Source organism: Punica granatum, chromosome 5, assembly GCF_007655135.1.
Source record: "Punica granatum isolate Tunisia-2019 chromosome 5, ASM765513v2, whole genome shotgun sequence".
Classification (NCBI taxonomy): Eukaryota; Viridiplantae; Streptophyta; class Magnoliopsida; order Myrtales; family Lythraceae; genus Punica; species Punica granatum.
In genome coordinates, this window is record NC_045131.1 from 16,017,726 (window position 1) to 16,140,556 (window position 122,831).

Consider the following 122,831-nt stretch of genomic DNA (forward strand, 5'->3'; position numbering starts at 1 on the left):
CCAAAAATAAGATGTAAATTTGGTTTTCCTTTTTTTTCTTATTTATTGTTTAACAAAAAGTACGCTTGCTAATTTATTTTCCACTAAATCAATACTTCAAATTTTATTATAGCAAATGATGACGAAATGAAGTCCATAAATTCTTGCGATGCCATAAAATGTATAAACATTTACAACAATTCGTCTCAAGAAACTTCCTATGGCGCCCTTTTCTATTTAATAACAACATGAGAAGAATGTCGAAGATCATAATAATAAATCCCAAATTAATAAAATCTTTCAGAAAGAGGGTGTGGTATAGTGACATACGCTTTTACCCAAGAATAAAGAACTTTCAGGTTCAATTCTAATTAGTAAGATTTTAAGTGCCAATTTTTCCTTTTGTAACCAAAAAAGTTAATTAAATCATTAGCTTTTGCTTTCTGGCATCCATAGTTATTATTAAGGATATAAGAAATTAAAATACTATATACATGACTAACAAAATCATAATTCACAAACGGATTCATTATAGAACATCAAATAAAAAAAATCTCGAGAGAGAAATTTTCTTCCCATGTGCCATATATTAAGATATATCTAAAGATATAATGATTGTTTGACATCTCATATCATGGTAGACGTGTTGATCCAAATATTAATAAGCATATTATTATCAAAAAAATGATAAAACGTGACTTCCAAATATGATATTTGAGCTCGTATCTAAAATTACAATAAAGACTTAGACAAAAGATATATCTCAAGAATATTTATTACCTTTGAAATGGGGAATTATGTAATGAGAATATACCACTCAAGGAGATAATAGGTGGAATAATTATTACCGTTGAGAAGTTGAATATATCATCAGGGATAAGAAATGAAAGAAATGAAGAAGAAATGAAGTGAGATCATTTAGAAAAGTTTTCAATACAGATATGCTCCTCTTGGAGTCACTTTTACAAAGGATGAGAGTTAGGGTAATTGATAGCGTATATATACAAACACACAAAATCAGAAATCAAACAGATAAAAAGTGAAATGAAGTCAAATTACTTAGAACAGTTTTTAAAAGAAACCTGTTTAATTCTGGATAGAGAAGGCGAGGCAAGGGGCCCTCCATCTCTAAGAAGATTGTGTTTTTACTTACTCTACAGGTTTACTACACATTGGAGGAATACAGGCCAAACAGAACCAGCCTTGTAAATAGTGCGACTTTTTATAGATGGACTAAAAGCATATATAGAGCTACACCCTCATATTATGCTAATTTCATTTATTTTTTAAATTACTTCCCTATTTATGTAAAAGTAGTTATTGCTACTAATAATTACTATGTATTTAATTTGGCATGTTATATATAGAAAATTGTTAGTGGCTATCAATATTCCATTAGCATTATCCCCATTCATTCACATTGATTCTGAAATTCCAATTTGAGAGAGAGCATCTTTAATTTTCAAAATATTTTACTGAATTCATTTATTTATTTGTTGAAATGACCTCTACAATGATCAAAGAGAGCGTCTAAATTTTTATAGATATTCTCATCATTTTATTATTTATTTCCTTCATAATTCTATCAAATATTTGCATTTAACATAGGCGAATGTAAATATGAACTACTTATTATTACTTACTTTCTATACAAATAATATTTTGTAGATTTACATTTAAAAAAACAACATAGGTAAGTCGCATTTGGCTAAGGGAATGTCTCTTGGTGGTGGAGAAACAATAGTCTTGTAATGCTGAAATCATTCCAGAAGTAAGATCAAAGTTGTCCTTCATGGAATAATAAAAATCGAGCACTTTTGGTTAGGACTTTAGGAGACGAATTCCATAGTCTTCCTAAGTCATTAGATTCTCATAGGTGCAGCCAGTAAAATACATACAAGAATCGAAGATGGCTTAAAATCTAATAACACTATATATTGGATAGCTCTTGACCAAGTATTGTATTTATTATTTTATATTACCCCAGGAGATCCCATACTTAATGCCATTATAATAAGTTGCCCATATATATATATATATATATATATATATATATATATATATATATTATGAAGAACTACTTATTTAGATTCGTGCATTGCATAAATATTTGTTGAGAATGATGTCGAATTAGAGGAATTAAACCAAGAAGAAAGAATAATGAACACTGGGATATACGTAGTAAAAGTCTCAAGGTAAGAGAAATATCCACGAACAAAGTAAGATTTTCCACTAGATCAATAAAACCGGAGATTACAATCTTGAGATCACACTCGTGTTTTCCATTCTCCGTTATAATACCAACCCGAGTAGAGTCTCACAATGCTCTCAATTCTCACCACTCTCTCACTCTATAAATCCTAGAGACTCCAAGAGAATAACTTGAGAACTTCCTAAGAAGATTACATGTGATTTTTCAATCTCATACACGTTAAGGGTGTGTTTGTTTTCGAAAAAATATTCAACTCAACTCAACTCAACTCCACTTATCTTCAATTCAACATCATAATCATTACTTTTTTTATTTTTAAAATTTTTTTAACCATTCAATTCAATTTTTAATATTAAATTCTCTCAACTATTCATTACTTTTTCACAATTCAACAACACAATCATTACTTAATCATTATTTTCTCTCAATTATTTATTATTTTTTCACACTTTTTCTCATAATTCAACCATACAATCATTACAAACCAATTAAAATCAAAACTCAACTCAACTCAACTCTCAATCCAAACGCACTCTAAATATCTTATAAGCCTCGTCCGTATTTATAGATTCAAGATCCTAAATATCCTAGAAATATATCATAAAAATCCCTAGAATATATCCCTTTATTGTAGGAAACAAGATACAAAATATCACGCCCGAAGATATTGAAATCTTGTTGATCCTATGTGAGCAGACCTTGTGACTGCGGTCTGCCCATACCTGATCGCGATCACCTCGTCACCAGACCTCTATCTCATCAAACCTGACTGCGGTCTCAATATTATTCCGCAACCTCCTGACCAAGTTGGGTTCCCTTGACAGCGGTCACTACACGTTCTTATCTCTTTGGTTGATTCTACCTCATTTCCTTCGAGTCTTCAGGTTCTCCGCTGAATACAAGACATACCCCAACAATCTCCACATTAGCTCGTATTCCACCAAGTCCACATCGATCTAGACTCAACTTGTACTTCATAGCCTTTCATGGGCTCCACCTCATCCTGTGTTATCGCTCAAGTCCAAGCCACTCTTGGACTCGTGCGAGGCGCTGAGCTTCCTCAGCTTCACTATAATGCACCCATTGAAGCTAAACTGTCGACAAGTTGTATTCTTGACTTCAGCATCACATGAGACCACCAACTCCACAAACCCACAGCGTTCCTGAGGTCTCAGCCGCTCACTCTACCTTCCTCCTGCTCGCTAGATATTCTACTGTAAAGATCTCAGCCTCCACTTAGATCTACCCTGAATAATCTTTGCGCCAGGCTGAGTTACTGGAGCGTTTGACAAAAGCTCCACCTTCCTCTTAGGCTTCTCTGCCTGACCTCAGCATGTGCTATCAATATGCTTGACCAAAGCATGAACATCAAAAGCCACATTATTGATAAATTTCGAGTCCTTACCGCACGCTTGCAACCTGTGTTTTTTCACCTTATCAGTCCAAAGCAAGTCACCATCATCCCCAAGTAACTCCAAGTACTTTTCTTCGAGAGTCGGACACTCGATGGCCGTTGTTGAAGTTTTTTCTTGTAGGACATACTGATGCGAACCTCGACTAACCTCCCGCGAGACCAATAAAATAATAGATTGAGATTGAACCCGAGATCGTCCAATAAAGGTTTCAAGGACAAGGAATATTGACACGATGACTATAAAGAGCCACAAACCAATATTATAAAACGGAATATTGACCTGCTAGCTATAAAAAGCTAGAAACCAATATTATAAATGTCAGGAATTACAAGTTATTACAATTGCAATATCCGTAAAGTTGCTGAAGAATAGCTCGGAGAAAATCTCTCTAAAAAAGATTGAAAACTGATATGTTTCTCTACGAAGGCCGCATGCCTATTTATAAAGAGATACTAGTTGATAACCTAAATGGACTAATGGATAAATCATAAGTGGAACGAGCCCAAAATGAAATAGGCCAACTTATTGAAAGCAACCAAATGTTTGAGAGCAGTTAGTCCAAATTCAGCCCTTTGAACTTGGATCATCTTCTAGATAGACTTCTAAGATATTAATGGTCATGGCTTCATGTTCCACGTGCTTCTCGCCCAAGAGCTCGACTTCTCCTCCAAGGACTTCCAATAACATCCTTTGCATGGCTTGTTCAATTCGCTCGGCTCATGCTCTTGTACTTGGTCCAGCTAGCACATGCATGTCCCAATGCCTCACTTCATCCTAGGATCCTTCCTCATGGCCGTGCAAAGGATCCTCCAGCTAGATCATATCGTTCCCTCTCTCCTCAAAAGAATTCGTCCTCGAATCTAGAAGATCTAACTTGTATGAATTATCGTCAATTTGATACTCAATCCTTTTGATTGGTGGCTGTTTCGGGGGCATTTGCTCGAGAAAACCATCTTTGAATTCCTGCAAAAGAGATGTAGTAATATAGGGTAACGAAGAATCGAGGTCAGTAGTAAAAAGATAGGCCTCTTTGTTAAAGAAAAAGATCATTGGCTTATTTTCGTTAAGCGCACTCTTGATCTCTTTCTCTTTTGCAATGAAACTCATTTTGTCTTCATTTTTCCTTACCATGGCTAAACTCTCAATCTTTTCCTTTTCACATTTCTCTTTTTCCTTCTGCACTTTACTTTCTTTTCTTTCATGTTCACACTCTTTTTCTCTTTTTCTCTTTTTCTTTCAGCCATACTCCCATTTTCCTTTGAATTGGAAGCAACGGACTTGAACTGAAGCTGCTCCTTATGCACTTGGTGAGGTGGAAGCGGCACAAGTGTTACGTTCCGGCCATCGTTTTTCGGGCATTGAGAAGCAATATAACCATTATCTTTGTTGTCGGGTTGAAACTTGGCCATGGGTTTCTCTCCTTTTGACTTCAAGACTACGTACTCTTCTTGCTTCGAAGAAGAACCACTCTTCAATTTACAAGAAGATGAACTAGAAGCTTCATCATAGCCATCTAGCAACTGTTCAATCCGCTCATCTCGTCTTTCCAACCAATCAGAAATCTCATCAAGCATCACATTCATGCGCTCAAATTGTTGTTGCATGGCTCAGATTAACATGCTTTGATCAGCCCCTCCACTATTTGGATTAGCTCCTCCACTATTCTCTTGTGACATGGTAAAAATCAACTAGTGCAATTGTAGAAATACAAGTGGACCTCACATGCTCCCTCACGTGTTTAAACTCAGTTCAATGTCAAACAAGCACTCGTGTTTCACTCAATTTTAGGCTTTTACCCTATGATATACTCACCCACTCTTGCCTTTTTCCTCTCTAGATTTTATCCTCAATGTTCTTGACAAACTAAACAATTCAATCACAAGAGTAAAATCACTTGATCAGCCTAAAGCACTTATAATCATTGATTTCAAAAGTTGATTTAAATTTAGGAACCAAACATAGATAATGTGGTAAATGAAGTTAACGAAACAACTGAGATGTACAAGGAAGATTTCTGGGAATAAGGAAACAAGAGACTTATGGAGAGTATCGAAATGAAAAGAATGAATGATTTTAAGAGATATGAAAAAAATGTGATAGGAAAATATTCAATTAAAAGGAAACAATATTATATTTTTCAATTGCATCTTATATGCTAGTGGTCCACCAAATTAAATAAGAATATAAAAAAGGAAGGAACCTTAATGATAATGACAAATATGGAAGGAAATGAAAGGAAACTTTTGGAATCTCCAACTTTGCTTAAATAGTAATGATATCTAAGGAAGCTTCTTCTTTCCCAAAAGTCAAGATTTTGCCAACAATTGCTCTTTCCTTTCTTTCTTTTTTTTCTTTCCTTTATTTTGGTCCAACTTTTTTTCTTCTCTTTTCCTTTTTTCTCTGTATTTTTTTGGACGAATTTTTTTTTCCAGACCTTTTCGAAGCAACAAGAAGTCGTTCAACGATTTGCCGAATCCTAGGACAAGAACAATAACAAGAACGAAATAGGATAGGTGAAACTTGGATTGGAGTCAAAGCTCTGATACCAAATGATGTGAACCTTGACGAACTTGCCACGAGACCCAGCAACAATGGAATGAGATCGAACCCGGGATCGTCCAATGAAGGTTTCAAGGACAGGGTATATTGATCCGATGATAATAAAGAGCCACAAACCAATATTATAAAACAGAATATTGATCTGCTAGCTATATAAAGCTAGAAACCAATATTATAAATGTCGAAAATCACAAGTTATCACACTTGCAATATCCGTAAAGTTCCTGAAGAACAGCTCAAAGAAAACCTCTCTAAAAATGATTGAAAACTGATCTGCTTCTCTACAAAGGCCGCATGCCTATTTATAGAAAGATACTAGCTGATAACCTAAATAGACTAATGGATTTGGCTAAAATAAATCCTAAGTGGAACGAGCCCAAAATGAAATAGGCTTAACTTATTGAAAACAACTAAATGTCTTAGAGCAATTAGCCAAATTCAGCCCTTTGAACTTGGATCATCTTCTAGATAGATTTCTAGGATATTAACGGTCGTGGCTTCATGTTCCACGTGCATCTCGCCCAAGAGCTCGACTTCTCCTCCAAGAACTTGCAATAACATCCTTTGCATGGCTTATTCGATTCGCTCGGCTCGTGCTCTTATACTTGGTTCAGCTAGCACATGCATATCCCAATGCCCGACTTCATGCCACACTCCATCATCCTGGGATCCTTCCTCATGCCCGTGCAAAGGATCCTCCAACTAGATCATATCGCATACATGCCTTTCTGCAACAATCCCTTCATCACCACGAGAGCTCCCTTCAAGATTCTTACGACTCTATCTTGGCACATGTACTTATAGCCAAGCTTGTCAAGTGTACCCAACGAGATCAAATTTTTCTTTAATCTCGGGACATGCCTAACACTAGCCAATAACTAATCACTACCATCATACAACTTGATCCGCACTTCACCCATCCCAACAACATCACATGTGTCACCATTAGCCATATGGTTTTTTCCACCTTCTATGGGCCGATAAGTAGAAAACAATCCTTTATCATGACAAATATGGAAAAGTGCATCCCAAATTAAGAATCCACGTAATACCTAACGTGCCAAATCTATTGAAAAAATTGGCACTTGCATTCCCATCACCTGCTGCTGTAAGAACATCCCCTCCCGCGTGACTTTTCTCAGCTACCACTGCATCCCCTAAGAACTCGCCTTGCTTGCCTCTTTGCCTTGATCAGTCCCTCTTGAGATGATCTTCCTCGCTGCAATTCCAGTAAATCGGTTACCTATCCCTTGACTTGCTCTTGCCATGAGATCCTTTCTAAGTTGATCTACCCATTGCAACTAAGCCTTCACCATTGCCTCCATGATACTCCATCACCTTCTTCTGAAACTCTTTCGAGTTTAATGCCGCCTTGATTGCTTCCAAGGTGATGCTTGTTCTACCATAGAGTTTGGTATCCACGAAATCTCGTATGCCTCTAGAAGAGAAGCAACAACAATGGAGCCTGATCCTCATCTTCAATCTTGACATTCGTAATTGCAAGATCCATCAAGATCTAATTAAGAGGTCCACGTGATCATCTACGAAGTTCCCAAGACTCATTTTCAATAGGTACAGCCGCTGCTTCAAGTACAGACTGCTCGTCAAGGACTTCTACTAATATAGTGATTCCAGTTTCGCCCATACTTTTGATGTCGAGTCCTGATTACATACCTCCCGTAGAACGTTATTCGACGGGCTCAACTAGATGGTGCTCATAGCCTTCGACATCATAATGTTCCTTTCCTCTAATGACAGGGTCATAGGAAGCTTCTTCTCCCCTTCTAGTGCTCCTTCAAGGCAGTGTTATATCAGCAAAGTCTTCATCTTGATCTTTCATAGCCCAAAGTCATTCATCCCGTCAAACTTCTCCACCTCAAACTTAGCTCCCGATATCTTCACCCACTCCCAGACTTGGCTATTATACCAATTTATTGAGAATGATGCCAAATCAGAGGAATTTAACCTAGAAGAAGGAATAATGAACATCGGAATATACCTTGTAAAATCCTTAAGACAAGGAAATATCCACTAACGAAGCATGAGATTTCACTAGATCAATAAAACCGGAGATTGCAACCTCGAAATCACACGTGTTTTCCCACCCACATTACAAGACCAACCCGAGAAGAGCCCCACAATGCTCTTAATTCTTGCCTCTCTCACTCTACGAACCCTACAGACTCAAAGAGAATAACCCGAGAACTTCCCAAGAGGATTACACGTTAAATATTTTACAATACTCATCCCGTATTATAGATTCAAGACCCTAAATATCCTCAAAATATATCCTAAAAATACCCCCCCCCCCCAAGGTATTTGAAATCTTGCTAACTTTGTGCTAGCCTACCCTTGACTGTGTTCTACTCATACCTGACCGTGGTCACCATCCGTTCATCGTCACTAGACTATTGTCTCATCAAAACGATTGCGGTCTCGATATTATTCCGCGACCTACTAACCAAGCTGGGTTCCCCTAACCACGATTTGAGCTCCTTGACTGCAGTCAAAACACGTCCTTGCCTCTTCAGTCAATTCTACCTCGTTTCCTCCAGGTTTCGAGTTCTTCACTGAAACAAGATATACTTCAGCAATGTTTATGCCTAGAATTTTTTTTTTACCTTTTTCTACATATATTTTCATCATTATTTCACTTAATGTCTGAACTTTAAAATTAAGTTATTTTCTTGTTGAACTTTCAAAGTTTTGTAAATAGTATCTCATTTTTCTATGGTGTATGACATCTAACATAAACAGAATTTTGTCAAGTGATCATGATGACTTCATATGAAAATAACAGTTAAAGCACTTAATTATATACTTTATTTTAATTATGTATTTGGTAAAATATGATATAATAATACAGTATTGGTTAATTATTAAAGGCATTAGCAGAAATACACCTATAACTTTGTAATTGCTATAATGTCCTAATGATAAAATCTTATGAATATGATGATAATAATATGTTATAATTCCATTGATATTCAGAATGACTGGATACACCCATTTTAGCCAAAGAAATCAATTTCTTTTAGTTGTTCTAACTTTTTCCAACGTTTTGATATCATTTCTCAATCAATTAATATTATCACTTCTCGTGGCAATATATAGCAATCGTTTTTCCACTAAGATTTACGCTTGCTTTCCCGTTGTTTTTTTTTTGTTTAACAAAAAGTCGCTTGTTTTTTATTTTGATAAAATTAATGATACTTCTAATTTTATTTTCGAAGTTAGTGAATGAATGAAGTCCATATATAAATTCTTACAAGCCATAAAATATATAAATATTTGCAACAATTCTTCTTAAGAAACTTGCATTTATAGCTCTCTTTTTGTTTAATAACATGAGAAGAATGTGAAAGATCATATCAATAAGTTAGAATACCAAATATATTTTCTCTTTGGTGCACCATCACAATTTAAGTAAGTTGAACTAGGTCTTGAAGTATCATACAATAATAATCCGACTATTCATGGCAGCATAAGAATTGGATCCACGATCTCAACATTTCAAGATACACAATCTAATAAGAAAGTTTCTCATTTCCGATCATTGTTTCTTATCCCTTTGCAAGTTTTCAACCTTTATCGTCAAAACTCGTTTTCCTCTTTTCGATTACAGGGGGCTAATGCCCCAATAAAGATGATTGCTTGATTGGATTAGTTGGCCTAATTCCGGATACCAGTGTTCACACCGAAAAAAAGATGATTGGCATTTTAGAATGAATGTGGTCCTCATAATTTTCCACGTAATTGATCGTCAAGGACTAAAAGCTTAAAGAGGGAATTTGAACTCAAGAGAATAGCACGGACATTTAAATTCCACCATGGGCTTTCCCTGGTTTTTAGAGTTAAAATAGTTGTTAGTGAATTTCATTTGTAAAACTAAAATGTCCATAAGGGTTTAATCAATATGCAATTTAATTTTGAATAAGAAAGGTCTACATGGAAAGTTCATTTTCAAGTTTAAATCTAGGTCTGAAATGTATTAGTGTGTCTCAAGTAGCACTAAATATTTAGTCTGTTACACAATTTTGATCCAAAACTGTAACTGGAAGTTAATGGCGTTAAACCATTCCATGTGACGTCTCTTAATTGGTCGAATAATATTTTTAATTTTTAAATTTTTTAGAAAATCTATTAAAAAAAGTGGGGGGAGGGGAGTCTCGCTGGTGGTGCTCTACCGCCCTTTTTTTTTTTAAGAATTGATAATTACCACTTAAAATATGTACAAAGTAGCCATCTCAGTTACAAAATTTTTGTAGCCCCAACACTGTTGTCAACGGAAAAACATCCAATTTATACCTAAACTTTGGTACTGGAGCGTACCTTAATCTTACTTGCTATACAATTGTATCCCTCAACCTATTTGGATCAACAATTCTTTTTTGAAAGACTCAATTATTTCTTTCAAGCCAGATCTGATATATGTATTCAGTCCAACAGAACATGCGTATAATAAAACCCCAAGCTCTTTCCCTTCCAACTTTTGATAGCAAAATTCAAAGCCCCTCTAACAACAACTAATAATTGACGATTATTGATTATGAAGTTGGCCGTTGTTCGATAATAATAATTTAGTGTTTGTACTTGTGCTTGTAGTTAAAGGATTTCTTGAAACTAACAATTGATTAAATACATTGCATTAACAATCGAGTTTTATTTTTTTAAAGAAATTTTTAAGGAAAAAAAAATCTGATTTCTTAGTTTTAAACTGTTTTCAAAAACCATACATATTTTTAGTAGGACCATTTAGGAACCCCTGGCAAGTTTTGATTTGAGGATTGAAGCATGTCACTATCATAGATCTTATGACCATTGGTGAGATTTTTAAGCCTTCATGTCGGATTGATACATTATTTATCAATCATTATTTTTTCTTACATGAGGGACCATTCCATGTCTGTCCTCTAGAACTTGCTTGCAAATACCTTTTGGGACTTGTTTTTCATATACATTCATGGGGACGAAGAAGGCACTTAGGTTAACCTAGAGCTAGAAGCCTATCCTGTTCATTTTATTCCATGAAGGGACCACTTTGAGCCTTAAATTTATCTATTTTTTTCTAATCCCATTCAATTATTGGGTTGACTGTGAAGTTACAATTCGAGATGAATGGGATGAGTGGGGTCTCATTTAAAGGGGTGAGAATGAAGAGGAATTGAGTAAAAGTGCAGTGTACTTAATGTTGTTTCAATGTAGTATCTTCTATGCTCCAAAAAAAAAAGAGAAAAAACGAAAAATGAAAAAATATAGAAAGATTGTAAAAGAAGAGAAAAATTAAAGAAAAGGAGGAGAAGAAAAGGTAGAAAAAGAAAGAAAGAATAAGCGCTCAAAACTTGTGGTTAGTTATTGAGCTAGTTAGTTATTGAGCTATCAGTAATGGAGTTTGGGGAGGGAAGAATATTGACATCCGATGTTTGAAGAGAGATGATAAGCGCATGAACCAAAACTTGATAAAAAAGAAGGGTGGAGGGTAGAATCAACAAAACTCACTCGATAAGATAACTCGCCACGAGTAAGAAAAGTCGGGTTGATTCGCCACGCTCAAGGATGAACGATAAGAATTGGGGTTTTCGCCACTAAACAAAGGACTTGTTTAGATAAGAAAACTAGAGGAAACGCTTTAGGCAATTTCATTCAAATATTCATCAAATTCATCTTTGTTTCCTCTTACAATAGGTGCATATTTATATAGAGGGAAGACACTTCTCTTGACTATAGAATAGGAAACTGACATCTAATAATCTCCAGATTACTTTCCTAAAATATAATAAGGAAACAATCTGAAATAGGAAACTTAAGATTACTGATTCAAGCTAATATAGGAAATAATATCTAATTACGGGAAACTATATCATAGCAATATAGGAAACTTAATATCTAATTAAGCTAAATTCTTGTTTCGAAATCTCCTAGAATACGCGTTTGGACCCGAAAATTCAAATATGTGTTGAGCTGCAATCTGAAGCACATCATCCCCTCTTGGTTGGAAAAAGACGCGTCCTCGAATCTTCGTCAATCTTCTACTGGTCTTCATGTGTGCGTTTTAGTGCTTTTTAGCTTGCCACTTAATGACTAACTTTTATGTACGAACTCTCTCTTGTAATTCCTCATAGATCAGATTTTTTATTCTTCCTCCCCGATCAACTCTGCTGGATTGCCCCTTCCTCAGCGGAATCATGTGCACTTCAAGTAGCTCAGGTTTCACTTGATGAAACACCATCGATAGATCTTCAATAGCAAATTTTTCCTGAAGTTCCTCTTGGGCTGAGTCTAAAAACAGTTCAGCCTGGACTTTCTCTTCAAAGTTTGAAATTAGTTCCTCTCGAAAAATATGGTCAATCGCTAAATCCTTCTCGACCAGAACATCATTATCTTGTGACGCTTGAGCTGCTTCATTCTTGGACTCCACTTTTTCTTCTTTAAATTTGTCACCCTTCATAGAAGCTTCTTCAAGTTGTATTTTTTTCTCGACATCAACAATCGTCATAGGAAAAACATTTGTTTTTCCATGCTTAAGAGGATAGGTAGACTTCATGCAACCGTCTTCAGATTCATAGAGGCGTTCTTCGTATCCCAAAGGAAAGAATCTGACCTTTAAGAGTTGTTTCATGCGCCTCCACGTAAATACCAGATTCTTTCCATCTTGAAGACGATTATTTTCCAATTTCTCCCACCAAGTAGACGCTTTGCCCCTTAACCGATAAACAACTCTAACAACTCGACTTCCATCATTGGGGATGCTGTAGTAGTCGAAGAATCGGTCCACATCTGAAATCCACGCCAAGTATTCCTCAGCGCTCATGCTTCCATTGAAAGTCGGAATTCTCTTTGGGGGATAATCCTTCTGCACCCATTGGTGTCTTCTTATTCCACCGGAACTCTCGAGGGCTTGGGTCACTCGCTCGAGCCGTGCAATGAACTCCTCTCGCGTTCGCTGGAAAGTGAGAGGCAAGTCTTGGTCGAAAGTAAACCCTCTTAGAACTCGTTCAGGGTTGCTTTTAGCCATAATCTTTGCATATTTATAAAAAATCCACTCAAACACACGTGTTTCACTCGGCCAACAAGGATAGAACCTTCGCTTTGATACCAAATGATAAGCTCCCGAACCAGAACTTGATAAGAAAGAAGGGTGGAGGGTAGAACCAACAAAACTCACTCGATAAGATGACTCGCCACGAGTAAGAAAAGTCGGGTTGATTCACCACGCTCAAGGATGAACGATAAGAATAAGGGTTTTCGCCACTAAACAAAGGACTTGTTTAGATAAGACAAATAGAGGAAACGCTCTAGGTAATTTCATTCAAATATTCATCAAATTCATCTTTTTTTCCTCTTACAATAGGTGCATATTTATATAGAGGGAAAACACATCTCTTGACTATAGAATAGGAAACTGACATCTAATATTCTCCAGATTACTTTCCTAGAATATAATAAGGAAACAATCTGAAATATGAAACTTAAGATTACTGATTCAAGCTAATATAGGAAATAATATTTAATTAAGGGAAACTATATCATAGCAATATAGGAAACTTAATATCTAATTAAGCTAAATTCTTGTTTCGAAATCTTCTAGAATATGCGTTTGAACCCGAAAATTCGAATATGTGTTGAGTTGCAATCTGAAGCACATCAAGAGATGAAGAAACAAAGCATGTGAGTATTGGTTTCAACCATTTTCTTTTCTACTTACATCTCAATTGAATCAATCGGTTAAGATACCAAGTCACATTTCAACTGAATCAAAGAACTTCTAATAGTGGAGATGGGATGAACAGGCAAGCATATGGTAGTATATATTCATGGAATGTGGATTGAGTGCAATTACAGAGCCCGAATATACACAAGAATTGAGTGTAAACACGACCGTGTGAGGTTCTGCAATGATGGCATGTTAGATTTTTTGATGAAAAATTATGTTAAGATTTTTGAGTGGTACAATACATTTGGAAGTCATATTCATTGATGTTATGGGTTATTTCTTGCTTTTGGCATGAGTGGTTCTCGAATATTTTATGATATTGGATTTTTTAAATGGAGGATGGTAATGTAATGTTATTTATTCGTGTTTATGTGATGAAGGAATGAGATTGCTGGTATAAATGCATTCATCTTTGAGAACATTAAAGGACTACTTCTGATTGATGTCTTGAATCTTGTCAAGGATGATTTGATTGTTTTGCCGTGTTTTGTTTGATTTGCTTGAGGGACTAGCAAAAGACTAGGTCTAAGGGTATAATGACTAGGTGAAAATCGAGTTAAATGACCACATTTTGGGCTATATTTGTATGCAAGGAATTTGAGTTAGTCGTGTCTTAGGCTAGTTTTTAGTAGTTTTATTATTAGTTTGGATTTAGTATGATTAGGTACTTTTTGATTGTCTGTCGTTAGTTCTCGAGAATTTTATGCCAATATTTGCTATTGATGTCAAGTTTTGTATTTTAGAGACGATTATGGAGTTTTGAGGAATTCGAGGACTAAGTTCGAGGTTCGGAATGCAAGGAGAGTGGATGAAGTCATCTCAATATTTATTGTTATGGCAAAGCTCCAAAATTGCCTTAGCAATTTTGTTCAACCGAATCATATGAAAGTGTCTTGGCAATATTGTTGTTTTGCCGCGGCAATGGGAGCTAAGTGCATATCTCGTTTCTTTTGAGTATTCTAAGCAATTTTGGATCATGTAACATCTTGGGAAGTACTATGCAATAGAGTACCTTGAGGGCTAAGTTTAGAGCACAATATATTTTTAGGACATATTTTGCATTATTTTAGGAAATTATTTTTAGAATCTTTTGGGAATTTCTTAGCAAGATTTTTAGAAAAATTTAAAAGCCTTTTGGCTAAACTTGAAAGGTGAGTCAACACCAAGGAAGAGCTAGGGATAAATGAGAGAGCAACAAGAGACGAAGGAGAAGACGAAGACAACTTGAGCCCGAGACCGGCCGATTTTCTAATGATTCTTCTTTTACTCTTCTTTAGTTTAATTATATTTTCTTTGAATTCTTGGTTGTTGAACTCCATTACTATGAGCTAATTTCAATTCCTAGGGTTTCAATGGAACCTAGGGTTTAATCTTAATTCGTGATCTTGCTTCTTTGCTTATTGATTGAATGATCGTGTTTATTTTATTCCGTTCTTAGTATTATTTGATTGATTGGCCATTAATTAGATTGTTCTAACAACTTAGATGAACTTGGGAAATGAATTCTAGGTTTAGGTGCGGGATAGGATATAGCCTAAGATTCATTCAAGTTAGGAAACTGGATTAATTTGCAAGAGGCTTAAAAATAATCAATCGCCTTAGGTAGCAAATTAGGGTCTGATCATAATAGATGCCCAATAGTCGGTTACCTAGGAATACTGTAGCGATTTGATACATGGGGATACGTTCTCGTATCTATAGGAAGACGTGCGAGAAGATACAAAATCATAGGTTAACAATTGAATCATTCAATTATTAGTAAGTGAAGTAAGTAGTAGATTAAGAATAACCCTAGGGAAGTTGTATGCTCTAGGTACTTATCACCATTATATTTATCATTTTTATTAATTATTTCTGTATTTTAGTTTCAATAAAAAAAACCCTCGAAAATCGATCGTTTGAATAAAAGCCGATTATTCTAATTCTGGTACTTAGCAAAGGTCTAGATCAATCCTCGTGGCAACGATATTCTATTCACTCTTTATTACTTGTTTGATCGTGCACTTGCGTGAATCGATCATATTTATCGTAACATCTATCTTATAAACTCAAGTATTCATGGCTTATAAATTCTATATATATTATGTAAAATTTTTATTGGCCTTATAGAAAATGCCCCCTTTTTTTACTTAAAAACTCGGACTTATAGGTAGTGAAAACCTAATAACTTTATATACCCAAGGGTTTGTTCTTTCTTAGCCAATGTAGGATAGATTATCTTTTAACTTTCAACACCTGCTCTCAAGTGACAATATATTCACATATCCTTAAAGACTCACCTTAAAACTGACTTCGAGACAAGATTCCTCTTTTGTGCTCAGGCGAGGGAGGATTAACATAAGCACACTGTGGCTGCAAAAGACGTTGGACTTGATGTGTGCCAGTCTATGGAGTATGGAGGCCGTAAAACCTTATTCTAATGCTATGTGAAATTTTCATTGAATTTATATTAATTTAGGTTTATCCCAACTTAAAAACTCAAACTGATAGGTGATAAAATATTTACGATTTGTATACCCATATATTTATTCTTTCTTGGTTGATGAAGGAAATTATATCTTTTAACCCTCCAAACATTTCTCACTCTATCAGATAAACCTTATACATGCACACAAAACCAAACCAATCTAGGGTATATATATATTCTCTAAATCTGAAAGAGAGAAGAAATGTATCGGTTAATTGAAATATCCAAGACATGTAGTCATTGGGTATGGAAAAGACAAAATTGGGTCAGACCACATTTATAAATTAGCAATGCTGTGCGTTTGTTTTTAGAAATTTTTTTAATTCAACTCAACTCCACTTATCTTAAATTCAACATCACAATCATTACTTTTTTTCATTTTTTAAATTTTTTTAACCATTCAATTCAATTTTTAATATTAAATTCTCTTAACTATTCATTACTTTTTCACAATTAAACAACACAATCATTAATTAATCATTACTTTCTCTTAATTATTTATTACTTTTTCACACTTTTTCTCATAATTCAACAATACAATCATTACAAATAAATTAAAACCAAAACTCAAATCAACTCAACTCAATTCTAAATCCAAACGCACTCTAAATCATCCGAATTCGAAAGTGTCGAACACTCTAGAAGGGGTTGTATAAAGCGTGCATATTTAATGCATGAGAGAGAGTCGGAGGCTCTTCCTCCAAAAATAGTCGGGGGAAATGAATTTCCCTTTATAAATTGGTCGAACCAGTGACAAAATTGGATATGCAATAACTACTATGAACTCTCTTTCAGCACTAAAGAGTTTCACCCAATCCATATGCCTAAAATTCTAATAATTAACCTTTAAGCCTCGAAGATTTTCTCTACTACAAAGGCTTGGCGAGATCGTCGATCAAGATTTGTTTGCTAAATCTAAGCAGACTGTTCAACCATTACCTCTCCTTACCGCATGAAATCATCGATATCGATCACAGGATACTTCCGATTAAAATCCATTCCTTTCTTATGATTCCTAGATTTCTTGCACGGAGCCACAACAACATTATTATCACAATGCATGATAATTGGGATTCCGCTTCGTGGTCGTCATCCTCCACTGACATAGGCCGTTGCAATGTCCTCGCGAGGTTAGCCCTAATCAAGCGAAATTACATATGATCGATGAATCTCTACCTTTACAAGAGGGCCATATTGGTCCACCATGCTCAACCAAATTGTATGGTCCTCAAGGGAACATTAAGGGGGGTTGTCCATGTCATTCATTTATTGCCTTTTATCACTAGATATTGGTGTAAGACCCCACAAATTTGTGGGGTTGGCCAGCTCTCAGCTAAATGTATGTTTGGTTTTGCCCCTTTTAACTTGATAACTTTAATTATCTGTTCCCATTTTCTAACCTACATGATATAAGGCAGCTGTTCATACACTACAACGAGGATTTCACCTTGCAACTTTTGCATCCATCCTATAGTCGTCTTATTCCGAAACCCTGAATGCACGACATTGAACTATGAGGTCAGGCCGCAGAATTATTCCAGTGAAATTCTCAAGCCGGACGTGGACGGCCTATCTCTAACTTGCCGATGAGATGGACCAGTTGAAGCACCTGCAAATTGACACTGAGACCACCTGATCACAAAAAAAAATATCCATATATATATATATATATATATACTACGACAGTGTCCGAGTCAGCTTATGCGCGCCTTCACTAATACAACTCCTCCGATTAAAGACCCGACTAGTACCGCTCCGGATCCCCGGACCTGACGATATACAAGGTTGACTAGGGAATTCACAAGAATAGAATTTTTAAGGGGGTTTGATTTCAAGTGAATTTGATCATAATTTTCAAAGTCTAGAGAAGGAATAAGAAAATAAATTAGGAAAAAGAAAAGGCCGTGGCTCACAACTATGGCGGACCACTATTTGGAGCATAGAATATACATTCTTCCACGTAAGGGTCAGATGGGACATCCATTTTTATATTTTTCGTGAATGCTACTTTGTAATTATTTAGCACTCAATTGTATCCTTTTCTTGGATCTTTGCTTTTGCCATGCTTTCTGCTACTTTGTTGGTTTTGACCATTCAAATATTATTTATATAATAATACATCAAATTCGTTTTCTTAGTGGTAGGGACAACCACCTATATGGTAGGACAACTAGAGCTTCCCACGTATTTAATACTATCCCTTGGACACGCCCTTCGCAATTGTAAGATCACTTTCAATAAGTTATTATGTAAAATTAATATATATCACGTTAATATTTTGGCGGAGCGAAGATCATGAGTATAGATATTTATAAGAAAATGGGAGGTTACTTTTTATTGGTCATATTTTCTGTGAAATAAATAACCTTTTGGTTTTATAATGAACTTTGAGTATTAGGAAATCTATATATGACGATTATTATATGAGAAATTTCCCTAGGTAATAGCATATAAAATACATATGGTAAAGATTACTTTCCCGATCCTATTATGTTACATGGTATGAGAAAATGCTAGCAACATTGCGGCAAGTGACAAATGAATATATTAAAGGATAAATTGTATTGATAATTTAAAAAGTTTTATAAATATTTCAATATGGTATAAAATATTTTTTTTACTATTTGATAATACAAAATATTTTAAAATTATTTCAGTATAATACAAACCGTCATCTCGTCATTAACGCCGTCAAGCTGTCTTATATTAAAACATTTATTAAACACCGTTAAACTTTTTGAATTATATTGAAACATTTATAAAAATTTACCATATATTAAAATATGAACTATAAGCCGTAAATGCATATACAATTAAAAACTTACTTAGAGAAGATCATTTAAGATTTTTTCATTATTTAAAAATGTTATTTAAAAAATTAATAGATGGTTTATCCCAAAAAAAAAAAGACCGAGAAATCTAGGTTAGTAGTTCTCGTCAAGAAACTCCTAACACAATCATCCTGCTCACATGTATTTTTAGAAATGTACTCGAACCACAGTTCAATAGCAAATCGAAACCCGCCCACAAGTCGATCTAGGACTCATAGAATTTTCTTGTGGTTGCGGAATTAAGACTCCCAAAATCAAAGCACGCTTAGCTTGAAGCAATCGGAAATTACCGAAAAAAGGTCGGTGACCAAATCGGTACATAATAATGTTCAAGCCAATCGAAAAATCATCTATTAACATTGATGGCCCTAATCAACAACTTACATACTTTACAATTGCATACTAATCAACCATCGTTAGATCTAAACCCGATAGTTAATAATAATTAATCCCCCCAAAAAAGAGGAAAAGTTGGATAGTATTAAGATAAAAATGGATAATATATACATATATTCTTTCTTCTACACCGGCACGAACGAGGGTTTCAGGGGAGCCGGCTCGTAGCAGAAGGGCGCCGCCGGGTGCTGCCACGTCTTGAAGACAACCGGCTTCCTCTCCTGGTCCGCCCGCGGATCCTCCCGGAGCCTGACCTCCTCCGCCACCGCAGGCCGGTCGATGAGCTCCGGGGACGTGGGCGAGGAGGCGAGGGGAGACAGGAGCGGGATCGCCACGTTCCAGTGGGAGGCCGGGGCGGCGATCTGCAGGGACGCCGGTGCCCGCCGCTGGAGGCGGCTCGGCTGACGGCGCCGGGATCCGGCGGCGGAGCTGGCCCTGGTCTTGTCGGACATCGGTGACAGAGAATTCGGTTGCTGTGTTTGCGGCTGCAAGCAAATGGAGACTGTGGGTGAAAGGAGGAGAGAGACTGAGGCGGAGAGTGATTGGGGGAGGAGAGCGTCGGACGATGCGGTTATATATATGGGGAAGGATGGAAGCGTGGGTGGCACGCGCTTGAGGGGTCGGGTCGGGAAATGGTCAAAGAGTCGGGTCGTTGACGTCGGAGCTGTTTTTGAAGCATTCTTGTCTTTGTGGGTTAATTTTAGGGAGAGAGGATCTTTTCCGGTTTGACGGTGTCCGTTTGGAGCCTTCTCTTTTTTTTTTTGGCTAATCCGGAGTGTTCGGGCTTCACTCAACTAATCCTCGAGACTCCGTGAACTCCCGGCGATACACGGAACGGATAATCACGTCAAAAGCATTCCGATAATTCCAAGAGATTTCGACCCCGGGATCGGGTGAATACTTAAACTTCTCATTACCACTAAGTCAAACTCTTTGGAGTTCCGTTTGAAGCCTTCTGTTTCTCTCTTTATTTTATTTTTTTTCTTTTGCTTCGACCTTTTTTTTAAAAAATTTCTTTCCCATGAGAGTAGTTTATTTTATTCAACCACAACCTTTCCACTAGGGCTGCTAAAAAATATCTATATAATAATCAAAAAATTGAAAAATCATACGTATATCTCAATATCCCAAAATATGATTCCGTTAAAGTGCAGTTTTCCTGAATTTTTTTATATGGTTTGGTTTTTTATTTTAAAGTTAAAAATCAGGAAAAAAAAAGGAATATCATTTTTTACGGACCGTCCAACCCCTATCATGAAACAAAATTGTTTATGTATGTATTGAGCTATGAATTTATTTATTTTTTTCTGGATTATGAACTTACGTTATTTTACTACTTTTGGAATTATGGACTCTTCAGCTAAATGAAGCATATATTTAAAGTTATTTTGTTGGTGACGTTTTTGTTCTTTGTGATGCATTTTTTTTTTCTAACCCGGGGTATCCGGGCTTCGCCCGACTAATCCCCGAGGCTCCATGAACCCCCGGCGGCGCACGGAGCGGGTAATTACGCCAAAGGCACTCCGGTGGCCCCAAGGGGATTCGAACCCGGGTCTCGGTGCAAACTTGAGTGCACATTAACCACTAGGCCAAATCCTTTGGGGTTCTTTGTGATGCATTATATATGAGGTTTACAGACACTCATGCTAAACAAAATTGACTCAAGATATTGTTCTATATGACTAATTACTCACAATGTATTATGGGCAATACATTATACAGCCGTACAGCATAATCAATTATTCAGTTAACTTAACCAAGAAATCAAATTTTATGACTTGATTTTACTTTTAAAAAAATGTGGTTTAAATATGAATATAGTTTTCAATTTTCGAGAAATCAGATTCATGATATGGTTATGATTTGAGCGAAAAACCACACCCAATCAAAACTGCACACCCCTACCTTCCAAAAGTCCATATGGATCAAAGTTGATCCATGTTCAAGCACACCCACCGATACATGGATGAGAGATTCAAGCCCGCAACCTCGTGAACTATTCACGAGCCATACGCAAGTCTTTATATACTTGCACTGACTCTTCATGTTATTTAAAATTAATTTATTTCTTGTATTATATTAAGTTATAAAAATATACTTTCTAAAATTATTAAGATTTAAAAATATATTTTTGAAATTATTGCACTGACTTTTAATGGTTTTTAATTTATTCTTTGAATTCGATGGAAATTTAATTGGAGAATAGTCTCTTTTTTTTGCGGAAAAGTTTCTGACGGAATTTTTGTAGTAATTACAATGGAATGAAATCTATCCGAAAATTTCCGTGGAAAATTTGCAGATCATTCTCATTTGGTGGGAAAATAAGATAGAATTAGTGAGATACCTAAATTGTCTATGACCTCTAACTTTATATATGGGGTTTGTTTTGTTTAATTACTTGCTATAATGATTGAAAGAGTTGTTTAACCATAATTTATCTTTTGGTTAGTGAAGTCAATGTGAAAAGGGCGGGTTACGTAACTTGATTAAAGAAAAAAAGGTCTGCTTAATCAAAAGAAAAAAAAAACTTTCAAGGGGATTAACATGCATGTTGGTTCCAAAAGTCATAAAAAGAAACTTATCTATAAGCTTGAAAAAAACGTTTCCTTAGATCAAATCTATTGGCGCAAACTCTGTACAATGTGGACATACCTCCCGTGGCCGCTGACTCTCAATTAATCGAGATCAATGAACGTTCGTTTTACGGCTTTCAGATTGTGGATGGCGTTGCCTAGATTTTAAACGAGCAATATTACTGACACGGCATCACGAGAGCACACAATGTCTTTATAGAGTATTAGACACAAGGGTACGTAACTATACTTATATGTAAAATACATTTTTTCTCGTGAATCTTGAGGATTTTTTCATAACATGTAAAAATTACATGATAAGAGTACAACGAAAAATGCTCAAGAAACGAAAATTACAAGATCATAAATAGTCGGATCCTCCCAGACATATTACACAGGAGAAATGCAATGAACAACAAAGTAGTAGCTAGCCGAAAATTCCGATCAAATCCTTATGCCGTCACACATGGACCCTGGTAGACCAAGTAAGGATCCTCAAGCCATAAATCCATGTAGAACTCAGCTATCTGATATCGAGGTCTCCGCGATCGATATCAGAGCAAAGCAGTGGGTGCCTTTAGTTGTACTTATGCACTAGGAACCAATCAGAGAGTCAAGCTGCCAAATCAAACCGATAATCCAGTAGAATACCGGGAGCCGACCAATCCGGCATGTCGGTGAAGGTACTTGCAACAAGAGAAACAAAAGAGGGAGAGGCCGAAAAGTTTCAAGAGCAGCCCCTTCAGTCATCCACCAGGCCTAAACCGGGTAGAATCCCAATCGACCCAACCCAAATCAAATTTCATATGACTCGAGCTGGATCCGACCGGATCTGATCGAATGAAGAATCATATCTGGTAGGTCACTTGGCAGCAGCATGGAAGCAGCATGTTCAGAAGAAGAGCAACAACAATTCGACCTCCTCCAGACAGTAAAAGTTTGGAGCTTCCAGATCGCATATCTCCTTTCAAGCTCCAAGCACTAACCGACTCAAAGACTTCAAGACAAGAGCTCGCCAAACAAAACATCATGCTGCAAGGAGGTAAAAGCTAAGGATCTTGGCAAGATTTAGCAGAGGTTCCGACATTGAGAGGCTGGAGGAGAAGCGTAGGGAGGGGGCGGGCTAGCCAAAGAAGTAGAAGCCGCCATCGAGGAAAGAAGGAAAGGCACCGCCAGAGAGAAGGAGAAGAAGAGGAGCGGACGTGGCGACTCATCAAAAGCTACCAAAAAGGCGGTGAAGGGAATATCAGTCACCGGTGAAGAGGATGGTGGTAGCCTATGATCAAGACCGCGGACAGGCAGCCAACGCATGTGGCTGGAGCTATGCACGTCGGCTAGAAAACAGATATGAGAGTGAAGGGTCGAGAGAGAAAGGAGAGAGGAGAGCTGACTGAACATATAAAAAGAGACTTGTCCCTTTTTTTTACTGTTAATAATCGAAAAAGTACAAACTTTTCACATTTTAACAATAGTATAAACTTTTTTCATTAACTTAAAAATACACAAACTTTCAATTTTATAACAATTTTAGCACAGCGACAAATTTTTTATTAATTTGGATGTAATCGAGACTACGGAGGAGCGCCGGCGACCCCAATCTGGGTGGAGGGTGTCGACAACCCAAATTGAGGGGTGATGGCCAAGGTCGTGGTTCCACCCTCTGGAATCGGGAGAATCCTCAATTTGAGGGTTCTTCCAATTCTGTGGGGATGGAGGCCTCGATTCCAACCACCACCCCCTAATTGGGCTTACTGGCGTCCTCCCCCTGATTGGGGTCGTCGACGTTCTTTGTGGAATTAATTCCGTCCAAATTAACGGAAAATTTGACGCCGTGTTGGAATTATTATCAAATTGAAAGTTTGTCAATTTTTAGATTAAAAAAAAATTTGTACTATAATGGTTAAAAATATGAAAATTTCATGTATTTTTTATTATGAACTCTTTTTTTATATATAAATAACTTGTTCCTATTCCCTTGAGACGACTGATTTTTTTCTTTTTTTCTTTTTTTACTTTTTACCATATCCTTGTGTTTCTTTTAAAAAAAAAATATTTGCGTGACAAGTTATTAATTCCGCCAAGAATCTCTTGATGGCCAACCTTAGCTGGAAGGTACTGGCACAATGGTCTAGAAGTATCTCAGCATTCAATTTGAATTCGTGGAGAATAATTCTTAAGGGTTCCCTACAAATAGCTCCATCGCATAATCCAAGTTATTTTCTTCCACAGGTAAGAGATATGAGACCAACAAGGACAAGAACATGTGAGAGTCCCGCATTTGGCATTTTTCAGTAAGACAAACTAAACTCATTTCTAACTTAAAATCATTTGAATCAGGCTTATTTAGACTTAAGTTAATTTTTAATATAAAAGTTTAAGCTGTTAAATGATAATATTCAAATTTCATATATACTCATTATGCCTCTCAACTTAACTTGAACAACCAAAAGGGAGTTACATTAAGATTGATTAATTATTTCGAAGAGAGGGATATAATGGAATAATACACGTACCCGTCTAGATTCATGATCAATATATTTAAATGCAAAAAGAGAAAGTCTTCCTCGGGTCAATTGTCCCACCAAATTGGAGTATGGAATAGGAAATCCACCATCTTGGTTAGCATGTCCAAGTGCAAAAGAGGAAGTCCATCCCCGGACCCGTTATTGGGGACCAATTATTTAAAGGCTTTAAGAAGTTTTAAGAAATGACTATTATTTGATGAGAAAATCTTAAATGATCTTACCTCACAATGATGTGGCAATGCAAAATCAATAAGATTATTTCAATTAAGAATATTTACCATAATTAATAGAGAAATTAACACTTATTATTCTATTTATTGCAATTCAACTGGTATTTTTTCACATCATGTGACGAGATAAGATCGCTGAAGAATCCATCATTGTTTGACACAAGGAGTTCTTTCGTGCTCCTAGTTCATCACATGACCTAGGAGGGTATCAATTAGATTTTGATGAACTTATAAATGAGAACTAATCGCATGAATCGTGTACTATAATCTATTATCACTATACTAGAAAAGGATGTAGTGCTGTAACTTTTACTTTTCTATACTGCCCATAGAATCATATTTCTGATTAATAATAACCACTATATAAGGGGTACAATTTATAAATGCCCATAATCAACTGCCCCATTTTTTCTCCACCACGCACATTTCCCGCACACCTTATTTTTATCGCAATCAAAATGTACTTTTTAATTAATGTTGAAAACATTAGTATTAATTTTTCGATATGTATCTTGATATCTAGAAACCTAATGAACTCCGACTAAACTAGTTCGAGTAGGATTGATCCATTAAGGGGTAAAGTTCTCACGACATAAATTTTCTTCATTTACAATATTCGAACCCGAGACCTTGCTTAAGGAAAATAAGTGTCGAACCACTTTAACCAACCATATTTAGTTGATAATTTACTATAATTCTATTCAATATTTATTTTTCTTAAACATGTATTGCAAATTTAATTTCATTCATTAATAATTTTTCCAATGAAACTATGGATATTCTGAGCCTATTGAGGCTAATCTCATTCAATTGGTGGCTTGCCCTTGATCATGAAATCATTTGATTAGTATATTTATATCATAGTAATCTCGTGCGTAATACGGATTTCACGTCTAGTTTTTCTTTTATGAGAATACAGGTTAATCTTGTTAAATGCTGAAACTAATACCAATCAAATATAAATTTAACTCTAACCACAAAGTACTTTCAGTACGTCCTACATTGTAAGTAAAATTCACTAAGAGCTCAATTTGTTATTGAGTCATACTTGGGTGACTATAGGTAAATTTTTACTAATTGTAATTAGGGTAAATTACACTGGTGATTCAAAAAGTTTTACTAATGTATCAAGTTGGTCCAAAAAGTTTTTTTTACTACTTGATGGTACAAAATGTTTCAAAGTTGTAACATGATAATACAAACCGTTATCTCGCCATTGACGTCGTCATCTCGCCGTTGACATGGGTGGACCTTTAAGTTAATTAAAGAAATATTTTGTACCATTATGTTAATATTTTGGACCATTAAGTGACAACTTCAAAAGATTTTGAACCATCATGTAACGTTCCATCAACTCCTAAAAACATATCAGAGCCACGTGTCGGCCACGTTTTGGCCACGTCAGTTTCGCTTGACGGTGTCAATGGTGAGATAACGATTTGTACTATCATGTTACATTTTTTAAACATTTTGTATCATCAAGTAGCAAAAAATACTTTTTGGACCAACTTGATACATTAGTGAAACTTTTTGGACCACTAGTATAATTACCCTTGTAATTATTGTATCATTCATCACTTGCCATATAATAGTGTGAATTAGAATCATTTGGTCTGCTTTACGGCTATATGGTCGAACATTAACCTTGGATCCTTGAAACAAACACGTAAGTGACATTTTTTAAACTTTGAAAATCAAATGGGATTCTTCCAACGTTTAATGGCCATCCATTTATCGAATAATTCGATACTATAGCATCAATTTTTTCTTATTTTAATTTTGCAACTTAAACCTGTCAACTATCTGGTCAAAGTCCCAGAATATTCCTCGAACAATAATCCTGTCTGGTCAAAAGAAAAATCACTAAAAAAAAGATGCAAAATTATCCTCCGGCGCGGCTCTGACTTGACATGCACAAAAGGCGATATATTCATTATTCAATTGAAGACGATCAACTTTGCACATTTTTTTTCTTTTTGACCAAAAATGTAAAATTCTAGCCAAAAAAAATAAAAAAGAAAAGGGAAAACAAGACCATAATGGAGAATTGAGATTAGACTGCTTGCTTACTTCATAATGTGAAAATGCATGTCATCCCATGTATATTTACAAAAATGGGCTAAAACCCAATCAATGTTCCCAACGGCAGCAGGACATCCTAAAATGGGAAATTCCCTTACATATTATGCTAAAAGAAGATTGAAGTTGCAGACGGATCATCTGAACAGCATCTTCAGCTCCTCGATTCGGGCCGATCTGACTTCCTCATCGGTTAGGGCACCGGCAATCATCCTCTGCTTCCTCGCCTGAACTTGCTGCAATCTCTCCTCAACGGTGTCCTGCCAAAGTCTCCCCAAAGTCAATTAAGCTCCAAGCGGAATGGAAAATTTGCAGCCATTTCGCATCTAAGGGTATTACGATCATGGGGGACCATATCGATATGATCGTGAGCAGTCCAGTTATATAATCTAGATCTCTGGTAGCATATGGCTCAATCTTAGAATTAGCTACTTCAAGAAAACGCCGTGCCACGGTTGTCATTGTCGTACCTGGTGAGAAATGTTCCGAACAAAACAAGACTAATTGCAAGACCGAACTAAGAGTGCTTGAACAGGTTTGAAGTCAACGTGCTTGAATTTGTGGTGAGTTCAAAACCTGACAAACATATGGTCTGGCGAAGAATCTGAACCATAGTACTGGTCCGAGGAATTCAGCATAGGCACAGGAAGTATTAGTCACCTTGACGATGAATTTTCTGACCGTGACAGTCCTCTTTTGCCCAATCCGATGAATCCTCATGATCGCCTGCTCCTCTACCGCAGGATTCCACCATGGATCCTGCGCAAGAAAATCAACACACCATACAAGGTCTGTTCAGTATGCTTTTGAGAGCATTTCTCAGAACAAACCGCTTAGTGTTCGGGGTAATCGAATACCATAAGGAAGACATTGGATGCGGCAGTTAAGTTCAAGCCCACACCACCGGCTCTCAGAGACATCAGAAGCACCTGAAATATATATGAAAACAACATAAATCAGCAACAAAGAAAAACACGGAAAGAATGTGTCAGATTCATAAGATCTCTAAGGTCTTACCGCTTTCTGGTTGCTGTCATTGAATTCCTTGAGCACCCGCTCCCTCTGGTTCTGAGCAAGCTTCCCGTCAAATCTCAAATACCCGATATTCCTCCTCTTAAGGGGGATCTCCAGGAGGTCCAGGAATGAAGTCCACTGGCTAAAAACAATGCTCTTTTTACCCGAACCTGACTTCCTGATCCATTCCAGGCATTTCAATAGCTTTGAGACCTTTGATGACTCCTTCCAGTTCTTCTCCACATCAACCCGGAACCGGCTCTGGGTAGGGCACGTAATGAGATCAGTTTTCTCAATCATTTGCCTGCAGAGTGGGCACATGCCAGACTGTGGGGACAGCCAGCTCGATAACAGGCATTCACGGCACATCCTGTGGGCACAAGGTGTGAGTATTGGATCATCAGCAGATTCCCAACATATTGGGCACTCGGTGTTCTCTCCTCGACGAATATCTTCCACAACTTCCTCAATATAGGCCTTCGAGGGGAAGATCTGCTTTAAGGCAATGGGATCAGGATTACTGTCTTCAAGGAACTTCCGAGCTAGCTTGTTCAGGTCAGCGTACTTCTGTGTATTGCTGTTTTATCAAAGACAACATTATCATAACCTATGAGACGAAATATAAAGTCTCTTAAACAAAGTGGAAGAAACTTATGCCTACCTCATGACAAGAAATGGGTGGTTACAGCATTGCCTAAGCCGAAGTAGGAGTTCAAGGATATTGGCATAGTTGTGCAGCACCTTACCTTGTTCTACGAATTGGTCGAATTGGGCCTGGTTTTGAATTCCGGGAAGAGGTTAAGTCACATGAACAAATGATCGACTAAAAGATAAGTAGTCTACTATAATTAAATTAAATGTGGGTTGATTGCTTACTTTTGATCTATTGAAGAGGGCATCATAGAAGTCATGTTCAGCTTCTGTCTGTTCACACTCAATGACCTGGATGTCTGTTGGTGGAAGGACGAATATCGGCCTATACACCAAGAGCACCAAAAAATCAGAATATGCTGATAGAACTGAAGCGTATGTAGTCTTTTTTTCGGTGAGAAAAGCTTACATAGTCTTTGAATAAAAGGAGCATAAAAGTACAGTGATTACCTTCCTTCTTTATCGTTTGTTTCCTTAGTTCGTCGAAGCATCAGAGGCCTCAGTATGGCCTTAACTAATTTCAGCCCTCTGTGATCGCCATTCTCGTAAGGCCTTTGGATCAACTTACTCCACCTAGTTAATTAAAAGAATTGGACTATCAGAGAACTAACTAAAGAAATGCGAACAAAATCAGAAATTAGTTTTAGCGGCAAAGAATGAACCAAAATCGAATACTTTCTTATGTGCTGAAGTTAACAGCAGAAGTAAAATGTGGGAAAGTTCTTATCTTACCATGCCCAGTTGCACCAGGGCTCGACATGTAGGAAGCACAAGAGACTGTATAGATCTTCCAAATTGTTCTGCAGAACATTTAATAAAGATGCAAATACGTGTTCAGCAGAAAAGAGAAAAAGAAAATAGTGATCTGACGATCTAGTCAAAATGTAAAGGTTTAGTACAAGTTTGAACCAAACCTGAAGAGGAGTTCCAGTGAGACACCACCGGCAATGAGAGAGCAGGGTAAAAGCTGACTGAGCAACTTGTGTCTTCGAAGACTTAATTGTATGAGCTTCATCCAGGACCACCCTGTACCACTCTACCCGGTGGAAAATGCTCTCTTGTCCGTCCTGATAATTGGAGTTTAAACCCCAGTCATGATTGAAACAGAAATTCATAATCGTTTTCTCCTCGGAAAGAGAATACTTAAAAAAACAGTGAAGAAAAAGAAGAATTCTCACATTTTTGTATGCTGCAGCTAAAACACCGTATGTTGTCAATACAACATCATATCCTGAGATCACCGTTGGATCATTTGTCCTGTCCCCTCCATAGTGGACGAAGATCGAAATACTGTCGGGCACAGAATGTGTCTCAAGCTCATCCTGAAGATGTCGAGATAAGTACAGTTACAGACATGTTCGATTTTCTAATGCTTAATATACAATATGCAACTACAGTGAAGCAGGGCCTGTTGGTGTCTCACCTTCCACTGGCTTAATAGAGCCATTGGGCATATGATTAGAGTACTGCCTTTGCCTCTTCGTGGGCCTGCCCTCTGATACTCGGAGCTCCCTCTGCCTGGCCTTGAGAGTATAAGAGCAATCGTCATGACGGTCTTCCCAAGTCCCATTGCATCTGCTAATATCTGCAGGAAATTGCAAGCAAACATTACATTACATAAGAAATTACACCAGAACTGAGGAAACTTTTGCGAGTTTCTCTCCGACATTGCTATATTGAAAAGTTAAGTAAACAGGTGTATTTGATGATCCAACATGTCATGTGATTTCCCGTCTAACAACAACATCTACTTATTTCCTTCGTTTAAAAGAAAGCATAAAAAGTGAACGGAAGCTTCCCAGTCATCTGAAACCAAGTAGGGCAATGGTGAATGACTTACTCCTCCTCTAGCCATCTGCATAGCAGTTGGAAACTGAGTAGTCGCTTCGCCCGAGAAGATGTTCACATAGATTGATGGAGCCCTCCTGCAAGAACAATCAGTAACCCGCCTTAACACTTCATTTACTCAACATATTTTGGACTAACCCACAACTGTTGTGTAAGAACTGAAACACGTACGCATCGCAAATACGATAAGCTGCCCAGCAGGGATGGAGGGTCGTCTCTGCTTTCTCAACATCAATTCCCTTCTCTGCTTCAGACATTCAGAAAAGTGCCTGTTTCTGATAAGGCCTGAGATTGCACGTGAGAGTTCTCGGGGGCTCCTTCTCCTGAAGAAGAGACGAACAGAAATCAGTCAAAGGATAATACTTATAAAGACATCTATACTTAATGTTGTAATCTTATAAAAGTGAGATGATTCTATTCTACCTCCAAATCATATACTTCAGCAGCACCAACTATTTTGTTTAGGGATGATTCCGAGATTGATTGTTCATCGTCCTGCTTCGGTGCTGATGAATACTGTTGTGTGCCCTTTATTCTTTTGGATGCAGGCAAGGCTGATACTGCAACATTTGCATCTCCCTGTTTGTTTTACCGTGAAAAATCAATAACATGAGAACAATATATTGTAGGCACCACACATAGCAGAAAATATATGATGTCGATACAATTTAAACAATACAGTAAACAGCAAATGAACATACATTGAGATTTAACAGACGTTTCCGGGAATCAAGTTCTTCTGGAGTGAACTCGGCCTGAGCAATGTGAGACACAACAAGAACAAAACAGTCAAGTGATATTAGTTTGGAACCACTCAAAAGAAAGGAACATGAATAGGAAACAAGCATAACAGAAGCTTTTACCTTCTGATACGGTTTAATGTTCAACAATTTGAACAGATTCAGGAGGGGATATATAGTGGAGTCGATGTTCGAGGGACCATCCAACCTCCAAGACGAGGTGACCCCTCTCTGAGAATTGAACAGTGGATATAAAAGCTGCAAAGACGCACAAAAGTGGAAAAATAAAAAATGTGAGAACGGATTCAAACCGATGAATCACGCTTGAGAAGGCTTGGAGCAAACAACATGCATTATATCCTCACCTTACATACACAATAACCTCTTGCATCATTTGCAGGTTCTCAGGAGCAGTAACACACCTTCCGAGAACTTTGACCTTCGTTGACCTCACCAAGGGAATAACACACTTTGCCCACTCCATTGGTAGTCTACCAATCTAATTTTAGTATAAAACGTAAGGCATTCACATTAGACATATCAATTTCTTCCTAGGCATGTTGAATATCAAAATGGTACATCAGACCATATAAGCAGCATATGCAGTACAAACAATACAGCTAAAAAAATGTGAGCAGAGTCAGAACCTCTCCATGTCTCTTAGTCGAGAACCGGACGATCCATTGGGCGTTATTTCTGTAACTTGTAGTCATTGAGAACTTGAAATGCACAATCTCATTGTCCACTAGTTTCCTCCCTTTGGTGGTCGAGAGCCCATTAACAACCTCACCCCCAACAAAGAGCCAGTCGGGCTCCACATCAAAATCCCCATCCTCGATAACGGCACAGCTTAGGCGCCGGTCTTCCACTGCCTTCTTCACGCTCGTGGGCTTCTGATCGTACCTTCCAAAACTGGGGTCATGCCCCTCGTGTGTTAACCTGGGCTTCGCCCGACTAAAGGGCACGGCCTCAATCGCATCAACCCGATTCAGCTCCTCTTTCTTCCTCTCACCACCGACATGCCCTCTACCTCTATATCCTTCGGGATCTTTTAAGCTGGGTCCCGCATACGACATTCCCCAAGGGACGATCTGCTGGTCGTTCTGAGGTTTCACTTTCACCTTTTCCTCATCTGATATGGTAGTAATCTCAGCTGATTTCTTCTCCAGAGCCTCCCTCTCGACATCACTTTCGTATCCGTAGCCTTAATAAAATCATCAAAAGACATCTTCCTAACACTATCTACACACAACCGTCCAGTCCTATCAACCTTTTCATCAGCCCCAAACTCTAAAGGCTCCTCCTTTAGCTCTGATTTCCCGGCCCTCACATCACCCACAGGCATATCCCAGTTTTCTAGAGTTACCTCTTCCTTCACGGGCCGAATCTCCGGATGGGTCTTTAGTTCCGACCCGGAAAGCGACTCTGCCTCCAGATGGGGCTTCTCCTTGACTTGGGCGGAAATCCGAGCGCCGGTGCTGGTGAGGGTCCGCTTCACGGTCACGAGGCAGTCGAGGCAGCTCGGGCTCTGCTTCTCCTCTTTCATCATCTCTTCCACAGAGGGCTCTATTTCCTTGACCCTTTGCATTTCCGTGACAGACAAGAATCCGATCTCTCAAGAGGGTTTCAGGTTCAAAAAAAGCATGTGTGAGAGAGAGGGGTGGGGTTTGTTGGAGTGTCATTTTATGGCGGGAGATAGTTTTCGACAGAGTTGGTGTTTTCGCGGTTAAAATATTCTTCTGTTTTTTTTTTTTTGGGTCTTTTGGCGCGAAGAGGAGTAATTCATGGATTGATTAATTAAACTAAAATTCATTATGGGGGTAAAAATGGGTAAAACTTGAGATTTGAAATTCCCGAGAGAGTTTTTGGGTGAAAGGGATTTTCTTTTTCTCCCGCCTTTTTCAGGTTATTTTTCTTTTTCTTTTAATTTTTTTTAAGATTGCTTTGTATAAGGTCAAATCAACTTTTCAATCTCAAAAAGGAAAAGAAAAGGTGTTCAATTTTTTTATGAGAAGAATGTTCTGACCTTAAGCATATGTTTTTTTTAATTTATTTTCTTAGGCTGCACATACGTGTGGTTATCTGATAATCATGTTTGTACGAGTTTTGTTAACAGAGTCGAAACTAGAAATGATGACGGACTAAAATAAACCGGAACTATGGTGAACATTATTGTACTTGTAAGCACATAACCGAACCAACGGATATGGATGTGAATATGGATTTAATATCGAGGCCAATGTTTTTGCTTAGGCTAAGGGGCTACTAATGAGCTCACCAAGTTGGTGGTGACCGACACCATAAGGGATGATGACCTAGTGATTCCGAAATCACTTCCATGTGGTTTGCAAACCCCCATGTCCCGAGTTTGAATCCCCCCGGAACATTTGCTAGGGTAAGCTTTTTGACTCGGGCCTGAGGTCATCTTCAGTTTCTGTGAATTATAATAGGTCTCTGGCCGTGATATGCTGACAGAGTTGAATACGAGAGCTCAAACATTATCATTTTTAAGAGATATGAATATATTCTTAATTATTCTTTTCTAATTAAAGAAGTTTCTTTTTATTATTTTATAGTTACACTAAAAAGTAATGAAGCAAATTTTGATAAATCTGTATATAACTAAAATTTACTTGCTTGAGTAGTAATAAATGCTACTCAATAAATGTTCTTATATTAATGTAATTGAAAAATAGAAAAAATTAATTTCAAATTTCTGAAATTAATATAAATAAAAAAAATCAAATTTATCATGCGAAAATAAGGACCTTGATTGGAATAATTCAAAAAAAGTACAAAATAAAATTTATATATCTAAAGTGATATCTTCAATATATATAATAGGAAAAATTAATTTTAAATTTCTGAAATTAAATGAAAATACTACTTAAATATGAATCATTCATGTAATATTAAACACATGTAAAATTAAAAAACCAAATTTAACATGTAAAAATAAGGATTTTGATTGCAATATAAAATTTAAATAACACTGGATATCTTCAATATGTGTTTGTATTTTAATAAAAAAATTTCAATATGTGTTGAATAAAATACTTAGTTACCTATAAGTCGAATTTCACAATAAATTTATGATACAAACTCTAATTTTATGAATGAGGATCACATAAAAAGTAAAAAATTAATTGATGAAAGTAATGATTTGACAATATAATATTTTTAAAAAATATTTACAAAATTAAATTGGAATACTTGCACTTCTTACTTGTGAGTGAATCTGAATAATATTATCGATAAAATAAATATATGCAATTATATAGGAAAATTGACATAAGATTTGCACTAAACTAGTTAAAATTAGTTTAATATGTTATCGTTGAAAGTTTTGATTATAATAAAAATGTAAATTTGTTTTTAAATGTTACGAATAATTCTATTAAAATAAACTTGTGCGATATATGGATCAGAACACTAGTTTTAATGAAGCTTAGACTTCCCAACAAATTAAGGTTGTCAGATTGGATCAATGTTGAGTGAGGTCGAGGAGCGCCTCAACAAAGACCGAATTTATCTTGGTCAAAACGTATCCAATAATATATTTAATTATACGTAAACAATATAAGGACATATTGGTGATGTCAAGGTCATGTCCGTACATGTATCGTGGTTTGCTCCAAATACAGATTTAGGATCTGAATTATTCGTAGATAAGGTTCCTCGACAAACTTGTGAGAATACGAGTTACTCTTTCTCTCAAGAGGTACATTTTTAGGATAAATCCTTGCGGATATAAGGTGCAGACAATATCTCTTGTGCAAAATCTGAGGGGCTGTTTGGATTCAGAGTTAAAGTTACTTTGATTTTGATTTTGATTTTGATTATGGAAAAGGACAAATGAGATGTAATTATAAATTTGACTTGGGAAATGTGTATTTTTGTTATGTAGTGTGTTGAGTTAAAGTTAAAGTTAAAGTTAAAATCAAATTTCTTGCAATCCAAACAGGGCCTCAATATCTTGAATTAGGGCCACCCTATCATCGTTGGTGTGTCTCCAGGGATGAAGCCATGAGCTTCCGACAAGACGCTGTTTAAGAACAAAACCGTCTGTCAAACCCAAATCGATCAATATTTATTGGGCATCTGCAATTTTGAGCTCACGTCTCGTCATTAACTTACAATTTGATATTTTTCTAAAGTCATCCCCCCAATCCTTTACTTATCCAAATATAAATAAATAACTTACCATAAGTATGTGTATTTATTTCAAAATGAAATAAATGCTTGCATTTAATTGGTTAATTTGAAAAATGTCCTTGCAATTTAGAAAATTTACTTTATTTCTTAGATTTTACATTGTGCACTATATTTTAGGAAAACCTTCTCAAAATGTACTATTGGAAAAACTTTTAGAGTTAATTGTGCAAAAAATCATGAATTTTTCCGATTTTCTTAAATTAAGTAAGGACTTTTTATCAAAAAAGTATGTCAACTTTTAATGTCTTTCCAAATTGAGCATTCGTCACTTTTTTTATTTTTTCGTTAGTGTGGAAACCGATTACTAACATCGCATTGGAAAATCCAAAAGTAATATAAAATGACTTCAGGATAATTCAAAAATTGAAAAATACAGAAAAATTATAGGATAATTAATAATCTTTTGAAAATTTAAATTGAAAAAATACATAAGATAAATAATAGAAATCGCGAACCAAAAAGTAGATAAAAATTACAAAGAAAAAAGAAAATTTTTATAACAGTTAACAAGTCATAATAATATAAAAATTAATGATAATAAAAGAAATTAAATAAAAACCAGAAAAATTTTTAAAGATAAAGTTAAAAGTAAAACATAAATGAAATTCAGAAAAGATCTAAAAGAAAAAATTCACAAAAAAAATTCAAGAAAAAAGAAATTGAATATAAAGTGAGCTACTTGAAAATTCATTAAGTAATTATCTTCATTAGATTTCGAAAGATAATATATATGTTCATATGAAATGCTCAAGCTAAAACTTTAAATTTTGGGACAAACTTATAAACTTTAATTTTTTGTATCTAAATTTAAGTAATTTTTTAAAATCTCACGGGAGCAATTGACCCCCAAGATCAATATGCCTCCCTCCTTCACCGTATGCCATGGTGCACATGTTCTACTTTGATTACCCTTTATGTCTCCCAAGTCGAGTCTATCATAGATCATTCTTAAGATTTGGCTGCGATTGAGACTTATTTAGTATTCGTCAAGTCCAACAAGCTCACAATGACAAGGCTAACCTCCCCTCTAAAACTCCCAACTACGTGCAAAACCCGCTAGGCTTCATTGAGGCGAATAGCGGACGCTGCTCTTCTAGCAGTTGTTTCCCCCTCAGACGACAGCAGTACAGTCGACAAGATAAGTTTTCTTTTTCCTTCTTTCATCTTTAAATATCCTCTTTTTCTGAATAATTCAATGAAATTAAAGATAAATGAGGACACAACTCTCCTTTTCACCTTATTTTCACCTGGTGTAACTTGTACCTTGTCAATGCGATTGTCCTCCACCTCTCTTCTCTCTGTCTAACAATATAGAGAAACTGAGTGGAAGTAGAGAAGAGGATGTATTCTTTGACTTTGGGGAGCTTTTTGGAGTAACTTCCCTTTGCAGCCGCCATTAAATTCCTACTTGCTCTACCCAAAGTCCAAGTAAGAGTATTAAAACTCATCAAAGAGTGTATAGAACTTGTTAAAGAGGGTATAACACAGTCGACTATTTATGTTTTTTTATTAAAATTATTATTTCATTATATTATATTCATTGATCTCTTTTATAATAAGAAAAAAAGGAATAATTATAACCCTACTATTCTTATTTGCTCCTCTCGTTCCCCATAATAATATTTCGAGACCACTAACACTTTAGTCCTCGAATTGTTCAATTGCCACCACTTGATTGCCTAAATTTTCAAAATGAGAAATTTGATCCCTCAGTTTCAATTATGTCTAATAATTTGATCCTGACGTCAAGTCCTTGAATGAAAATGTCGCGTGGAAGCTGAGTTGGCAGAATTGTCATCAAATTTGTGTCACGTCCTTACCGAGATGACATCATTTTGCTTTCCAAACACCTAAAAACAAAACGACAAGTGCAACGTCAACTCCATCTGACCGAAGAACACAAAACGACACCGTGCATTCCTTCCGACCATGCAAAAACGATGGCGTTTGGCAGCTGGCCGGGCCAACATTGAAACAACGTCGGCTTGGTAACCTACAGACTAAAGAACGAAGAACGCAAAACGACGCCGTGCTACCTCAGTCGATCTTCTTCCTCGCAAAACCCTAATTTTCACAATCGGATCCTCAATTCCCAAATTCCATTTGAAACCCTAATCCCCAAATTCGCAAATTCCTCCAATCCAACCGAAAACCCTAAGCCCCAAATTCCGTAAATCCTCCAATCGAATCCCAAAATCTTCCAATCGAACTGAAAACACCGAAACTAAAACAAAAACAACAGCAATCCGTCATTCCCAGGCACGCATAGACGGTGTCGTTTGGCAACTTGCATACGGAAAACAAAAATGACGTCGTGCCGTCCTTTGATTCCACGCAAAAACGACGTCGACTACTCCTTCTATCAGTGTAGGGGTTGAAAGGCGCGAAAATCAGCCCCAAATTTCAATCTAACCTAATTGCAGAGTTGAAAAAGTAATTTTCTTTTTCTTCCCAACCCACTTGGGAATCAAACAGAGTAGAGGTGAAATATGAGCACGAGTTTACAATAATCTAGGTTAATGAAGGTTACAATGGCATGAAGTTTGCTCTTTTTCTACCATAGAAGATCCGAAAGTCTGTTTCTCTTGTTGATAAGTGGTTGTGGACCACGGATGTTGGTTTTTGTTCGGTTTTGTTTGTCCTTTTGGCTTGATTGGACGATTTTGGAATTCGATTGGAGGATTTATGGAATTTGGGACTTAGGGCTTTCGGTTAGGTTGGAGGAATTTGGGAATTTGAGGATTGGGGTTTCAAGTGGAATTTGGGAATTGAGGATCCGATTGCGGAAATTAGGGTTTTGCAAGGAAGAAGAACGACAGTGCTCAGGCTGACATCATTTTTGCCTTCTTCGGTCTGCAAGTTGTTGCACGGCATCGTTTTCTTTTTTTGGCTGTGCGGGAAGCAAAACGACGTCATTTCGGTAAGGACGTGGCACAAACTTGACGTCGTTTGATCCAACTCAGCTTCCATACCAGCTTTCCGTTCAAGGACTTGACGTCATGACCAATCTGTTAAATGGAATTGAAATTGAGGGATCAAATTCTTCATTTTGAAAATTCAGGTAGTCAAGTGGTGACAATTGAACAATTCAAGAACTAAAGTGTTAGTGATATAATATTTCCCATTTGAGGTCACTCTCTTACGCCTATTTCCGTAATCCCCCATCAAGCCCTTGCTTCATTCACCTTTAGCAGTTCTCTTCATCTCCTTCCATCCTTTACATCCAATGATATCCTCATAGCTTTGTGTTTCTACACTATTGGCATCCAATTCTCTTCGTTTTGCTTTATGCAACGACATAGGCATCACCTTATACATGCAAAATTGCCACTCACTCTTAAAAATCTCTATCTTTATTTAGAAGACTGATCATTCGTTTTGTCTTGCAGTCCTCCAATCCCAATTTTTCCATTCGGAAGTCTTATAACTCAAGGATTATCTCTTCAATTTCTCTGTTTATTGCAGTTCAATCGAACATGTGACCTCATACAAACCAAAGCTTGCACCTTATACACTTTCGGACTATGCTTCTTTAATTTTTTTGGTACCATTCTTGTACTCTTTTTTCCTTTTTCCTTTCTTCAATCTTTGTCCCTTTTCGTGCTTTTCATTTTGTTAGTATCTTCTCAATTGTTTGAAGGATCTTAAGACACATATTAATGGTCTCCGACTATGCATTTCCAGAATAGTTAATATTTGCCTTTCTGGGTAATGAATAGTTAATGTCCATTAATTTTATTAATTTGCATATCGGACACTAATTGATTTTCATTTTTCTTTCTGGTCACATTAATTTATTTCTGATTTCAGAAATACCATATGAGAGGCAAGTTTCCTTAATGCACTCTCCATGCTTTTTCTAAATAACTAAGTGAATAACGAAAATATTATTTCGATATTTTGTCTAACCTTCAATGGTAGTGCCATTCTCTATACTTGACATTCATATGTAATTTGCCTTCCCATTTATGACATGAGGCAGTTAATCATATGTTTTAATCGATTATCCGAATCTTGACACTCTTACTCGATAGGTAGTAATGATGGAAAGAACTCAAAAGCCGTTTAAATGAGTCTCCTTCTATATATGCTTTCACCAAGAGAGAATTTGCTATGATTTCTAGAGAAACAACTTCTCATGTGAATTATATGCTAAGAAGTTGTTTTGCTTCTGATAGTATCTTATGCCTAGTTCATTCTTTTATATCTTTTCACTAATTAAAATATTGTAAGGATATGTTGGAGCTGTATCCCGCATTAATACACTTATCTTGAAGAAACTGTATGAACTATACAAGCTACAATGTAAAAGAAGAAGAGAAGAAAAGTGCTCTGTTCTCCAAAATTCTTGCATAAATATGCATCTGTAGAAGATTTTACCCCTAATCGAATCTATGAAGAAAAAGTGCTTCTGTCACAGTTTCGATTTCGAGCTTGCATAGAAGCTCCTATGATATATGTTTATTTGGTTTTCTTTGATCACTACTTTTGTGATAATGCCAAAAGCCAGTTTGGTAAGAGGGGGCAAGCCTCAAAATTTCATCTCATTAATTGACTCTGACTCTGAACGCTGATAATTAGATAAGTTGGAGCAAAGAACATGTCAATGTCTTGGATTGACTACTTGGGGAACCGTTAAAGAAAATATATCACGGTAGTACGTTTTAAGGTTTGTTTTCCTTTTGGGTTTAGTATATCGTTGTCAAAGAATGACCGCTGAAATTAGATTCAAAGTATATTGTTGTCAAAGTATGACTGTTGATTTTAATTCTAGTTCTTTTTGTGACTGCATTCAAGTGGAAATGAATAGCCTTCATGAACAAGAATTCATAATGATGTACTTCATCCGCATGAAATAATGATGGGTATGTAAAGTCGAGATCACAATTGCTGAATAAAAATTCCTTATATCACCGTCTATCTTTTATTAGATATCTTCCATAATACCTTTGTGGACCTGCCTACTAGTAGGCGATCATGTAGTCAATAATTCATCTCAAGATCTTGGCAATGTGTGTATCGAACCATAATCTTTATAGTTCATGCTTCATAGTCATAGTTACTCCAGACTGTAATACCAAGACTCATTTTGTTGTCATATAATTCATCTTTTAAGTTATATTAACCCATTACTACTTAAATAAAACTCGAATTTTTTCCTTCTAAACTATCAGGATCTGACCCATATCTTATCCCAAAAAAAAAGTAACTATAATACCTCACTGCAAATTATTTATCACTTCTTTTGATAAAACAAATTATTAAATTATTACTTTCTGTTAACTGTTTTTTTTTTCCAGATTATGAGTCCTTTCCCAAATTGATATCTACTATGCCCTTACCTTATATGAAAAGATTATAAATCTATATTCGCTATCCCAAGAGAGAGGTTTCTTAGCCTAGCATGTTGCTAATGGTCCTTCTCCTACCATTATATTCACAAATAGAATAACACCATAACAGTATTTCCAATTAAAAAACTTGTTATCTTTTAAAACTATTCACCCCTATAAAAGGATTAGTTAAAATCTTATCTCCTTAAGGATTTATTATCATTTTTTTTTAAATTAATGCTTCCGACCACTATTAAAAGGAAAATGTATAAAGTAACCACCGAATAAAAATAATAATAAGTAGAGAAAAAGAGGTATTTTAGAATACCTCAATTGTAGTTCTAAGAAATGAGCTCTACTAATCAATGGTTACCGGTGATTCGTTTCGAACCGCTATCCTCTCGATTGATTGAATGCTTTCAACTCACAATACCAAGGCTGACCCCGGTGCCTATGAAGCCATTTTAAATTGTATTAAGCCAATGAGATATCATTGCCACCACATTAAATCACGATCATTGATCATTGCTAAGACGATAGAAGGATTTATGTGTTCTTTCTCATTTGGGATGGCATATTTGTGAATGTAGTTATAAATAGGTTCACCTCTCACGGACCTCTCTTATGTGACCGAAAAAAATAATCCGATGCAGTCTCGCTGGAATTCTTCATTAAAATATCCTCACTAATCACCTCCAAATTATAATATTTAGAGTTGGAACACATTATTGCAAATAGTCCGTATCGAAACATTAGAGATAGTGACTTTATGATCTCAATGGAGACTGCTATACAAAGGTTAACCTCGGTATACTCATCAATTTCAATTCAAATTTTTTGTATATTAACCATTGAATGTAAAAAATAAATAAAAAATAAATAAAAAAGAAGAAGAAGAAAGAAAGAAAGAAAGAAAGAAATCAATGTCATAGAGAAACTCCGATCTGAAATCCTATCAGTTGAATATCCCGCCAAACAGCTCTACAAAGCTCAACCGTCTTCTCGCAGCCCTTACTCGTTCCTGCTGCCATTAGACTGCCTCAGTCTCTTTGGCTGAGCCCGCTGCCACCTCTGACCAACTACTGCACCCTCTCCAATCCATCGCTGTGCGCAAATGCAGCACCACCTTCGAGGCCCAACTGCATGTGCTCTCTGCCTGCAGCGACCTCACAACCTACCTCCATGAGGGCCAACTCCCTCCTCTCCCTCTATAACAAAGGCAGGGATATCAATTCAGTTAGATGGGTTTTCGATGAGATTGAGAACTCAGATGTATACTCTCGGAATACCTTTCTTTCAACTTGTGCCAAAGCTGGAACAAAACTTGCTGAGTGGAGCGTGAAGAAAATGGATATGATAAATACAGTTTCACTAGCATGTTGAGCATGTGCTCTGTGGGGAAGCTTGATACCTGGAACCAAGTCCATTGTTTGGTCACCGAGACTGGGTCTATAGCCGGATTTTTTTTATTTGCTTGATAAAAGGGGTTGGGGGCGACTGACGTAGTAACCCCTTGCTTACTTACTCTGTATTTTAACTGTGACAATTAGTTGAAGGCTTGTACTGGGTCTGACGAAGCAGGATTCTGCGATGAGATTACGTTGAATGCCATGTTCGATGGGCTTGTGGCTTGAACAGAAGCGAAGAGGCACTAGTGATTTTCCAAAAAACCACAAGAGACTTGTCTGAGACCCACTGAGCCCACCTTCATATCACTCATCCAAAACATCAGCAGGGCAGCTACATTCTCAAGCCACCGAGATTAAGACTGGAAAACTACACATCTGTAAGCCATGCAGCTATCTCAATGTACTTGAGCTGCGGAGATATGCGCATAGATCAAATGTTTTTCGACCAGTTGGAGAAGGATCTCATCACTTGGACAGGGGAACCCCTGTAAATTGGTAATCTCAGCCTTCTGATGTAATTGGAACTATTCTATATATCATTATTCATGCATAATAATTATGAGGCATTGATGAAGCCCGTACACTAGGGTAATGATTTTAGGGTCATGATGAGATCTTGCCAGTAAGACCTACAATCTAATTATCCCTAATTTAAAACGTTCCTAGTTGTAGGATCATTAAGTAGGGGATCAGTGATACTGGTAAGACTAGTACGCTTGTTACATGCTCTACCATAGAGGATTACTTATGGAGTCATTAATGTGAAAGTGTAGGTGCTCATTGGAGAGTGAGTTCACTAAACTGTCTCGCTCGGGGAATACCTAATGGAAATATTAAATACGTGTCAATAGGCAATTCCTCAGGTGATAGTAGGTGCGAGTAATCCTCAGACCTGAGATTACCATAACACTTTGTGATAGTTAACTTACATCTTGCTTTATTCCTTAAACGTGTCTGTGAGACGTGCGCACGGTATTATGGACGTAATGAAATTCTCATGGGCGTGGGTGAGTAATCAACAAGGAATCTGTTACCGCTGGTAAGAGGGGAGAATGTCCTACGTTTTCTATTGAGCATTGTTCCCGGAAAATCTCTAGCCAGAGTAGAATAAAAATTACAAAGGAGTTTCTAATGTTTCATCATAGAGGCAATTACTCGAGAATTTGATAACATATGAATTACTATTGGAGTTTGACGTTTCATCCATACCCTAGCTTATTTGGAACTTTGTATATAGCCAAAGGATTTAATTACAAAGAAACTAATCACCAAAGGGTGTTCGATCCTTTCGAGTGAACTCCTCACTATCTGAGTAGTCATGTTACATTGCTAGATGACAATCTTGACTTGTGGGTCAATCCAATTAAGAGTTAAGGAAAGTATGAGTTTGATTGATTGATGTGCGGGGGCTTACAACGAACTCAAGAACACGTATATATTATCTATACAATGAAATCCTAGAAAATATATCGCAATCGAATACGCCTATAGAATACGATATCGAGATAAAATTGAAATAGAAAATTGACTATCTAACATATCTAAATTGCCTAAAAATAAGATATCAAATAAAACTGGAGGAATATTTGACTCATTCGACTTTTTAAAATAAAAAATAGTGCAACATAACACGAGAATATTATGTGCTTTCAGCTGTCAAAGAAATATTGCCCACCGTCTCTGCTGACTAAATGCACGCCAACATACATGAATATATGTATATATTGCTCATGATGGGCCATTAATAAGCCTCTTATATTAGGCTCAAATTCATTGGGCTTTTTCCCGGCTTGGCTTCAAACTTGGGCTCAAATCCAGCCCTGTTTCCTACTATGCTCACGGCCCATTTTCTTTTCTTCCTTCGGTCCGACCCGATCTATGATAAGTACGGCTTTCTTCTCCAAATCCGACTCAACACATCCCAAAAGCTTGGAAACATTATCGCAATCACCAAACACACATCACAGCTCGACAATCTTTACGAATTACGAAAAATGGGTGTAAACAGGATCTAGAGATAATTTCTCTATTTAAAGATGTAAAATATACAAGGAAATCCCTACAAAATAGGAAATATAATCTCAGGATAATTTGAGATCTCACCTCTTCCTTTTTTGTCTGGTCTTTGTATTTTCGAATTCTTCGCTGAATACGGGACACATCTCAACATATATATATATATATATATATACACACACTTGGCTGTCGCACCAAGAAAATGGCTTGCATCTTCTTACACGTTAGAATTCTAAAGCCAATGATTAAATAGGTTAAAATTAAAAGGCAATTATATGGGATTCATTTAATTCTCATGATTAATAGTTGGAAAACTCATCTCAGTATTTTTATATAAAAGGCAGATAGAGTTGAAGTCATGTGTGTGATCTGCCGAGAGACTAAAAGAGAATTGTTCTCTCTTCAAAAAGGAAAAGGCTATACACACTAACTAGAGAAGAAAATTAGAAAGCCGAGATTCTCTTTGTGATCGGTTATCAAGGAAAGAGTTTTCCTGATCATTACGAGAAATTCTGGTGTGGATCACCGTTGGCGGACGTGCACGGGTGCGTCTATTCAGGATCAGATACGACTTTAATCTTAAAGTTTTTCAAAGGTTTGTCTTTGAACTCGATTAAATGAATTCTCTGTGCATGCATCGTTTCCCAACACATCGTTTTGGAAGCTCCAAGCTAGCTGGACTCGGAGGAAATTGTCGAGATGATGCGAGCTCTGTTAATGAAATATGGACTAATCCGAAAAGTACAAGTTTGCAATGCATTAGTTTCTTTACACTTCGAGCGGTGGATCTATCAACCGGGCATCCGAGATATTCCACGGGATGCCTCATAGAAGTTTGATTACACGGAGTACTCTCATTTCGGGATTAATGTTTAATCGGTTTCTTTTTGAGACCCTAGGAGAGCTTCTCCCAATTGCTGATTTCTGCACTTAGACCAAATGTGTATACCCTCACTATGGTTTTTCCATTTGTGCAAGCAGTTTGTTCATTGAGACACGGAAGGCAGATCAATTCCTACATCCTTATAAACTGTTTCTTGTTTCATTCGTTATTACGCAACGTCCTGATTGCAACGTACTCTGAGATGGAATGACCGCACAGAAGTTTTCAACACCATGGTGACTTCCTATGGCATCAGACCTCTAGAGGCCATGTATCCAGTCTGCTCAACTTTGTTGGTCGAGCGGGATATCTTGATGAGTCGGAAAGAGCAATTAGAAGGGAGCATCTCAAGGGACGTCCGGGCTCTTTGTGGACTCCGTTCACTGCTTGTGATGCTCATAGGAAGTTAAGGTTGGGAAGAATCGTTGCTCCATGGCTGCTCTTATGACCCATCGGAAATGGTGTGGCAAAGCAACAGGGGTAAAACCGATGAATAGACTGGTAAATATCAATCTGTACTGTAAAACCGATGTATATTCATTCTAAATCATAAGGTGGATTAAAATAATTTCAAATACCTAATTTAAATATATAGAACAAGCATTACCATAAATCGGCACTTAAATTACGAGTACTTTGCTATAGTTTTCTATAGTATCTTATCAAGAATCTCTAGTGGTAACTCAGTCATCGTAGAGGTGTTTGTTTTGAGGAGTTGCATCTCTATCTCTCTTTTCTTCATGTCTATCTCCTTTTTCTTGAGAATTTTCATTTCCTCCATGAGATATAGTTCCATAGCTGTATAGCAATTGATTGCTTCAATCTCTTCTCTAAGCGGGTTTCCAACTTGGGACGTTTTTATTTCCCATCGGTCTTCCTCTTGGCTGCTTTGATGCCTTTTGGGTGAAAACATGGAAAAAAAAAGGTTAAAAAAAAAAAATTTCTTCCCGTTACCACAGCCATAGCCGTTGGCAACGGCTGATTTTTATGGGGAGAACAATCACATTGTTTAAAAAAAAAAAAAAGCCGTTGGCAAGTGGCAGGGCTATTTCATATCATTAAAAAAAACAGAGGGTCTGGGGTGCGTTGTGGCTCAACCGTCTTCTCGCTGCGCTCACTCGCTCCCGCCGCCACTCGTACTGCTGAAAAAGAACTTGCAGAGAGTGGAACGCGATGATCTTCTTTATATATATATATATATATATATATATATATATTTACTGAATCCTACTTAATTTAACCAATGCGTGTGCTGAGTCAGGTCCTAAGGCCTCCATCTGGAACTGCACTGTCGAATGCTAACACGATTTTCGGGACATTTATAATGTCTCAAACACAACCATAATAACGTGGGTTTGAAACTGGTAATAAAAGATGATATTATGACTGTATGCTTGAGAAGATGATAGTCACATCAAATGGGTTGCAGTGACGTTCCGCTATGGATATTCACAGGTGCGGTAATATTCCACTGATCTGATGCGATATCAAATCAGGTGGGGTAACTAAACGTTATCATACATGCACTTTAACTTGCATTCGGGATCCCGATCTCCGTAAGTGGTCTTGTCAATGCATAATACCTACATTCAACTTGCACATTATTTTCTAATATGAGATTGAACTGGACTTCCTCTCATTTTCAGTGCAGGCAATGGTGTTACCTGATAGATACCCCGACAATCACTTCGCTCTATTGAACTAGTCCTGCCAGGGTTCTCGAGCAGATTCGTAATGCATTTCACTGAGAATTTAACTCTCCACCCCAAGCTATGTAACTGTAAAACACAGCCTTGAACCTCGACTATCACCAAGTCAACTCGTGAAATACCAGGACTTCACAAATTTGCAGCTAATCATCACATGCATTTGCCATGTACTAGGTTCTTTCAAAAACCTACATCTATATATATATATATATATATATATATCGCATGCAAAAAATCTCTTCTTAAAAGAAGATGAAGATTGTGTTTGTTTGGACTTAATTATAAGTGCTAAATTTTTAAGTACTAAATGAAATAAGTGCTTTTCCAAGTAAGTTAATTTTGTTTGATTGGGAACATGTTGAAAACTTTATATTATTTGAGATTCTAATTACATAGTGACCACAAAACTTTTCTTTTTGCCACTTTTGTCTCAATATTTTATTTTTTTACGAAAATTGAAAAAAAAGGGGTCAGATCAGATCTAACATAGAAGGGGGAGAGGGGCGGCGGTGGCCCCGATCCCGGCCACCATTGTCCTAATCGAGGTCACCGGCGACCTTGATTAGGGTAGTGGTGGCCGGGATCGATGCCACCACCGCCCCTCTCCCCCTAGTCGCGCAACTCACCTTCACAATACACCCCCACCCACCCCACCCACCCCACCCCCCCCCCCCCGCTCTCTCTCTCTCTCTCTCTCTCCCTCCCTCCCTCCCTCCCTCCAGCTTTTCGTCTGTATGAGCCAAAAAGGACCATTTTGCAAATTACGGACAATACAGGGGCACCGCTGCAAATATTAGAAACTATATGGATGGCTGGGCGATTCATTCGAAAAAAAAAGTAGGTTTCCATTTAATTAACGATTAAGCACTTTTTTGACTGAATGATTAAGTTAAGTCAATTTTTATATTGTGTTATCAAACAATATGAACTCAATTAATTGCTGAAATTTTAATTTGAGCACTTAATTTGAGTTAACAAACACAACTGAAGTGTATTCCATGGCAACAAATTATCTATACCCTTCAACAAAATTTCGTTGAATACAGAGTAAAGAATTTAAAGGCAAAGAATTCTTCTTTCGAGTACAGAGTAAGTACTGAACTATAAATCCATGGCCCGTTAAGAAACGACTGAAAGATAACTAACCAGAAAGAAATTAACTTCTTTAACTTACAAAATCCAAACCTCACTTGTCAATCTCAATTGCCTGTGACACCTTAGCTTTGGTCAACTCGATCAGCTTCATCTTCATCTCCTTCCTGACTTGAAACCCCCTTCCCCCTTTCTTTCCCTTCCCACTGCCATCAACCTGCAACAGCAAGCTTCCTTTCTATCATCAATCCATAAACAGCCAAAGTTAAAACATCTTTTTCGTGGTGATTAATCGATGGGTAGCCTTATGACTACGCACTCAGTACAAAATTTTTAACTATTGAACTCAATCAAATTGGATTTTCAAGCTTACAAACCGAAGAAAAAGGAGAAACAAACCTTTCTCTTGTCCTTCTCTAGCCGGCTTGCAAAAAATACGAGCATTAAAGCCCTCTATTCTGCTGAACCGCTCCGCAACTCTAGATATACTGGTAGCTTCGTCTGCTGGATGAAAAAATATCTCCTCAAAGATCTCCTTATTCCTCCAGTTCTATAGCAACTATCATGCCACTCTGAAAACAAGTTGCCACGACACAAGCCACTGCTGTGGCCGAAGACAAAAATCAAGCCAGTTCTTGATGTCTAAAGCAAAGACCATTGGAAGGGAAGCTTGTGGCAGCAACCTTTTTTCTCCACCTCATGGGCAGAAGGGGAATTCTCAGGACATGAATAGTAGTTTCCTCTTATTGCAAGCACCGAGAGCAGCAATTCCTAAGTTAAGTACTTAGAAATATTAGGGATAATCACACCAAATATCATGAACTTGCACCGTTTTCCCAAATATAGCATTAACTCTCAAATTTTCCAAATATAACAGGACGTTACCTCCGTCAAACCAAAAATGTCACCCGTCAACAATTCCGTCACGGTTCGTGACGTGGCAATAAACGACAGCCAATGTGGCTTAATGATTTTTAAGATCCAATATAACAACGACAAGTGGCCCTCTTCACCCAGCCGATTTTTCAAAAAGACCCATACTTTTTCTTTTTTGAAATTTTAGCCCATTTTTTTTTGGCAAAACAGGGGGGGTGATCGAGAGAGGAGTGGGCAAGGGCTCGACCGGGCTGAGGGCTCCTCGTCGGCCCTCGACCCCCCTAGGCAAGGTGGCCTGAGTTCGGCTACTGCGTCGGAGGGGTCAAGGGTCAGCGGGGGAGCCTTAGACCCGGTCGGGGGCCCCTTCCCCTCTTCCCCTATTTTCTGATAGAAAAAACAGGGAAGAGGGGAGGGGGCCCCGACCCGGCTGGGGGCTCCCCCGCCAACCCTCGACCCCTCCGGCAAGGCGGCCGGACTCAAGCCACCTTGCCTGGGGGGGTCGAGGGCCGGCGAGGAGCCCTCAGCTGGGTTGGGCCCTTGCCCACTCCTCTTTAAGTGAAGAGGGCCACTTGTCGTTATTCTATTGGATCTTAAAAATCATTAGGTCACATTGGTTGCTGTTTATTGCCACGTCACGAACCGTGATGGAATTGTTGACGGGTGATATTTTTGGTATGACGGAGGTAACGCCCTGTTATATTTAAGAAATTTGAGAATTGATGCTATATTTGGGAAAACAGTGCAAGTTCATGATATTTGCTGTGATTATCCCGAAATATTAAGCACTAATTTTCTAATTGTATGGAAGATACATAAGACAACACAATTGATTCAGATCCTTGAAGGAGTCTGACAAGACTAACTTCATCCCTCAAGTCATTGTGGGCTTAACTTGGACTCCTCATATGCTAACCCTTCTGATAGAGAGATCTTTCATTGTCCTTGTAAGCTAAATTGCTCAGCCTGGAACAAGTTTTTAATAATGCCATATAGACTGGCTCACACTAGTAGTAGGAAAGGTAACAAATTCCAACCAAAAGCCGATCCCCCGGACCATTGATTGCCACTCCCAACATCCTCAGCTCTCTGCTTATTTTTGGACAATTTGGCGATGTCTGAGGTTTTATTAGGTGGCTCTGGTGGCTTCTCATATTTGGCGAATGTCCGAGGGTCTATTTAGAAGCTCACTCTCTCAAATTTCTTATGCTGCCTTGCATTCCTAGAAGTTGGGTGTTCTAAGCACCTACAGAAGGATGAAGAGAGAAAAAACAGTTCATTAGAAAAGCACACCTCTAGACAAAATGATTATATCAAATCAAATAAGATAATATACAAAGAGAATGTGAAGAGAAATCCAAGGTAAGGAAACGAGTTCCATTTATCTTCAAGTTGCTCTATACATCCTTCTAAATCACCAACTATTCCAAGCATAAATACTCAGAAAGTATGCCCAACAACACAGTAAATGTATTAGAGCCCATCTCTTAGGCTCCTTGGTGGTTCTTAAAATGGTCGTTATCAACACAGAGCCATTATTGCGATAAAACTATGCATCATCAAGCCATTATTACAATTAAATTACACACCATCCGAGCGAGGAAAAAAAAAGAAAAAAAGAAAAGAGAAGTAGCATCTAGTTCCATCAAGAGTTCTCTAGCCACTTACTGCTAAAAACAACCCTCCAAAATAATGCTCTTGTCAACGTCTTTGGGCTTTATGTTCTTTATTGTCAATCCATTTGCGTATCTTGTTAATTATGCACTTCCTTGAACGTCGTTTCCATCCCAAAATGGCAAGAACTCCACTAAAAACCTTTTGCAGCAACTTCTTTTCAATGCCCTCTTCAAGAAGTAACGCAACGAGGATCGGTAGAACTTAGCCCGAACACGTCGAGACCAAGCAAAAGAATGATAGAACAAACACTAAGCAGAGCTCAACAATATGAAAAGGAAATAGAAAGTAATTCATTACCTCAAATTCGTCCAACCCCCATACATATATGCTTACAACTACCCAACTCCAGCACAATAAGTCAAACAAGCAATAAATGCCCCTTACAATACCAAAGTACCAATGGGGACTCTAAAACATACTAAATGAACAACTTTGACAACTAGACTCAATTAATTAAGCCTTGGAAACATTCTCAAGGCATTATTTGAATAAAATGACTCAACCACTTGACATTTATGAGGGCTCCTTCAGTTTGGATGAATTTTAGTTTGAGTTGTCCTTGGCCTTCGATGATGGGCTTGAGCTTGATTTCTCACTTCCTGGACTTCCCTTGACCTTGGACAAATTCCCCTTCTCATTGGACTTCTTCCGGGCTTATAAAGCTTGGGCTTGGTGCCATCGAACTTCTCTATAAATTCAGCCCCTAGGGCCTCCACATCAATCTCCCCCGCTTGAGAAAAGCTCGACCTTGAGCTTGGTAGCTTCGGATACAATGACTCCTGTAAATCGAAATAGGGGAAAATATCCGCGACATTAAATGTGCAGGAAATGTTCATGGACGTTGGAAGGTCGATGACGTAGGCATTATCATTGATTTTCTTATGCACCTTATAAGGACCATACTTCTTCGGGTTGAGCTTGTTGTAGTTCCCAACCGGTAACCTCTCCTTCCGAAGAAACACAATAACCATATCACCCTCCGAAAAGAGTTTTTCCCGTCGATGTTGATCTGCCACCTTCTTATACTTTGCATTAGCTTCCTCGAGCTTCTCCTTAACATTCACCTTTGTCTCTTGGATGTGCTCGGCAAGTGACTCAACTGCAGCACTAGAATGGGCACCCTTGGGTAGTTTGAGCAAATCCACCGCATGTTGAGGGACCTTTTGGTAGACAATAGAAAATGGGGACCTTTTCGTTGCACTATGGACAGCGCTGTTATAAGCAAACTCGGCTTGTGAGATAACAAAGTCCCACTGTTTTGGCTTGTCTCCACAAATGCACCTAATCATGTTACCCAATGTCTGATTTATGGACTCAGTTTGGCCATCCGTTTGAGGATGGGCGGTACTGTTGAACTTGAGAGCCGCGTCGAACATACGCCACAGAGTAAGCCAAAAGTGACTAAGAAACCGCGAATCTCGATCTGACACAATAGACTTAGGCACGCCGTGCAAGCGAACTACCTCCTTGAAGAACAACCGGGCCACACTCGATGCATCAGTAGTCTTGCGGCATGGGATGAAATGCGCTATCTTGGAAAATCTATACACCACAACGAAAATAGAGTCCATACCTCGCTGAGTTCGAGGAAGACCTAACAAGAAATCCATGTACAAGTCCTCCCAAGCATTCTCGGGAACAGGCAGCGGCATATACAACCCGGTATTTTGCGAATGCCCCTTAGAAGTCTGGCACGCGCTGCACCTTTGGACGTACTTCTCCACATCACGCCTCAACTTTGGCCAATAGAACCTCTCCAATACCGCTGCGAGTGTCTTATCCCGCCCAAAATGTGCTCCAAGTCCTCCTCCATGCAAGTTCCGAATTAGCTTCTCGCGGAGAGACGTTCAAGGAATACATAACTGATTTCCCCGCATTAGATACCCCTTGAAAATATGGAAATCACCGGCTGCTTCGTGCCTTTCAAGCTTGGACCATGTGGCAGCGAAGTCCTCATCTTGCGCATATTCGCCCTTTAACTCTTTGAACCCAACCAACTTAGCCCGCATTTCGACTAGAAGAGTAGCCTGACGGCTTAATGCATCAACCACTCGATTGTTTACTCCTGACTTATACACCAACTTGAATGGAAACTTCTGGATGAAAGCCGACCAGCGAGCATACTAGTCAACCTCTTTTAGGTGCTCAAGTATTTCAAGGCCTGATGATCAGAGTATAATATGAACTCCTTCCCAATAAGATAGTGCTCCCAATGCTTCAAAGATCGGAAGACCGCGTAAAACTCCTTATCATAAGTTGACCACTTCCGGCGAGCATCATTTAGTTTCTAACTAAAGAAGGCCACGGGTCTCTTTTCTTGCGAAAGCATAGCCCCAACGCCCACACCACTAGCATCGCACTCAACTTCAAATAACTTATCAAAACTCGGCAAAGCAAGCACGGGAGCTGAACATAACTTCTCCTTAATCAATTCATAGCTCTCCTCAGCTTCCTTTCCCCAATGAAACCTACCCTTCTTCAAACATTCAGTAATTGGGGACATAATAGAGCTGAAATCATGAATAAATCGCCTATAAAATGTAGCCAAGCCATGGAAACTCCGAACCTCCCCTACTGACTTCGATGTAGGCCAATCACGAATTGCCCAAACCTTCTCCTCATCTACCCGAATACCATCAGCACTCACAATATATCCGAGGAACAACAACTTAGATTTCATGAAACTACACTTCTTCATGTTCACATAAAGCTTGTTCTCACGCAACACAAGCAAAACCTCATGTAAGTGCTCTAAATGCTCCTCAACTGATTTGTTGTATATTAAGATATCATCAAAGTACACCACCACAAAACACTCAATGAAAGACTTGAGTACCTGATTCATAAGCCTTATGAAGGTGCTCGGGGCGTTGGAAAGGCCGAATGGCATGACAAGCCACTCATAGAGGCCATCCCCTTGTTTTGAACGCGATTTTCCATTCATCTCCTGGTCGAATACGAATCTGGTAGTATCCACTTCGCAAGTCGATCTTTGAAAACACCGCTAACCCACGGAGCTGATCCAGCATATCATCGAGCCGCGAAATAGGAAACTTGTAGCCCACCGTGATTTTGTTGATTGCATGGCTGTCCACTCACATACGCCAACTCCCATCCTTCTTTGGCACTAGTAGAGCTGGAATCGCACATGGGCTAAGGCTTTCTCGAATATGCCCCTTTCGCAGCAACTCCTCAATCTTCTCCTTCAATATCGCATTCTCCTTTGGGCTCATCCGATAATGTGGTAAGTTTGGCAAACTTGCTCCCGGGATCAAGTCTATTTGGTGCTGAATATCACGCATCGGAGGTAACTCATCGGGCAACTCATCAGGAATAATCTCCTCAAACTCAGCTACTAGAGCTTACACTTCTTCGGGAATCTTCTCTTTTGCTGAGTAGTGGGCAGCTCCTTTACAATCAATATATGCATCTCTCCCAACTCCTTGAACTCCGCATCAATCTCCCGCTCCGAATGTGACTCAATCAAGAAAGCCGTACTATCTCCCTTCACATTAGCTTTGGGGCTCGACTTCTTAGACATAGGCAACAAAGTGTATCGCACCCCTTCCTTCACCAATTGATAGGTGTTGTCACGCCCCAAGTGCTTTGCATCGTTGTCGTACTGCCAAGGACACCCGAATAAAAGATGGCACACTTCCATATCCACAACATCGCAATACACCTCATCTCAGTAGCGACCAATAGAAAATGGCACCTTGCAGCGTTCATTCACTCAGGTCTCTCCCACGGCTTTAATCCAACCAATAGAGTATGGATTGGGATGCTTTTCCACAGGCAGCTTCAGTTTCTCCACCACTGTCTTCCCGATAATGTTCTCTTGGCTGCCACTATCAATGATCACAATAAATGGACGAGACTTGATCAAGCAAAAAGTTCGAAATAACTTGTTCCGCTGAGACTCATCTTCTTGCTTCGAGGCCAGCATCAGCTTCCTTATTACGAGAGCTTGCGAATAATCATCATCATCGTATACTCCCACGTCTTGCTCGTCATCTGGATCACAAAGCACGTCTTCAACATCATCTTCTGCCTCTACTACAACCAACGTCTTTCTACAGGGGCAATCACTCGAACGGTGCCCCGGCTGATTGCATTTGTAGCACTTGAGATCCGATTGTTGTTTGGAGGAATTCGAATTTCGTACACTATCGGAAACTGGTGCAGCCTGCCTTCCAGCCACCTTATCCTTCATCCCTTGTTCGGATTTGCTTGTAGATCCTCGAAAGAAAGTTTGCCCCTTGTCGTCTTGTGATTGAGTTGAATAAGCAAAATTCTTCCGAAAAGTACTCCCCCGCTCTTGCGACAACAACTCAGCCTTTAAGGCCAACTCCGTGCCTAATCGATGGTGGTAACCATTTGAACCCCTATCTTGTCTCGAAGGACAGGTTTCAACCCATCCAAGTACCTCGCCACCTGCTGCCCTTTCGACTCACTCAACGCATTCCTTTCAGCCAGCCGCAAGAACTCCGCTGTGTAGTCGTCGACGGATCGTTACCCTTGAACACACCTTTGGTATTTCAAAAAGAGGTGTTGCTCATAATCAGGGGGCAAAAATCGAGCCCTTAACATCTGCTTCGTATGCCGCCAGCACCTCACAGGCCCTCTCCCTTCAAGAGCTCGGTTTCCTTACATTCGATCCCACCAAGTTGAGGCACCCCCTTTCAACCGGTAGGCCACCAACTTCACACGCTTCTCCTCAGGGACCTCCGTGAATTCAAAGAACCGCTCTACCTCCGACAGCCAATCGAGGAAATCCTCAATGTCTAAGGCACCCATTGAACACCAGAATGTCCACTTTCAACTTGAAATCATCAGCTTCGCGAAAGTCCCTGTGATGCCGATTCCGAGGTGCTCGCTCGAACAAGAGTTCCTCATCGTCCTCCGAGTCATCGATCACTTGCATCCTTCGAGGAAGATGCTGAGGTGCACGGGGAGCAACTCTCTCTGCTCGACCATCATTCGCATTGCCTCGATCACGCAGCCCAAGAGCATTAAGTCGGTTGAGGATCTCGTGGAGTGTTTGCTCCACTTGCCCGACTTGTTTACCAAGAGCTGCTACGTCAGCCGCCTCCCGCTCATCGGTGTTAACAAGGTTCCGACCAGCTTCGTCAGCCATGGACAGACCTAGGCGAGTTCCCAAGCTCTGATACCACCTAACGTAGTGAGGATCGGTATAACATAGCTTGAACACGTCGAGACCAAGCAAAAGAAGGATAGAACAAACACTAAGCAGAGCTCAACAATATGAAAAGGAAATAGAAAGTAATTCATTACCTCAAATTCGTCCAACCCCCATACATATATGATTACAGCTACCCAACTCCAGCACAATAAGTCAAACAAGCAATAAATGCCCCTTGCAATACCAAAGTACCAATGAGGACTTTAAAACACACTAAATGAACAACTTCTGACAACTAGACTCAATTAACTAAGCCTTGGAAACATTCTCAAGGCATTATTTGAATAAAATGACTCAACCACTTGACATTTATGAAGGTTCCTTCAGTTTGGACGAATTTTAGTTTGAGTTATCCTTGGCCTTCGATGATGGGCTTGAGCTTGATTTCTCACTTCCTAGACTTCCCTTGACCTTGGACAAATTCCCCTTCTCATTGGACTTCTTCTAGGGCTTATAAAGCTTGGGCTTGGCGCCATCAAACTTCTCCATAAATTCAGCCCCTAGGGCCTCCACATCAAAAAGCTCTGCGAGATCACCGATATCCCTCCTGAAATCCACCAGTACGCTGCAGAACCCTTTATGTTTACAGTATCCCAAGATCTCATGCATACTTAGTTGATCGGAAACTACTGTCTCAATTCCACCAGTTGCAGGGTCCAGCTCTCGGACTCTCTCCATCTCAAAAGATTATAAGCTTAGAACCAAAGTCCGAGGTGAGTGCAGGAATATGCATTAAGCTTGGGATTGAATCCCTTTGATATTATGAACCTCATAGGCTGATTAACCCCAGGTTCTTCGGACATGGGAACTGATAATTTCTTGGCCAATACGGTAGAGGAAATTATGACTGCATCATAATCCTGCAACAACTTCGAGTTGTATCCACCATACTCATCAGCTCCTTCACCGAGGTTATCTAGAACTTGACCATTTTGGGCAATGGAGTATCTGCAGTCACTCACCAAAAGGGTCTTCTAGTAGAGACGAATTATAACATTTCTCACCACACATCAGTTTTCTCAAAGTTAACCTAATGAAATTACAATGGGATGTTTTACCTCAGGTTAACAGAGGGCTTCCCAACTAGCATGCGGTGGATATAAAGCCTCATTCAGGTTCTTGCACAGTTTTCCCTCCACGCCCACAGTCACCTCAACTCCTGCAGCTCTCAACTTACTAACCCCTTTAGAAGCCACAATCGGGTTGGGGTCCACTATATCAACATCGACCCTTTTCACCTTGGATTTAAGCAACGCTTCAGTGCATGGTGGAGTCTGTCCACAGTGGCTGCACGGTACCAGGCTCACGTAGGCGGTCGCATTCTCATCTAATACACCGGCGTCCTTCAGAGCAAACACCTGCACACCAATCTCATCTTTCACTCACCAAACTCAAGAACAAACTCAGCAAAGAAGACCAACAAGAATATTTCCAAGTAAGCAAATGCCGATTCCAGTATTACCCATTTCCATGATATCTAATTTCGGAGTCCATCGACAGGGAAAAGAGAAACACAAAGGGCATAACATCACAATCTCAGTATAAACTTTCACCCTCCAGCTGAATGATGAAGAATCCACTCGATCCAAGGAATAAAACCCTTCAAACTCGCAAGTTAGGAAGTAACCTTCGACGTAAAATACTACCGACAGCAGCATCCACAATGTGCTTCGTGATGAGAAATACAAGAAAGATTCCTTCTGCAGCTTCAAAATGTTAAAAAGAGTCTCAATTCACCTCAGCATGAGGCTGACCATAGGATGAAAACCTTCACCAACGACCTTACCATCCTTCACAATGAAACAGCCCACCATGGGATTGGAGCTTGTGCACCCAATGGCCTTTAATTTCTTGCAAGCTCCACGCACCTCCTCATGTAATACCCATCATCACCCTCTCGGTCCTCCGATGCTCCGCATCTATTCCCAACACTCCTCGCAGCTCCATAGCTATGTCGCCGGAGAGAGACGCCTCCGAGATTGGGAAAAGGTCCCACCTTTGAGCTCGTCCTGCAGGACCCACGATCTAAAGGGAAGTTGGGTGAACTGAGACTGTGGTTTGGTGGCAAGAACTTGAGTATCTGCACTCTCCATGGAAGCTGAAGAAGAACGAGAAGACAATGGAGAAGAAGTTCCTTGTTCATCATATTCATTCCGCCAAAAAAAGTTCCTCGATCGTCACATACCATACAGGAGAGACGGAGGAGAAGACAGTGGTGGAAACGGGTCGGGTCGGGTACTACTCGGAGGGTTTGAAGTCGACACGGATCTTTTCTCCCGGTGCTTTTCAAATTCAAAGCTCTGGCAAAGCTCTGAATGTCCCCACAATGGCGGATACAATGGGAAGGCCCCGCACCTGTGCAAGCTGCAGGTGTGAATGTATAGACGCGGTAATGGAATCAGAATTCGAAGAAGAGCTGGAGAAATATGGGTCGGAAATGAGCACGTGGTGGAGAATATCCTCTATTGCCAGAGGACGCTTCCGGACCAGCTCAAGGAGGCCTTTTCTCTGCTCGCATCTGCTCACGGACCCGAGTTGTGCCCCGGGTAGAACCCGGACTCAAGGCCGGACCCTCCAGCTCTTCTTACTAAGGTACTAATGCAATCCGAGAGTTCGGTGTTAAATCAAGAAATTCCATTGGAATACCTGCAGGAAATGTTAGGGGTCCCGAAATTAGGTATTAGTTTCAATGAGGTAGTTCCAGTGAGTATGCATTCCCTGATGTATGCGATGTGCATCGAATGTGCTGTGTTGTTAGCAGCGACAGCAAGAATTGGTTCAGTTAAGAGATTCTATATATGTTGACTCGTGTACTAAGCCGATGTCTTGTGATTACGGTGTCCCCTCTGTTAAGTGTCCTTCCCAACTTATCTCTCACGGATTAAGAGTTTATGTTTCGGGGAAAATATTCCTGCTGTTTCAAATACGCGGAATACTGAATCGGAAGGAGATTGCTGCATATTCTGCTCTCTTTCTTCCGGTTCGTAGTGAACACAGCCCGATAACAATCAAGAACCTTCAGGCCTCTTTGTCCAATGGTAAGGAACTTGGAAGTGTTTAGCTGTTGAGGCTTATAAAAGCATGAAAGCCTCTTTCCTTCATGTGCCCGAGGCAAACTGAGCTGGAATAATTCATCGGCATCATCCTCAATCGTTTTATCATCGTATGCAGATCCTGGAGTCAGTAGTGCTGAATCTCCGCCACTCTTGCAGGTCCAACCGGGAAGGAGTCATCAGTATCTCGAAAGCGACATACAAATCGCTATGACTAAGAATGTTTCTGCAATGCCTGTCCTTTTGAAGCCGATGGAAGTGTGTGTCTCTACCATTGACAATCCAAACTCAAACCCGAGTAGTATTCATCTTGCATTTATAAAGGACAGAAGTAGTGCAGCTGCACGAATATTACGAGCGACCATTATAAGTGAGGGTAATAGTTCATTGATTCCATCCTCGGCAATTGTCTCTGTCAGCTAGGCTTAAATACCGATCGCTCGTCGATTTTCATGGAATTGGGAGTATACCCTCTAGAGGAATCTATATGAAGAGGAAAGAGGCTCTTCCAAATTAAGACGTTCCTCGACCTAAAAACCTGGTAAAACCTCCCGTAAAACCTTTTGGATCAAATTAATGTTTATCTTCAATCACCTATAGTTCGTTCGGGTCATTCTCCAAAACACCTTATCAACAATGAGAAAACAGCCTACAGCTTTATCTCCTTGTTCCACAATCCCCGTTATCAGCAGAGCTCAATTGAGACCCGAAAGCCCTGATAGGGTTCCAGAATCAGCTCAAGGGCATCCTAATTGTGCCAGTGCTGTTAAATTACTTCTACCAATTATCTATAATACTAGTTCAGATAAAATGAACAATTTTTTTTCCCCGTAAATTAAATTCCTTCTAGACTTCCATAATACACAGACCTGGTATCTAACTACTATTTAAAAGCATTTATATCAATACAAGTGATGCGATGCTATTGAATTAACATAGAGAAAAACTTTAATAGAAAAATTAGATACAACCGCTACTCAAGCTTAACTAATTTATGCACATGACAGTAAAAAGCCCGGCCTTCAACTGCGAAGGTGGATATTGGTCAATCATCTAGAACCCATCCCATCACTTGTGTTCAATCAACTTGCCCGGCTAAATGACTCCCATCTAACTAATAGGCATTACAAGTTACCTCAGTTAATGCAACTATGCATCGTCTATCATAAACCAGAGTTATGGTGATTGCAACGATGATCTGAACTTGTCAGGAAAGATCAGGAGTATCATCTTCACTAGCATTCGTGGCTCATTTCTGGAGCAGGAGGCATTCTGTGGAACTCCTAAGAACAGCATGAGAAACTGCTTCCGCATTGCGTCTAGCAAAATTGATCTTCATACCTTGATTAAAAGAAAGAAGAAGAAACATAACCAGGAAAGAGTTCAGAGAAGAAAACATTGTGGAAGAATTATTCGAGTGACCACGCCTTGAATTGGGCCTTATAAAGGGCAACAATCACATTTTCCTTGACATAAACGAGAAAGACCAAAGCTTGAGTTGGGGCTTATAAAGGGCAACAATCACTTTTTCCTCGAAGTAAACAAAAAAAGACCAAATATTCATAATCTTCTAGTCTCAGGAGTAACATGACTGCCCGCGCGCCCCCCCCCCCCCCCCCCCCCCCAAAAAAAAAAAAAGGCGCCTCACGAAGAAGAGAACAAAAATATGGATTACAAATCATTTTAAGGGAGCTTACTTTCTCTTCATCATGCTCTGTACATAGCAGATCTTGAGGACCACTAACTTCCATTCCAACAACTGGAAGTAAAGGCAAGGAAATAAATCAAGAGAGATCATCCTACAATGATCAAAAAGAGAAAAACAATCTATTTGAATGAAGATGAAGACTGCCTAAATTCCGTTACGAGTTGTATCAAGTTCTGGACTTGGAGCCCGTAGGATAAATCTCAAAGCATTAACAAGGCAGTATTTAACTGAACTCTCTCTCTCTCTCTCACAGATCAACTCAGAGCGGCTGTCACACTTTACCTTTTTCAAGGGTTGATGTATGCTGTTGCTTGGGCTTGAAGATAGTACGAATCTTTGTACTTCCTACCGCTTCCTATGTGTATCCCACTGTTAATCCAGTCAACCCGGTGTATCCAAGCATCACGAGTTACATCAAGAACTCCCAGGATCTGGGTAAGAGCACAAAATACAGCAAATAGAAAGAAACCATTAGAAGGCAGACAAGTTGAAGAGTTGGATGCTGGGTACTCGCAAACTCATTGGAGCGTGCTCACAGAAAGTGCTTTCTCTTACCATACCACCTTTCCAGGCTGCAAAAGTAGGATTTGCCCTGGGTTGCAACACCTACCAAAAAAAAAAAGAAGACGGAAACTATCATTGATGTCCTGTTGTTGACATCGGATGTCTAAATTATCTGACAAATCTTAAATCCCTCGTCTCCTTTTCCAAGACAAGCTCTTCGGAGTATTGCACATCTGCTTCGGTTTATCCATGACCATTCCTCTAAAGTCTTTCTAACACCAAATAGAAATATCATTTGACAAATACAGCATATAAATTTCCCTTTTTCACTACTTGGGTGCAATTAAAGAGAGCAAGATGATTTTGAGAAACACCATCTTCACACCATTTCAACCATGATAACAATTTTTAAAAATTTTTCTGGTATGAGTAATCATATCATGATCTAGTAGTCAAACTCACATACCACGAAGGATCAGCAGCAGGACTAGTGATCATAGCAAACAAGGATGAGAACATGCAAGATTACCTCAACAGTATCAATAGCTTCATGCGAGGGAATTGTATGCAACACTCTGCAACCAAAGGATCAGGAACTATTTTAAGTTTCCTCTTTATCATGCCAACATTTAAAATCCTCCAGAGATTTCTAAAGAGTTCACATATGATCAAGATATCATTACTTTTTTAAAAATTTCTTTCTGAATAAGCATATACTGTATAAATTACAGTTTCCAAAGAATGTTTCATAATCGGATGAGCAAGTGTTCATCATTTTGTTACCTCAGTCAATACATCACGCCCAAGTGGACAATCATAAACAGAAAATTTGAACACAACAACAAAACCAACCTCTCCTCTACAGCAGGAATTAGGCCCCTTGTCAATGCCACACCACCAACCTAAAACCCAAGATCAAACAATTTTACCAATTAGTGTACCTTACTTCGACAAAACAAATTGTGCAATGTTGAATAAGAATCCCACCAGCTGTATGCTACAAAATAGTTTTCTCTTCAGCTCAATACGCCCTGAAATGGAACATAAAAAATTATCATATGATAAGACACCAAAATTTATCAGGTAAGACTGCATAACAAACAGAGAGAAAACCTACCAGTGGAGAGTATACTATTCACAATAGCTTCGGCAAGGCCAATTTTCTCTTCTTTTTTTGGCTTAGTTTGAAAAATGGGATAGCTGTCCCACATAGAATATCCGATGTTGGCACCGAGATAAAAAGGGTCAGGAATATCAGGTCTTCTAGCATAATCAGTATTCCACGTCTCCTCTAGCATATCCTCATAATCTTTAAACCTAGTAAATAAATCATAGGACTCAGGAAGTTATTTTACATGATTAAAAGAGTTTTTACATCTAAGAGTTTAACTTAAGCTATGAAACCTACCAAGTGCGAGGTGGTGGAGGGTATATGTCCGGAACCAAAAGCATAGGGTAAAATAGACCCATGGGAGGAACCTGTTTATAAGAAACATCATTGTTACAACTATCTAACCATATTTATATTTGTCAAAGGATAATGTTTTGTTGGACAAAACTTAGGAATCAAGAACTGAAAGATAGGTTAATAATAAGGTAAGGTTGACATTTGTCCACGAGCCTCCCCACCCCCGTTATTGGCTTCATTTTAGCAAGGGAAGTTTTAAGTTGGCCATTGAATTTTAGTGCCACTTTGCTCACTGAAGTCTATATTGTGTCACACTTGCCCTAAGAAATGCAAAAGTAAGTCCACATGCAGCAAAACTGAGTCTACATAAACCAAAAGAATTGGCCCCAGCCGCGTCCTTAGATCAATGTTTTTGTAAAACTCAATCTAAAAGAGTAAACTTTTTGATTGTAAAGGTAAAATGGTCAATCAGGAAATGGCCAGAACCACAAGAATCTCAGGTAGAGAACCTAGGGTGGCCTCTGCAGTTCACTGCAGTTGCTTGGTAAGGCTCCATCTTATGGAGCTAAGAGAACAAACAAAAAACAGGAAACAAAGTTCCATGACCACGAAAACAGATATTTCATGAAATTACAATCAAAATCAACTTTGGCATCATGGTCTGTGTGCTTTCTCAAGATTGCAGAAAATCAGTTCTGAAACAGTGGCTATTACCCTAAGTCCCTGTTGAACCAGTCTCACTCAAAACATGGGAAAGCAGAGTCCTGTTGAAACTAAATTGCCAGACAACATGAAAAACTTTACAGAAGAACTCCAATGCTGCAAATTAAATTTCTGAAAATGAAAACCCCGCAGAGAAACAGCAGCCATGTGCATTCATGTGGTTTTGGCTTTGACTGAACAATATGCCCTGTGAAACCCATTTTTTGTTCAAAAAACTTAGCGTCTTAGAATTAGTCGCTAAGCTGATGCAGCATTTTGAAGTTTTTGGGGCCAGTAGAATGCAATTAAAGTTAGGTGGGTAAAGTGATATTGAACTGTAACTTTGACAGCCATGTCAACTTAAAATCTTCTCATTTTAAATATTCTGGAGCTAATCAGTTCTAGAGAACTGTCACCACTTTTCAGTTTTTCACTTTGCCATTCCGTATTGAAAACAAATAAAATTAATAAGGGAAAAGTTAATTTGCCCGCATGGATATATCATAATCATCCAGCACATCTCACAAGGCGTGATGCAACATTTTCCTTACTTTGTCAAGTTTTAACAAAGGCAAAATTAGAAACTTCTTGAAGATTCCTAGCTCCCCAGTTCAAACTATGTCATCGAAAATAATTCACAATGACAATCTCACATTAAGGGCAGTTAGCCTCGTCTTGTGAGAGGCAGCTGGTGCATCATCCTCATATGAGTAAACAACAGCGGCAGCAACAACCTCACCCTCCTGTAGTTCAGAAATAGAGTTGTTACTGTTTTGGGAAAATTGTCTACAGTAAGTAACTATTATACTAAGAAATACGTGAGTATACAAAAGGAAACAAAATTGACCAATCTATGGAGCTACTAATAAGATGTGCGATTGAGAGGTTTAACAGACACTTGGCAGAAGAGTCAGTTACTGACAACCAAGTATTTACCTGTTGAGAACTCCGCAAAATTAAAACTCATGGAAGAATGAGATTGATTTCTTTTGGCTTTCTTTAAAAGGAATATATAATAATAGTTCATGTACGCTAAAGGAAAAAGATGCTCACTGTTATTTGACAATACATTTCCTTCAGCTCGTTGAGCATCAACAAATCTACAGGCTTTGTCAACATGTCTGTACGAACTTGTGGCCATGTCTGATGATGCCTTTGTGTCCAAAGAAGGCACCTTGATATATCCTGGACATATAACTCACCAATTACTACGAAGAACATGATATCAGTACTAAAGAAAGCATGAAAAATTTAATAAACTTCTACAAGATAGATGATAAATGTCTTGAGGTAATAACAAAATTTGAGTAGTAAAGTGTGAAATTAGTTGCATAAAATGCTCCATTTGAGGCCAGATTGCTAATGCAGGAAGAAATAATTTGGTTCAAAACTTTAAGAAGCAGTACCTCTCCACCGAAAGGTAGAGTTTTCTCAGTGGTGGGTAAAGCCACTCCATCCTGCCATCAGAAGATGATAAAATGTAGAGTAAATCATAAATACAGATAGAACACTTGCAAAAAGCAAATTTCATTTTTTTTTCTTTTTTGCTTATCACTCTGTGTAGCTTCCACAGTGCAAAAATTACTTTCTGTATTGCTATGAATGGCACAGAAACAAACTAGAAATACCTTACGACCTGATCATATGGAAGATGTTGCTATATAAAGGACAAGTACCTCAATGCATACAACTGATGTCGTCTGAGCACCAATGTTAACAATACAGGTCGTAGATAAACCATTCCCAAAAGCCGCAGCCAGACCTTCCTGGAGTTGGAATAAAATTTTGGTACATCATAGTCAGAAAAGAAGAGACAAATGCAGATATTTTAAATCAGTATGACTTGGATAGAGTCAACCCAAGCACGAGAAGCGCAAAGAATCTTATTTTGTGAACTAGTGCCAATTTGAGATGCACAAGGCACCCTCAACAAAACGGATGAAGCCATCTTGAAATAGCCACAGTTTAGCGAAGATGAATTGGAGAGGCAGAAGACCCCTTAACTAGATGCATGGATGAATACGTATTAACTGCTTTATTCACATCCAAAGAACCACAACTTCTGTGAGCAAGAAATGGAATCAAGTTGCAAGATTTCAATCTTACAGAGAAACCCAAGATTAAACTCTTATCTTGGAAACATCAATACATAGAACAAATTACAACAAATCCAACAATTCACATTGCAATTAACTAAGTAGAATATTTTTTGCAAAATAATTCTCAACAGAGAAAAAGTTCCATACCTGGTGTACAACAGCTGAGCCAAATCGCAAATCTTGCAATACTATAGTGAGCATTTCCTTTATTTCTGCTTGAATTGAATCAATTAGAGTCATAAGTCAAAATGTGTGACAAGAATAGCAGAACAAAAGTTGTCTTCCTGCTGAGCAATATCCAGTTTATGGACATCTCCAATGATGCAAAGATGAGAGGCTCTAAAATTTCAATAGACTAAATTCCAAACTGACACCTCGACTATCAAATGTCTCAGGAACAACAAGAATGGCAGAGTACAGGTTCCTCTCCCATGGAGCAATATGCAGTTTTTCCATCATTATCCAGTCCCAGATAGTACAAAGGTCCTCATAAACCTGCAAACACGAATACATTAGTGAAAAAGAAAACAGGCACGACGTAAGGCATAACCAAGTGTTTAGCATATAACTATCACTGACGTTAACATCGTTATTAGAACCATAATCAAGCAGCCGATCGAACCCATTTCAATCGGGCCTGCCATGTACAGTATGGTCTAGCATGTGAACTCACAGACACGAGAACTGGCATGCAGCGGCCTGAATTGGATAATTTTGAACGAGTTGGTCTGTCTTTCGTTATAAAGAAAATTGTGCTCATACTTTTAATATCATGTCAAACGTTCAATTAAGATGTTTGCATAATCTCATGATCCCATGATTGCCTTAATCCATGTCTTGACCAGTTCAATATTCAGACTAATTCTTAACCTACAGAACATAAAGAACAAGCTCATATTCAGACTGAAAAATGGGTATTTTCTCCTTTCATATAAATGGCCAAGAGCAAGCTCATTAATTTAAGTAGTTTAAATACTGATCTGTAAAACTGTACCTGCTGCACAGGATAATGTTGTGAAACATTAAAATGACCTCTACGAATAGGGCGGTGCAAGCAGTAAGGCTCAGAGGGGGATATTCTCAGTGCTTCCTCACCACAGATGTACTTCTGGTAATTACGTTGTTCACTTGAACTGGATTCCTCAGGACCAACGGTCTCATGTTTCTCATAAGACGTAGTGGGTGACCCTTTATTCATAAAACTTTCTGCAGTAAATCCAATTGTCACCCAACAAAAGAAAATGATTAAGGATATTGCACATAGGTATTATCCACAGCACTGATTAACTACAAGGGAACTAAATCTTAAGATGGCATGCTATTGAGAGACAGACCTGAAGACTTTTCATACACATCAGCCCAGGCAAAAGGCGTGTCCTTTTTCGCAGTCTGCAGGTTATAACCATCAACACGTGCCATCTGCATGATAACACCATCACTGTGCGAGTACTCATTGCAAGCACCTACTAAAAAGTAAGCTAATCTTTGTTGGATGTATCTCAACTCATTATGCTGACTGAGTCGAAGCCATTATATTATATTAAAAGAAAAGCATTGAAGGTGCTCAGTCAATCTCCATATTTTCTTCTTTCTCTGCCCCCTTTTCTAATATCATGATCACAAAACTTAGTTCAACCTCAGAATAAATACACCCTTGATCCTAAGATAATATTTCATAACAAGGTGAACACCTTCCTGCAGCCACATCAGTCAATTTTGACACAGACAAGCATGGCGAGCATCAAATAATGCAATTCCTGCACAAGCAGCACTTAAAAAGCTATCTCTATGATGCTTCAAATCATGCCAGCAACAGATTTATCATGTCACTATTCACATGATAATTAAAACAAATGTACATTAAAAAGAAAATTCAAAATAATATGATTCTAATATGCTGTTCAAAATTTTTCACAAACTCACCTCTTTTCACAAATTAATCACAAAAGAAACTGTCTCTCCAAATTAAAATTTACTACAGTTAAAAAATGAGAAAAGAAAAATTGTGGAAGGCCGGCAGTTATAAGAGGTAGGGAGAGTGAAAATAAGCAATAGAAAGAGGAAAAGAAGTGGAAGGACAGAAGTAGCAACGTCAAATTACAATTTAACTCTTAATCTAGTGGCCACATACTTTGGGTAAAATCAAAGGAAGCCCTGGTTGTCAAAAGTCTACCTACGAGAGGGTGCTTAGACTTTACATAATAGCATCATAAAAGTTTATCATTAGCTCAAGCCACATAGAAGGGACTGGGAAATGCATTAAGCCAACTGCCCAACAAAATGACAGTTATATTACTGCCCCTCTTATATTAAAGTCTCTCTTACAAAACCACTGAGAGAGAGAGAGAGAGAGAGAGTCTCTAGAAACAGAAGTGACCATATATCATCCAAAACTCTTTATTTTCCCCCTCCTCAATTCAAGAGACGGCACAAAACTCAGACATATTCTATGCATAAAGCCACTGCCCTTAGAAATCCCCGAGCAGTTGCTAGGAAGCAGGGTATTGTGCCACAAAATCAATTGCAAAAATATGTAAAAAGAATGGAAATACCTTGCGTGAGAAAGAGTTATTGTTAGCAGCTTCCTCATCCAAGAATGGGATCTTCAACAGAGAAGCTATCTATTGCATGTCAGTTAACAAGTCAATGAACATTTCAAAACCTTTTAGCAGTCCAACTGAAGAAGCACGGAGAAAGGTTCCTTACAATATCATATGCATGTTCTCGTTCCATGTGCTGGGCTGTCGTAATCTGAGAATTGAGCATCTAAACACCAGAAACAAAAGATCCAAGTAAGCCAAAGACAGCAAAAAAATGAAGCAAACATTTTCCCCTCTACATTGAGAAATCGTCACTGTGAAACTGAAGCAACATCATGTAGAATCATATCCACCTTTTGCAAGGGAAAAGCTGAATAGTAAATTTGCCAGTTTTAAGCGTTGACCATGGCACTTTCATAACATGAGAACAATCAATAAATAAATAAATAAATTTGAGTCTGCCTGCAAATAACAATGGGGTCGGTTGTGCTTCATCAGCCTTCATGAAGATTATTCAAGGAAAATGTTTCATCACTTTTATCAACTGCCCCCAAAAGACTGGCATTAAAATAATACCAGCTCTGTTCGCACCCAACATAGCCCAAAAAATCATTACACCTATTCCTTCTTCTCGAGACAAAACCAGATTTTGTGATTCATGAAGCAAACAAAACATGGAAGCTCGCTTCGAGATAGTACAAAACTCATGAAACATTGAAAAAAAACCAAACTTGCAGGAAATCAAGGTGACAGAATCAGACCTGGTCTTGCACATTTCGCTTGGGCTGCTGGGTACTATAGCGAGCTATACAATGAGGCAGGTTATATGGGGTGTCCTGCGAAGCAAGCCCAATTCTGATACTTGCAGAGCCTAACCAGAAATTGGGACCAAAAATTGTAAAACCATGGTAAGCTTGTCAAGCTGAACTCTGTACGGCTCGGAATCAACAAGTGAAGGAAGACTTGGAAGGAATTGGGGTACTGTACCGGGATTGATGACGACTATGTTGGCGCCCCTCTCTGCGATCAGTTGCGAAGGCACCACCGTCTTCAGGTAGTCCTGCAAGAATGGCAAGACAAGGAAAGAGGAGGATTAGAAGCGAATTTATTCCCAAACTTGAACGAGAGAGAGAGAGAGAGAGAGAGAGACCATGACGAGGCGAGAGGAGAGGAGCAGACAGAGAGCAGCAGGAAGAGAAGATCTTCTTCCACTACTGAAAGCTTTGAGCGTCTCCTGCTATTCAGAGAGGGGAAAGCAGAGCGACCACAACGGCTGACGGTGTCCCTCAGGCGTCTGGCCCGGTTTGGAAATATGTTTCAACTGTCCCATCCCAGCCAAGTAAAATATAGATGGGCAAATATAGATGGGAAATATGTTTCAAGCGGCTCGACGCTTGTTTTCCTTAAGAAAATCATGGGTTCGAGTCTTTGTGGGGGGAGAAAATCTATACTGTGAAAGTTTTACCCGTTACTGGAGTGATCCAATTCGAACAAGATTAGTCGAGACTCGTTAGGCTTTCGGATACCAAGGTACGCACCAAAATATAGATGGGCAAAACTAGGGGTGATCACGGTTTGGATTGGATCGGTTTCGGGGTAAAATTTCGAGGCACCACTTTCGTCTATTCAGAAATTTCAAAACCCGTCCCCGAGAACTGAAACCGAAACGGAAATGTACAAAAATTGACCCTACGGGCACGATTATCTCGAATAGTTCTCGATTTACCCAAAAGCAACATAAAATTAAAAGTAAAAATCAACCATCACTGTTTACCAACATGGTCTTCTTGTTCAACGAAGTAAACGATAAAATCAACTCAGAATGAGCTCTTATTCAACGAAGTAAACGATAAAATCAGTCTTACTCACACAAAGAGTGGAGAAACGAAAAAGATCTTCAAGGTTGGAAGTGAACAATGAGGGCATATTTGGTTCGTTGGAATAGAATAGACATAAAATAAAATAGAAATTCTGATAAAATTTTTCTGTATGGTTGGAGGGAATAGCAAATTATAATTCTGATATTTGGTTGGGTTGAATAAGGAATGAAAAAAACAAGAATAGGGTAAAAAGACAGAAATACCCTTCATGCTAAATTTAATGGGTTTTATAAGATAAATAGATAATTTTAATGACAATTTTTATAATTAATAAAAAATAAACATTTTAAATAATTTAAAAGTAAATCATTTTAAAAAATTAATTATTTTAATTAAATTACTAAAAATTGTGTTTATTAATAAAATTAATTATTTTAATAATTTAATAAGCATAATTATCTAAAGACTTAATAAAAAATTTATCTTAATAAAAACATGTTTTTTAACAATTAAAAATTATCGTATATTATAATTTAATTACTAATTAAATAATTAACAATGAATAGACATTTAATAAAAATATTTCAATTATTAAATTAATTTTAAAAATTAATTTTTTAATTACATTACTGAAAATTATGCTTATTAATAAAATTAATTATTTTAATAATTTAATAAGCATAATTATCTATAGAATATGATAAGAACAAAGATGAGGAATGTTACACTTTTCTTGACAATTAACAGATACAGTAATACGTTCATCCCAAAAACAAAAGAACATACGCAATACATATTGAACAATAGAACGAGGAAAACATACTCAGAAACATCTCAGTACATCCAAACACGATATAGTTACATATCAACCTCCCATCCAAACACGATATAGCTACATATCAACCTCACATCCAAACACAATATAGCTACATATCAACCTCCCATCCAAACACGATATAGCTACAATTTCATTTTTACTCTAACAGCAATATCCCAAAAAACTCCACAAAGAAGTTTACCTTGTCCTACTCTAGTGATTTGCAAGGAAATCCTGAATCATTTCCAAGCGGTCTTCTGGGTCGGTACCAAAGAAAAGCATGATATAATTCGGATGGTTTTCGAATTTTTGAATAACCATGCGAACTTGTGCTGAAGTCAGGCCATCAACAGCACGAAGAGCTCTTGGAAGTTCAAGGAACTTCTCTTGAACGATGTCCGAGTGAACACTCTTTGAGAGCATCATGCAAGGCTCTTTCATGTCAACTGCCATTGTATTCACTGCCTGAGAAATTGTGGAGAAGTCAGATTCATTCTTTTTCCTCTTTTTTTCCCGAAGAAGCACTTCCCGGGTCCTCTGTAGGGGACAAATGAGCACGCGAAACATCTCCCGATGTAGGGGTATTCACATTGGCAGATTCATTTGGATTTGAAGGATTCACATTCGCTTCTTCAGCTACTCCAGTCAAATCTTCAATCTCAAGTTCTAGCAGAATATCTTCAACAGCTTGAGCATCCTTTCCAATAGCTCGATCATTCGCATATATCATAGATAATTTTTCAAAATGCGGAAAACTTTTCATTCTAAATGGAACGGCTTCTTTGTGAGTCTAAAAATAGAAAGAATAGAGTGTTAGTAACATTATATATAAACATAACGATACGGTATCGAAATAACTAGATAAAGTATTTATTACCGCAACATAAGCCTCCCAAACATCGTCTTCCGCTGTGACCATCTTCCATGTTGAATCCCATCCAAAGCCTGATGTATTAAGCATCATATCATACACGATAGCCCGTTCTTTCTTTAGTGTCTTCAGTCGAGATTCAATGTGAGGTCTCGCCTTGATACCACAATTCGGAAGCTTTTCCAATAGCATTTTCTCAAGTTCTTGCAAGTAGCCAGACTTAAACCGCGTGTCTGTCTTGTGGGTGCTCATATTCCGTAGGTCAATCATGTAAGATATGAGGGTTGCATCCTCAGCCATAGTCCATTGGCTAACACATTGGTTGCTATGTCACATTTACGAGTTCTATAACTAGGTCTATCAACCTTGTCAGCACCCCATTTCGGTCCACCGACTCCAAAGCGACAAAATCATCACTTTGTCACCCCGCATGAAGGAAGTATTTCTAGCGAATTGCTCGAGCATTCATGGCCTTTGAAAAAAGTGACATCAATTTTATAAAAATATTTTTACGGGGTGTCTTTGAATTTCACGCGCGTCGACGTCAATTTTCAAATCCGGGAAGAAAACTCAAGGTCAGAAAATATTTTATTGCATAACATTGATCCGTAAATTTTTCTGAACACAATACCGGTCCTGAATCATTTTTTGGACATCCAATTGCAAAGATGAGAATTTTAATTTCGACGCGTTAAATTTGAATTTTCGAAAAAAAAAAAAGGGTCAGGTCGGTCAGGGTCGGTCAGACCTTGTCTGACCGACTGCTGCCCCTTTAAAATAAAAAAATAAAAAAAGGTCAAAGTCAAAGTCAAAGTTTGACTTTCCCTTCCACTCCTTCCCCTAGCTTCTCCCGTTTCCTATTCTTCTTCTTTCCTTTTTTTTTTTCTCTCCTTATTCTCAAGATCAAATCTTCCAATCTTCGGCAAAAATCTCGCCGATTTCGATTTCCTTTTTCTTCTTGGCGAAACCCTAGCAAAGGGGAGGAGGCGGCCGAAAAAAAAAAGGAGGAGCTCTCTCTCTCTCTCTCGGGTGGTCCCGGTTTCGGAACTCCGAGCGGGGCCTCAAAGGGGAACTCCTTCAGCTCGTCCACGGACACGGCTCCCAGCTCCAAAATTCCTTCAGCTCCGGCTCTCTCTTCCTCCTCTCACACTCACGCTCTCCCTCGCCGAAACCCGTTGCTCGTTTTTCCTTATTCTTCATCAGCTCGTTTTCACAGACCGCGGCAGAGAGCTCGACCTCACGCCCGAGAACCGCAGCTCGACCTCTCACCCGAGACCCGCAGCTCCCGTCCTGCCCTCAGCTTCCTGCCCGACGCCCGGCCGCCCGAGTCTTCCCTTTTCGCTCTCGGTTCCCCGTTCAAGGCTAACCGGGTTGAAATTTTTTTGGCCTCAGCCTGGTCCAACAGCCCAGAAGCCCAGCCCGTGGTCAGCAGCGGTTCGGCCCACGTCTAGCAGCCCAGCGGCAGCCATCAAGCAGCGGCCCAGCCCACCGCTGCGGCCCTATTCGGTCCAGCAAGCCTGTTCGGCCCAATCCAGCCCAGTCCACCCCCGCCGGATCTCGGCCCGTCACGGCCCGGCCCAGCTCGTCCAGCATTTTAATTTTTTTTATTTACAGAATCGCCCCTCAACTTCCCAAACTAGGTAAATTATCGACTTAGTGGCATGATTAGGGCTCATTTCCTGAATATTATTGCTTGCCTGATGGATATAATGTGAAATGAGTATTCTTGGGTCGCGTGGGTGATCGGATTTGTCCCGAACTCGATTTTACGAACTATCCATTTTGTCACATTTCAGTCCAGAGGACGCATTTTATTTTTTTCAAATCTGCCCCAAACTCTAAAATTTATTTTCAATCAAGTCCCGATCATTTTACTATTTTCCAATCAGTCCTTCGATTTTTCAGAATTTTTTTTAAGCATCCGAAATAACTTTCCAAGTTTTTTTTAGTTTAGTCCCGGGGCCATTTTTCACCTTTTTCAGATCTGCCCCGACTTTCAAAATTTCTTTTCAATCAAGTCCCAATCATTTTACTATTTTCCAATCTGTCCTGGAATTCCCAGAATTTTTCAAGCATCCCAAACAACTTTCCAAGTTGTTTCAGTTTAGTCCTGGGGCCATTTTTTCGTTTTCCAGATCAGTCCAGATTTTCAAATTCGTTTCAATCAAGTCCTGGGACATTTTCAGTAATTCTACATGGTCCCCAATTTTTTCAAAATTTTCAAATCGGTCCCCGGAACTTCATCCGAATTTTCAAATCGGTCCCCGGAACTTCATCCGAATTTTCAAATCAGCCCCTACTCTTTTAAAATCGTTCAAGTCAGTCCCCTGGACATTTTCTAAAAATATTCGACCATTTCCTACTTGGATCACCCACCGACAATGTATGTGTCCCATTTAAATATTTTATTTTGTAATTATATGCGATAATGTCGGAAATTAGAGTTTATCGGGCGGTCAACTAATGGCTATCTCGACGACTCGAAACCCGTAAATTAAAGCATTTGGCAAGTTTTTAATTAACCTAAGATTTTACATACGGGATAATCAAGACGTTAAATTTGGCTAAATTAAATCATTTGATTTTCTTTAAATGGATTGCACGAATTGATTAATAATTTGTAATCGCGTCGACAGTCCAAAAACTGTTAGTCATGCCCTTTTCAAAATTCGCAATTTCAAAAGCACCGAGATACGTGCAACGTAATCTTGATTTTCATGCACATATATATTTACCGATTCAAGTGCATGATTACCGGTTCTTGTACTGCCGTAATCCTAGCGTAGGTTTGTGCGTAGAATTGGTCAAAACATGGGAAAACAAATTAATCACAAACTAGGCTTAAATCAAACACGGGCAATAGTCAAATAGAGGGTTAGGTTTTTGGGTTTTAGGTGAAAATACTTTTAATCTGTAAAAGCCATATTATCACGATACAGAATAATCTAAAAACAACCCATACATTCGAGACTTGACTATGGACATCACGTTTGTCTGGTCCGTCAAAATAATGCCGAATGCTACATCCCTTCTCTATCATCCTGTTTGTTTGTTTTAGGATAAGATTTGTATGCCAAGATACCCCGGATAATAATTGATTAACTCACGTAAATTCGGCGATAACAAAACTTCATTGTTTGTTTATTTGTGCTTACTTGTTATATTCTTGCACTTATTTGTTATGCGGGTCGAGCCCGATCCTTTATAATACGATTCACATGGGGTCCAATGCCCCAATCGTAAATTACGGGACCTAATCCCCTAAACACCGAGTGCGCACCTTAATTTCAATTTCAGTCTTTTCAAACCACACGGTGAGCACGAGTGGAATAATAACCGAAAGCGAACCGACCGGGATTCAATTGTTGTAATTTGTATTTTATTTATTTGAGAGGACAATGTGAGGATTTATGTTGTACGTTTATTCATGTAAGAATCCCGGTCGGAGTATTTCTTCGAATTTACGGTGTCAAAACGCGTAAGATGAGTGAAATCTAATTAAGCGGTAATTAAATTAAAATGACAAGCTTAGACAAGCTAGAGTACCGATAGGGCATGCGAGATATAGGCTCGCATGTAACAGGACCCCCGAACTCAGAATTTTCGGTTCCGTACAAGACCATTGCCTTAGTATACTAGGTGTATCCATACCCCTAGACCCGGGCGACTCACCGGCCCTCGACCTTCGGGTCGTAAACAGGTAGTGGCGACTCCTTCTCACGTGCGTTCGTCGTGCGTCCCCGGGAAGGTGGACACTCCCAAGCCGCGTTGCATTTAGGCACGCGCATGCGTGCCCCGACGAGACGAAATTCGGGTGCGCACAAACCTCGGGCACTCTGATTTTGATATAAGTCCCGTCTAGAGCACCTAAATAGTTCTACATGAACCAAAATATTATGTTAGTGCCATATTAACTCCTTAATTTAACAAAATTTGGCATTCATTTGGGTACCTTAAACCACTTCCAACGTTGGTCCTATGAGGTAGCAGCTATTGGTTGCGGCTTCTTATACAATTGAGATTATAGACGTAATGTTGCTTTGAGAATATTGTGGAAATATCGGCTTACAGTTTCACTCGATCTACCAAACTGGTGTTTAATGACTCTATTCTTGAAATGATGAGCCAAAATATATAAAAACATTGCGACTTGCCCATCAACATGCATATTTCTTGTACTATTCAGACCCCCAATTTCTTGAAGCATATGACACAATTTGAAAACTGCATTCCTATCCATCCTAAGTTGTTCAGTGCAAGTCACATCATCCGCATACACAAGTCTTCTAATATGATCCCTCCTGACATAATAGCTTAACTCGTACAACCTAATACTTGGCTTAGGACCATATAAAGCGGCTAATTCTAATAATATTCTCACCAAACTCCTTACTATAGTACACATTTGAATACAAACGATTAAAGCAACAACTTTTCGCTTCTTGCTCTTACTCTGCAAACTCAAGCGATCCATAATTGCAAAATGGATTACGATGATATTATAGTGAAGTAGTCGATTTTCTTTGCATTATCAAGCGAGAACTACTGTAGTCATAAAAGAGCTAACAAAAATTCCATTTTCAACAACAAGAAATCACTTCCACACGCCAATAGCTCAACCAAAAGAGAAATCAACTAATTCAACCAAAACAGAAATCAATTCCATTTACCAATAGAATGTTCAACTATCTGTTACAGGATGCAAAATTTCTATCCACTCTCCAACAGCTCAACCATATTCAACCGCGGACATTTGCCATCAACTAATACAGAAATCACTTCCACAAAATTGCCTCAATCATCCAACAGATAACCAAGAATCAAACTAAAAAATCGCTTTGTATGCTCAGCAACAACACAAATCAAACAGAGACAGACTAGCTGAGGTCGATAGAATACCTATTCTCTTGCTAATACTACTATTAGAAGCCGAGGGTGAAGCTGCCGTCGCAGTTGGAGAGGGATTCCGTTGCTCGAAGGTCCTGTCTGTAGGTCAGGAGAGAGAAATCGGGATAGAGACGGATTGCAGAGGCTTCTTCTGCAAAAAAAAAAAAGAAATTCATGTTCGATGAGAAATGCAAGACGAAAAAGGAACCAATTTCGACTGGGGAATGTGAATCTGTTTTGTGGGGAGAGCGAGCTAGGGGTAGAATCAATTTTTTATGTTGGTACCTCGTCTTGTTCTTACCCTGTTGGATTCGCATTGAACTCCAGCCCAAGAACAGGGGCTCTGCTGGTTCACATTCCAAAGCAGAGTCCTCCCGGCGACGGCGGCCCTGAGGGCAAACAGGGCGGCCCTGTTGGGGGCCAGATTTGGGGTAGAGAACGGGAGGAAGAAGAGCACCGAAATGGCAATCAAAGGGAGGATTTTTGGCAGCATTTTGCGTGGAAGCGGCCAAGAGATGAAGACCCAGAGAGGGGCTTTAGGCTCGATTGGCTGGTGAAAGGTTCAAGTTTAGTCGATAATGGGTAGAATTAAAGGGGATTCGAACCCTACCTACTTCGGCTCAAGGGAGGTTCGCGAGCTTTCGTCTCTCCTCCGACTCAATCCTACCTGCAGTGGAGTAGCGCCGCAACCCTTTTCCTCTACGAGAAAGACGAATCAACAAAAAAAAATCGACGAATTGATGATGAAATGCCGCTGGAGCTCTGCTGGGGTTTCAAATTTTCTTCCGAAAGGGAAATGTCGAGATGAGTCTGTTTTTCCGCTGGAGTTTTGAGGATTTTAGGGGATGGCATGCGTTGTAATTATTGAAAGAAGATGGGGGCATTTTTATCTTTTTGCCTCCATTTCCGAATCCGGAAATCCCAATCCGGACCGTGACAGGCGGCACCCGTATTTCGCATATAAATCGAATATGTTTTCCGGGTCGAAATATCTATTCCGCATTTCGTTGAACCAAACGATGGAAAACCTATTACGTATGGAATAATTATTCCGTTCCCTACTTAATCTTGCGAACCAAACATAGCCTGAGATCGAGAAGGCTTCATGAGGAGAGGGACTGATGTGTAGAGGCAGGATTGAAATGATTTAGGGGTTTTAAGTAAACGATGAAAAGGAAAGGGGAGGGGCTAAGGAATTGAGGAGTCCGAGGACTGAATAGGCAAGGCATGAGTAAAAGATGGGTTGGCTTGGCTTGCATCATATATTAAACATATTAAAAATTAAAATATTATTAAGTAATCTCGAGACGGGTCAAAGTTTTATGGTATTTAATTTTTAAACTCGAATTCGGAACCGAAATCGAGAAGAAGAGAAGAACCTACCCAAGAACTGAACCGTGCTTAAGAACTCGTTTTTCGATTCCGTTAGTTTGTTTTGCTCTACTCTAGGCAAAACTATGCAAAAAAAAGGAAGAGCAAGCATATATATTTAAGGATTCATGACTATTTCTTTCAATTAATATCAGGGTATACCATATGTCACAGTTTTTTTTTTGTTTTTTCACCGCACATCATAAAATGAAATAATTTCACGAGATGTCACGAATTTTTTTTTTCACCATGTGTTCCATCAGCATTCCTTCAAAAATTGGATAGAATGCTGATGCGGCTCGATTTTGGGAACAATCCTTGCACAGCTGGACGCACATGTCACCCAAGCGGGACCCACACGCCATCATCTTCTTCTTCATTATCTGCCATCCTCCATCCTCTCGCCACCATCACCATCATCATCACAATATCTTTCTTCTTCTTCTTCTGCTTCTTCTTCTTCTTCTCCTCCTCCTCCTCCTCCTCCTCCTATTCTTCGTCGGCTCCTCTTAGATATCCACAAATAACACACAAACACGGTGGCAACTCAAGGAACCAGAGGGGAACGACAGCAAGTAGGGGAGGGCAGCAGTGGCAAAGCAACACTAATTCAATGGGCGAGCAATAGCAAATAAGGAAGGAGGAGTGTCAACACAATAATAGCTTAGTAAGGATGAGGAAAGGAAGGAGCGGGGCACGCAACAATTGAGGAAAAAAAGAGATGAGATGAGGTATATGAAGGGATGGAGCTAATGGAGGTCGAAGGAGACAGAGAAAGGGAACGAAAGAGCTTAAGGAGTCCAACCATGGTAGCAAAAGAGGTAGAAGATGGAGTGAAGGAGCTGAAGAAGATGAAGGGATGATGATGATTGAGTGGTGGCCGTAGGCTCAAGTGAAAGGAGCTAAAAATGATCATGGGGTGATGGTCACGGTATAAAGATGATGATAAAGATATATGATACAGAGAGGAAGTGATCAATGAAGCTGAAGAAGGTGGAAGGAGGCAAAGAAGGGGAAAGCAAGAGCTTAAGGAGGTGCATCCATGGCAGCAAATGATGTGTAAGAGGGAATGAGGGAGTTGAGAAGAGACAATGGTGTTGTTGGCTGAAAGGGAAGAAGAGAAAGATGGTGATGGTGTAGGAAAATGGAGGAAGAAGAAGGAAAGGTCTCTGTATGTACGTGAATATTTGTGTGGCTGTGTGTTTGTGTGTTGTCTATAACTGTCTAAGGGGAGCCAAGGGAGAGCAGGAAGAAGAAAAAGATGGAAAGAAGAAAGAGGAGATCATGATGATGATGGTGATGGTGGCATGAGGATTGAGAATAGCATGGGATGAAAGAAAAAGAAGATGGTGTGTCGGTCCCGCTTAGGTGACATATGCATCTAGCTAAGCAAGGTTTGTCCAAAAATCGAACCACGTTAACAGTCCGTTCAATTTTTGGCGGAATGTTGATGGAATGACACACGGTGAAAAAAATGAAAATTTTCGTGACATTTGATGAAATTGTTTCATTTTATGACATATGGTAAAAAAGCAAAAAAAAAAAATTGTGGTCTTCGGTGCTATTTACCCTTAATATTATTATCTATTATAATATATAAAAAAAACTTATAAGTGGCACGTGGGTGTGCTATTTAAGCTTTGATTAGAAAATCCTTAGCTCCACATCGAGTCTCTTAAATTCTATCTTTCTTCGATTAAGTTCCCCTTGACCATTTCTTCTATGAACGGGTATTCTTTGGTGGGCTTAGGCTCCATAATTTTGCCAATGTCATGGTCTTATCTTTGGTCCATTGGGTATACAATAAGTCACAATTCCTAGGCTCATATCATTTACCCCCATGCCCATGTCTTTTGAAGAAAGCGCGAGGATGATATTAATTTTTGAATTTTGACTTAAGTTGCTTGTGATTGCCCCATCAAGGAGTTCTTAGTCAGTTCTTGCTTACAAGCCTTTTCTTATCTCAGTCGCCTATAATTGGTATGCAAGGTTATTTTTCCCAACCTCGGGCGTCCACGATTGCCCTTTGTGGGAGATTTTAGGTTTTTCTTGAGCTATCAATTGTCTCATCATTGCTTGATTGCTCAATATGGGTGGTTAAGTTTTATGTGAGGCTGCCTATGGGAGGCACGAGGTCGCTCTAATCCTCGCTTATTCGTGATTGCCCTCGGTTTGGGTAGTGGTGTGGTTAGGAGAAGACGGTAAGAGGTGCTTGGGGACTAATGACGAGGCCCTAACACAATGGCACTCGCTTGTAGTTAAGTCCCTCCGATAATGTCTTAGTGCATTGGTGTTTGCTTGCGGTTGCCACCTCTAGAGGGGTTTGGGGGGAGGGGGGGTGTCTTAAGTTGTTTTGTCCCATGAGATTTTAGTGCAATTGCGCTCGCTCATGTTTGCTTCCTAAGAGGTCCTAATTGTAAAACGAATTTCTCATCGTGATGACTTCTTCAGGGAGTCTTTGTCACGCCGTGGATTTATTGTCACGATGGCTTCCTTGGAGTCATGTTGCAAGGGAATCTTAGTCGCACCACGGATTTTTGTTGCGGTGGCTCTCTTAGGGATTCTTGTTGATGTATAATAGATGATAATACTCTAGTATAGACTACTGACTACTTCATATACACAAATATTTAAGAAGGATTTGTAAATAACATCATATCATTCAATGTGGGATCAACAAAAGAACCTTACTACAAAGGTCATGCTTTAAGCAAAAGCGGCATATCTTGATTGTAGTTATCATTCATAGGGCCTTAGGAAAATACATGCAGATAATATCCATAAGAGCATGGATAAATTTGAATCATACTTCAGTTGTATGAATCCTTTAATGCACACAAACTACATATAGAAATTGGAATTAACACACTTGAAATAGAGAGCCAGTGATATTCCCACAAACAAGTTTTCGCCAGAACTGATGTGTTTGATTTTAGAGTTGAGTTTTGATTTTAATTGGGTTGTAATGATTGTGTTGTTGAATTATAATAAAAAGTAATTGATAGTTGAGAGAACTTAATATTAAAAATTGAATTGAATGGTTAAAATATTTAATAAAAAATGAAAAGTAATAATTGTGTTGTTGATTTTTGTTGTGTAGTAAGTAGAGTTAAAATTAGAGTTACAATTTTAAAAACATGATTGTAAAACCAAATGGAGCACAGCTGTCTCGTCAAGAATTAAAAGAATTGTGTTAGTGTTGCTATTAGAATTAAAGAGTTATTATTGTTACAATTGCCCCTTATCACATTCTTCAAAGAAAAAATAGGTTTCTTATTTTTTATTTATATTTATCATGTGTTAACAAGTATAATATTATTAATTGTTAGCTTATATTGTGACACATTCTAAATGTCGATACGTGGTACCGACTAGACGATGGACTCTCCAAAATCGGTGTGGGGTAATTGATGGAGTCGCCACTAATTAATTTAGGATAACTAGAACCCTACGATTCCGAAATAGAGCATGACACTAACCACCTAGATTTTTATCGGTCTTCGATCCAAATAAACTAAGTTTGGGAGTTCTATTACGGGTTAGAATCTCGCAAGCTAATAACCCGCCCTAATCGGTACTCTAGTTGTCTAAGGTGCTCATTTTTATTACTTTCCAAAGTTGATTAATACTAATCTCATGGTCTTCCTCACACTTCTCTCGATTCACGTGCCATGAACACACCCATTTAGGCTGATCATGTGAACCTTCAAGTCAACTTCTACCACCACACACACGTAGCATTCAATTCGATTTAAAATGTCAAGGAGCTGATTTGAAAATACTGGAAATGATGAGGGTGATCTGCGGATTCTGGAAATGTTGGGGCAAATCTGTAAAATTCTGAAAAAAGCCCGAAAATGAGTGTAGATGCTCGAAAATCTCCCGAAAAGGCCCAATACTCGTAGCTCACAACCCAAGGATCATTTTGAGGATGCCCCAACTGTTCTGGGGCTGTTTCACAACTCAGTAATGTCTTGGGGCCAACTGTAAAACAGGAAAAAATTTGCGAAATCGGTTAAAGAAAACCCGTGATGTGTTTGATTTTAAAGTTAAGTAGTGTAAAACCAAAGTCGCTCAAATAGCACCAACCTCAATGCTTACAGCCCTGGGATTATTCTGGGAGTGTCCCTCATGATTTTGGGTCCGATTTACAGCTCGGAGAAGTTTGAGGACTAATCTGTAAAATTGGAAAACATTCATAGAAACACCTTTCGAGTGCCCAAAACTTATCAAAGAGGCCCCGAACTGACAGATCAGGACCCAGGGACTATGCTAAGCATGTCCCAAACGTTCTGGGGTTGTTCTGCATTTCTGGAAAATTCGAGGGCTAATCTATATCAGGAAAATTCGTGGGTTGAGCTAAAAAGGAGTGGGAATCGGGTTTTCTTGATAGAAAAACATGATTTTAAACCCTGAAAAACATTTGGGCTGATTTGGAAACTCAAAAAAGTTTGAAGCATGCCTTTGGACTGATTTGTAACAGTCTGTAAAGTTACAGGGCCCAGAAATCCATAAAACTGAGTGTGTAGCCTTAAAAACTCGTGGGAAGACATGGGGAAAAAATTGTGCTGAGTGTGGAATCGGATGAGGAAAAGACCGATTTGGACTAAAGCGAAAACACGGAAAAAGTTTGAAAAAAGACGAATTTCAAGGCATCGAAACACACAAGCACGGAATGTATGAACTTTCATTGGTCTTAAAGGTCGGTTCTAGCGATTATGCATGATAACCTACTCTCCTTTCCCCATCTCTCGGCTTTTCTACACTAAAAATCGAACATAACGCACACATAACACGGACAAACACCTCGTAGTGGCCTATCTACATGTAATCTAACATCCTAGACCCAATTATTAGTCTCATGATTTTATTTTAGGTGTTCATGGAGTGTCCGATTTTAATAGAGCGTTTTACTCACATCCCGAACCAAATTTAGAAATTATACCTAAATCGTAAGTTCGGAAATGTAGGAGAACTTCGGGAATCCTTCGGGTGGGGGGGTATCGGATGGTGGTCGGTGAAGGGCCGCCTAGAATGAAAAGTCGGGCTTGAGTGAGGCTCGTCAAGGATCAGGAATGGATATCCTTCTCCGGTTTGGAAACTTCGCCTCGATCGGGAATCTACGAGACAATTGTTAAGGAAATCAAATTTTTTGTCTGTGGATGTAAATGAATTTCAGGTCTTCTCAACACATGAAAGAAGCCAAAAGTCCTTCTTGCTGAAAATTCATATTCTATTTACGGGGAAGAGAGATTGGGGTCATTTTGCAAGCTTTTTGAAAGTTCAGGGGTCGAGAATAATTTTTTATTGTTATGGGAGTGCAATTGGACCTACTAACGTCATGGGCATAGTTACTAATCGCGCCCATGACGGTATGGAGGCGCGAGTAGCAATTGCGCCCAGCCTCTCCGCGGGTCGTTTTCCTCTGGTGGTCTAATTTGCAGTTATTTCGAATCTAACTTAGATTTCTTGTTTGCAAATATGCTTTTGAACTCGGAATAAATGGGAAACCCGTTTTTGCCCTTTTCCGATGTATTTCCCAGTGTAACTTAATTTGAAAATAGTTTATAAATCTTGGAAAATGTTTTTCTCTTGAAAATTGGCCAGAAAATATTTTTTGAACATGAGAAATTAATTTTCTTCCACGTCACTCTCCCCTCAAAAGTGGCACAAAAAGGAGGAAAAATTCGTTTTCCCGAAAATACCCAGTGATAGACTTTTTTCGTTACGCAAGAATATCGACTTCTTAGTCTCGAACTCTTTCCCTATTAGATAAAATGTGGAAATCAAAGGCATTTGCAATTTCATCAGTCAAGAATAATTATGGTGCCAAAATTCTAAGGAAAATGCTTGAGGTCGGGTTTTAAAATAAAATATTCAAGAATTACACGCTATTTTGGAAAATTGTTTTTCTGCATGTGAACCTAGGGAAAAATGTTGCCGACCACCATATTGATTTTAAAAAGGCACCGAATACTTGAGGATTTGTATGATGCATCTTGCAAGCCATCTTCTAACATTATCCTCCCGTGTTTTCTTCCCGTTTTCAGTTCGCTCGTTGACTAATAATGCGCCTAGGGTTTATTCGCAGTGGTGACCAAGTCTGGGCCGGAAATGGGTGCTTACACTAAATATAAGAATCACATGAGTAATCATTGTACTCTTTGGGGGATGTCTATTGGCCTTACTAGTAATAGGAGAGTAAATAGGAAAGGAACGAGAAATGCCATACCTCGATTTTTATGATATATATATATATATATATATATTGAAAATTTGCTTTGTTATTAGTTGATAATATTGGATTAGCTTGTTATTGGATATATTTAATTAATATAAAATTTCTATTGATGATTATGATAAAAATATTAATACAACATATATTGCCCTCGCTGAAAAAATTTTCTAACTCCTTCCCTGACCGATGGGGGCACCCCTACCCTTGACTCTCGAAGGCTGATAGGTTTGGGTTTTTCCCAGACTCTCGAACTCGAGAGAAGGGTGATAGATTTGGACTTTTCCTAGACTCTCAGACCCCTCCAACAAGGTTAGTCGAGGGATGGGATCACTGGTGGAGACATCCCCACTCCTCGATTAAATGGAAATGAATTAAAAATACGAAGAAAAAAAAATAGAGCGGAAAAGGGACAAGGAGAAAGGTGGCCACCGCCCGGGCGATCTGCCAGTCGATGCCGAATCGGAGATGGAGAGAGAGATCTCGACAGCTGGAGATACAAAAAAGAGATATAGACAGGAGGGAACTTAGGGGAGGGGGAGAGATTTTTTTAAAATTTCAATTTTTAATTTTATTTTAACTAAAAAATGAATTTTTCTTTTTGATGTTATGACTATGTCAGATGTCTCTTTGACTTGTCAGCTGGATTTGACGAAATATAGTTGATTATAACATTTTGTAACGTTTTATACCAAATTATTACCAAAAAAAAAAGGGATTTTGTGCCAACCGTGTAAACTTTCAAAATGTGTTATACGATTGATGTAATTTTATCTGTACTTTGTAAACAAATGAAAAACTAGCCTTTAATAACTATTAAATATTTAGTCGGTCTAACATCAACCATCCTTAGTGCTTTAAGTATTAAAATCTCCAAATATTAAGGACTCTATAGTTTAAACATTGTAAATTGAAGATAAGTATTTGTATTAACAATTTATAATCTATAATCTATAACTATTACAAAAGTATGTAGCTCAACATGTTCCTCATTTTTCATAATTCCGTTCTTACCTTTCGATGTATATAGACGTGTTTTAATTCCTATTTCACACATTCAATGTATCCAGACTATTTTTAAATATTCAATGTTTCTAGACAAATTTTAATTTATTCTTTTCCAATAAGAATTCTCACTCACTGAACTAGTGAATGTATTTAGACCACTTTTACCATTCAATGTATACAGATAATTTTAATTTTAATTTTGGGCTTTCGGCATATCAATACAAAATCTAATTCTTAATTTTCTTTATATTATTTGCATTCCTCGACTAATAAAAGAGTAATTAAAAGAAGTTCATTTTCACATACAGAGACACATCCTTATCTTTTATTTTATTTACTTTTTTTTTTAAGAAAATGTACTCTTCGTCCTCAAAGGTGGGCAATTACAAGACATTGCGATTTGGAAGGCCAGCATTAAACTTCGTAACTGAGAACAACGATGATATCACAAATGGCATCTATGGTTCTCTAGTTGTGGTAGGTATTGGAAATTAATTTCCATTATAAATGGGCTACAATTGTAAATGGATTGCCATCAATTGTAAATTTTATATTTATAAGATCGATAGGGACTCGGCCCATTACTTGCACATAACTGGACTTATAACGGTCTAATTTTAAGAGTTAATATTTCTCAGTTATTAGCTGTTGTGGATAGATAGTAGTGTGATTGTATTACCTTTAATGAGTTTTTAATGAGAGGGACCATTACGGTTTATATATACACTCTCTTCCCCCCTAACCCTAATTTTGTGTGCTTTTTCATTGAGGCTACCCGCTCTAGAGGATTACAAAGAGAAAATTCTTGTACTTTCTCATGACTCACTATCAGCAGTTCTGCAACAATTCTGACTCAAGATGGCCCATTCAGGTTCATTTTTATGGACTTATGTTGATCATCGAATCTATAGTATTTATAGTCATAAAATTTATGAGATTTGTACTAGTAGGTGCCTAATCGTTTATTTTATGGAGCATTCCTCTAATAGAAAATATGTCTTTCTTATCATTTTGGATCCTCAATTTTGATGGCTCTCAAAATAAAATGGACTTGAATTTAATGGGCCGATTTTCATTTAATGAAGTATAGATGTTTCTGACATCTTCGTTTCTAATAAGTTTTTTTTCATGTCAATACCGATCTGTCGATAAATAATAATCCAGAAATTGAAATAGAAAAGAAAAAGGGGATTGTTGCTTTTCAATGTCACAGACTCACTTGCAATGTCAATGGCTACACTTTGGATAGCATTAGGTCCTTCACGCCATTCACCCTTAGTTTTGTAACTTTTGGACGAGTCTAACAGAATCAAAATGGAATGGAATGGAATCGCTAAGCAAAAAGTTTGTAATTAACGCAATTTTATTTCATTTAGCTTGCGCTGATAACCCAAATTAAGTGTTGGAATTAAACTTTTTAGGACACAGTTTAAGTCAACTTGTTTGCTAAATAAAATAACCAATTTAACTTGACAAATTAAGCAGAAAAGAGCACTTATTTCATATCTATATATATATATAATAAATACTGAAATGATTAATGACACTATTTAATGCTGAATAATTAATGACACTAATAAATGATATATTAACATTTTAGCAAAAAAATTATAAGTCATATCTATATCTATCTATATTATTATTATATATAAGTAAAATTTACTTGAACACCAAATGGGTAATAAATGCAATTATTAAATGTTTTCATTAATCTAAATATTATCTAACAATTGTTCTAAAATTAATTTTTACAAATAATATATTCAGAAAATATATAAATTTTAAAAATAAAAAAATTTCCATTTTAAAGTAATATTAGATATAAAATTTTACGTGTGAAAATAAGGATTTTGAATAGTACTAGCCTATATATATAATAAAAATGAACCACGCTTCCAATAAATGATCCTATTAAATGCTATTATATTGTAAGATTAATAATATATTAAGTATATTCTAGAAATTGATATTTGCAAGATTATAATCAATCTATCTATACCATAAACATGCATACTCATCTATTGTCCATCTATTGTTTATAGCAAAATCGACTACATGGGCAACCAAGTCTGTTAATAAGAACAAAAGTTATACTATTAGTGAAAATATAATAAATAAATTTCAAATTGATATATAATAGTATAGTTTCTGTGTTGAAATATAAATAAGTTATTCATATAAATGTGATTTCCATGAAAATATTATCATAAGCCAATAAATATGTGTATGTATATATATATATATATATATATATAATCTTCCCGTTAACATAAAATCTTTATCTTTGAAAATGAGGATGTGAATGATTAATCGTATGCATGCAATTTTCATTAAAAAAAAAAGCATCACAGACTGATAATTATATGGTCTAATGGTAACATATAAATTAAATATTTGAAAATGAAGATGTCACGAAATATTATACAAAAAATGCGGAAACAAGTTTTTAAAAAGAATTTAGAAAAGTCAACGAGGCATGATAAGATCGACGGTTATATAATTATAATTGAACAATTTCAAAATTAGTCCAATTCTATTAAAGTTTATTTTTGAAAATTAAATAGTGTCTCGACTTCGCCGGACTAATTCCACGGTTCACGTGAATACCTCACAAGCTTACGAGACAGGTCAATCCGACCACATGCGGTAGTTGTGCCAATAAGAAGCATTCCTCTACATGTCTTTTGAGTTGACTTGAACTTGAATTTTTTTCAAGGAAATCAAATCATTTTATTACCAGACCAACTTATTGGATTCTTTATTTTGAAATTATTTTTAAATTAATATAATAAAGTTCAACAAAAAAATAATATAATAAAGACTAACCGGGGAAAAAGGTTTAAAAGAGAAATTTTTGTAGCATTCAATGCCATTATATTATATTAAATTATATTAAAGATATGATTACAGCTCCGCGGAATGGAGGTGGCAAGTGGGTGGGGGTTTTCCCACATGCAACCACTTCTTTTTTTTAATTATAATATTTAATCTGTATTTAATAAGTTTTTCTATTTTATTTTTATATGTGTTTTTATTTTTTAATAACGAAAGGCATCCGAATTTCGATCGACTATTTCTCACGACTCTCATGAATACCTTAAAAGTTCATCGAAAAATTACAATCTGGCCACACACTTTGATTTTTTAATAACGAAGGATGGCCAAGTTTCAACTGACTATTTATATGTGATTTTTTTAATAATAATAATAACTAAAGGCATATAAATTTCAACTAACTATTTCCTACAACTCTCGCGAGCACCCTACAAGTTTACGGGACAATTATAATTCGACTGCACGCTTCTTCTTCTTCTTCTTTTTTAATAAAACAGAGTGTCTGTGTTTTGGCCGATTATTTCTCATGACTCTCATGAACACCGTACAATTTCACGGGATATTATAATTCAGCCACATATAAGTACAAGATGTCCGATAAGAAATATTAATCTTGCATAATTTAGGATATACCTAGACATTTTCTTCATCATTGTTTTTGCTACTTTTTCCATATTCTTAATTGATTCTTGAAGTATTTCTCTTCTTTTCATAGGTACAAATGAAAATACACACGTGCCATGTGTGGTAATATAAAAAATATTAAAGAAGAATATATCGTAATAATAATTTTTGACAAAAAATAACAATTGATTTAACGTCATAAATAAAATTGTAATGATATAATACATCACTAGAATGAGTAAAAATTAAATTATACGTTTATAGAAAGAAAATTGGCTCAATAAGGAGTAACTTGAAATTTTTTTTTTCTTTTCGTACCAAAATATGTGTTCTAGGCTATGTAAGTGTTAAGAGAGAGAGACTTTCTTATTTCTTTGGAAATTAATTAATTAAATTGATTATATATGTGATTCTTGAGAGCTAAAAAGGTTTTTTCTAAATATAATGAAGTTTTTTTGGTAATTCATTTAATACTTTTGTTATAGTAGTAGATGTTTCAAAGTAATTTTAAGTATCATATATTTTTCGGTGTGCATCCTAGTTATATAATAATTCCTGATATATCATATAAAATATTTTCATATATTTCAATGTCCTAACAAATATCGATTGAGAGAATGGCCTAATAAAATAGAATATAACTTTATAATTATTAAAAGTAAATTTAGACAAAGCATAAAGAGATATTAGCTTCTATCATATAATAAATAAATTAATCACTGTACCATATAAGAAATGTAACGGTGCATTTGGTTTCAGAGTTAAAGTAACTTTGATTTTGATTGTGGAAAAGGACAAATGTTGTGTAGTGTGTTGAGTTAAAGTTAAGGTTAAAATTTTTGTGATTTTAACCCTGAAAACAAACGGGCCAAACTCTTTTAACAATTAAGACTAAAACTATATGTTGAGATTATGTGTTATACCGAGTATTGTATAAATTACAATCACATAATTGTTGATCGAATAAGCTTATACCCCGTGACGACGAACGGACACTTTACCCTAGTAAGTAAATAAAAATATCAAGCAAATTCTATTACGTGTTTCCCACCTATCAAGCTCGATTTCTTTAATCAATCACTTAATTACTTAAGCATTTAACAAATCAATATACTTGATTTTCAGCCTTCAAAATTAAGTCAAAACAATAAAAAAGGTGCAGCGCAGTGACGCACACTTTTACTTGATAATTTAGAAGTTTTAGATTTCATACTCGTTGTGGGTCTATTTGTGCCATGTATTAGATATTGTAATATCTATTTCGTTATACTAATCTAATAAATCTTCCTATAGCCGAAAAAATAATAAGTCAAAACAAACACCCCTCAGTGTCATTTCCTTAGGGCAACGCGTGAGAAAGAAAAGCTCACATAATTAGCCCAACCCGAAAATATTGGAAGTATATATTAATCCAAAAGGCAATAAGTTTGCATATAAGCCATTTTCTCTAGGCATCATCACCCACTACGAAAAGAAAAGCTTGTGAATATAAAACATGACTTTGCTTGGTAATCATGAGATTCCATATTCAATACTTGTTGTGGAACTACCCGTAACCTCTTTATTAACTATTAGAATTTCTATTTTATAGTACTGAACTCATGAGCCTCTCTTGTAATTGAAAAAAGAAAAGTTTGTGCTCGAAGAAACACAAGTAAAATTTAGAACATCTCATCTGGTTAGCGTCTATTGTTTCCATATTACTTATATGTATCCGCTGCCGGCCTATATATTCTTCCATTTGGCTATGCTTACATTTAGAAAGACAGTCGCGTACGAGGAGACAAGAAATGTCCCCCTTGTGCTTGGCTTCACATGGTCTTAGGCCACCACAATATGCATCTCCCCTTTGTTTATATCTCCCCACATTTATGCTTCTGCTTCACCTGATCACGTATCAATTCCAGTTACGCTCTGCTGTAGCCCATCTCCGTAATCAGACTAATACAAATCAAAATGCTTCAATCCCAGGCTCTGCTCCAACCCGAAAATGACCGAGAAAGCCAACTTATGGCCTTCGACGACACCAAGGCTGGTGTCAAAGGGCTCGTGGACGCAGGCTTCACGATAGTGCCCGATATATTCGTCCGACCGCCTGACAGGCTCGAGTGTGCGGGCGAGAATCAGTTTGAGATCCCAGTCATAGACCTCGCGGGAGTGGGCTCGGACCCGATCAAGCACAAGGAGGCTGTGAGAAGGATGGGAAGTGCAATGGAGGAATGGGGTTTCTTTCGCTCGGTGAATCACGGGATCCCTGCAAGCCTCCTGGAGGAAGTGATCGACGGGTCGAGGAGGTTTTTCGAAGAGGACCACCAGGTTAAGAAAAAATACTATTCGAGAGATTTTTCTAAGAGTGTGATATACAACAGCAACATGGGCCTCTACACTTCACCTGCTCTTGATTGGAGGGACAGCATCTTTTCGTTCATGGCACCCGACCCTCCTGAGCCCGAAGAGTTGCCTCAAGCATGCAGGTTACCGGCAACGTCTCCGAAATCTGCTGTTGCTTATTGATAATACTTGTTCATACAATGAAACATGGCATAGAAATTAATTCCTCGTCAGTTAACTCGATATGAACTCTCATGCTCGATGGATTATTTCAATTGTGTAGAGACGTGCTGTTGGAGTACTCGAAGGAAGTGATGAAACTAGGCTCCTGCATCTTCGGGCTCCTTTCAGAAGCCCTAGGGCTGCCCCAAGACCACTTGATGAAGATGGGGTGCATGGAAGGTTACTCTTTCATGTGTCATTACTACCCAGCCTGCCCAGCCCCGGAGCTCACGTTGGGCGCAACTAGACACTGTGACAACGACTTTCTCACGCTTCTTCTGCAAGACCAAATGGGCGGGCTCCAAGTCCTTCACGAGGATCATTGGGTCGATGTCCCTCCTTTGCCTGGAGCACTGGTCGTCAACATTGGAGATCTTCTTCAGGCAAGTTGATGCCAATTATTTACCTATTTTCGAGACAATCTGCATTTCAAGTTCGTCTGGGCAGAGCCTTCCCGTCATACTACTATCACTACTACTACTAGTACATATTACAATCTAACCCTGGCATTTTTTGGTCTGAGTATTTTGCAGCTGATCTCGAATGACAAGTTCAAGAGTGCGGAGCACAGGGTGATTGCAAACGAGACAGGGCCGAGAGTGTCAGTTGCATGCTTCTTTGGGCACACCCGTGTGCCATCCCAGAGGCTCTACGGGCCTATCAAGGAGCTTTTATCAGAGGACAACCCTCCCATCTACAGGGAGACCACTCTCCGGAACTACACTGCCCATTACATCAAGAAATGCCTTGATGGAACTTCCGCCCTCCTCGATTTCAAGCTCGACCAAGCTCAATGACTCCAAATTGCGAAAGAAAACTGCTTTACCGATGGGCTCATTCAGCTTTATCTAAGTGATTGTCTTTTAAGTTATGCCTTATAAAATGTGAGACCATCTCAGGACCCAAGTAACTGATATATCGTAGCAGCGGTATTTTAATCCTTGAATACTTCAAGGCAATTAGTGGCATGCTAGAAGCCATTGCTCATACACTGTCACCAACCAATTTAATTAAAAGCTCAAAGAAACATTATTTCAACCTTCCGGCTGTCGACCAGTTGCTGCCGATTGAACATTCAGAACCTTGCTTAGCACTACTCTCTCAGTGCTAATGCTAACCTTTGGAACCTTGACGAACTGTTGGATGCTAACATTAACAAAAAATAATTGTAACATCAAGTTGATAGATCAATTGGGTAAAACTATCAAATAGATCAATTTGTCCAATAATCAATGGTCAAATCTGTCCTACAGAGCCTTCCAATAATTCAGGTAAACAATTGCAGCTGCACCTGCCCTGACAAGTGGGTAGGGTTGTCAAAATATTTGAACCTTATCCAGCTTGATAGAAAAAGTCGACGAGGGTGACCATTTTAATTTTATAAGAAGCCACAACCTATATATTAAGTACTTTGTACTCCATTTCTATTCATCGATCCATGACTGTCCAGAAAGTTTCAATTTTTTTAGCATTGTCCTTCTGAATTTGTCCATGGAAGCCACGACTACAATAGGACTAGTAGAAGGCATTTGATGAATCGAAATCTGGTGTCCAGGGCCTAGTCGATGCGGGAATCACTGAGATCCCGAGAATCTGCTTCCAGGAGTCCTTAGATAAATCCAATAAGAATCCAACCACTGGATTGAGCATACCTCTGATTGACCTCAAAGGCATCGACCAAGACCCTATCTGATGGTGCCAGATCACTGATCTTGTTCGGGACGCATCAGAGAGGTGGGGCATCTTCCAGGTGGAGAACCACAGAATCCCGGTCAATGTCCTTGAGAAGATGAAGGAAGGGGTGAGGCGGTTCTATGAGCAGGATGAGGAAGTAAAGAGAGAGTACTACACGAGGGACGTTGCCCGGAAATTGGTGTACAACAGCAATTTCGACCTGTACACTGCTTCTGCAGCTAACTGGAGGGATACATTTTTCTGCTACATGGCCTTGAAGCCCCCGAACCCAAGGCATTGCCTGAAGCTTGCAGGTACTGCAACATCTTACCCAATTGTTGTAAAACTTAATTATGAGTGAACTCTTATCTTCATATATTAGGATGAAACGTCGGGGTCAACTTTCTAGCTCATAATCGAGGCCAAACAGCCTTGTGCTTTTGTGTTACCAAGTCGGCAGTCGCCGTATGTTTTGAATGAGAATGATTTAACCGTTGCAAACTCTTGCTAACTGCGACGATGATGCTTTCTGTAATTCTTCAACTGAATTTTAGAGACATATATGGAATACTCGAACCCAGTGGTGAACCTTGGGCAGTTGCTTTTTGAGATACTGTCAGAGACTCTCGGGCTAAGACCGGACCGGCTCAAGGAGATGGACTGTGCCGAGGCACTTGCCATGATTTGCCATTACTGCCCTCCCTACCCGCAGCCTGAGCTTACCATGGGCGCAAGCCAGCATACCAAGAACGATTTCCTCACGGTGCTCCTACAGGACCAAATTGGTGGGCTACAAGTTCTCGGTGATGATGGTGAATGGTTCGACGTCCCTCCCATTCCTGGCACTCTTGTTGTCAATATCGGAGATCTTCTTCAGGCAAGTTCCTGATCTTGTTTTCGTTATCAGTGAAAATTTTGAAACGTTCTTGGTTTTCTGAGCAAATCCATGAGGATTTACACTGTCCTTTCAATCAGCTGGTCATGAATGACAAATTCAAGAGCGTGGAGCACAGAGTCCTGGCGAACAAGGCTGGGCCCGGAATATCGGTAGCATGCTTTCCAGCATGAGCTTTCAACCATCCGAGAAACTCTTCGGGCCCATCAAAGAACCCTTATCAGAAGACAGCCCTCCGCTCTACAAAGAGACACCCGTCACAGAGTACCTCGCCCGCTTCAAAGACCAAGGCTCTGGTGACAATCCTCCCCTTCTTTTCTGTAAACCAGAGATTGATTCGCTAATGGTTCCTGACACGGAATTCTGAGGCCATGACACGGACTAGAAGGACCACTGATTTGCAAATAATGTCATGACAGTGAACTATGTTATCATAATGCTTCTAACCGATTACCGGTGCAAAAGTACTATTATGAGTTTGTTGTTCAAATCATGCACAATACAAAATGACAATTAGCTTCGATTTAGTTTGTTAGTCTCAGGATCTCCCTAATAGAGGAAACGCTCGAGTTCATCATCGACTAGTGTTGATACTATCAGTCAAGTTTTTGAATTTAATTCAACGACAAATTGAAATTCGAAATTAATCTGAGAAGATTCCTGCGCTTGAGAGAAAATTGTTGTCTCCCCAGGAGTTCGTTTATCATAATATGCCCAGCCAAAGAATTTTTTAGTCGGGATAGACAAAATATTAAAGATCCGGCAAATGAAACTTAAGTAATCATAGTATGGACATGAAGCGATGGAGCCATGGAGGCTCTAATTCAAGCGGTGTGATCATGCCATAATCTACTGACCACTCGCCAGCAGTTAAACTTACTATATTCATGATTTATGATCGCTATTAAGAGCACGTCATCTTTTGGTATGGTTGATTTTTTAAGGATGATGAACGACAAGTTCAAAAGAGCAGGCAGAGCATAGGGTGCCCGAAAACAAGACAGGGCTAGGAAGTGCCAGTGGCAAGGTTCTTGGGGGCACAAGATACTTCCATGGTGTCCCAGAGACTATGGGCCCAATGACGAGCTCTTGTCAAGGAAAGACCCTCCCATCTACAGGAAGATATCACTCTCTCGAATAAGATCGCCCAGTTACTTCTCGAATGACCTGTAGGGAGCTTAGTACTGCTTTCGTACCAAGCTCCAATAATGCGAACCCCGTCGAACCCGTCACGGAACTCAGCAATAATAATATGGAATCAAATCCCGGATTGTCCAAGATAGAGATTTCGAAGGGTGGAATATTGACCCCGTAGCTATGTAGAGCTAGAAATCAATATTATACGAAGCTTAAAAACTACAAGCAATTGACTTGCAACCCTTGAAGTATAAGTTCAACAAAAACAATTTGGAGAATATCTCTCACACAAGATAGAAAATGGTAGAAAATTGTGAAAAAAAATAACCTAAGGAAGAGCTTATAATGCTCTTGTAATCTGAAGATAACTAAGGAAAGCACAAGTTCCTAGCATATTCTAGAAGGCATATTCCAATTAGATTTGGTGGCCATCTTTTAGAAGGCATATTCCAACCAGATTTTGTGGTCATCTTCTAGAAGACATATTCCAATCATATTTGAGATAGTTGTGGTCATCCTTTAATGCCCCGATGTGTACTGATGAGGTCCAGCACTATTGATGACCAAAATCAGCCCCGAGTCGACTTGTTCGTCTCTCGAACTGCGTGCCTCTTCCCGAATATGCGTCCATAAGTTCTGTAAGGCTTGCTCCAATTTCTTGGCACGTGCTCTGGTGACCGGTCCAGTAAAAATATGCAACTTGTCCTCATGCTCGAAGTCCGGCTCAACCCTATCATTTAAGCTTGGTATATCAAATCGAGCTAAAGAACTGCTCTTTCAAAAGGATCTTTTGGTTCTGATTCATAGTGATTGCCTTTCGGTTATTGTTTTAGCGAGTTCTCTACATTTCATAATAATATCATGCTTTGCAAACATTCAGACACAAAGGCCGCAGATGTAATTAATGTCACTGTTAAGGTGATTCAAAGGATGTCTCATAATCTTTCTGAAACTGCAAGCCCACCAGGGAGCAACGGCACATTCCCCTGATGGTATCTTGCTTGCCACGCTTCAAACTCCGGGACGTCAGTCCTAGAATGATCACTAGTCCCTCGAACGGACCAGTAAATTTGGAGATTCGACTTGACTGTCCGATAGTAAAGATAAAGAAACGACATTGAGACATCAAGCTGATAGATCAACCAATTGGGCGGATTTTGTCAGATCAACTGGTCCAAGTATCAGTGGTCAAATCTGTCCTAACAGAACCTTCCAAATTTAGTAAATATCATGCAACCGCAGACAAATGGGCAGCCCAAAAGATTAGACCTTATCCATTTTTATAGAATACGAGGCTAAATTATTTTGGGCCCCCAATTTCAAAGCCCGCGATAGTGACCCTCTGTGCGCATGATTATTTATATATACCCTTCAATTATTAATCATCATTCCACTACGGAAATTTTCAATTTCTTTTGAGCCCTATTCCGTCGAAACCATGACCACCATCATAACTGATGAACCTAAAGGCTACGACCGGGCAAGAGAGTTGAAAGCCTTCGATGAAACGAAGTCTGGAGTGAAGGGCCTGGTCGATGCAGGAATCTCCGAGATCCCAAGAATCTTCGTCCAGGAGTCGGTCGATAAAACCGATAAGAATCCGATGACCCAGTTCAGCATACCAGTGATTGACCTTGGGCGTATAGCCCACGATCCCATCCAAAGACAGAGGATCGCCGATCAAGTCCGGGAAGCATCGGAGAAGTGGGGTTTCTTCCAGGTGGTGAACCATGGGATCCCTGTTGACGTCCTTGAGGAGATGAAGGAAGGGGTGAGGCGGTTCTATGAGCAGGATGAGGAAGTGAAGAAAGAGTACTACACAAGGGACATTACTCGGAAATTGGTATATAATAGCAATTTTGACCTATATACCGCCTCTGTTGCCAATTGGAGAGACACATTTTTCTGCTACATGGCTCCGAATCCTCCAAAGCCCGAGGAATTGCCTGAAGCTTGCAGGTATATACGCATTTCACCCTAGTCCAGATGAACTATTTTACATTATGCTAATGTGAGGTGCTGTTTATGCAATTCTGCAACTGAATTTTCAGGGATATACTGATTGCATACTCGAACCAAGTCATGAACCTCGGCCACCTTCTTTTTGAGATACTCTCGGAGTCTCTTGGGTTGAGACCAGATCGGCTAAAGGAGATGGACTGCGCCAAGGGGCTCGTTGCAATATGCCATTACTACCCTCCATGTCCACAGCCTGAACTTACAATGGGCACCACCAAGCACACCGACAATGACTTCCTCACAGTGCTCTTGCAGGACCAAATTGGAAGGCTCCAGGTTCTCGGTGATGATGGCGAATGGTTTGATGTCCCTCCCATCCCTGGTGCTCTAGTAGTCAATGTCGGGGACCTTCTTCAGGCAAGTTCCGGTTTTTGTTTCCATTTTCCTGAAAGTTCTTAAATACTCTCTTGGTGTGGATATAGCTTCATTCGTATCTTATTTGATTCTATGTTAGTATGATCATAAGCAGAAGATAAATCCATCTCTAGAAAATAGTAGTTGGAGGAGTCTAAATACGAAGTCATCCCAACGGGACGGACCCTGCATACCTATTGAGCAAATCTTAAGGTCTTAACATTTTGGACTACCTTCTTGTTCAGCTGATGACAAATGACAAGTTCAAGAGCGTAGAGCACAAAGTTCTTGCGAACAAAGCCGGGCCCAGAATTTCAGTGGCTTGCTTCTTCGGCAAGAGTTTTCAGCCATCCGAGAAGCTGTTCGGGCCCATAAGAGAACTCTTATCGGAAGACAAGCCTCCACTCTACAAAGAGACCACGATCACAGAGTACCTCGCCTACTTCAAAGAGCATGGGCTTGATGGAACTTCTCCCCTGAGACACTTCAAGTTGTGAACTGTATCTTGTCTATTTTCTACGATTCATTTGCTCTTGAATCTCGGCAGGTAATGACAGCCCATCGGGAGTGCTCCAGTAATTCCCAAAACGGTTGTTAGATGCGTGTCAAATTTGGTGCGAATGCCACTACACTGGAAATATGTACGGCGTCTTATTTGTTTATATGTCTCTTTTGGCCAAAGCATTTCTGCTGTTTATTCAGCATTAACCATTGCCCCATACAAAGTTTTTTTTTTTAAAAAAAAAAAAAAGACGGAAAGAGATTGGAGTGAGAACAGTAACCAGACACCCTAAAATTACATCCTCTCTTTCTAATATTGGGTCAAGATTCTATCAGCTCAGCGATTTGCTTCCCTTCTAACAAGACTGATTCTGAGGCAACTGATCGATCCTTTGCTCTTCCTATTAAAGTCATGGATTCTCGATTTTCAGTAAGTTTATGGACTTCATATAAAATATATTAGCATATGAGACGAAGTCAATTTTTTCCAACAATTTACAATTATTTAGTTTATAAGTCTATTTATAAAATCATATTTCGTACCCAATATATAATTTCGTATCGTATATATGGTACATATGAGAAGTTTGTCCTGTTATAGAATATTAGATGTACTTATAACTGGAAGTGTTGGAAAAAACTTATACTGCTAATAAGAATTCAAAAAATTAAAATCAATATCTTTCTCTTTCTTTTTCGGTGGTCAATATCTTTCTTTTATTTATAAAAGAATAGGACATAGTACTTTTGAAATTTTTAGTACACAATGAAAATTAAGGGGAAAAAGGGAAATAAAAAGTAATTGAAATGAGGGTTGTTTAAAATTAAAAGGAAATTGAGAAAAATAGGAAACAATTGGAAAATGGCTAACACATGGCACATCTATGAGCACACAGATCAGATTTGATGTATGCGAAGTCAATTTAAACTAGGGAACGTCCCCACCGTTTATAGCGAGCGTAAAAACTCCCTTAAATAATTTGTTAGATTGATGGAATATTAACAAATTATTATTTTTAATACTCGTTTATTTATATAGGATTATAATATTTTAAATAATAGATTTGGAATGCTTATGGGTATTTTCGTAAGGAGAAAGGAAAAATTATTACTTGTAATTCAAAAGTATGTGTATAATATCTCTTTATGCTTTGTCTAAATTTTATTTTTTTTATAGTCATAAAGTTATGTTTTATTTTATTATGCCATTTTCTCAATCAATATTTTTCAGGATATTTCACTTATTCTAGTGACGATATATTATATGTCATTGCAATTTTATTTATGACGTTAAGTCAATCATTATTTTTGTCAAAAATTATTATTACGATATATCCTTCTTTAATAATTTTTTATATTACCAGGCATAATATGTATAATCTTGGGTGTGAATCCTGTGATTCGAGAAAATTCACAATCGGAAGAGATTTATCCCTTATGGGTATATCTTGCTCAAATTTGGATTAATCGGATCTAGTAAACTTTCGAATACTTAGTGGAAAACACTGAAAGACACAAATAAAAGAGTATTTAAATTGATACTACTAAAGAATACACATAGAATCTCCGCCTCATCCAACATTACTAATGAAGGCTAATAGTTTGAGACTTTTCATAAGGGAAAAAAAATTATAACCACACTTCGAAATCTTGAAAAAATTAAAATAAAGTAAAGCTTATACAATGTACGGGTTACAAGACTAGTTAGTTCTTGCTGTTGCCTCCTTCATTGGTTCATTCATGGGGGGATGTGAATACAGCCCGAGACCTGAAACATGCGAAGATATTTTGGGCCGGATCATATTGGGCCCACAAAAGTGTAGCCCAATTAGGTGAAACAGCCCTCGAGCCATTGTTGCTTCTCTATCCTAAGTCAACTTTACACTCAAAAAATATTTATTACTAAAAATATGGAGAACATATTGCTATAAAAAATATATATCTTCGTCTCAATTTCCTAATAAAAAGATCCGTTACCGAAAACAAATAAACAGGCTAGTGTTTATGTGATAATGATGCCAAAAATAAACCCGTAGAAATAAAAGATAAATTAAAGATAGCAATAAGCATCAAGCATCAAACAAAAATACTAAATGAAATAAAAAGATAGACTCGCGGGTTAAGGATCAAGCAATTTTCCCCAAAATGTATATATATGTGTGTGTGAAATCCACCAAACTCATGGGAGTCAAAGTTCTTAGCTGCTTGCCAGTGGAAAGGAAAAACTCTTGAAGCTGTCATTATAATAAAAATAAAAATGTCGAGATGTAAAGACATTTTTATAGTAATATATTAAAATTCTTCAAAATTATAATAGAAAACTTCATTAGTAAATTCGCCAGATAAAAATAAAAGGATAACATGTACATGTAAGGGTTAATTTACTGGTCTACATCTATGTATATTACATGTAGATACATATATATATATATGGGAAAATGACATTATTTGGCATTTTTTGACATTGAGTTCTAAAAGTTTCACTTCAAAAATTCAAGTCCTAAAAGTTTGGAAAAAGTGTCAGCAGTGGTCCAAAAGTTTTGAAAAAGTGACACTAGTGGTCCTATCCGTCAAGTAGCCGTTAAGTGGAGTTAACGTCGCCCGTTTCGGTGACGTGGCCGTTAATGCGATGATGTGACACATTCTTCTTCTTCTTCTTCTTCTTCTGCTGCTGCTGCTGCTATGTGTTCCAGGTGAACCTTAAAGACTGCATAAATGAGGGACCCGAGGAGACTGCTGCATCACAAAAGAAATCAGGAAGAATAACTTTAAATATGTTTGCTAAGATCTTCGTGACACATTCGTATAGCATATTGCAGCAGGAGATTGGTTTGTACTCAGCCATCTTCGAGGGATTAGGCACTTTTGGCACCAGAGTGACTACAGTGCTGGTAACTTGTCCTAGTAATTTTGAACATTTGAAAAAATCTGAAACTGCTTTAACAAAATCACTCTGGATAATAGCCCAAGAAGTTTTTAAAAAATTGGCATTAAAACCATCAGGGCCTGCGGATTTATTCCCATCCACACTCCAGAGTGCCTTCCTTATTCTCCTCAGTAATGGGCTCAATAAGAGAGAGCTTCAGGTCCTCTGGAATGGCATATTGAAGAATGTCCTACAAATCTTGTAAACTGCACCTATTAACGTTTGTATCAGGGATACCAAGCAACCTTTTATAGAAATTGACAGCTTATTGCTTAATGGCTTCCAGTTCTTCAAGTTTTCCTCCTGCAGAATCATAAAGTACCACAATATTATTTTTTGTTATTCTAGCCTCGACCACTCTTGACTTCTGTCTAAAGACTCTGAATATATTTCAGTTTCCTCTCACTCTTCTTGACTCTACCGGATAGCTCAGAGAAGTGCTCAGCATTAAAACTCCCAAGTATCTTCTTCATGCCTTGCATTATTTTTGTGTAAATATTATTCATTCTCAATTCAACATACAGAAGCAGAACAATGAGTCTTTTGTGATGCAACATTCTCCTCAGGTCCCTCATTTATGCAGTCTTCAAGGTTCACCTGGAAGACATAAGAAGAAGAAAATAGAACTGAAACGGGATGGAAGTCAAGCCGGGTTGAAACGGGATTACCGGGAGAAAGTCGGGTCGGCATGAGCAAGACGGGTGGATTTAAAATCGATCCAATAGGAACGTGCCACGTCATCGCATTAACGGCCACGTCGCCGAAACGGACAGCGTTAACTCCACTTAACAGCTACTTGACGGATAGGACCACTGGTGTCACTTTTCCAAAACTTTTAGGCCCAGTGTTGACACTTTTTCCAAACTTTTAGAACTTGATTTTTCGAAGTGAAACTTTTAGGACTCAATGTCAAAAAATGTCAAACAATTAGGACCAACAGTGTCATTTTCCGATATATATATATATATATATATATATATGAAAGTAGGAACATAGTGGTCACGTCCAGATAGTTTCAAAACGCTCTTTTCTGAATGAAGTTTTGTTGGTATTTTGAGTTTTAAGAAAAATAAATTTTTGAAAATTTTAAATTATATAGATATAAATTTGTGGAACCAGTTGTTATTTTCTCAGATCTTTAAGCTTTTTCAAAAACGAATTTTAAATACATATATATTTATAGGACTAGTCATATTATTATTTTTTTGAATTTTTTAAATTTATAAATATTTTTTGAGAAGATACAAATAAAACAAATCATGTAATTTTCTTTTCAACAATTAAATTAAATTATATTTTCAATTGTGTGATGTGTTATATATATATATTTTTAAAGAAAAAATCAAATCATATTCTTTTTATAAATATAAAATATCATTTTTCATCTATATTATATTATGTGTGATACATTGTAAATAACGAAGATATCACACACAAACTTTGACTGATTCGGCGTTAACAAATATTCTATTGTTGGGTTATTCAATTTTATGCACGAGCGGGAATGTGTTCTTCAAGTTTTTACTTTTTCTCATGCACAAAATTTGTAGAAATTTTGGTTCTTTAATTTTATGTAGGTGATTACGATAAGTCACGATATAATATCATATGAATCTTGACAATGTTGAAAACAAAAATTCATCCTACTGTGATTGAAATTCATTTTTTTTATTTTTAATTCTTAATCATGACAATGTTTGATTTCAATATTTATATTGATTTCTTTTCTTTTATATAGCTTTTTTCTTAACTTATTCATAGAATTAAATAACAACTATCTTATATGTATAATAATATATTATCATTAATTGTAAAATACTATTTTCAATAATTTATAACATATTTTATACATGATCAATTATTAGTGTAATGCACCAACTCCATCACTAATATTTATATATATATTTTTAATTTTTTAGTAAAAGGAAATATATTTAATGTCTGACAAAACCACATGGCTTCATTGTGGAGGAACACGCAGAAAATGGGAAATTTATCTAGTCTTGAGACAGAACTGAACCAGTTTAATATAGTCGATTAGAAATGTAACTTTGCTATATCTAGTCTTAAGATGAAACTGATCCAGTTGAACATAATCGATTAAAAATGTAAGGGAAAATGACACTGTTGGTCCTAAATGTTTGGCTTTTTTTGACATTGAGTCCTAAAAGTTTCATTTCGAAAACTCAAGTCCTATATGTTTGGAAAAAGTGTCACCGTTGGTCCTAAAAGTTTTGGAAAAGTGACACCAGTGGTCCTATCCGTCAAGTCCCGTTAACGTGCCGCCTAGGTGGATTTAACGCAGTCCGTTTCGGCGACATGGCCGTTAGTTTGCTGACATGGCAGTTTGAACCGATCGAAAACCCGGAAACCTATTTTTTGAACCGACCGGTCAAAACTCTTCAGAACTGAAAACGTTAAAATGCTCAAACCCGAAAACGCTGAACTGAAACAAAAAAAATTTCTGGCCTCTTCAGATCTGAAATTTCCTCAACTCTTCTACCTTCTACTCGGCAAAGGAAGAAGATGACTGTTGTGTTCAAACAAAAAAAATTTCTGACCTCTTCAGATCCGATATTTCCTCAACTCTTCTACCTTCTACTCGGCAAAGGAAGAAGAAGACTGCTGTGTTCAACCGAAGAAGAAGAACAGTACAGGGCTTGTCTGACTCTTGCAGTATCTTCTCGGCCAGCCGCATGAAAAGGTTTGTTCTTTTCGGGTTTCCCGGTGGAATTCCAAGTCATTTCTTTCTTTATTCATCTTCATTTCCAGGGCTTGTCTGACTCTTGCAATTAGAGGATCCGTTATGAACCCGTATGAATGAACACCCGTATGAATGAACACCCGGTCTCATGAATTAGTGAATTAGACAGGATTCCTTTGTATAGAATAACAAACAACAAATTAATCTTCATAAATTTCATCTTAAATGTGAACTACTTATACAAATGTTATACAAATAAAAATCAAAATGTGGGAGAGATAAAAAAGATGCAGGGTCGTTTGTCTGCTTGGCTAGTCAAGCACGGACTAGTCATAGATCTTTGGGCTTCGATTACCAAGGAACATAAACTTTACAAATAAAGCATGAGGATTGGCATTCCATTGCTGTCATTTTATATGTATATGGTTACAATTATCTACGTTCCCAATGTGCTTATGATGTAGCACCCGGCGGACTGTTAGCTCCAAGGAATAATCCTAGAATTACGTCTGTTATGATAACCATCCACGACTGAAATGTATCTTAATGCCTGAAAGTTAGATAGGATGGCCCTTACGTAAGGATTATATTGCCCCTAATTTTTATGAAATACAAGATGCTTATTGAATGGCAACATTGTAACATTGTAACATTCATTGTAACATTGCCCTTTCTCTGATTGTCGCATTCTCCCGGACATAACTTGGATTTTGAGTATCTTGGTTTGCCCAATTTCTGTTCAAGCAGGTGTGATTTCGGGTGAGAAGAAGCTGACCCGCACCGAAGTGAGAGTGAGGATCAGCAAACCGACCCGAAGTAGAAGAAGATCCGAAGAAGAAGATTACCCCGAACAAAAGGAGTGGAAAGCTTGAGCTTTCGGCATAATACAGAATGCAGAACAACTGCCAGAATGCAGAAAAAAATACTACAGCAGAATGCATAAATATTCTCTGCAGCAGAATGCACAAAATGCAGAACAGGTGCAATAATTCATAACAGAATGCATAAATATTCTCTGCAACAGATACAGTATGCAGAACAGATTTGTGCATAAATCTGCATATACAAATACATATACAGATACATAATGCAAAATGTAGAGCTCAACAAACCTTGTATTCCAGTACAAATTCCAAATTACAATACTGAATTCCAAATTCCAAATTACAATCACAGCCTACTACCCAATACTGCATAGCCTACTACCCAATACAGAATTTACATCCAATGCACATCCCAAATAACCGATCTGCACGGCATACTACCCAATACAGAATTTACATCCAATGCACATCCCTGATAAAATTCCAACCATAATTGCGATGCACACTGCAGAAACAACTACCCTAACATCAGAAGCAAGGCTCTGTCAATGCTTGAACTCCTCCTCCAATTCCTTAATCTTTAATTTTATACACTTCATTTCCAATTCAGATGAGGAAACTTCTTCCTCACCAATTTCTGAAATGGATTTCTGCTGAGAAGCATCAAATTGATCGTCTATCCACCTAAAATAGCCACACCCTTCATTTTCCCGGTACCTTGGGCATCCAATTAATCTCCTACCTGGGTTCTTTGGCGTGCGTGATGTTCTCTGTTGAACTCTCAATCCGCAGCTACAAAGGGCTGCATTGCTCCCAGAAAAGCTTGAACCAGAAGTCTCCACTCTTCGATGCCTTCCTCTGGAAGCTTGCTGTCCACGTCCAATAACGACTTCCATGCCAGTAATTGAAGACCTTGCACTGGATTGCAACCAAACATTTAATAACTGGAAATACACTCGAAAATTCCTCTGGCCTGATGTTAATTGGCGCTAAAACTCCGAAAATTAACAATGCCAAATATTATTTGAAATGCCTAGAAAATATCATATTCGTAATGTGAAAAATTTACCTGATTAGTCGATTCAACCTTGCACAAGATTAGGGTTTCTGCAAAAACAACTGCATTCTGTCCATGATTGGCACCACAACACAACAAAGGGAAGAGAAACGAACAGGAGGGAGAGTACTGCTGAAGTGAGTCCTCGATCCCGGGAGGCAGAGTACTGCTGAAGTGAGTCCTATAACCTTCGATCCAAGACAAAGAAGGACGGAGATGAATCGCAAGGGAACTGCCGAAGGAACCCTAATCAGGAGACAATCACTTACCCTGAGTCGTGGAGATGAATCGCAAGGGCATTGCCCCCTTCCGCACGAGCTGCTGAGCTTTGGGCTTCCTCTTTCCAGATTAGGGTTCCTTCGGATTGGGAAATCAGGGTTCCTCTTCAGGTCTCGATTCAGGAGACAATCACTTACCTGAGTTGTGGAGATGAATCGCAAGGGCATAGCCCCCTTCCACACGAGCTGCTGCGATTAAGGTTCCTTCGGATTGGGAAATCAGGGCTCGATTCTGAGGTTCTTCATTCTGTGAAGATTTTGGGAAATTTGGGGAAATTTGGGGGTTCTCGGAGCCGGGTTCATTTCGACTCGGGTTGGCCTATTCGGGTTCTCTATTCGGGCAACGGTGCCAAGTCATCAGTTAACGGCCACGAGGAAGGAGTTCACGCCGTTAATTCCACGGTGGCAGTTCCGTAACGGCAGCGGACGTTTAGGACCAACGGTGACACTTTTTCCAAACATATAGGACTTGAGTTTTCGAAATGAAACTTTTAGACTCAATGTCAAAAAAAGCCAAACATTTAGAACCAACAGTGTCATTTTCCCAAAAATGTAACATAATTGATCGCATTTTGCTCCATAAATGCCTGGTGCAGATCCACGATGGTCGGATTGGGCGATTTGTGGTGCAGAGCATCAGACAAAAGAGACAACCCGCATTTAAATACTTGAAGAAGATGAGGATCGGTATAACATCGCTTTAATTCGTCAGGCTTGAGCGTCATTTCATAGCCCACACAAGAACAAGAATATGGCGATCACAGGTCTGGCCGAAGCAGATCTGCCCCCTCAACGGCAGCCAGGCTACGACCGGGAGGCTGAGCTGAAGGCCTTCGACGATTCTAAGGCTGGCGTGAAGGGCATCGCCGATTTGAAGCCACCCAAAATACCGAGAATCTTCATACATGAGAATCTCAACCTTGGTCAGAACAATCAAACAGGTTTATGCAAGGACAGCATCCCTATTATCAGTCTGAAGGTAAGTTCAAACCTCACAGTATTTTCGACACAGACATAATTTATTACACGTGAGATCATGCTGAATTCTTGATGGTAAGATTAGTGTGTTAAAATCCCAGTTTCGTGTGCTGCGGAAATAGCTCCTCTGCATCTATTGATAGAGAGTTATGACGTCGAAAGGGTCCATAGTTTATTTACTTATCATGGTCTATCTTGTAGAAATTGAGTCTAATGACATTTGAAACTGTTGCTAGCGAGTCAACTTTTCACTTTGTATATGATTCAAATCTGAAACCTCGGAGATAAAGATACATAAAGGAACCAAGTTACGTAGGACCCGGACCGCACTGACCTAGTTGGAAACATGATCCTTAGATGTTTTGTTGACAAAAACACAAAAGACTGTATCAGGGCGTAGATAGAGATCCGGTTAAACGAAAAGAAGTGGTCGGCGAAATCAGGGCTGCGAGCGAGAAATGGGGATTCTTTCAGATCACTGACCATGGAGTTCCTGAGACAATCTTGACCGAGTTGATTGAGGGAATAAGGAGATTCCACGAACAGGATACGGAGGTAAAGAAGAAGTTTTATTCGAGAGATTATGGTGGCAGGAAGGTTCTGTACAACAGCAATTTTGATCTGTTCAGTGCTACCCCAGTGAACTGGAGGGACACTTTGACATGTGTTCTCGCTCCGCAGCCTCCTGATCCTGAGGAACTGCCTGAAGTGTGCAGGTAAGAACATTGCATGAACAAACCCAATAGGGTTGAGAGAAATCTGCGGCATATTCACTAATTCCTCTAGAATATAACTTATACAGATGACTAACTATGTGCTAATAAGGCAAATATTCTAAAACTAGAAAGAAAAAGATGATTGCCTATCTGTAATTCAATTCTCCTAGTATGCATGATACTCTATTGTATTGTACAAGTAAGCGTATCCCGGCCATTAATTTACATTAATTCCATAATACTCCATAATATTGCATTTGCATATAAACAAGAAGACAGTCATAACTTTGCATCAAAGAAATAACAAGACAGCATTATTATCGGCTAAATGACGCTGGTTTTCAACCATTGATTCACTTAATAGCGACCAAAGATAAGTAGGACGACATCTCAAGTTAGGAATATCTTGACAGATTTTCGAGGACGAAGCTATACTCTTGATACATTTCTGTCGCCTGTTTCTCATTAATGGCTCCATCAAAATCTTGCAGGAACATAGTTCTCGAGTACTCCGACAAAGTTCGGGATCTAGGTAATGCATTGCTGGAACTGCTCTCAGAAGCTCTGGGCCTCAATCCTGATTACCTTAGGAACATAGGCTGCGGAGAAGGGCTGGTATCCTTTGGCCACTATTATCCTCCATGTCCGGAACCGGAATTAACATTGGGCACAAGCGACCATTCCGATAGCGGATTCCTCACGATTCTCCTGCAAGACCACATGGGCGGCCTCCAAGTTTGGCTGGGGGATGAGTGGTTTGACGTGAAGCCCGTCTCGGGAGCTCTAGTGGTGAATTTGGCAGACTTGATGCAGGCAAGTTCTTGCTTGTTCTTAAGCAGTTCTCTAACAAGGACTTCGAGTTATGGTGACATGGTGTCCATATACTAAGGCTCTCATTTGCGAAGTGATCTCTTTTGCAGCTTATATCGAACGACAAGTTTATAAGCTCAAGGCACAGAGTATTGGCACAGTGCACGGGTCCCAGAATTTCAGTCGCGTGTTTTCTCAGGCAGCATCACCACCACCCGGAGAACTCAAGACTATACGGGCCACTCAAGGAGCTGCTGTCAGAAGACAATCCCCCAATATACAGGGAAACCACGGCGATGGACCTCGTGGCGCACTACTATGCGAAAGGGCTTGACGGGATCTCGACACTCGAACATTTTAAGATATAGGCTGGATCTTAGCTCATAGGTAATTCAGCACGGATGTGCTCGATAAAGTTGGACCACGAAAAATAATAAAATTTAGGCACATGGTTGTTCCTAACCTGTAATAGACTATAGAGAACCCACCGATCTACAGAGAGACCACAGTGAAGGACAATGTCGCGTACATGTACTCAAAGGGCCTCGATGAGATCCCTGCTATGGACCGTTTGAAGCTCTAGAAGTTGCTTGCAATAGTGGATGGTGAAACTGCAAGGGTGTTCTTAATGTTAAGGAGGTTTGGTTGATTGGGTTGTGATTTGTGAATGCTCCTGTCACTTCTTATTGTTCATGTGTAGTCGGACATGTCTTTTCACTTTAAGAATGTTTGGGGGGAAAGGCAGATCTTTAACTGTGTTCACAACTCTGGAAGAAAACATTGGGACATTGTTGATGGGGCCAGAGGGCAGGCAACATTATTCGACCGTTTGCATCGCAGGTTGTAGTCTCAAGACCATAAAAATTGTCCCGACAATCTCTATGTTTCAACTGTTTATCATCTTGAACAATGAAAATCTCAATGTGCGTATAAATCTATACTTCTGGTAAAACTGCACTTTACAATACATTTTATGTTATATAAATCAATACTTGTAAAGGGCACTTGAACACTTGCTTTGCTTATTTTCTTCCTACTTTCCGAAAAAGAAAAAAATTGGCCGTTTTCTACTGATAAATTTCCTAAATCAGTTTGACGTGTCTTAACAATCCACTGCATTGTATACTTTAGATGAACTAAAGTTACAATGTCTCGTGAAGTCGGGGCTAAAGGAATCAGTGTATGGTGTCTGATGGTTTTTTCCTTTGCGGGTCCAATCACCGGAGGCAAGAGTCCGAAGTATCAGGGTGTATATTGGAGAAGGAGCAAAAGTTGAAGGACTAAAACAGAGAGAGGAAAACCGGTTGGAGTAGGTTGCGTTCTGTTTGACCGGACCGTTCGTCTCTATCGACGGTTATCATTTCACTTGCGGTTTACGTAAACTGAGAGGACAGAGGACCTCTGCCTCGGATAGTAATTGCTTTTGAAGGAAGGAAGGACGATGAGAGTTTGCGACCCACTTGCCATAAAAAGTCTAATGTGCAATGGCGATGTTATGTTAGATTATGTTATAAGATATATATAAAATAACATTTTTATTGATAATAAATTATTTTTATAAATAATATATATTTTTATACATTAAAATGATAAATTTTTATTAATTTATGACATTGTCACGTCATATCACCTGCTAGGGTGGCGGTCAGGTTTGGTGCCCGGTTAGGTAAGACAACAGAGGCCAGATTAATCGTCAGATCTTGTTGGGTTGGGCACGCCAGTTGATTGTGATGCCGCTCCAGGCCTGCCCGCCTGCTTCGTTGGAATTCCACCGTATTTGGCCTTTCCCTTGATCTTTCTCATTTCTTTAAGCAACAAAGCTTGTACCTTTCTCTTCATCTCCAGCTACTCAGGTCTTCGTTCTAAATCATTGTTCAAGAATCAATGGTGACCCAGAGAGAGAACCCCGCCCCCCGTAGAGCTGTCCTTCCTCCACCGCTTTCTTGATGTTTCTCAATGTTGGTGTTCATTTGACTGTGCTTTGTCTGTCTGAGGGTGGGAGGGATTGGGGGTCCGCCTGACCCATCTGGAATCTCAGCTCGATGAAGGAGTTTCCGGGGACCCCCGGGACCCTGACAGCTCTGGTCCTCAGGGTGTCTCAGTTTGTTTTCGCTGTCGGGTCCATTGCTTCCATGGCGACCACCGACAGCTTCTTCAACTTCACAGCTTTCTGGTACTTTCTTCTTCTGCCTTTTACTGTCGATTCTCTGTGCCTTTCCAGTAATGCCTACTTGCAGTTTCTTCGGGGATGTTATGGCCAATTCGAGCGGATTCATTTGATTTAGTCTAATAAAGGAAAAATTGGTGGAATTTCTTGATTTGGGACTGCTAACTATGTGATCAATTGCGTCTGGTGTGTATCGCTAGTGCGCATATCTCAATAACATTGTAGTGGTACTGAATGAGGAGACCTTGGTTGCGGTGTTTCTTCTTGTTGTATGTAGTTTTGGTGTGAGATTGTGAAAACTTACTAGATGTGTAATGCAAAGGGTCTCTAACAATACCATTTCCATGCTTAGATAATGAAGTTCAGCTCTGAATGCCTTAGAATGGTTTTAATTATCTGGTCAGGTAATCAATGTGGTCGCGATTTGGTAGTTCTTGACTATACTACTGAGTCTCTTCAATTGTTGTTCGTATCTAAAAGAAACATTAAGGTTCATCAATGCAACATCCTTACCGACTTAATACCACGGAGTTCAGATCAATGTCATGGGTATAGTCTTTTGTGATAGTGTTGTCAATTCCTGTTAATTGGTTACGAAGTGATCGGTTCTCTCGGAGTCTGCTTGAACATTAACCCTTGTTTTTACTGAGGAAAATGGAGGGAGAGGGAGGGTAAGTGAGGGGATACAAAATCCCTTCCTCTACTGTTTTCCAGTCCAAACAAACAAAGCATAATGGAAGGTACACAAAGGGTGAGGTGACTTCTTAAAGTTAGTCGGAGGGATGAAATGAAAAAGTTCAGACAAATAACTAAGAGAAGATAGGAGACTCTCATAATAGATTTACATGCTGAGGAAACCTAGTTACGTTTTGTTCCAGGTCTAACTTAAAATAGTTCTGTGTAGTACCGTGTCCACTTTTCTCATTTTACCAATGGGTGCAATACTAAGTAGCTCTACGAAAGACCGGGTGAACAACTTTTTCCTCTTATAAGGAGAATTATTGATCCAAATAGTTGAATATGTTGTGCTCTAAAAAATTCTCTTTGGGAACTGCTGAAATTTTGAGGTAATGCTCATAGACAGCAGACTCTTGCAGGCGATAATGAGGTAGGATTGCCGCTCTTTAAGATGCATTGAGATGTTATGCATGACTTGTATCGATATTTTTCCCTCATTTCTTGGAGATGCTCAAAGATTGACAAGTCTTGGTTCTCTCCTAGCTTAAAAGTTAGGAATAGTTTTTGTTTGTCGTTTGCTTTGCTTGTTTGATATACCAACTGAAGGAAGACACTGATATGTTCAAATTTGCGAGCACAATAAGCCTGCTTCATTATCTGACTCAAAGATAGGATGTAATTTATTTGTCAGAATAAGAATTTTCAGTACATCATTTAGCTCGTGAATTGTCTAATTACATGGGACACGTTTTGAGAAATAAAATCATAAAATTATAAGTGACAGGTCAGATTACCCTATGTCGGTATGTTACTGGTGTTATCTTACTCATGTTACTACTTCGCATAAAATTTGCCTGTATTACGAACTAATTTTCTATGCAAGTGGAAGCCAGCCCATGGTACAATAGAATGTAGAGAAGCCATATTTGTTTGCATTTGAGATGGTTAGGTCATTAAAAGTTTCTCATTAGTGTTTCCTTGCATATTGATGCACCTAACCACCAGATAAGATTATGGAGATGTTTAGGCAGTCAATTGACTCTCAGTCTAGCAGCTCTCGTTGATCCTTTAGCGAACCAAATATATGTGCTTATAAGATCAATGTTTGTATTTCAGTACATGGGTCTACTTAATAATGAGCCTCAGATCTTGACTCCTTTAAATAATATGCTACCCGTCTTTGTTTTTTTGCAATATTTATTTACAGATTATCTTGATTGAACCCTATTTTTGCACAGCTATTTGATCGCATCAATGGGTTTACAAGTCATCTGGAGCTCGGGCCTTGCGTTTCTTGATGCGTACGCATTATTGAGAAAGAAAGTTATTCACAATCCTATACTCGTCAGCCTCTTTGTCGTCGGAGATTGGGTCTGTCATCCTCTCATCAAATTTTTGCTATGACTATTCTATCCCGTGATTATATGCACTTAAATCATCTTTAGAGTAAGTGGTTTCCTCAAATTTCCCAACAGGTCACTGCGACTCTGTCTCTTGCAGCAGCCTCTGCCTCAGCAGGAATAACTGTGCTGTACTTCAGTGACTTGGGCCGATGTAGTTCTGGTGAGGAGTGCCAGCAATATCAAATGTCAGTTGCATTAGCTTATATGAGTTGGGTCAGTATCGCCATCTCGTCGCTACTAATGCTCTGGCTATTGGCAGCAAGTTAGGTCATATGTTGTTTAGGTGGTGTCAATAGTGACAAACAGTCAGGTAGAAATATGAGATGCAAAAGTTCATTTGTCTGTCTCGATTTTCGTACGTTCTATGTATGACAAACTGAATGAATGAATAGATTCAACTTGACATTTGTAAATACAGGATTCTTTCTTTAACATGAACTTAATGAAAATGGAAAAGGAGGCAAGTACCGCCGTTTTCTGTTTGGGCATTTGCTTAAATCTGTCGTAAGAATGGATTATTAATGTTAGAACTTGAGCAAACTCGGGCTACCGGGAGTATATTAAGCTGTCTTTCTCAAGCGGAAATTGGTGCATTTAAGTTCTTGTTTTCTCAAACACTTTCTTAAGGCCAAAAGCAGCAAAAGAGGTGCTTTCATCAAAAGACGCATATTCTAAAGTGAAATAATTCTCTTATTAACTTGTTTCTGTGTTATCGATGAACAAACGAACCCTAAAAATTCATTTAGAGGTGCAGTAGTTGTGATTGGTCGCATCGGATTGTGATCTAACCTCAGTAGTGTCTTTAGCTCTGATTTCGTTAGACATTTGCTTCTTGTTATCTAGTTCGATCACTTTTACTGTCCTAGAAGTATCTAGTTCAATCACTTTTGCTGTCCTAGCAAGATATTCAGTCTTACAATCGTCTCGGCGTATCATCTATCGGCTTGTCTGTAGATGCACCCAGATAGGCTGAGCATCGACTTGTCTGTAGGCGCACCTAGATAGGCCAGTAGGTAGTTTGGCGTTCTGGTGTTCAGTTTGCTGCGACCATTTCATGGCATCAGCAAAACAGAGGACTGAATTTAGTGATTAACCCAGCCTTGAATGGAGAACTGGTTCAGAAGCACGGCATAGGCTATGCCATGTTTTACGAAGGCATTTCGAAATTTTGAAAGTGGATTCGTCATATAAATGATGGCCAATTTTTATAAGAATCCCGGTTTTTTCTTTGTTACCAGGATTGGACATTTTGCCTTTACCCCGCACATAGAAGAGGCAGTTTACATGACATGGTCTGACCTACCATCATGCTCGGTTCGGTAATTGTACATGCCAGTTATTGGAATTTCTACTTTAATGGGGATAAAAGAAAGGTGTTTGGAGTCATTTTAGTTAATACAGTGATGGTTCGAGATGAACTATCAACAACAACGTAAGGATCATAGCTTGTTTCCAGAAAATGAAAAATGCTTCCTGCCATTGTTGTAATAGATCTTTGGAATATTTGGGGCACCCCGCAAGATTAGTTAATGGACAGTGGACCACAATCCCCACCAATACAGTGGGAATATTGCACGACAGTGAATTAAAATTTAGGAAATGGATTAGCGAGCAGGGCATGAGGAATGTATGTCATGGATCGTTAGAACAATATCGATCATTCGATTCCTTCTGCCTTACTGACAGAGAATCATCTCCTCCACACAGCAAGTGGAACTGGAAGGATGGAATATGGTGCCCTGAGATTTATTGGATTGGGAAAAAAGCATAACTATCGGCACAACAATTTGAGATTCTCAAGATATAGCACAGGACATCATGATTTAACGAAGCTCGAAGCCGAAATCTGGTCGTCAATGGTGGAGGAAGATATTCGAAGATATGAATGCCGGTGGCTGTGATGACTCGAAAAAGAGATCTGAGAGGGAAAAGGAGGGGGGAGAGAGAGTGATTTTCCATATTTAGAATGAGTTAGTTATAGAAAGGGGGTGCTTATTGGGCTGGTCCATGGACCTAATCTCAATACTTTGATTGTCTCCATAGGCCCGGTCCATATCATGGTTAAAGAAGTTTGACTGAACCAATATGAATTGTTTCAAGCAGTTCATCACCTATTTCCTTAAATAACGTCTCGAATTTTAAATATTGTAAATGATGAAAATCCATGATTACCAGAGTTCGATTTTGTGCGCAGGGCATGAGGAATGTACATATCTTTTGATTTGATTCCTCATGGCTTTCTGACAGAAATGAGTTGATTGTATTTGTTGTAAAAGGAGGCCCCAGCTCTGACCAAGCTCTGTTCAGAGCCACTTTTTTTTTTTTAATAATAAGGAAGACACACAAGCTTAGGACATAGAAAGAAAATAAAAGTAAAATAAAGGGGCACAAAAGTGCCAATACTGAGGATCAAATCAAAACTCATTCCTCAAAGCTACTCTTTCTTTTTCTTTTTATTACACATTTTCTGAAAAAAAAAAAAGATAACAGATATTTATGGTGTGTTTGATTTCAGAGTTAAAGTAATTTTGATTTTAATTTTGATTTTGATTGTGAAAAAAGACAAATGAGATGAGATTATAAATTTGACTTGAAAAACGTGCGTTTTTGTTGTGTAGTGTGTTGAGTTAAAATTAAAGTTAAAGTTTTTTTTATTGTGAATCCAAACAAGGCTTTACATTTGTAAATTTCCTGAAGTTTCTAAAATTTTAGAAGAATGTATATTTTTAATTTTTAAATCTTTTTCTATTCTTTTAACTTTACTTTTCACTTATCCAAGTAATTTTACTTTTCTAATTTCTAATAAACTTTATATTCAGATTTTTACGTTTTCCAATTTTTTTTATTTCTTGGGTTTTATAACAATTTTTTGAAAATTCAGATGGATAATACTCGGATATCTTCTAAACAATAAATTAAAGGGAAAATGACACTATTGATCCTATATGTTTGACATTTTTGACTTTGAATCCTAAAAGTTTTAGGAGAGGTAACCAAGTCCTATAAGTTTTCAAAAAATATTAGCATTGATCATAAATCTGACTGACCGTTCAATTCGTCCACGTGGCCGTTAAATGCTGACGTGGCGCGTTGTGAGTGGTCATAAGTTGGTTTGGGTTCGGATGTTGGGTCCCTCCCATAATCGGGTCGGTTCGGGTTCGGATGTCTTCTCCTTCACCCGACTCCCTCCCCATGCCCGAAACCCTAGCGCGGCTCCTCTCCTCCACGCAAACCAGTGCCGGCCCTGCAAATCGCGATCACAGGCACCGAAGCACCTCAAGCAGCCCCGCCTGAGCCCTATCAGGGTGTAGCACCTCGAACATCCCAACGCGGGTGGATGGGTGGGTGCTGGTATCAACTGGCGAGTTTAGAGTGTCACGACTGTTCGATTTTCTCGATTTTTGATTGGCAGAATGGTGGGGTTTTGCCAGAGCTACTTGTCAGTCTTTCTTCAATTTTAATTTTTTGAGTAGATTTTTGTAACAACTGAAAAACCCTAAAACCCTTTTCAGTAATCTCGAAAAGTAAACGGGTCCTTTTCTATGATGAACTTCTTCCAAGGGTGAAGAACATTGAGGCGGATTTGACAAATCAGGTTGTGCGAGTTTTGGGTACTTCCACCCTTGTATCAACAATCGGGTTCCTTTGGTTTTCGGTAGAATCACAAGTTTTCAGTCGATTTCACGGTCAATTTTCGTTCCTCTATTTTTTTCCACGGGAAGAATCGGTCGAGTCTCTAGTTTAAGTTATTTTTTCACCACTGACTCAGTCAAATCAGGTTTAAGTTATCTTGCAATTGAGTCTCTATGTATTTCCTTTGATGTCGTAGTGGTGATTGTACTTGTGGTTTGTATGATGTAATCTAAAAGCTTAATTAGTTGAATAAAGATGTGTGTTTTTCTCTTGTTGTTCTTTCTTCTATGTCTGGCCTTTTAGCAGAAGGTTGAGAAGGAAAGATCAGAGCTTTACTCTTTCGCGAATGATGATTGATAACCGATCTTCGACCATCATTCACAGTCTCCTCCTTATTCCTTCTTGTTCTTCTTCTTTCCCTCCTTCCATTCTCTCTCTCTCTCTCTCCCCCCTCCCCTGTCTCGAAAGCTGCAGACGTTAATGGAGGTGATCCCTCGGGTTCCTGGGGTGTAATCCGATTTTGATGATGGGTCGAGTTGAAACGGGTATTGTTGGGTTCGTGAAAGAGAAAAGATGGGTCTTCGCGAATCGAAATGAACTGGAAAATGGAGATGAAGACGAAGAGGAATAGGAAGAAGAGAAGGCAAAGGTTGCAGGGATCGAAGATGCTGCTATGGCAGCAGAGGTGTTGGGTATTGTTATGAGAAATGGAAATGCCATTTTCGTTTGACCTTTTCTGCAACTTTTGATGATGAGGAGGAATTTCTGGGTTTAGCTTCTTTCACATTCACCAGAAAATAGAAAATGGGTTTCTTCGGTTTTCGGTATATACTGCATCACATTAACAATCGGGTTCCTTCGTTTTTTGGTAGAATAATGGGTTTTCAGGTTTTCCTTCCGAGTTTCAGTGCTTTCGGGTTTGCTTTCCGGTCGGTCCAAGATATCATGTCAGCAAATTAACGGCCATGTCGCCCAAACAGTAACTGCAGTTGACGGATATAATCACTGTTGTCACTTTTCCAAAACTTTTAGGACTATTGCTGACACTTTTTTTCAAAACTTTTAGGACTTGATTTTTCGAAGTGAAACTTTTATGACTCGATATCAAAAAATAGTAAAATTTTAGGACTAACAGTGTCATTTTCCCATAAATTAAATACAAAAGGTTAAAATTTAGAATTTCAAAAAATATAAAAGTCGGTGAGCGAGATATGGTTGTGCGTCATAAGCCAAGTTATATAAATCCTCAACTCCATGTGAATTTTTAGTTATAATTAAATGAGCTTTTACTATATTTTACATGTTGTGTATTCAACAAAATTTTGATATTAAACCTTATTATTTATATGTAATAATGCATAATTAAGAGTAAAATGCAATTTGACCTCGATCTTTATGGGTAGTTGGGATGCGATCTCTTGATCTTTTAAGAATTTGCACGATATTCTCAACCTACTTGAAAAATAAATACTTTACCTCGTCTGATCACTTTTTTATGCCAAAATGAATCACATGCATGGCAAGTGACTTTTTCAAAAGGCCAAAAAAAATCTTTTCGCCGGATTAAAAAATATAAAATAATAAACTTTAAAAGGAAACAAAAAGTAAAAGACCAAATCCTCAACATACCAGGGATGGGTGATCTCCAGTGACGCTGGCCTCGCCTCCAGCCACCAGCAATACACCAAATACAGTCGCAGTATTTCCTTATATTATGCAAGGATAAATTACACAAAAAATTCTAAATTTGTACTTTTGTCTCAATTTTGACACAATTTTTCATTTTCTATATCAGAAATCACAAGTTTTTGTTTTCGTTTTAAATATGACACGTCGTTCGCCTTCCATTAAGCTTTCCATCTAATTGCTTACGTGAATGATAACGGCATAAAGTGGACTCCAGCTTGCTCTTAGTGTAGTCGCTAGATGGGGGCTCAGCCACGACACTAGAGACGATACAATCCGTAAAATTGGGACTTCTTGGAAGGATTGATGGCGAAAGAACCATTGGTGGCGAGGGTGTGTGTGACTAGAGGTGGCGTTGGCGATGATGGTGGAGCGGGAGAACTGGCGGCAAAGGAGGTGGGAGTGGGGGATTGTGGGGGAATTTGCAAAACCAAATACTTTAGGGGGCCTTTTTTATTTTTAAATATATAATGGTACACATGTCACTTTTTTATTGGCAAGCTGGAGTCCACCTGACACCGTTATCATCCATGTAAGTAATTAGATGGAAAACTTAATGGAAGGGGAACGGCGTGCCATATTTGAGACGAAAATAAAAATACTTGATTTTTTTAATGTAAAAAATGAAAAATTATGTCAGAATTGAGACAAAAGTAAAATTTTAGAATTTTTCATGTAATTTACCCATCATGAGGTAGATAGTATCACTGAACAATGTATATTGGAACTAAGGGAAGTTTTTTTTTTTTCGGTGGATTAAGGAAAGGTATTTTATGCGTTTAATGCGATGCAAAGGAATATTTCACGGGGCTATCCATTTTGGAGCCGAAAATGCTTTTTTCCTTTTCCTAGAGAAAGACAAAATGACTTCTTCCCAAATTGATTATATATTTTCCCTAAGAGGAAGTATACCTCTAAGCAACATCTCTATTATTTTGAAGTTGCCGTAATGAATCCTCTTTTTTTTTTTCTTTGGGTAGATTGAATCCTCTTATTTTTAGATCGGTGAAGTTGAATCCCCTTTTACTTGAAGCATATATAATGAAAATGACCAAAGGAAAAAAGAAAAACACAATCTCCTGCTTGTGACAATTAAAGCAAAACTTATAGCGAAAAGGTTAAAATTAAAAGAAAGAAAGCAATATGAAAATTAAATTAATTATTTATTCTACGCTAAATCTTGGTCTGGCACATCGGACTAATTCTTCAGTTAGCTTATGATTATCCTACTCGGAAGTTAAACTTATTCACACGAATTACTCTCTGGCGAGTCTGAACTTTCCAATTACATTTGGACCACATTTTCAGGACCAAAAACTCTGTAATATTTAGACGATTTTGGATCCCGTCCTTTATAAAACTGGTTCTTAAATTTTTCGTTAGATGAATAGTAAAAAATAAATCCGATTCTATTCTTTGGACTTAGAGAAATATCTGACCATCCCCGAAACTTATTCTACGTTCCTTATTCAAACATCACATGCATCAGCGGTGGAAGAAAAAGTAGGGGTGTAAATACTAATGTGAATTGGTTCAAGCAGTTCGACGCTTGTTCTGCTTCAGTAAGGTCTCATGTTCGAATTCTAGTGAATGTAAAAAATTCATGTTGGGAGAATTTTACCTTTTAGTGGGCCGACTCGACTGGATTGGACTAGTTGGAGTCCAATTGAGATTTCGGATACTAGGATTTACACCGAGAAAATAAATAGGGGTGTAAGTAAAAGTCCAAAAAAAAAATAGTATAGCGTAGTGGCGCACGACTTCACCTGGTAACCAAGACGTTTTATGTTCGATACTCATTGGGGATCACCTGTACCTCTTTATTAGTTATTATAATTTATATTTTATTATATTAGGCCCATGTACCTTTGTATGTAACCAGGGAAAAGAAAGTAAAAGTCCGAAAACCGAAAAAAATCAAAACCTAACCGAACAAAAACAATTGAACCCGAAAAACCTAATAGACATTTTGGGCAGGTTTTAGGGGTAGAAAAAACTGAGCCAAAAAAAATCGGGGATCGACCGGAGTAACCCAGTGGTACCTGAGACCGCCCGATTAATATGTATATATGTGTTTTATAGGTATATATATTTCCACTTATTTTTAAATCCAAAATCCACTATTCTCATCTAACTTTTAAACCGCAATAAGTTCTAACCATCCTTCTTCTTCTTCTCGGTTCTGACTCCTTCCGCCTCCTCTGCTCCTCCAGTCTCACTAATCGGCAAAGCAAGCTCATCCCTAACTGCTACCTCCCTGGTAAGTCACTATACTTTCTTTGCTCTTCTTTGCTTTTCAAATATTACGGGTTTCTTGATTATATGACTAATTGATATTACTTATAAGTTATTTTGGCAGTAGACGAATCAATGAATGACTTCAATGACATGGTTTCAACATATATTCTCTTTATTTTCGATCCCTGAAATAACCACCCGGAAAGACCGAACTCTGAATAGTCGGTTTTTTATACCATCAGATGGTCTTTGGATGGTTTCTTTTTTTTTTTTGGAAAAAACTGGTCCGAAACAAATGAGGACCGAAATTTTTAGATAAATCCCCCTGTGCCCACCCGTTTGCACTCCTAAGAAAAAGGATAATGGAGAGGAAAAATTTGCGAGTAACCTTTAGCAAATGACACCTACACTATAAGAAAAGTGAATGCAGGGACAGAGCGAGAAAAATTTAAAAGGAGGGCAATGCAAAATAGTTAATAGGCCTATATAGTACTAAGAATATGAAGAGATATTATGTAAATGTTCTACGTCTGGAAAGGATAACTTGCAAATTCTTGAATGTACTTAAAATAGTGGGATAATTATTCTTCCCTCCTTACGAACAAGAAAGAAAAGAGAAAAAAATGACGGCAATATATTTATCGAGGGGCAAAACTAGAAAGTTTTCCAAGTTGGGGAGAGGGGGCTACAAGCTAGCTCCGTCCCTGCGCACATGCATAGGTGTCGGCACTGCAGCAGAACCACCGCTGCCACCCTCCTCTGGCATGCCCTGCAGCCTGGCCCCCACGGCACCGCCACCCTGTCCAGGTCAATGCACGCCAACTCAGTGTCCTCCGCCTCTGATCTGCAACACCTGCCGTCCTCCTCCGGTGGTACCCTTTTGCCGTGCCGGCCCTTAAAATATAAGAAACTTTGGGGTATTTTTAAATAGCGTCATTGCCTCTTAACCGGCCACGTCAGCTGTTCCATTGATTTTTGACAAAAATAGTAATAATGTGATAGATTTGGAGCAATGTATAGTGGTGTGATATATTTGAAATAAGATATAAATGTTGGGCCTTTTTAGATAATTTTTAAATCATGGGATCTAATTGAAAAAAAGCTTAAAACTATGAGATATATGGGTTAAAACCCCTATTTAAAATGGTAATGTGTTTCTAATTTAGAACCTATTTCTTTCAAAAAATTTTGAATTATTTTTTATATAAACATTTCAAATAAGTGAACTTTTTCGTCAATTGTACCCTTTGGAAATGTCATAAAGAAGAATCATACATCCAAAAATAAATTTATTCATGTTTTATTTCTAAGAGTTTCACCCAAAAAAATAATTTAACATCAAGTTTTTCTTTTTATTATTCTGGCCCATAATACACTAAAAATAATAATATGATGTTCCAAAGTATATTAGTTGCTCAATAAAATGTGTTAACTATTGTTTTAGACTTAATTATTGGATAATATATCAATTCAGAGATTAATATTATTTTTTTTGTCATTGTTGAGGAAATTCATATCTTACATAACAAACGAAATCATCTTCTCCTGCAAAGTACGAGGAGTTTCACTAGTATTAAGTTAAAGGAGAGTTCCATGGATCTCTCTTAAGCCATCCTCATGGCATCTAATAGAATTAAAAAATATATATATTGTTAAATCATTTGAAAAAAGATTTTAAGAAAATACTAAAAAATGGGGGATTAAAATGTGGGATTTAACTAATCTATAGTTCAAAATGGTAATATATTTCTAATTCAGGATTTATTTCTTTAAATTTTATAAATTGATTTTTTTATCTAAAATTTTCAATAAATCTCTCGTTATGCTCCTCAAAAAATCTGATTCGTGCGGATTCTTCCCCTTGCAGATGAAGAGTCAAAGGGGCTTCTTACTTCCCAAACAGACCCCCCTACATGTATATATAAATGCTGAATTGCTCAGATCCCGGTCAGTGAGGCTTATTTGGGTAGTGTTATAAATGCCCTGGCCAAACCTATTGATGGTCGAGGTGAAATTTCTGCTTCTGAATCTTATATCGATGATACTCTTTTCAACATCAATAATGAGAATTAGACACTCAGTGTTTAATTTGTAAGAGATCCAACAACATCAATAAAAAGCACTCGAAAAATAAATCAAGGGCAAAATACATGGTATAACACAACCTTTAAGTATTATGTCAGCTATAACACAACGTTTTAAAATTGCACTATATGGCACCAATTTAAGTTTCGTTTCAAATGAGACATGGCTTAATTTAATCCATAAAAAAACTAACATAAGTGCTGACATGTTCGGTCCACGTGCTCGCCATGTCCTTCCACGTGTGTGCCACATCCTTCCACATCAGCACTTCCATTGATTCTTGACAGATTAAATAATATCGTAAGGCATTTGACTCGATACTCAAAGCTGGTGTCATATAGTGCAATTTTGAAATATTGCGCCATATAAATGTATCCAAATTAGATAATTAATTTAAGGTGGTTACAATGTTTCTTTGATCATGCAACTGCTGTATATATAAGTTTGAAAATCACATGAACTGTTTTTTTTTTTTACTTGGATAGGGAAACGAGGCAAAATCACTTGAACTTATGAGAATATCAATAATCAATTTACGTCAAAATAGTACAAACTCGAAAAATAACAATATAACAACTACAATGGGGAGATTCAATTGCCTCCATTTCATTTTTCATACAAAGCATTTAGGTGGAGAAAATGAGAAGATCTCAACTAACAAAATTAGGAGAACAAAGCCTAATCCCGTCACCTTAAAGTTCAGGACTCTGCTGTCACAACATCCTTTTTGGTACAAAAGCATTAGGCGATCTACCAGTAATGGTCCACAATTACGATAATTAAGTATTTATTCAAAACATATCCTCTGCTCTTTCGGAAGTAGTAGTAGTGGAGTTCATTACATTTACGGTTTTGGGACTTCCTTGAGCTGGATACTGAAACGCTTCCATGAGTTATGAACTTTCAACTTCCTTATGAGTTAGGGACTTAGAATTTCGTGCATCAATGACTTCTTAACTCTTTAAGTTATGGTACTTTTGGGGTTTCATGAATGATATGCCATCACCATATTTTACCATTTTCCAAATTTTCATTGGTTGTAATTCAAAAAGTCACTCAATTAAAACATGGACTCATTTTACATGGCATCTTCTCTTAAGAGCAGTGAGTTACAGCTTTTATATATTATATATAAATTCGTAAGTAAAAAATTCTTAATTTTAACTAGGACTTGTGAGAAATTATTAGAGGCGAAATCAAATAGTAAAATATTCCTGGTATTTTAGTGGCTCCATCCCTATGACCAAAGTCAAATCGGTGGTCGAATAGGATCACTCTCAGCTAACAGAGACCGAGGATTTTTGTGATATTACTAAAAATAATGTTAGAAGAAGTAAACCACATCTTGAAGGGAATTATTAGGGATCAATCCCTGATTCGCAGATGCTAG

At 38.3% G+C, this 122,831-nt stretch overlaps 7 protein-coding genes and 2 pseudogenes across 10 annotated transcripts; 5 read left to right on the forward strand and 4 right to left on the reverse strand.

The window, feature by feature from the left end:
- Nucleotides 1-19,461: 19,461 nt before the first annotated feature.
- LOC116206944 (uncharacterized protein At4g14450, chloroplastic-like) lies at nucleotides 19,462-20,135 on the reverse strand. The gene has a single exon (XM_031539782.1). The coding sequence runs from the start codon at nucleotides 20,023-20,025 to the stop codon at nucleotides 19,699-19,701; it is 327 nt and encodes a 108-aa protein (XP_031395642.1). The 5' UTR covers nucleotides 20,026-20,135; the 3' UTR covers nucleotides 19,462-19,698.
- A 6,806-nt stretch (nucleotides 20,136-26,941) lies between these two features.
- LOC116206982 (DNA repair protein RAD5B) lies at nucleotides 26,942-32,881 on the reverse strand. Its single transcript, XM_031539829.1, is given in 19 exon segments — nucleotides 26,942-27,240; nucleotides 27,641-27,739; nucleotides 27,838-27,909; nucleotides 27,998-28,571; nucleotides 28,656-28,768; nucleotides 28,871-28,970; nucleotides 29,096-29,218; nucleotides 29,378-29,445; nucleotides 29,560-29,712; nucleotides 29,824-29,967; nucleotides 30,069-30,230; nucleotides 30,486-30,570; nucleotides 30,665-30,816; nucleotides 30,917-31,072; nucleotides 31,195-31,248; nucleotides 31,357-31,460; nucleotides 31,463-31,491; nucleotides 31,599-31,732; nucleotides 31,881-32,881. Coding segments are annotated over 19 exon segments (2,874 nt in total). The 5' UTR covers nucleotides 32,310-32,881; the 3' UTR covers nucleotides 26,942-27,117.
- Nucleotides 32,882-55,706: 22,825 nt separating this feature from the next.
- On the reverse strand, nucleotides 55,707-57,736 carry LOC116209022 (annotated as a pseudogene).
- A 1,872-nt stretch (nucleotides 57,737-59,608) lies between these two features.
- On the reverse strand, nucleotides 59,609-68,972 carry LOC116208002 (actin-related protein 9). 4 transcript variants are annotated; one of them, XR_004156997.1, is made up of 22 exons: nucleotides 68,808-68,972; nucleotides 68,645-68,717; nucleotides 68,419-68,528; nucleotides 67,824-67,883; nucleotides 67,670-67,738; nucleotides 66,452-66,536; nucleotides 66,112-66,323; nucleotides 65,492-65,612; nucleotides 65,265-65,329; nucleotides 64,695-64,784; nucleotides 64,425-64,475; nucleotides 64,072-64,203; nucleotides 63,672-63,761; nucleotides 62,317-62,387; nucleotides 62,026-62,225; nucleotides 61,896-61,939; nucleotides 61,761-61,810; nucleotides 61,438-61,483; nucleotides 60,960-61,010; nucleotides 60,687-60,835; nucleotides 60,394-60,495; nucleotides 59,609-60,037 (listed from the first exon to the last, which is right to left on the reverse strand). XR_004156997.1 is itself a non-coding variant. In XM_031541167.1 (21 exons), the coding sequence occupies exons 1-20, from the start codon at nucleotides 68,808-68,810 to the stop codon at nucleotides 60,692-60,694; spliced, it is 1,767 nt and encodes a 588-aa protein (XP_031397027.1). In that variant the 5' UTR covers nucleotides 68,811-68,972; the 3' UTR covers nucleotides 59,609-60,037; nucleotides 60,687-60,691. The 4 variants fall into 4 exon arrangements, 1 of the variants encoding a protein (XP_031397027.1); XR_004156996.1 differs by having other exon boundaries at nucleotides 60,394-60,455; nucleotides 68,808-68,971; XM_031541167.1 differs by lacking the exon at nucleotides 60,394-60,495.
- A 16,388-nt stretch (nucleotides 68,973-85,360) lies between these two features.
- On the forward strand, nucleotides 85,361-91,669 carry LOC116208698 (1-aminocyclopropane-1-carboxylate oxidase homolog 1-like). The gene is made up of 4 exons (XM_031542245.1): nucleotides 85,361-85,537; nucleotides 90,097-90,599; nucleotides 90,740-91,061; nucleotides 91,212-91,669. Exons 1-4 carry the CDS (start codon nucleotides 85,484-85,486, stop codon nucleotides 91,473-91,475), a joined length of 1,143 nt encoding a protein of 380 aa, XP_031398105.1. The 5' UTR covers nucleotides 85,361-85,483; the 3' UTR covers nucleotides 91,476-91,669.
- A 462-nt stretch (nucleotides 91,670-92,131) lies between these two features.
- On the forward strand, nucleotides 92,132-93,695 carry LOC116208756 (annotated as a pseudogene).
- Nucleotides 93,696-95,781: 2,086 nt separating this feature from the next.
- LOC116209661 (1-aminocyclopropane-1-carboxylate oxidase homolog 1-like) lies at nucleotides 95,782-97,458 on the forward strand. Its single transcript, XM_031543375.1, has 3 exons — nucleotides 95,782-96,343; nucleotides 96,436-96,760; nucleotides 97,003-97,458. Exons 1-3 carry the CDS (start codon nucleotides 95,823-95,825, stop codon nucleotides 97,252-97,254), a joined length of 1,098 nt encoding a protein of 365 aa, XP_031399235.1. The 5' UTR covers nucleotides 95,782-95,822; the 3' UTR covers nucleotides 97,255-97,458.
- An 8,205-nt stretch (nucleotides 97,459-105,663) lies between these two features.
- LOC116208514 (1-aminocyclopropane-1-carboxylate oxidase homolog 1-like) lies at nucleotides 105,664-108,371 on the forward strand. Its single transcript, XM_031542002.1, has 4 exons — nucleotides 105,664-106,026; nucleotides 106,419-106,741; nucleotides 107,233-107,554; nucleotides 107,662-108,371. Exons 1-4 carry the CDS (start codon nucleotides 105,799-105,801, stop codon nucleotides 107,917-107,919), a joined length of 1,131 nt encoding a protein of 376 aa, XP_031397862.1. The 5' UTR covers nucleotides 105,664-105,798; the 3' UTR covers nucleotides 107,920-108,371.
- Nucleotides 108,372-109,214: 843 nt separating this feature from the next.
- LOC116209649 (CASP-like protein 5B3) lies at nucleotides 109,215-112,281 on the forward strand. The gene is made up of 3 exons (XM_031543362.1): nucleotides 109,215-109,724; nucleotides 111,635-111,767; nucleotides 111,872-112,281. The coding sequence occupies exons 1-3, from the start codon at nucleotides 109,594-109,596 to the stop codon at nucleotides 112,064-112,066; spliced, it is 459 nt and encodes a 152-aa protein (XP_031399222.1). The 5' UTR covers nucleotides 109,215-109,593; the 3' UTR covers nucleotides 112,067-112,281.
- The last annotated feature ends 10,550 nt before the right edge of the window (nucleotides 112,282-122,831 follow it).

Excerpts from the sequence above, each read along its gene's own strand:
- LOC116206944 (XM_031539782.1), bottom strand. The coding sequence starts at position 20,025 with ATGTCCGACAAGACCAGGGCCAGCTCCGCCGCCGGATCCCGGCGCCGT.
- LOC116208002 (XM_031541167.1), bottom strand. Across the intron at positions 67,739-67,823 it reads GAGAACATGCATATGATATT|ATAGCTTCTCTGTTGAAGAT; the intron begins GTAAGGAACCTT and ends GACATGCAATAG. Across the intron at positions 64,476-64,694 it reads CATCAGTTGTATGCATTGAG|GATGGAGTGGCTTTACCCAC; the intron begins GTACTTGTCCTT and ends TTCTGATGGCAG.
- LOC116208698 (XM_031542245.1), top strand. The coding sequence starts at position 85,484 with ATGACTCACTATCAGCAGTTCTGCAACAATTCTGACTCAAGATGGCCC. Across the intron at positions 85,538-90,096 it reads ACTCAAGATGGCCCATTCAG|GCTCTGCTCCAACCCGAAAA; the intron begins GTTCATTTTTAT and ends CTTCAATCCCAG. Across the intron at positions 90,600-90,739 it reads GAGTTGCCTCAAGCATGCAG|AGACGTGCTGTTGGAGTACT; the intron begins GTTACCGGCAAC and ends TCAATTGTGTAG.
- LOC116209661 (XM_031543375.1), top strand. The coding sequence starts at position 95,823 with ATGACCACCATCATAACTGATGAACCTAAAGGCTACGACCGGGCAAGA. Across the intron at positions 96,344-96,435 it reads GAATTGCCTGAAGCTTGCAG|GGATATACTGATTGCATACT; the intron begins GTATATACGCAT and ends CTGAATTTTCAG. Across the intron at positions 96,761-97,002 it reads ATGTCGGGGACCTTCTTCAG|CTGATGACAAATGACAAGTT; the intron begins GCAAGTTCCGGT and ends CTTCTTGTTCAG.
- LOC116208514 (XM_031542002.1), top strand. The coding sequence starts at position 105,799 with ATGGCGATCACAGGTCTGGCCGAAGCAGATCTGCCCCCTCAACGGCAG. Across the intron at positions 106,027-106,418 it reads TCCCTATTATCAGTCTGAAG|GGCGTAGATAGAGATCCGGT; the intron begins GTAAGTTCAAAC and ends AGACTGTATCAG. Across the intron at positions 106,742-107,232 it reads GAACTGCCTGAAGTGTGCAG|GAACATAGTTCTCGAGTACT; the intron begins GTAAGAACATTG and ends AAAATCTTGCAG.
- LOC116209649 (XM_031543362.1), top strand. The coding sequence starts at position 109,594 with ATGAAGGAGTTTCCGGGGACCCCCGGGACCCTGACAGCTCTGGTCCTC. Across the intron at positions 109,725-111,634 it reads TTCAACTTCACAGCTTTCTG|CTATTTGATCGCATCAATGG; the intron begins GTACTTTCTTCT and ends ATTTTTGCACAG. Across the intron at positions 111,768-111,871 it reads TCTTTGTCGTCGGAGATTGG|GTCACTGCGACTCTGTCTCT; the intron begins GTCTGTCATCCT and ends ATTTCCCAACAG.